General features: G+C 45.6%; 1 protein-coding gene across 1 annotated transcript; it reads left to right on the top strand.

The window, feature by feature from the left end:
• Window positions 1-26,235: 26,235 nt before the first annotated feature.
• On the top strand, window positions 26,236-113,021 carry WNT3A (Wnt family member 3A). The gene is made up of 4 exons (XM_050891848.1): window positions 26,236-26,306; window positions 75,923-76,164; window positions 109,265-109,530; window positions 112,542-113,021. The coding sequence occupies exons 1-4, from the start codon at window positions 26,236-26,238 to the stop codon at window positions 113,019-113,021; spliced, it is 1,059 nt and encodes a 352-aa protein (XP_050747805.1).
• Window positions 113,022-144,179: the final 31,158 nt, after the last annotated feature.

Below are 144,179 nucleotides of genomic sequence, written 5' to 3'. Positions count from 1 at the left end.
AGACTCTCTGTAGTATCTGTTATTCTGATTGCTTGAACATTATACAACTCTAGCCTTCTGGATCCCAAACTTGCACATCCCACCCCTGCGCCCTGTGCTGTCTGAATAGATCCAGCAGAGATGTTGTGGACCTCGGAGTCAGGTGGCCAAATTCTACTCACTGCTGTCATTTTGGAGGTGTCTTTTGCTTGGACATGTCTAATACAGGGAACATACCACTACTTTGAGTCTTGGAAGCATCTGAAGTCATCCAGATGAGAAGTCAGAGCTTGTCAGGGTCAAGGCAGGAGTCACTGGGTCCGATTTTCTGATTTACTGTATTCAGACTATCAAACTGCATAATTACGTCTTGACCTAAAAATCTCTGTCTCTACATAGAGAAATGTGACATAATACAGTGAGAAATATGCGCTTTAGCTGGTTGAGGGTAATGGTGATTTCACTCCAAGCTCCCCTAATTTGGCAGGAGCTTAATTCTACATGTTGTCTAAACTAAGCACCCAACCCCACTCTCTTGAGATGGTCACCTCCAGAGCATGATCTGTCCCTTCCCAAGACAGGTGTCTATGAGTTGCTGGGAGCAAACACCAACCGCCAATATGCTGGGGAGATGTACTTTAAAACTACCCTTGATACATTCCCGTCACCCTGAGTAGGATGCAACGACTTTCCTATCTGCTAAAACACACAGCCAGGCCACCCAACACCAGGAAAGCCACTAGATGAAAAAAGAGGGCTAAGAGACCAGACATAGGACTCCCCACAGCAGTCTTGAAATGCTTGTGACTCAATATGGTCAATACACTTCAAGTCCACTTAGGAACAACAGCCTTGACTTCATGTCATCATCTAGGGTGGTAAGAGGTAATAGGAGAATGGTCTACAAACACTTGGAGTGTTTGTTCCTCCCTGGCAGATACTTGTCACTTGGGAAGTACTTCCAGCCTTCCAGGGCATGGATGGGTAACCTTTGAAGTAAAGGTCCTCTTCCCATCTGGAGAGGCACGCCAACACTGCAGCCTCACCAGATTTTTTTGTCGTTAAGCAGTGAATATTGTACCAGATGATGGGGAGAGGTCATGGCCGCCAGGTTAGAGAAGAGGATCAGCAGTAGAAGTTAGTCCCTGTCTCCAGGGGCAAAATGTGCTTAACTCGCATCCTAAAACCAGGGGGAATGGGACAGTCTGTAGTTTCTCGGCAAGGAAGTAGACTGAGATAAACACAGACGACCTGAGCTGGCATGGATCTGCTTGCCCTGGTATCAGGCATGAGCTCCTCCACTTGCCCTTGTGCCAGAGGTTTCAGCACTCCTGGAGGAGCTTGTGGAACAGTGCCCACAGCCCGGCTACTCCGGATGATCCCACTGCCCTAGCCAAAATAGCTGACCCCACTGTGGGCAAAGGGTAACAAAGAGACAGACCTTCTTTTGCTCAGGGACAATGAGGCAGAGCCCTCTCACCCTGTAGTCCTGAATTTGACCTGTTTCAGGACCCTGTCCTCATCCCAGCACAGGAATCCACATGTCCTTCCTAGGAAAAAAAAGCCTTGACCTGTCTCAGGCTTTCTGCTGCTTCAAGGAACGATGTGTCCCCTCTAGAGAGGGTCACAGGACAGCAACGGAGATGAAAAGAGGTCTCGAAAGAGGACCTGTGAAGGGCAATGGAGGAATAGACTTGTTTGGTGTAGGGGAGACTGAGAGGCGATGGGGTCAGCGTATCTACTTGCACTGCTGGGAAAGGGAGGGAATAAACTGCTCATCTAGAGGGGAGGCAACAACGGGCTCCGAATGCAGTGACACAGGCTGGAGTTAAACATTAGTGTGACCTGTCTGCAGGCCCGGCTGGCAGCAACATGGACCGGGCTCAAGTGTGAAGGGGTCACTCAGAAAACACCAGCCTGGGCCTCCAGCCCCAGGAACCTGAGGACATCCAGCAAAATGCACTGGTGCCCGGTGAGCTAAAACTCCCCTGCTCACCAAGGCAAATCATTTAGTTCAACAAACAGCATTTTACTCAAGGGAGAAAAGGCAAAGTTATCAAGATAGAAAAGCAAAGTGACACACAAAATACCTCCCCAGCACAAAAAATTAACCTACGTAAAATAACCACGGTTCACACCTGCCTGTTTGTCCCCCCTGTTTTAGCTCTGCTCCTTTCCATCCAATGCCAACACACCCTCCGGCCTTTGGGATCCTGTTCCCATGGAGGACACCTGTCAAGAGTGGGTTGTTTTGTCTTTCAAGCCTTGGCTACTGGGCTTATGTTTTTTAACTGAGAATCCAGTTAAAGCCTGGAAAGAACCTGCCTGTGGAGGTCCTTAAGGGTACATTCCTGCCCGGGGTGGTTTGGGCAGATGCAGTGCTGTCTTGGGGCAGGGTGACAGGGTAGATGAAATCCCCAGGACCTTTTTCCAGTCTGGCCAGTTACAGCTTTGTGAGAGCCACCCCTCCCTTTTCCAAGGGCCCTAACTCATGAAATTCAATTCAAATTCAAATCCCACCTCATTTTCTGCTGACGACGTCTGCAAAGTACAGAAAAAAATATGCAATCGAGCCACGCGTCAGTCATTTCTAATAGCATACCTGCCTGCAGATCGCTCTGCTGCTTCTTGTAGCCAGTCTCCAGTTTCCCCATCTCACTCTTTCAAAGCTTGCTCTCTCCTCTGCACTGTCTGAAAGAGTGGAAACTGAAATGCACAGCTCTGCCAGGGAAGAGAGAGGCTGATAGTCCCCCCCAAAATGCCCAACGCAGATCATTGCGATGCAATGCAAGCAACCAATAGGTCTCTCCCCACCCAAGTTTCTCTTTCCAACAGATCCAAGGTGTTTGCCACACGAACTGTCAGCTAAATAAAAAGCTTCAGAGTTTAAACTCCCATTCCTTTGCAATGTGATTGCTCTTTACAATGTGATTGCTGTAAAAATAGCTTGGGTAAAGCTATTGACATTGATTTTCGGTGGTTCCCCTTCTGAATGTTCCTGTAGTAAATGGTTTTATTTTATCACTTCCTAAGTGCTCTACATGAGCTCTGGGGCTGTCAGGCCTATGGCCAAAGGCAAGACTGGCAGCAGCCCAGGGCAGCTCACTCATAGCTAGCTAGGAGACTGCTGGTGACAGAGCTCATGTCCAAGAAAACGATGCAGAGGGTGGAGACCCACCTCCAGGTCCCAGTTGCCAGATATTCGCCAGTTTGGCTGTTTTCTTCTCATTCGCCCCTGCCTTTAAGGCTCTGCTGACTATAGGAAGCCTTTGGATTAACCTCCACCTTGAAAGAGCCATAGAAGTAGGATTTGGCTGCACATTAAAGCACCTAAAATCTTGGTGTCTACATCTGGAGGCACAATTCAGTTGCTTAACCATAAGTATATACTGCCATCTAAAATGCTCTGTGGGATGCCCCACCAGCCTCCAGCTGCCACCCCATCTGAATGCAGTCCTCCAAAAGGTCCTATGTCCTGCAGGCCAGGCTCATGTGGATGTCTTAGATGCCCCAGGGTGTCTCAAATAGCACTAGACACCTACATTGAGGCAGCTGATTCGAGCTTTGGGGTCTCCATTTGAGTGGATATCTAAGCTCCCATTATAATCAGTGGAGATCTGATCAATGGGGACTGTGGAGGGGTTCAGGCAGCCACATGCTGGTATCTCTGAGTCTCTTGCTCATACCAGCACGGGGGAGAGCAGCCTGGATTGATGTCAGTGAAAGGGACTCAGCTGCCATGGCACTTGCCACCATCACAAAACACATGGGCAATCACTCAGCTGATCTCGGCAGACACGCAGCGGCTGCTCATCTCCTACTCATGAGCCTGGACTCTGTCGGGCCACATGGAATGACCCGAATGTAAGGAAATGTTACCTGAATTTGCTGGATTCAGCAAAGGCTTTTTCCGGGAGGTTTCTGGGGCCCAGAGGTCCATAAGTGGCAGGTTGACTTGCACATCATTGCCTGATGCCCTCAGCTTTGACCCGGAACGAGAAGCAAAATTTGACCTTGGAAAGAGTCACAAAACAGACTGACTGTGGTTCTGCATTTGCATCCTTCCCTGCCTGCCACGGAGGTTATGGGAGCCCTGATCACTAATTTCCAGTTTACTTTGTCTCCATGTTACTTTTACTGTCCTTCATCTTCTGGCTTTTTTGAATCAGTGCCGGGTTTCCGAGGATGAGATAGTAGGAAAACGCTTTGCTGTGTGCACTGCAGATGCTGGACGCTCAAGCCTGTTTCTTTATGTTGCTCCGAAATAGTCATACCACAACACTGGACCACGTGCACGAGTCACAGGTTGGGTGGTTTGCTTGGGAACATTTGGCCAGGCTTTTTGTTGTTGCATGAAACTAGTACATGTGTGTATCTGGAGGAAAGGATCAGAGTATGTATGTATATGTATATGAGTATGTAGTTTTCTGCTGGGCACTCTTGTTTTCCAGTGCATTTCTGGGGAAAATGGAATTTTCCCAGAAGCCAATTTGGAGCAGCCACCCTATTTGGAGGGGGGACACCATGCAGGTATCTGGATGTGCTTTGTGCCATGCTGCTTGCCCTCAGATGCAGAAAGCATGCTCCAGCTTGTTTTATTTAGTAGCACAGATATCGCCACAGGGTCCTGGCTCAGACCTCAGGTTGTTGGGCAAACACGGGCAGCACTGCAGCCAGCCTGGCGTACATGAGTTCAAAATGTAGTATGATGTTTTAAAACTGCTGCAGGCATTCACATGTGATGTGCAGGGTTCACCCTAGGTTCCTCCTGCAGCCCGATTCCCCATCACCCATCTGCCCTCCCCTCCTCTCCCCTGTTTTGGTTGTTGCTAAACCTCAATCCAGAGCAAGAGGGAAGCAATCTGCTCTTCCCCCTCGCCTTGCACAGCTGATGGCACTGGACCAGAAAGGCAGAACCTGTCCCATGCCAGGGCACCCCAGGGGATGGAGGGGAGTGCATGGCTGCCAGCACGCAAGGGCATTTCGGCACCTGTGAGAGTGTGTGTGTGTGGGCATGCAAACTGCTCCTGGCCTGTAAATCATTGTCAGCGTTCACACATATTAGGCCATAGTTCAGGGACTAACCAATGAAGCATCCACTCTCAAACATGCCATCGTACCGCTGATTTACGAGCGGTTGCAGCACAACACTCCCAAGACAGTTCCTCATGCAATTTCAGAGGGGTGTCAGGCTTTGGGGAGCACGAGACATTTTCAGGTGCTCATGTGGGCGAGAGGAGATGCAGCTTTGTCACATTCAGATCCCTCACACATGGAAAATGCCATTTTCACCAGCAAAGAAATGACAGAGTGCACCTACATCATCTTGTCAAGAGTGAGCCCGCTTGACCACTCGGCCACTACATGACCATGCTCTCATTCTTGTGATTTCTGTGGGTAAGGCATGGGCAAAGCGCAGTACACCACAGTCCATCAGCCGTATGCCATGGGTCTCCTTCGGGTTATCTACTGAGAGATTTTGTGCTTCTTAAGCACAATGTTGATTGTTAATGTGAGCTGGAGTCAGGCAAACAGCAATGTGAATGGAAAACACAAAGATCATCATGGTCAGCTTGCATAAGCCTCTCTTAATCCCCTTAACCTTTTTATCAGGCCAGGTCTTCTCTTTCCTCCATTCCCACATTCTTTCTGCATCCCACCTCCAGGCCAAACAAGTGTCTCCCATCCATCTCCCCACAATGTCTGTCCTCGCCCCTCACTCAACCAGACACCTCCTGAGATCCCTACCAACCCGAATCGTTCTATCTTTCTGCAATTAACATTAATTGCAGTCCTAACCCCAACCCGGTTAGGACAGGCTTATGACAGGGTTTCCATGCACCACGATGGTGGCAGGAAGGGGCTGACGTGGGTGTCTCGGTAGGTCTGTGCAATCCCACATTCAGGGAAGGGTGCAGCAGTTAGGCTTCCTGCAGAGAGGAGTCTGTGTGCCCTTCGTTCCCTCCTCTGTGGCCCGTTAAAAAGCCAAAAGGCATGTGCAACTTCCAAGTGCGTGTTTCTGCTGGCCTTTGCTGTTGGGCAGATAAAAGTAATTCTCATCTATTTTAACCACTCACTTTAAATCCTCAAAAGTATGTGTGAGTTGGCCAAGGTTTGTTGGCACTTTTAGTACAGGCTGGACCTAGTCCATCCTTCCTTCAGGTCCTGTCTTGAAGCAAAGCCATTCTGAAATTTGTAAGGGCTCATGCAATTGCAAGTTGCAGCAAAGCCTGGGACTGGCAGGCCAAGCTGGAAAGCGCTGAAATAGGTCTACAGCAGCAGATGCTTTTATAATGAATGAAGGTTTAGCTGCTGAAAGTGGCCTTGATGCTGAAAGTAGGTGTCCTTGTAGTCTTGGACAGAAGCAATAGTAGGAGCCTAGAGCCTGGGAAGGGGCTTTTGGGTGAACCGGTTGGCCTTGAGAAAAGATGAAGGACATGGGGACTGATGGAAGAGAAGAACTAGGATAACACAGTATTCCTTATGCTGCAGAGTTTGAGTATTTTCTCCCTGAGAAACCCAAGACTTGAATTTCAATAGAGAGAGTGGGAATAGGTTTCTTCTTATTTTTGGCAGCCAGGAAGACTCTTATCTCCAGAAAGTGGAAGGGTTTCTTTGAAACTTCACCTTTCCCTGTTCTGGAGGAGCAAATGCAGTTCACACCTCTGGGAAGGGAGAGTTTCCTCAGCTGAACATTTATGTAAATCTGTGGTGTGCAGGTGTTCACAGAGACTTACGGCGTTGATAGGACGTCTGGTCTAATAGGTGCATGTGACGTATATATAAGTGGTGTATGTCCTGGGCCATCTTGTCCTGCTGAAATTTCCTTTCTGATGGACACCAGTGCCATGCTCTTCTGTCTTGCTGTGATTTCTGAGCAACAAGAGTGATGCTGTGAGGGGACACAAGGCTGGGAACAGAAATACTTCCACAAGTGTGACTGGCAGTGGCCTTGTAAAAATATAGGACTGGCACTCACTTGTGCTGCTGGATTATGGTTGGGTGACTCAGACATGCCCTGGGTTAAAACTGAAGTTTGCTGAGCTATTCTTTGATGTTGGGGAAGGGGGTTGTTTGTTTGGGGGGCTTTTTTTTTTTTCCCCACAGGACATCAGTAATAATTCAAAGGTCCAGACAATTAAATCCACACACAGAATGGTAGCTAGCAGGCCAAAGCAAGTCAGAGCACTACTCTCTTCCACTTGGCCGTTGCATCATGTCTACGGGCAATTAATCAGCAGGAAAATTCTGCTGTGGGTGCCTTTATTTCTGTTTTTTACATGTTGAGGTCTTAATGCACAAGAGATCAAGGGACTGTTGAAACTGGGATAAAAGAGGAGCTCCTATCTTCCTCTCCAACTAGTGTTTCTCCATTTTCCCTGCTTTTCCAGATGTGGGAGAACTGGGGTTTTCTGCCATTCTGATGGGTCCACTGCTGGTCCCAGATCCCGCTCTGGGAATCCTGTGATTCATCGGTGAGCACCTGACCTCTTCAAAGTGCCATGAGTCATCAAATTATTAATAGCTTAATTTCCTCAAGGCGCAGAGAAGTGCCATATCACTACAGGAGGAAAGTTTGGGGACAGAGTGGGTGTACTGCCTTTGGCCCTGGTGAGTGTGGAAAGCATTGGGAAAAGCTCAGTGCTGTTCGCTGCTGGCGTCCCCTGCTTTGGCAGGCTGGGAAAGCCTCGTTTCTCCTCTGAGGAACCAACGCTGCCCTCAGGTAGTTTCTCCAGGCTTTATTGGGAGAACCGGCAGGTTTTTATCAGGGGAAAAAAGTGGAGCAACAAGCAAACTTACTCCTGCCTGTCTGCTGGTCTTTTGCAAAGGGAAGAAGGGGAGACCAAGCATTGACCTTCCCCCGACAACATTTCCTAACCACATACATAGGAAGCCTTCGTACCACAGACACAGGAACCACCTCCCTGTGGGCACTGGGAGAACCTGCTTTGGTGGACCTGAAGGTAGTAGGTGTGGAAATGGCTCCATCTATTGGCCACAAGACTGATCTAGGGCACAGTGACCTTCAAACCATGCTGAAATCGTGCAAAACTGCTCATCTGCCACTGGATAATGGCCCTCAGTCTCCTGCTTCTCCCATGACCTCTGTGGGCTTCTCCAAGCATGGGCCCATCATCTGCTGGAATGAGCAGATGTACATCTCCAGCAGCTGTCACTTAGATGCAAGTGTAGAGATAAATAGCAATTAACCTAAACTAGTTCTTGTCCTTGCCAAGCTGAATACACTTATTTCAGGTGCTTTTGCTCCTTAAGAAAGCAAGGCTTTGAGATGAGGGAGTGAAATAGTACAGGAAGAAAAAAAAAGAGATGGCTTTGTAATACGTTCACAAGCAAGGAATCCACCCTGCAAGTTCTGCGTTCGTTACATAGGAAGAGATGTGAATCTCCAGGACCTGGGCTTTGGCCAGACGGGGATAAAGCTGCTTTTGTGTTCCCAGTAAGCCAAGAACCCGCAGGATCCCCGGGAGGGAGTGCCTTAGGGAAGGGCTTTAACCCAAGCTGAGGAGCATGAGCTGCTGGAACTGGTGGGGATGCACCTGTTCCCACATGCAGCTCCATGGAGAACCAGTGCCATCTTCTGGCAAATGAGACCTTTCCCCACCTAGCACCAGCAGGAAGGCAGCACACGGCCTGGAGATTGCTGGCTGGCCAATGCATAACCCCAGATTTTAGGGTCGCTTTGGACAGGGAGGTCTCCAGAAGATGCACCAACATTGTTTGTATTACCACCACACTTAGCCTCATATTACAGCTTCGTTTTGCTAGGCTGTGTGCAGGTGTAGAATGAAAGATTGTCCATGCCTGGAAGAGCTGGAAATCCACCTCTTTTCCTTGTCCGTGCAGTATTATGTGATTACACAATGTTGTGCTAGCTACGTTTTGGGCTTCTCAGAGACAATGCGATGGAGAGCAATAGCACAGACTTGCTTCGACTTTCACCATGAATGATCCAGGGACTAATTGTAATTTCAGTCCCATTTTGCTAATCCACTGAGAGTGAGGCTGAAATTTTGGGTCTGAGATGTGGCTTGGGACCATCCTGAAGTAATTCATCTCATGGGAAGCTGAGCATGAATAGCTGGGAAACAGACCCCTCAGATCACAGTCCTTCCTAGAAGTGGGTCCCTCTTACACTGCAGAAGACAACACTATCGATTAATTTAATTACTTTAACACTCTGCTAAGAGAAACTGTTGAATGCACCTTTATGGCTTAGCTCTAGCTTGAGCCGAAGGGACAACTATAGCAGCTGAAGAAGCAATAGGTGCATAAACCCCCCCCCAAATCACCCTCTCCATGGATAGGACAGCTTTTGCTGAGGATATGAGCAGCTAGTTGAAGTCCCCAGAGATGGTAGCTATTAAGGACACTTCAGTGAAGCACATTTTCCCTTCCCACTTTGTCGTGGTTTAACCCCAGTCAGCAACTCAGCACCAGGCAGCCGCTTCCCCCTCCCCTCTCCCAGTGGGGTGAGGAGGAGGAAAGGAAAAAAAAGTAAAACTTGTGGGTTAAGATAAGAACAGTTTAATAACTAAAGTAAAATATAATACTAACAATAGTAATAATGAAATATAATAATAATAATAATAATAGTAATGAAAAGGAATATAACAAAAAAAAGGAGGGAGGAGGGGAAGGAAAAAAACAGTGATGCACAATGCAATTGCTCACCACCTGCTGACCAATGCCAGAGCCACGATCCGCCCCTCCCGGCCAACTCCCCCCAGTTTATATACTGGGCATGACGTTCCATGGTATGGAATAGCCCTTTGGCTAGTTCAGGTCAGTTGCCCTGGCCATGCTCCCTCCCAGCTTCTTGCACACCTGCTTGCTGGCAGAGCATGGGAAACTGAAAAGTCCTTGGCTTAAGATAAGCGCTACTTAGCAACAACTAAACCATCAGCGTGTTATCAACATCTTTCTCACACTAAATCCAAAACACAGGACTGCACCAGCTACTAAAAAGAGAGTTAACTCTGTCCCAGCCGAAACCAGGACACACTTGCTCAAGAAATGGCAAACCAATGGGCAATGAAAAGCTGTCTCCAGGTGCAACCCTAAATTAGCCTCACGTGTACCTACACATAGGCTTCTAGGTCTTTGACTGAGGCTGAATGGTCATCTCCTTTCCCACCTCCCCTTGCAATCGCCCCTCAGGAAGCCAGAAAAGTTGTTTTCCAGGAGCTGTGAGCTGTTCCATGGTCACTAGATGGCAGTGACTGTTTACATTTGGCAGCTCTTGGCAGGTGAGGGCTATCTAAGGGTGAGAAGAAATCAGTGTCACTTGGAACAAAGATTCTCAGCAAGGACATTGTGGTGGGCTGCAGGGACGGATGCTGACTGGTCGCCCGCTGGGATAAGCTACCTAGTGAAACAGAGAAGCTTCTTCTTCAGCGGTTAAGAGCAATTTTGGATCAATGTGTCACAGCAAGTCAGAGCTGGGGGCTCTGCACTCCTTCCCCACCTCTGGTCATGGGTACCACCGGTAGCAGCAACAGCTACAGACTGCTGCTCACTTAGTGCTGTGATGTGGGTGGACTTAGCTTTGCATCAGCACAGAACACAGGGATCCTGCCAGATGTTTAGATCTGTAGCTCCAGGGGCTCTGACAGCAGATGAAATGGAGTGGTCTGAGCTCATTCAGCCTCTCTGCGGCACAGGAGACACAAGGTTCAACCACGTCCCTGAACAATCTTGTTTCCTTGAGACACGTGGGTTCACATCCCCTTAACACCGGTCTGACCTCTTGGCTGGCCTTTCACCAGTGCAGGCATTGCATGCAAAGCCATGGAGTTCAGCGTGGCTGGTGCTGCCTAAAACCTGTGGGAATCCCCCAATCGTTGTCTTAAACTAACAGCAAAGGAGGTAGCATTTGCTGGTGACCTCTTTTTCCCTCTGTAAATCCCACATTTGTAGTCACATTCAGGACATGCTTGTGGCTAAGAGTTTGAGAACCATTGACTAAAAGGTTGCAGTGCTGTTCCGGACACTACATGTAAGATGCTTCTACACTTCTGAAGGCTTCTGAAGTAAGGGTAAGTTTTGCTATACATTGTTCACCAGTGGAACTCACTGCTGCAAGATATTGAGGCAAAACAACTGCAAATAATTTATTTCTATAGCAAAATGTATTACACATCCTCATTACAAAAGCATAGGAGATAAAACAGCAAATGGAAAAACAAAAAAATAACATTGTGACAAGGTGAGAAGCATTCTTGTTCCAGGGCAGAAAGCAATCCGTTACTGCTGTGTGTGAGCGGTCTCCCACAAGATCATTCCCCAGGAGAGCCCTTAATTGGGCACAGTTTGTAGACGGCTATTAAGTGAAGCAGACAACTAATCTGATCAATTATGGTTGGCCCCATGGTTGCATTCTCGCCACGTATGTTTATCTCCTGAGGTAGAAAAGCCTCAGGTGATGTAAGGAAAGCTTTGAGAATCTGGGCCTCAGGACATGGAGGAACCTAACTTTCCTTGGTTAACCACCACTCTGACATCTTTGAAGAGCTGAGTCTGAGGTGCTGAAGGCACATCCAAACACGATGCTTTGACTTTCTGTTTGAACACAGAACATTGGTGGAGCCTGGGCATGTCCTCTCCTGAGTTTGTCCTTGGCTTGGTGTCTGGCACAGGTCTTTCCAGCTCTACCAGGGGTGAGGTTCCTCTGTGACCTCGAGTGGGCAACCGAGTGTCTCTGACAGTGCAAGGGGCTGGGAGAAGAGAAGATGTTGTCCACTGTGTTGTCTGAAGTGCCCTGGCAGATGGAGAGAAGGTTGGGGAAGGAAGGGGTCTGCTCCCCATCTGAGGGCACAGCCCTCTCCTCTGCAAGGGCAGCACATGAGCACTGCAAGCCTATGGTGGTGGCCAATGCCATACAGACAACGCTAGGAAAGGAAAAACAATTCTTAAAAATAGGCTTTTTTTGACAGTTATGGAACATACATCCCATTCTCCAATTTTTCTTGAAAAACTTGAGATGGAGTTTTAAAAAATCATCAGAATCCAAATAGCTGTTGTAAAAAACAGCCCTAATCTGTCCCACAGAGTAAGGCTGTCATGGTGGTCGGGACTGTAAGGGCCTACCCTAACAACAATGAGAGAATTTGGTTTTTTCACAAGATATGTCTCAAGGTGATTTTCAAGACGGTGGCACATTTTCCTGTCCAAATCTCACCGAGTAATACAATTCTTAAAAACCAAGAAAAAAAGGATTGGCTGATTTGGTCTTAACAAGACCAAATAAAACTGAATAAAGGATTGAGATGGCTGGAGGAATTATTTTAGTGTAATTTTTGGAGGGCGGTCAGATCCACAAGCTTTTAATAGGAGCTGAGACCGGACCTCACTGAGGGTACACGCTGGATGGGCGTAGGACAGTGGGTGCTCATCTGGGATGGGGATTTTTAATTTTGAATGTAATATCCATTAATATTCTGCAATTATCCCTTGTAGTCAACAAATGCTCATGTACCGGTATGATGAGTGTAGGGGGAAGAAAGAGAAGTTTATTTGCAAGCTCACCTCCATTTAATCTGTATCTGTGACCAAGTGCCATCACTTTAGGAACCACAAAGCAGCCTCACAGATGCTAGAAACCAGATTCAATGCAAGCCAAGGTTGAACATCCCCCAGGGACCTCTAGAGAGGCCCAAAATAGAGACTCCAAGCCATGCTGGAGGTGTTGTTACAACAATTCTCCAAAACATAAGCTGGAATTATTTGATTTATCAGAGCATAAAACTGCTTTTTCATTTCTTCTGGATTTTTTTTTTTTTTAAATTTGAATCCTGCTAAATGCTTGTGCTGTCTTGTGGCAATAAGTTCCTCAGTTTAATCATTAGCTATGTATATAGAAGCGTCTGCTTTTACTGGTTTTAATTTTGTTGCTTTTAATTCCATTGGGCTGGTATCATGAGTCAGAACAAATTATAGCTTCTTGACTGATTTCTATCCTGTTCATTATGTTGTACATCTCTTACTCACCACCTCTCAGCAATGAAACCCTGACATTTTTATTCTGCTCCTCTTCTCTCTCTGTCTTTCTCTTCTTTTTTTTTTTTCTATTTTGACAGAGGGTGACTGGAGCTGAGTAGTTTTCATATTTAGGCAATCTCGTGATGTACTCCCAGCATTATTCCCACTTTCTTCCTAGATATATTCTGACTCCCTTTCTCTTTTTTTTTTTTTTCCAGATCATTCCTGCACCGAGAGCTGTCCATCAAGGACAACAGCTTTTTTCAGAGTGGTGGCAGTCCGTGGAGAAGCCCTGCGTGGTGACCACCAATCTAGGTTCTTCAAAAGCAACATCACCTGCTACCTGTACTGGATGCTATCAGCCAGTCTCACTTGCCCAGTGCTAATCAAACCCCAATTAGCCTAAAGCATCACTAGATCTTTACCACTTTGTTGCCATGTCCCTAAGCTATTTTTTAACCAATATGTTTGACTTGGACCGTTCCTTCTTCCTCTACCTTCTTTAACAGAAGCTGACATTTTCCCTCCTGTCCACATGCTTTTACCTTTCCTTTTCCCTGTTCTTCCCATCTCTTCATCTTTCCATCTCCCTCAGCAGAGTTCAGTGTTTTATTTCTGGTTTTGCTATTTTTTTCTTCTGGACAGCTCCTGGTTTCTCCATGAGCCGTGCTCCCCCTGGACCCGGAGATATCTATCCCACATTTCATAGTCCATGGTGTTGCAGTAATCTTCAGTCTAAAGGAGGTGACAGGCCACCGTTTTGCATCCAAGATGATGCAGAAAGCTTGAAAATGCTTGAGAAGCCTTTTTTACCCTTTGTTGGATGTTGCCCATGGTCCCAGGGAGGAGATGTGGTGTTGTATCTGTTTAGGGATGCCATCGGTGATTAACTGCAGGGACTGAGCAATGATGGCCCTGCTTCATCATGTTGTCCATGATGGACAACAGCATTGAGAAGGGTTATCAGGTAAACCCTAAAAGGCTGAGTTTAAAGTAGGTTCAAATGATGTGCTGTGGTGCTTGATGGTGCAAAGCTCGTGAGAGTATTTTCCTCCAACCATCCAAGGCAACACTACATTTCTCAACACACACAGGTCCAAGAGACCTCTCATTTCCTGCAAACCCTATACTGGAGTAGGAGAAAGGTTTTAAACTTCTCTTGTCACCTACCTCTCCCTTGAAAAGCCACTGATGCCCTTTCTTCATCTGTAACCTTACACTGCCGAGCTACCCTCGGCAGCTTTAAACAAGGTCATGGGGGCATTTGCTTTAGGGCATTTTCCAACTGCTTAACTGAGATGAGAACTTCCTTCTGTCAGCTTTCCTAAAACTCACTGTCCCTTGTAACCAAGGGAGCTCCAGAGTTTGCCGTGTTCAAAACTGTGCAGGAAGTGTCAGGCAGACTTTGGATGGGGAAGAGTGGCAAAAAGGCAGTTTGCACAACATGGCTTTTTGTCCTCTCCCACCAGCAGCTCCCCCACACCTTCCCTTAACTGGCCACACCGAGCTGGTGGGGGCTTGTTCCAACTGCCCCTCACCCCCAGCTCTTCAAAAGAGCTTCAAGGAGATGTTAGAATTGCAAAGAAATGATGGGAGCTGCCTGCAAATAGAATTTTCTTCAAAAATAAATTTTTTTCCAAAAATTTGCGTTCTTTATGACCAGTCTTGCCTACTCCATCTGAATATACCTGTCACTTTCTCCATTTCATGCACCACTACTCCAAATGTCTGTATCTCCAAATTAAGTTACCAAATATCTCAATGTTTGATGAGTATTTTTGGTTTTCTTCTCAACACGCCAGCTTCTGGAGCCATGCTGTTTTGTGCAAACACACGTCAAGTTTCATAGTGTGCAAAATATTTCAGAAACCATCTTTCCCACCTATTTTAAAAGTTCAGAAACTAGAAAGTAACTCATGACTCCAAATATATTTGACTCCTTAAAACCTTACGAGTTCGGGGAGAAGGAAACAGAGGCAGAAAGAGCTGACTCCTGATGTCTGGAGTGCCAATGGTTTATTGCTTGATGTCTTCTGAATTTGCAGGTTCAGACTTGTGCAGCTTTAGCTCTGAGGAGTCCACTGAGGGAGAGAGAAGGTGAGGAAAGGATGAGGAAGCATCTCAAGAGAGGACTCAGCAGCCATGGACTACCTGCAGGGCTTTCCTAGCAGGTGGCTAAAGATCTCACTCCTCTCCAGTGCAGGCAGTATTGCCACCATGGCCCAGGGATGGGAGCAGAGCAGTCCCTTTTCTGGGAAATGCAAGGTTGGGAAACAATGGGCCAAATCCTTCCAGGAGAGCCAGGACTTTTGAACTGACCCAAATATCCCCAACACTCTGCAGTCCCTACCTACCACAGGGATGTGGCCACAAGGTACCTCTCCCCTCCAGTCTGCTGGTCCCTGGGAAGTCCTGCCTGAAGCCAGTAAGTCAGGGCCTTGAGGAACAGATCGGAGCTCAACAACTGCCTAAAACGAAGAATAAACTGTGTCGTGGGCCCCACTTCAGGCTCCAGGGTTTAACACTTGCCTTAGTAGGTAAAGGCATTTTCCAGACACTGGACCAGCTCATTCCTGGTGTGACACCAGCAGGGCAATGGCATATGGGTGACTCAGTGCCCTGTGAAGACCTAAGCACTTTTTCTACCTGACATGGTTGCAGAGAAAGAGTATAACCCTTTTTTCTTGGGAAAAAAAAAGCAAAATTAAAAAAAAATTGCACAGCTGCCAATGGGGCCAAGCCCTGCAGATTTTACTCCCTTCTTACTCCACAGAGCCAATGGGATTTCTGGGTAGGATCGAAGCCAAGTAGGGCTGTTAGGAGGCAAAGTTCTTCAAGCCCTGTGATTTCCTTGCCATTCCCATGAAAAAACCAACTCCAGCAGAGCCCGGCTCTGCTCTCTTGCAGAATCCAGCCAAATACAACCCACATTAAGGGAGTTGCTCTACATTCATATTGAAAAGCGGGTGCTTGCCAACGTTGTGTGCCTTAAACTTCTTGTTTTAAACTCCTGAGCACTGGCCTGGGGAAAGGATTGTGTTGAGGAATATGTTCATACAGTGCCTGGCACTGGGGGGTTCTGGCTCATGACTGGGATTTGTAAGCAGCTCCTGCAAGACTTGTAAAGCGCTGTAATGCATTTGAAGTCTGGTTTCCTTGGGAAACTTGGTTTAGCTGATTATGTTGTGTGTCTCTATCCGCTCGTTTCCTCCCCTCCAACTTCTGAACCCCTCGGCCAATCCCAGCCCAATTTGGCAGAAAGATAAAAGTTTCAGAGAGATTAAGATGTATGAAAATAAGTGTACAGGTAGGGAAGAAAGACCTTATTACTGCATTTCCCTCCTTTCCCCCTGGGAGAAAAGGCCTGCAATGTGAGTTCAACATTTATTAAGCACCAGAGAGCCCACGTAGGAAGGGGGAAGGTACAGGGGACACCAAGCATCATTAGCGCTATTTCCTACTGAACTACTTGCTGCTTGAGCCACTTTGCTTCATGCCCAGGGCTTGGAAACAACCTTTTAAAGCAGTGTGAAGAACGGGAGGATCTGGGCTTAATTTTGGTCCTGCAAACACGAGTTTGAGAGCAAACCAGAGTGATGCAGCCTCTGCTTTTGCTCCCATGCATCACCATGCTCCAAATCCCCCAGCAGAAATCCCTCCCTAGGGTGTCTCTTGGGCCCGTACAGCACCCAGCATAGATCAATCACCCTGTCCGGGAGCACAGCCCTTCCTCAAAGCATCCCGTGGACTTTGCAGACCCATGCCCCGATCTTCACCATTGCTTACACCGGAGCAAAACAGGCGCAAAGAACCTGACTTGTGGCATTTTGCCCCATTTTGACACGTAGACTTGGATGCTGGGCAAGAAACCATCTGCAGGTGTCACTCCTGCACATGAAGTAAATGCACCAGAAGAAAGTCCGGGACAGGTGGCCACCCGGCAACTACATTAAGACATCATAACTTTGACTAATTTGTAAACAGACTGAAAGAACATCCACCCTCCCTGGAAGGGGGAGAAGTGTCTCTTTCAACCCTGGGGATATGACCTCTTGTCCTCTCTGTTTATAGGAGGGAGGGGAGAGGGGGGGGAGAATAAAAAAAAAGAGGGAGAAAGGGAGAGAAAGTCAGACTTGTTACAGTGTTAAAACCTCCCCCCCACCATCAGCTTTTGTGATGAAAATGGTAAGGGACACTCTCCAGTGCCTGGTTTTCTCTCTTTGTCATTCAGACTTTGCAAGGGAGAGCTCCTTTCTGTTTATTTATCAACTTGGATCCCTTGTCAACACCTCACTTGACTGAGGTTTTAGCACCTTGGTGGGGTTTGGGGGGTTTTTTGTGCTTTTTTTTTTTTAACTCTCTCAGCCAAATCTATCTGTTCTTTTTCCTCCCCTGAGTGCAGGCAGATCTTTTCTTCCCATTACTTTTGCAAGAATGCATCTTCTCTCGGCATGAGAGTCTCCTACAGCAAAACACCAGACAATGCCCCATCCAGCTCTGTCCAGCCCTTGACAGTGAGAATGATTTTTGGTGTGCAATGAGAGATATTGTTGCTTATTTCATTATTTCCCGCTGCATGGCAAAGCTCTGGCCCAGCTCATCAGCCCCATCATGTTCCCCTCTCGCATGCTGCGGAGGGCTGGTCCCCAGTGCAATGCTTCAGGACAACTTTGCCATCGTGATATTTCATATTAAGCTGTTTTAAAATAAACCCAATGCCAAACAAACAAATAATCTAAAAAATCTTGATGTTCTGCACTTTTAAAACACATTAAAAAAGGGTTTGGAGACCTTGACCAGGACACTCTTGCAATACTAGACGGTGACAGGAGTGCCAGTCTAGCAGATGCTCCTATGCTTTCAAATTGTACCCTAGGTTCCTAGTTACTGGTTTTAATGTATCTTAATTAGCTTGCTCTGTGGCTGAAGAGAAGACACTCCAGTCTGGGTAGTTTTTTCAGTCCAGTGCTTGTCAGCAGCATAGAGTAATCCCTGTTTAAAATGCATATTGATTTGCAAGCACAAGACTGAATCCCAACATTCATCTCGAGTGATAGTATCACTTGGGTTTCAAAGAGGGGTGTTACGAGTGAGTTCACAAAGGGATAAAATTCTGGTTTCAATTTTAATTTTTTTCTTTTGTTTGCACCTGCAGCAGGAGTGTGGCTAGCCCTTTGAAAAGGGGTTATTTGAATTGTATGTTAGAATGGGATTAGAAAATTTCAACATCAGTGCATCAATGATTTAATAAATAACTGTTTCTGTTATTGATCTTTCTGTCTCACAAAAACTTGGTTTTCCTCTCTTTTTTTTTTCCTTAATCCAATGTATGTCCCCTCAAAAATCAGTTCTATAAAGAGAGACTGGATGGAGCAGAGTAAAGAAGAAATTACGATTTTAAAACCAGTCTTTATTCTGACTGTGAATTTGGAGGGAATCTTCCCCAAAAGCCTTGTTCTGCTCCTGTGGTTTCCTTCTGAGACCAGCAATATTGTATTTGTAGTGATGCTCATTGTAGTACTGACTCTTAATGCTGAGAACCACCTTGCTTCACTTTAGCTTTCTTGATCTGGGCATGTAAGTGAAGGTAGGTGTCTAGGCAGTAGTTAAGGAAAGGGGGGCAGAAAGCAAGGACCCCCAAAGGACATTTCATTCCACCCATCGAAGGCACTTCACTTCCAAGGACATGAGCTCCCTTTGGATGTGTACCATCAACAAGTTGTCGTCCCCCGTTTAGATGCTGAGACTTGGCAAGATGGCTGTCTCCAGAAAGGGATGCAGGGTTTGCCCCCAGGAGCCAAAATACCAGACCCTAAAATGTTTCTCTCAAAGAAAGCAGGTGATTATTATTATTACTTTCTCGGAAAGATTTCGTTGTGCTCAGTTATTAGCATCTAAGCCTGCATTGTCCTATGAATGGTTATTTGTATACATAATAGCAGGTTTGGGCCCCTAGAGATTATCAGCTTCCACTGCTGATTAATAGGTTTTTAATCTGAATTTCTAGAGAAATTCCACATAAGCAAACACACATTACACACTCAGGGCTCAGGTTATGTATATATTTATTGAATTAGAGTCCTTAGGGGAAAACTTACACTGATCAGATTCTCCAATTCCTATTTTGGGTTCTTTCCTCTATGAATCTGGAGTTCTCAATGTGCCAGAAAAGCAAGACTGCTCCTTCTGTACTCAGGGAGTTAAGTTTGTCTTCAAATGGTCAGTTTGCCTTCAAAATAAATTGGTTTCCCCCAAATCTCATCCCATGAGGAAGATCCCAACTTATCCTTCACAGCACTCATTTGTCAGAGGGCGGTCTCCACAAAGTGATTTTGCAACAACCAGGCAACTGCTGGTGGAGACCACCTGGAAAAGTCTTCCTCACCATCAGCAAAAGGACCTACCGAGCAGAGCACTGATTCCTCTTGCCACAACCCTGAGGGGCTGTTGAGAGGCTCTGGAGAAGATGGTTGAAGGTGACCAACTCAGTAGGTTTAGGAGGAAGGGACAATGAAAGGAAATGTTTATCTGAACATAGAGATGGGACTGACTTCTTGGCTGCTGCTGCTGTCTAATAAAACTGGATATGCATGTTTGGTTCCCTTCTGTTGTCATTTATTAGGGGAGATTTGAGTGAAGCCCGTGGTATTTCTAATTGCCAACATCACTCTCAGAAGATATTTTGCCTGCCTGTGCACCTACTCTTCACCAGGGCCGAAGGCCAGGGCCATGGGTGCTGGTGTCCCCACCTACCCTGTGCTGTTGAGTGTGCAGGTGACAAGGAAACAGTTGCATGGTGGCACTGTCCCAGAGCACTGATCTCTCCTGAGCATGCATGGAGGAGGCAAGGGAAGAGGTAGCACCCACAGTTCATCCTCTCACCTTCTGAGGCAAGACCCTACCATCCTTCTGCCCACCAGGCTTCCCTGATATCCCTGTGTCCCCATCAGGGACATAGAGACAAGCCCCTTCCCCATCTTGGCCTCTGCCAACTCTTCTGCCGAGGGGAAAGGAAAACAGAGCCCTGGTGCTGCAGATCCCTGTGCACTGGCTGCATTTTTGGTCCGTGTTTTTCTCTCTCCAGGTTTGTTCTCCTGCTGTACCACTAGGTGGGCCAAAGCTACACCGGTGAGAGTCCTACCTCTCCTGCAGAAGACATGCAAGGCAGATGCCTGCCTGATCCCTGCTGGCCAGGGGACAGTCAGCTGAGGGACAGGAGATGGAGGGAAGGAACAGGGAGAGGTGTCAGAGAGCCCCAAGTTTCACCTTGAGTCTTGCCGTCATTCAAGCCCTAGCAGGAGAGGTGTTCTGTCCTAAAGAAGTGACCATCTCAGGGAGAGCAACCCAGCTGGGACACGACACATGCCAGTGAAGTTGCTTGTACAAAGTCACATCACAGACTGATGGCAAAGGCAGGAGCAGAGCCCCCACCACCAGTTCAAGGCCTGGCCTTACCACCTACTGCCTTTCTAAAGCAGCTCATTGATGGCCAGGACATGCTCTTCGGAGCTTGGTATGGAAGAAACAGTCAGCACAAGTGCCTGCAGGTAATAACTGGAGGCACACACAATATGAGAGAGGAACCCTCTTCAAAATAACATTTTTTTCACCCAAGGTGAGGTGACAGAAGATCTTGTATATAAAAGTCCAAAGGAAAGGATCATCACCCATGACAGATCTGCAAAAGGTCTGGCACATTGCAGTGCAGCTCTTTGGGTGCTCTGCCTCCATTAAACTGAAAGCCATGCCATGTATCTAATCCTTCCTGTCCTCCTGGGGACATATCAGTACTGGATCTTACGCTTTCAGCCATCCTCCATTTCTCTTATGAGCACTGTGATCAGAGGATAACACCTTTATATAGAAATGTTTTGATGGGAATCCAGGAGCAACCAAAATCCCAGTTTGCCATTGTCATAGAATAACCTGGGCAGATCTCAGCCTTAGCCAAAGATGTTTTAGGCAATGTCAAATGTACGCTGTTCCCTTGCAGATGAGGACATCTCCTTGCAGCCTAAAGAGCTGAGAAACCCACCCCGAATGTGCTCCTGATTTGTTCATTGCTATCAGTGCCTCTTTAGAGCCCAGAGACAAGGCAACGGCCTGTAGGCATCTCACCTAACTTCAACTCTCTGAAGATTAGACACCAAGTCTAAACTAGATCCCAAACAAAGAGAAATGCAACTCCAGAAGCAATTCACCCCACCTACCATAGACTACTATCTACAGTGGGCTGAGTTGCTCAGGTCTCCACTGCACCGCTGACCACGGAGGCGGCCAACGTTATGTAAGTAGGATTCGGACAGCTGTAGTCAGGCGAGGTGAAACCCATGCTATTAGCATATTTGGCACGTTTCTAAAAATCCTCTCCACTTCCAACATTGGACCAACCTCCACTTCTGGACAGCAGTGACCTTTCTACGGTAAAACCAGTTGGTCACAGAGAGACCTGTCTTGAAGAGGGGACGTGAATTTAGCAGTAAAATCTGTCTTTTCACCAGTTCTGCCAGTGAATCACATCATGAGCCAGCCATTACCCATCTTCTGCCTCGTTCTCCACATCTGATGAGATCAATATTAACCTACCTTGTCGCTATTTGTACTGCTGTAACTCCTGGTCAAGATGTATGGATGACATGGATCTCAGTCTTCAGGGACCTTAAAAGGCACAGAGGCAAAATGAAAGAGGGAAGCAGAATGACATGCCACAAGTCAACAGGCCCACGGCAAAACCAGGCCTCCAGCAACCCAGCGCCCAGGCATCTAGGATCCCAGCATTTATATGATAATTTCCAAGCATCAGTGGAGGGAGGAAGTTTAGGGCTCACAGCATGTTTTGATATCTGGGTCTCCAGATATCTGTAGCAACTCCTACGTGCTATTGGGGTTCCTCACCCGGGCTGGCTTTAGGGAGGGGGGGTTACAAAGCTGCCTGGTAGGGATTTACTGGTGCTCCCATTATCACAACGTGCCACAGTGTGGGCTTCTTGGCACAGAAGGCAAAATAGGCCGTGGCTTTCTCACGCTGCCATGGTGGCTATACCCAACCATGGAGACCACTGTTCAGAGAGTGATGTGTGGGGCAGCCAGTAAGTAAATTGCAAATGGGGAAGATGAACCATCTTCCAGCAGGAACTAGTTCCAGCTGCAATTTGCAAAAGCAGGTAATGAATCCGATTTTACTAGTGGGAATTCAAATACTAAAGAGGGAAGGGGCAGAATCCATTTCTGTCCTCCACCAAAAATAAGCAAAACCTTCTGCCCCGCGAGGAGCCTTCCCTGGCTCTGTGTTTGCTCTCAGTGAGGATGATCTTCCCATCCTGCAGCCATAACGAATCTTCTCCATGTAGGGCAGAGGGGGAAGGAGAGCAAGAGAAGTGACACACAGAGTATTTGAGAAGTGTGACGGGCTGCATTGCACCAGTCTGCCCGCCTTCCTGTCTGCCTGGATGCCTCCAAACCTCCTCCCCTCGCCCCTGATCTCTTTACATAGACTTCTCTGGGGTGGAAGCACCCTGGACGTGCCTTTTTTTGAACATGGGCAAGCGCATCTGTTCCCTCTTGTGACTAACTGCACCGTGAAGCAGTCATGTTTCTAAATCCAGCTCTATTTACACACTCAAGTGGGCCCTGAAGATGCCAGCTGGGCCATCCCTATGAGTAAGCAAGATAGGACCAGCCTGCAATGCCTTCATAAGGCATTCCAACCCCATGACGATGAGGCCTGCTCCACATCCTCCCATCCCCTTTTCCCCATGCCAGCTTGATAACTGAAGTTACCCACCTCCTTTCTCAGCAGGCTTATGGGGGCTGAGGAATTGGCGTCACAGCTGCGAGCATGGTCAAGAGTTTATTCTCCCTTTTGACAATCAGGGTGATGGACCTTCACCTCCTGGGGAAGTCATGAACCAAAACTGGTGTTTACTTTGCTGGTGTAAGGACGGATGCTGTGGAAAACCTGTGCAAGGCAGGTTGCAGCTCCACCAGGACTGAGACTTGGTGTCTACCACTGAGGATTCACAACCCTACAACCTGGACTTCCCTCAGAACTTCTCCCTGGGCACTGATGAGCAATGCCAAGAGCAAAGAAGCCAAAGCCATGCTGCTGCCACCTCACCAGGGGCCAGATCCTTCCCATCGCAAAGTGTACGTCTGAATGCATGTCCAAGTATTTGGGAGAGGGATGGAAACCGATGGACCAGCATGGATGAGCTTTGCCAGGTTTTGACATCAGGCCCTAAAACCAACTGTTGGGAGAAAACACTGCAGATTTGGGCAGCCAAATGCCAGCAGTCCCACATCTGCAAAGCCCACGGCAGCCTTTTTACCGACTCTAATGGACTGCAAAATCTGGCCCTTAAAGGGCTCCGGTTCAAAGGTAACGTTGATAATAGATAACTGATCTACAGTAGTGTTCCTAGCGATGGGAGTAGCTATGATACACCCGACTACCTTTTTACCAGCGTAATTAAAAGCAGTTGGCGTCAGAGTAAGTAGCAATGCTGCCTGCTGAAGAAATCAATCCGATCCTGCTGGTGTGTGTGTGTGTGCGCGCGCGCGCGTGTGTGCGCGCCTATGACAAAGTGGATTATCTCCATCCTCCCCAAATAGCAGCTGCAAAGCAAAGAGGAAAAGGGAGAGTGGCTGAATTTGTACCTTCAGGTAAAGTTGCCTGGTGCTTCCTGGTGGGAGGGGCAGAGGCTTTGGGGGATGTTTAAATCTCTCCCCAGGAACAAAAGGAGGCGAGATTAGCTCGACCCCTGGAAGGGATGTGTGTCCTGCCCCTTCCTCCTCCTCCTCCATCCCCCGTTTGCCGGGACCCTCACGCCCGGGCGGGCGCTGCTGTCTGTGGGTCTGTGTGTGTGTTCCAGTCTGCAGTGTGAGCAATTTCACTTGAAAAGACAGAGAAATCCCCTCCTTTGAAAGTCTCAGTGTTTGGTTCTTTCCAGTAATGCTATAATTGGATGGGATTTTCTCTAATACAGAGGGAAAGTCCTTAAGATGATTTTTCACACACCACCACCCTCCTCCTTTCCCTCGTCCTACCTTATGCAATAAAACTCCCTTCTCCCTCTCCAGCCTCTTTGGCTCCTCTGGGGTGGGGGAGCTGCTGAAGGAGGTGAGGGGGTTGGATTTAATACACTCAATATAATTGCAGCATCGACACCACGGGGATTTGCTGGGAGAGCCGGAGAGAGCATCCGTTCCTGCTCTGGAAGCGAGCGAGAAGCCGCTCAGATCAACTCGAGCTTGGCTACACGGGGCGATTAGATCTCGGAGCACTTGCCAGAGCTCACATTTGCAATCACTTGTCATCCAGCCCTAAAGAAAATAATCAGGGCCCGACCCCTGCCAAATTCCCAATGATTTAAATATCCCCGAATGAACTGCATTTCTAGTATAATTTCACTAGAATGAATATATCTCTCCATCTAGCTAAACACAAACATATCTTTATATATATGCATAAAAAGCTCTGTGTGTGTAAATAGAAATATTCCCTACTAAGGGAAAATATATATGCAATTCTTAATGAGAAAAAAAACGCATTTTGATTTGAGCTAATGCAAGGTTGCAAGCCTTCTTCCAACAAAGTCATTAAAAATTGTACCCCTCTTTGTTCCGTGTGAGCCACAGAAATTTTCTGATTCACAGATAAAATAAAATAAAGTCAGATAAATAAATAAAATGTCATCCAGTTCTCTCTCTCTCCTAAAAAAAAAAGGGGGGGGGGCAATAAAAACCAACAAAAAACCCAACAGGCAGCAGCCACAACAACCAAAAAAAACCCAAAAAAAATCACGTAAAAGAGAATCATCATTGTTATTCCAGGAAGAAAATATCTCCTAGCTCACCCAGCGCCTCCATCCCCTCGTTTTCGCCTCTCCAGCCCCCTTTCAAATGACCCAGGGTAAGGGGAAAGCCTGTCAGCTGGGTGACACTTGCTCACAGATACAGCAAGCTTTAAACAATATGTTCCAGAGGAGCAGCAAATCTAACCGCGTACCCAGTCTCGAGGAGCTACATCTTTATAATAATACTAATCATGATTTTTTTTCTTTTTTTTTTTTTTTTTTTATTTCCATCCCACCAAAAACCTACAGATTTTTGGAACCACGCGATCCACCCCAACTCACCCCCCACCACCGCCACTGAAAGGAGAGAAATTGTTACAATATGTAGAGAGAGAAATTAAAAAAGAGATCAATTACTAGTGCCCTGTGGGGTGGATCTGGTGGATGAAGTCATTTGCAGCAGCGCCTTCGCAAAGTCCGGGGCTGGGACTCCTGCAAATTGTGATGATCTGGATGAGCCTTATTGAGATTTGCATGGAAGAAGTTGATTTCTTAGCAGATGTCTTCAGTGGAGCTCTTGGATATCTGGCTGGTTGGACTGGTGGGGAAGGGGTGTGCGTGTCTGTGTGTGTGCATGCATGTCTGGGTGTAAATCCTCTTTTTTTTTTTAATGAAAAAAAGGAGGGGGGGGGGGGAAAGAAAGAACCAACGGAAAGTTTCTACAAAGTTAGTTCAAATGTGTCCCGACCGTCACCGTGAGGAAACGGGGATTTGAGAAGAAGACAGAATGGCAAGAAGGAGCAAATCGAGAAAATAATAATTTAAAAAAAAAAAAACAAACTTCACACTTTTTTCTTTTTTTTTCTCTCTTTTTTTTTTTTTTTTGCATTTTAGTAGCTTCGACCCAGGGAGTGAAATCCGGGCAGGTTGTTATAGCTACCCAAATCCACAGGGGTCCCCCCTGTCTATTTAAACCCCCTAAATCTTCCTTCCCCTTTTTAAAACTACATTTTATCCCTTGGCTTGTGGGCCAACGTGCCCCCTAATGAGTATTAAAACACTATCTCCTTGCAATTAGCTCATTCCTGACTTCGCGCTCCTGATTGACAGAACAAGCCAAAGCATCAGAATTCTCCCTTTGGCAATAAGTGCTGATTGGGTCCTTTTTAAGAGAGCTACTTCAAACTTTTTTTTTTTTTTTTTTTTTTTTTTAATATTTGCCTTCAGTGTCTTGGCTGAGAGAAGAGTTTTTTACCTCTCTGAGATTTTTTTTTTCCTTGAGAGTAGTAGAGGAAGCAAGAGAGGATTTACCTGGTCGGGTTGAGTTCACTTCATTTGACTTTTTTTTTTTAAATTATTGTTATTATTATTATTAAAATAATCATCCTGCCTCAGAAGAAAGGAAGGTTTTTGGCAACTCTGGTTAAAAAAAAAAAAAAAAAAGAAAGACAACTTTTCATCAATGGCCTCTTTTGGATATTTCCTGTTTCTTTGTGGGTTGAGTCAGGCTCTGTCAAGTTACCCAATCTGGTGGTAAGTTTTATTCTTCTTCTTTTTTTTTTTTTCTCTCATTTTCATTTATTTTTTCCCCTCCTCTGTTTTCTCTGCAACCCCTGTGCTTAAGATGACTTGAAATTCTCCTTTCGTTGCCACTCAGCTAAAGAGGTGGGATTGTTCCAGCGCCAGCAAGTTCTTAGAACCTGCATTTCACCTCTTTTATTTATGCATTCACTTTGTTTATTTTGACTGGGTTATACCTGATCTCTCCTTCTCCTACTGTAAAAGAGAGAGAGCGAGCGAGAGCGATCGGAAAGTTATTTTTTTTTTTAAGTGCTTTGATCCTCTCCTGTGAAGAACAAAAGGCGCTGCCTGAATTAAAGAGATAATGATACAAGTTGACATGAGCGTTTCAAGGTGATTTCGAGCTAGTCAGGTGGAAGGAAGGGGGGGGAAAGGATGAAAACTTTTTTTTTTTTTTTTCCCCTTCGCTTTAAGGAATATTTAGGGGGAAAGAAAAAGAAAAGGGGGGGGGGGGGGGGGAAGAAGAGAGAAAGGAGGTGAGAGGAGGCTGAACAACCTGGGCTCGTTATGGAAAGGCAGAGCAGGGAGCGGAGCCGGGGCTGGGGGAGATGTGCCCGGCGCTGCCGCGGAGCTGCCCCGCGCAAGATCGGCGGGGACCTGCGCACCCCCCTTCCCCGGGGATAACGCACTTTTTTGGCCGCGTTGCAGCTCTTTTTTTTTTTTTTTCCTTCTCCTTCTTCTTTCCTTTCCCCTCCGCGCTTTGCACCCTACGCCTTTAAGAGGCTTTTCTCTCTCTCTCTCTCCCCCACAAAAAGCAAATGGTGCTGGGCAAGGCATGTAACTGCAAGATCTGCTCTAATTACCCCGCGGAGGTAATTGGGCTCAGGGAAGCCCTAGCGCAGGAAGGCTCCTGCTCTGCAGGCAGCTCGCGGGCGAGCGCGTAGGAAGCGCGGAGCAGAGCCGCGCAGGGTTGCGCGGGTGCACGGAGGCGCAGGCAAGCCGGTGGGGCTCCGCGCTTTGCCGCCGGCTCCGCGGGTGCGGAGCTGCCCGGGTAGGGAGCTGCCAGCCCCGCGCCCCGCGGAGGGGCAGCCGGGTTGCGCGGCCCAAGCGCGGAGCAGGGGCTGCTCTGTACCCGGGGTGGCTCTGTAAATAACTCAGAAACGTCCAAAAGCAATGCTAATCGTTAATAATTATAATTAATTTTTTTTAAAGTGCATTTAATCTCTGCCTCCCCCCCCCACCGTGGGACGAGGGGCGTTAGCGGGGTTCAGGTGCGGTCCGCGGCGGGCGGAGGCGAACAGGGGCCGCGGGTGCGGTACCTCCCGCCCGCGGCCGCGCTGCCCGGCGGTGCAGAGGTGAGGGTGTTGAAGGCAGCCTCTCCAACTATTTCAGGTATGTCTGAAAGCAGGGAATTCGTTGGGATGGGAGAAAAGCAATAAAATGCAAATGTGTTCTTGGGAAGACAGGCAGCAAGAGCACCTGGACGGGAGTCATTAAAAAGCAATCTTTTATTCCCAGCCACCATCTAACTTATAATTAGAAACTCTGGTTGCATTCCTGATTGGAGAAGGAAACGCATTCCTCTAATACCAACATAAATATTCCCTTGTCACCCACCGAGGGGAGAGGAGGGCAGAGCGGAGCGGCCGCGTCCCCGTCCCCCCGTCCCCGCCGCGGCGAGCCCGCAGCCCCGCTCCCCGCTCCCGCCTCCCGGAGGTGCGGGAGAGGCGGCTGTCGGGGTGGGAAGGGGGGGAAAGGCAGGGAAGGAGGCGGTGGAGAGAAGGGCAGGAGGTCTCTTGCCAAGCCGGGGCATCAGGTGTGTGCAGGGGGACCGCAGGGGCGACTCTGCGTTTCGTTTGGGTTTGGTTTTTTCCCCCCCCCGCCTTCCATCCTTCCCCGGTGCCAACCAGCGGTTTTAGACGTTTCTTTCGCAAAGAGAGCAAGCCCCCTTAGGCCATGGAAATGCAAAGGAGGTTTTGATTGGGGTGGGGGAGTCGGAGGAGAGGCCGGGTGCTGTTACATTGGCTGCCTAAATTCCCCCTCACACACACCCCCCCACCCCTTTCCCTCTTTATTTATCCTAAAGCAAGTTATAAACCCATGGCCATCCCCATGGCCGGAGCTGGGGAATAACCCTGGAGACGGGCGAGTGGAGGGCTGGAGGGTGGCACAGGGGTCCCCCGGACGCACCCGTGCACATCTCAGTATCGGGAGTGCCGTTTCTTTTCTCCTGGTCAACGCCAGCCTGCTTCCAAACCAGCTGATTTAGCAACTCGATCGTGCCTCTTTATTTTATTTTAATTTAATCTTGTTCTTTTCTTTCTTTGGGTTTTTTTTTGTTGTTTTTCTTTTTTGAAAGGACTGCAGAGAGGGTCAGGAATTTTTTAGTCTGGTAGTGCAAGCAACAAACATCTCATCTCAACCATCCCTGTTGAAAGCCTCCCCTATATTAGCTCATAGCAACTTGACCGCTTACAGCGGGAAACCTGTAATTTATCATGCCCAAATTGCATGTCCCCCCCCAAATAATAGTTTCTAATTAAAGCGTAAACTTGTCCTAAAGCACACAGAGCTATGGACACTTACACTGCTTTCAACTTCAAGATAATTTGAGCAAAAGCAGGGACTGCGAAACGATATTTTCCTGTAGGTTTTGGTTTATTCTCCCAAAGGAAAGAAATTCGGGGAAATATCAAGTGGGTATTTGTCAGGGGGAGCAAGTGGGCATGTGTCTGTTACTGTGATTTCTGTCTATCTCTAAGCAGAGCTCCTTACTTGGCTGAGCTGTTCCAATTGCTGTTCCCATCATGGCATAGGGGCACCTGTTTAAAATCAGGCCATGCAGCGCTGAGTGGGCTCCGCACAGAGCCAGTTGCGTGGTACCTTCGGAAAAAGTTCAGTGGAGCAAAAGGGAAAAGATCCCCCGGAGCAGTGATGCTCTCATGCTCCGTCCATGTCCTTTCAGCAACGATGGGGGGGAAAGCTACGGGAGCTTCTGAAAAACAGAAAATTCCCAAATAACGTATTTACAGAGAGGGATGAAATAGGCTTTAAAAATAATGGTTTAAAAATAATAAAAGAAGAGGGCACTGGTTCCCATTGGGACTGATGTGGCAAGTTTTTAGGGACATGCTGGCGCGATTTGTTGTGGCACAGTAACCCCACGGGACCTTCTCCAACGCAGCGCAGCATTGCGCTGTTCAACCTAAAGGAGCTACTGGTAGCAGCCACAGGCTCTTCCACACCCAGGGAGCCAGATTAAGAGCAAAAATGTGGGTGGGTTTTTTTTTCAAATGTTAGTGCTGTTCATTTTTTGGTTTGTTTTTAAAAAAAAGAAGAGGGATCGGACTGAGTGAAGGAAGACTCAGGAAATTCAGAAGCAGAATTCATGGGTGGGGGAGGATTAGATGTAACCTGTCCCCTGTCCTGGGGGAATCTGAGGTCCATGCGGAGTCACAGTAGCAGCACGAACAAAATTAAAACTTTTCCCAGCTAACTTGCACTGCCTTGGCTGACTGGCTGACTGCACGTGGAATGGAAAAAGCATTTTATTTTATTTTTTAGTCAGTGGCATGAGGCCTGACTCGGTCTGAGGACAGCCAGAGTGCAGAAATGATTCAGAAGGGAGAAGGGTTTCGTTCAGGAGGGAAAAAAAAAATGGCAATAAAAACTAACACAGAGCTTCAGCGCTGGGGATCTTAACCTCCTGTAGCCCAGGAGGCTGGTACTAGGGGAGATGATCATGGGAGAGGATCTCTGGGCTGAATTAGAAGTACAGGCAGACCTCTTCACCATGGGAGAAACCTGCCAGCTGGCATCTCAAATGTCCTTCTTCCTGGGGTGCGGGGCAGCTTGCTGCATCTTGAGGGATGCAGATAGTTAAAGCATGTGCCTGGAGAGGGGCTGGAGGAGGACATCTCATGGGAGGAGATAGGGACCAGCTGGCACTTTGTGTGGTGGCATCACTTTGGGCAGCGGTGTGTCCCCCTTCCTCTGTCCCGTTGGCCGTGAGGGAGCTCCTGTCTCATCTGCTGCTCTCTGCAACGCCTGTATCACATCCTAAGTGGGGTGGGATGAGATCGGCCCTGTAACAAACTGGGCAAGGAGATGAGCCGTAACCACTAGCGGCAGGGTGAATGCAGTGTTACTTGAGATGACAGGCTGGTATTTGGAAAGTGGATGTGAAGGATGTGTGTTAGGAATATTTTCCTGGCTGTGACCTGTGTTTGCTCTTGGCTTCTTATTGGCTTACTCCCCAAGGCTGGTCACAGAAGCTCTATGGTTTACTCATCCATGTAGGATGAAGTTGGCCAAAGCCTGTGATGTCCTGCAGTTGCCACTTCACAGCCCATGAGGCTTGGAGAAAGTGATCTAACAGATCTTTCCATCTCTATTTTTTGCAATTCAGGAAATGTAAGTGCATGGGAGCAGGGTGGGAGGGAGCCTTGCCAACAGAAAGACAAGTAACCCGGTGGCATTACTCCAGCAATACGCAGGTGCAACACCTGAACATGTCCCTGTCAGAGTTTGATGGCATCACCGCAATAAGAGCAGTGCATGGATGAAGTTCTGGCTTGTGCTCTGGTTCAGGTCTCTCCTCAGATCTGTCCCCCTCAAGGTGGGTGGAACAGCCCCCAATTTACACTGGGGTGGGTGAAAGCCAGGCCGGGTTCTGGATCCCATGAGAAACCTGATTCTCCTTTTGTGGCAAATCCTGGAGAACCAAGCTGAGTCTTGGCAGGCTCCGCACTTGAGAAAGCAAAGCTTAGGTTTGGCAGACGGCAACCGTGTTAAGTGAGAGATGATCATCCCTTGTTAGCCAGGAGGGAGGCAGAGCCATGGAAGGTCACCCAAGGGACAGCGTGAGCCATATGAGTTGGCACCAGAGCTCCTAAAACAATCTCTAGAGCTCGGAAATATGAATTGCATCTACCCACTTCTCCTCTGCTCAATTAGCCGGCGTTGAGGATTTTGACATTTCCGAGGCGATGGCATTCATCCTCGTTGCCTCTGCTATTGCAGCGGGTTGCGGTGCGATGTTAAACAGCTGTCGTGCTCCTCTGCAGAGGTGGCTGCATTTCAGCTGTACGCGGTGCAATCCCTGTACGTGCAGCCCTCTCCCACCCTTGCCCCAAGGCTTGGGAATTGTCTTTATGTACATCTATCTATGTTACAACAGTATCTTACACGGCCCTGTTTTGCCAGGCAGCGTATAATCATGAAATGATGTTTTAGCCTATTCTCGGATATCAACTCGCCCACCAGCTTGAATTTTCTGGAGCACAGCATGGGTGATTTGCACCCGAGCAGCAATGGGGAGAGAGGGCAACTGGGTTGAGGGGATCTTGCTGTGTAGATAAGGTGTAAGATGTGGTAAGAAACAGCCCTTGCCTGGTTCATGCATAGGGTATAGTGTGCAAAGAGTAAGGGAAGTATTTTCCCATCTCCATTTTTTCGTGGTGGGACCAGAGAAACAGACTTGAATGGTATTTATGTTGCTCCTGGCATAGTCCAGGCATGGAGGAGCTGTGCTGGTGAGATTAAATGACCGGACCAAGATCACACAAGAAGCCTTTCTCACGGCAGGAACTGAAAATTTTGCAAGGTCTTAGCAAGAAGCCCCTGTTTCAAACACAGGGAAGGCTGGGACTCTCCCAGAGAGCACAGTGTGTGCTAAAGAAGAGCCCTCACCTACTCAGATTTTAGACTTATTTTATTAAATTGTATTGTCCTGCTACATATTCATTCCTTTTTTTCCTTTCAATTTGAAGAGGACTTTATTAGATAAGTTAACCTGAAAACCAGCAACTTGATATTGAAAGCATTGAATGAAGGCATTGCTTCAAACAAGCAAGCCTTTCCTGACTAAGATAAGAAAAAGTGAATCATTTTGCTCCCCAGCCCTTTTCAGGTAGCCCCAGAGGCAAAATATGTCCTTTACAGACATTTGAACACCTCTAAGACTTCTCATCTGAAAACCTCTGAGCACCTACTAACATGGCTTAAGCTCTGACATGTGCCCAGGAAGGCGGAGGATGTTTTTTAATTCCTATTTTGCAGGCGGGTAAGCAGAGGCAGAAGAATTTAAAGGCCCTGCCCCGGACCTTGCAATGAGCCTGCAGCAGGGCTGGGTGTAGCACCGAGATACCTGGTTGTCCAGTTCACCGAGGGAAGGCAGGTCTTTTCTTCTTTCTAAAGACCTTTCTGCATAGGCCCCATGTCCTTGGGTGCTATTGCAGTGCACAGCACCAGGGCAGGGTAAAGAAGTGTCTGCTTCAGGGGCAGTAGACATTAATGAGATAGGTGGGTCCTGTTCTCCCCTCTGAGCTCTTGTGCCACCTAGATGAGCCATTTCACTTGTGCACGTGGCATTTCTTTTCCCAGACTCAGCTCTGTGGCTAGGCCTGCTGTAGGTAGAGTAGTGGGAACAGGGGGATGGCCATAGCCCTGCTTTCTGTTGGCCAAAACAAGACTTTTTGACTGTTCCCTCTAAAGGGTCAGGCTGGAGGAGCCTTGACTTTTGCTGTGAGTCTGTGGTCTCTCCTAGGAAAGAAAAATCAAGGATTGCTGATTGTACCAGAGGAAAGGAGGCTGACTCACTGGTGTCTCCATCCCAGATCTATGAGATCCCTTTCCTGCTTGCATCCCGCTTCCTGCAACTGGGATGAACCGACTCAACTCCAGTCCTATAGCAATGCTGCTGCTTTTCCAGACAGGGACTGCCGGTCTCTGCACCTCTTCCCGCATCGCTAGTGCTTAGCATGGGTGCAAAGCAGCAGGGGAAGGAGGCTGTTCTGTGCCAGATCTCGCGAGGAGCAGATGGTTTTGCTTTGCGTGTATGGAAGCGCAAGAAAAGCCCAATGGGGCGACCATGGGTTGATGCGCCCGCTTCCCCCTTGCTCAGCATTTGTGCTTGCGTTCCTCGAGTGCATGATTCAAATAGCCCGGCCACATCTCAAAGGGCTTTATTGGGCATAATGACAGCACTTAACAAGCATTGCACAAGTGTGTCACAGGGGGAATCCTCTGGGCTCTGAGTCATGGATGCTCCATTTGGACAGCTGAGTTGTATGCAGTGCGGTGAATGCAGTTGGCTGTGCACTGAGCAAGCAGTCTGATCCCCAGGGCCTCCTGCGAGCAGGGAAGGACCGGTCCTACTCCCACCAACATCCATGTTGAAATTTCCTTCCCGGAGCAGGACTGGACTCATGATCTTGCTTTGGATCCCAAAGGAAACCCTGTGGGGCCAAAGAGTGCAGCTGGGAAGAGGGGAGGCGGAGCGTGGAGGAGATCTGGAGACCATTGCCGCAAAGAAGGAGAAGGGCTTTCTAGGCTCAAAATAGGTACCCACTCTCTTCTGGTGATGTGGAATTTGGTGCTTTCTGCCCAGCCAGGTGGTGGCAGGTGCTGGGGTGGTGGTGCCAGTTAAAACCTTTGAAATATAGTGGAAAGGAAGGGGAAATAGCAGGGGGAGAAGTATTGACCAGAGCACTTATGTCTTGTCTGCATGCTCAGCTAAGGCTGGATGGGGCACAGCCCCGTGGCTGCAGCAAGAGCTGTTCCCATCCTGTCTCACTAAACCCATCTCTGTTTTGCTGGCACCACCGAGAGCCAGATGAAGACCCAGGGTCCGTAAGAGCCAAGACAGTTCAGTGGGGCTTAATACTGAAAGAAGATGAATGCTCAGGAGAGTCTCTAAGGGCAGGAGCCCTTCCATGATGTAGCCACCAGGGCTTTGCTGGATCAGGCCCAGGGTTGGTCTTGCAGAAAAGCCACTCCTGACACTGTCTATGCCAACTGTTTCCATCTAGCCTGGGCCACTCGTAATGCTTTTCACCCCTCCTGTCCCTTTAAAAGCGACAAGGTTTGCTTTAAGTCCTGTTATCATCTTAGCACAACATGTAAAAATTCATCAGTTCATCAGTTCACTCCAAACTCTACTGGTGCTTGCAAAAAACAAGGAAAGGGAAGAAGAACCGACACATTAACTCCCTTATTCTGAACTCCTAACATAGGGCACTGCTTTTAAAAACAGCCTGTAAACTGGGGGAGAGCGTTATGCATCACAAAGGTGTTGTTTGTCTCTTTTCCTTGTTTGTCACCTGCATATTCACAGTCCCCTTCCCACTGGGATGTTGCTGACACCCAGAGAACGCTTTGCATTTGTAGAGCCTGGGCCATCAAAGGAGTTCAAGGTGCCTTTGGTCTCCTCATCACAGTTTCTGTTCTGGTGTAAATAATAGCCAGTTATGCTTTATATTGGTATAGTGACAGTTCTTAGCAGGGATGCTGTTACTCTTTTCCAACATGGATATTCCTCCACACTCTATTGGTGTGAAATGCTTTTCTCTTATTGCACCTTTGCACACTCTCAGGATTCATCAACAAGGTCACGTCATAGCACGTGGACTGGTTCCCTTCTCACATCACAGACCTCACAAGACATCCCAGGTGTCTGGGATGGTCATTTCTCCTCTTCTCTGGGGGCTCTGTAGGCTTAAAGTGTGTTGGAGCAGGTTTTCCTAGAAGGCTCAAAGAGTGCCTCAGGGGTTCCTTGAGCTCAGATCATGGTAGACGCTCACATTTCTGGCCTGGCCTCACGTCTGTCACAGATTATGGAAACTCTCCTGGTCACCATGCATCAATCCTAGTGGTCAGTTTAAGTATGTCTTCCAGGAAAGACATCTAGTCCAAAAAAGAAGATGCCTGGGTTCCTATCAGATGCCCATGCATAGGTTCTACTTCCAGTTAAGATGCCCAATGGCATTCTGGTTGTCCTCAGAGGCCTGGCAGGGTTTGTATACAATCCACTGATGACACACTCCTTTCTCAGCAGCAGATGGAGGCCAGTCAAGAAAACTCTAGAGCATCTCAGTGGCACTTGATGCCTATCTGCAGGCAGTTGAGCAAAGCCTTGGGGTGGAATTCATTTTACCCATTATGTGTCTGCAATTTTGATGTCTCCATCCAAGCCAGGTGCTCTTGTCTCCTTTCATTGATGGGGCGAAGTGGGCACTTTCTTATGGTGCAATTCATGTCTCAGTCGTTCCACTGAGCTTGACTAGTTAAATCCTCTGCGACTATGGAGGAGCTGAGGCAACCAGTTCAGAGATATCTCCACCACTGTCATCCAGGTTTAGTCAGATTATACCCAAGACAGGGAGTCCTCTTTGAGAGTTTGCTCATTTGCCTATTTCCTAGCTGTGAAAATATGAGCTTTAATTCCCATTGCCTGGCATAATTTCACATGGCTAAAATCAAGTCATGGACTTTTTCTCCATCGTTTTCCTGTATTTTAATAAGCTTTTTAGTGCACAGTGCTCATTGGTGTATTGGAACGGGTGCAGCCATTGTATGCTATTGCAGGGACGTGCATGCCACCCAGGCTGGTACTAAAAACCTCTAGGCCACCCCTCTCCTCAGCAAATTCACACCATTTTATATTTTGTCATGTCTCAGCATAGCTGCTGAAAGCCTAAGCAGCTTGAGTGTTTTGAAGCTTTCTCTGTAACATATTTAATCCTGCCTCTAATCCAGCACACTCCGAAGCACAAATGCGTCTTCCTCATGCTCCTTATCCTCAAACATATCCAGAGTCTCCCACCATCCTCCAACCCCATCCACAAGTCATTGGCTCAAGCTTGTAATAGAACTTTATCTCAAAACTTTACAAAAAGATATAAAATGGCTTTCTTGCTTCCTTATCATGACAGTTATCTCAGCAGAATACACGGTCACTCTTATTAATGCAAGAGTTGTATCTGCATTTCAGAGAATTCCTCTGACTTCGTTTTACTTTCAGTTCTCTGAAATCCAAACCTTTTCTCTTTTCCCAGTCTATAGCTCTTAATTTCACTTTCCAGGTTCATATTTCCTCTACATGTCTGTTGCAAGATGCGGTTTTACGGCAGAGGTTATGCACAGTCAGGTTTCCAAGGAAGTCGCTGTTATTCAACAGAATTCACATTGTGGGACGGAGCAGCGAGAAAAGGCAGAGCCCATCTCTGCTATAGCCAAGCCTGTGAAACGAAGCCAAACAGCACTGAGCAGAGCAGGAGTTTCTTCTGCTTCCAAAAGGGTGCACCTTGTCTAATAGAGATATTTGCTAAGGGGTGGGAAGGCAGGAATGAAACCCCTTGAACAGTTGCCAAGCCTACCATTCAGTTTGTCCCTCTGCCCCCAGAAGAACAACAATAGAGCCTGTTGCTAGACAGTGTTGTGTGACATGACAGAAAGCAACTCTAAATCCTTTGCAGGCTGAGGGACACACTTAAGGGAGCCTTTCCATTTTTTTACGAGCCTACAGTAGCCGGGAAGAAATGGGACAGTCTAAGCTCTTGCTGTACAGGTAGGACCCCATCCAAAGCCCAGTGAAGACTGGGGAAACACCACTGGGCATCAGATAAGATTTGTAGAATTTACTGGGAGACCCACAGTTCCTTTAGAGGCATAAAGATCTGGTTAATGCTGGCTTTTGGGAGATCCAGGTTTGATTCCTGTCCCTTCTGGAGGGAGAATCATCTTGCAGTTTTAGCAGTCTCTAGCCAAGTTTCCTTTAGAGTTATTGGCGAGAAATAAGATGCAACTCATCTGATGTATGTTAGACATTTACTTTCGGATGAGATGAATCACATCCCAGCTGTGCCAGTTTTCTCACCGTTGCCTGCAAGAGGATTCTGCGTGACTAGGTCAGACAAAGATATCTCTTTTTAGACAGATGAATCCAACTTTTTTTTTTTTTTGCTTTGAATATACTCCTAAAGGCTAGGAGCATCTAGGCATTTTATGATCTACCTAGACATGTAGACATGTAGAATACTGAAAGAGGATACTTCCATTGGAAGACCCTTTTGAAAATCCTGGTGGGCATTGCTTTACATCTTTAGCAACCGAATTACCTTTAAAAACCCATCACTTGAAGTCCTGCTGTTGCAATCCACATATGTACAGAAGAGCTGAGCAAAAATCCCATATCTCAGAATGCTGTTTGAAGGGAATTCTTATGAAGTGTCAATTTCTTGCACATTCTTCTATGGGAAGAGCAGTCCAGGTGCATTTGTCGTGAAATAATTTGCCTTACCGATCCAGACCAGAAGAGCTGGGTACCTCATTTGATCCTGCATACCAAAGGATTGCTGCCTCTCCTTGTGGACTGGCTTTGTAATGGTATTGGAGAGCTGTCCTGAAGGCTCTGAGAACAGTACCCTTCTGAAGATGTGTAGATGCTACGAAGATGGACTAAAGGTGTTTTGAAGTGTGTGTTGATATAGTCTACTATTTTCTGGCAGTGAGGGATCCAGGGACTGGGAAGCTCAGTCCAGCCTAGCCCATTCACCAGCTGGCTTGAACAACATGTGCTGATTTTTTTCAAGGCATGGATACGCTCCCATTTACAAATAGCGTAAATCTACAGAGAAAGCAAGTGGCAGCCTGATCTCCAGGGCCTGAGAGCTGTTTTGCTGCAGCATTAGCAGAGGTGTGGTTTGGTCACCATCTGGAAAGATTTGCTGGTGGAAGTGCTCAGACAAAGCAATAAGTGGAAAAGGACAGAAGAAGTGAAGTGCAAGGCTATTTAGGCACATAATTCTTGCTTTATGCCTTAGACTTATTGACTGCATTGCTGCAACCTGATCAATTAACTGATTTTATTGAGCTGCCCCTTGTCAGTGGATTGCAGTGACTGGTCCATGAATACCCTTAGCTCATTCTGAACGTGAGGAAAAGTGGATTAGCTCTGTTGCTTTTATTGAAGTGCTTATTTCTCCTCACATGCCATAGAGAGAACAGAAGTTAAGCAGCACAGATTTAGCTAACTATTAGACACCTTAGGTTAGTTGAGACGCATCCCACTGTGTGTTTGCAATAATAGGTATGACAGCCTCTACCATCATTAAATCATTCGATTCAGAAATCATCTCATCCATCCTCATGTGCCCCAGGCTGGATTAAATATACCTAAATCAGAATGGTGAAGAAGTAATGGATATAAGAAGTAGTTAGCACTGAGTCATTACTAACAGAATATCATCTGGATAAGGAAGGAGCCTACTGGATCACAGCCTTTTTCTAACAGGACGGGTCATGGATATTAGTGGATTGATTGCAAAACCTAAAAGTCACGTACAACAGAAGACTAAGGGCACAGTGGGAACTATTTTTTGCCTGAAAGAGTATACGGTCCAGACAGATGGGGCAAACAACTGAGTTGAAAGAGAATAGATAAGACACATTAGCAGAAGATTGGGAATCAGACAGGGAAATGCTAATTCAGTGGCCACTGAAATCCTTGGTGCAACTTGCCCACAGGCATATGGGAAGTCTGTGATAGAAACGAGCATTGAGTCCATCTGTCCTGCTGACGCAATATATAGTCTCAGTCTCCTGGTGAATGAAAGGTTCAAGCTCAGTCGTAATACAAGGCGGTGTGTTGTCAGTACAGCTTTCTAACAGCTCCACTAAAATTACAAGTAAACTGTCATGTTTACCGGAAGAGTCTCCAAACTGTAGTACAGAAACGAATTCAAGGGTTATACAGTCTAGCACATATTTACAGCCACAGATACAGTGGTGGTGTCTGCCACCAACAGTGATGCTAGTGGTGGCTGCTGTCGCCTCTGACACTGGCACTCAGATAGAATAAATTGAGAAATTCTGTCCTGCACACAAGCTCCAGAAATAGGGCAATACAGGCTCTTGTTTGGATTCTTGCATGCAAGAGCCCAGTTTTGTCCATCTCTAGTACAAGAAGGGTAGGGCAATATGCAAGACCTTGGCTATCTAATGAATTGCAGACTCTGTGATAAACCAGGGGAAAAAGGTAACTCAGGGGCGAAAGCACATCCTTAGGACATGGGACCTCTGGTCATATCCCTTCTCTGCTCTCCACAAGCCTAAACAAATAGCTTGGTGACCTGGACAGACGAGAATCAGAAAGCTGGAAACCAAGACAGTTTCCTACAGTCTCTGGCAGAGGCAGGCTGCACACATCCCACTTCAATGTACAGTATGGGGTCACTGAGCAGAGCCTGAGGTACAGGAAGAAAAGCTGTGCTGGAGTTACCTTTGACTCACTGTTTCAAAAAAAACCCAAAACACCAGGGTGAGGATAACAGCCAGGGCAGCTGGACACATGTGAGTCAGTATGACAGAGACCATGAGTGAAGAGTTTAGGTTTGTTCACTCTGTTGTAGAGACATACATAATGATTATGCACTGCAGCCATGCTGAGCAGGATTTGTCATACTCCATCTCAGAGCTGGACATCTCATCTGAGGTAGTCATCTAAGCTCCCTTTCTAGTCAATGAATGAAGGCTGACACTTCCTCACTGTGATTCATCAGACCTATCTTTGATGTCAATCTTTGGATGCAATGACTCTCTCTGTAGCAGCCGATCTCTCTATGTTGGTGATCAGGAGAAACATGACGACTAGTTAGGTGCCTGACTTCTGGATGAACAAGGTTAGGTCAAATGCTCTAACTCCATCATGCCCAAATCCTTATGTTCATCGTGCCCACAGCTGTGGGACCCCATGGACAAGGAATTTGTATTTCTGCAAAAGTCTTGTCCTTTTTGGTTTTCTGTGGTGCTAGCCTACAGCGCAAAAGCTGATTCAAGAAAAGTGTTCTTGCAGAAGCATCACTCGTCAAAGAAATAGTCATTTGGACTGATTTTTGTAGCCAGTAATGAGTTGCCAAGTGGAGGTACCGTGACAGAGACCACTCTCAAGGCCAATCACGATTCTGAAATCACTGCAGCAAGAGTCACCAACTCATATTGTCTTCTTCTGAGCCTGAGATTTTTATGGTTCTGCTGACCTCGCTGATAAGATCTGTACAAATTTATTCACACACTTGTGCTGTCTAGTCCTCAAATTCCCAGACTGTTCCTGTTACTGTGAATGAGGAAGAGTTTGGCTTACCTTAAATTTCCTTGATCTTAAAGATGTCAGGAAAGATGCCTGGGATTTTCTTCGATGCCAGAAGAATATGGTGTCGTCATATTCCATCAATACAATGGAAGAGTGACAGAAGCGATGTGAACATCCCTCTAAACCGCCTAAATTTCAGGCCTCTACATAGGTTTTACTATTAAAACTGTCGGGGTGCTAAGTTAGGCATGAACTTAGCCTTAGGCACTACTATGCTAAGTTAGACTTTATTATTAATATTAGGAGAGAATAGATGGAGACACCTCAGGTGTAATTTGTGTAATTTTCAGCCAGTGATGGCCCCCTTCTCCATGAAATTCAGGCCCTTCCAAAGTGGTTTAAAATGCAGACCTGTATTTGTAAGGGGAGAGCTTGTGCAAAGGGACTGATGTGCTTCAGGGCATGTGCTTCATAGCCCCGGAGGGGCTGGCAGGCTGGAGGCAGGGAGGGGCTCATGGAAGGGCTCTCAGATACATTGCTCCTCTACTCCATCTCTTACAGCTGGTTTCTGCATGAACCAAGGCTTAAGCAATCCTGCTGCCTGTCTGTTTGTCCCCGTAATGACATTTGAACCTATTGGCCCAATGAGCTTTGTTTGGCAGAGGTTCTCAAAGATGTTGGATACCCACAAGTCTCACAAAAATGGGCAGTTAAGTAGAGGAGAGATGTGACCGGCGCCCTCCCAGAGGGAGAGGCTGCAGTGTGTGTGCATATGTGTGTGTACACGCGTGCACGTGAGTAAGCCTGCACATGTATGTGCATGCGTACGTGTGTGTGTACAATGTTCCCTGGACATCAGAAATCCAGACAAGAGGACAGAGAAGTCAGTGCTCACAAGTTTCAGTGCCCACAGAATAATTCCTTGCTCTATTTTTTTTTTTTTTAATCCATTCATCTTCTGTTTCTTCCCCCGTCCTTCTCATTTTGACTATGTGATTTGTGGGAGGAAGGAGAACATGGGGGGTGTGGGCCATGCCATGTATCTCTTGATAGACGTATTGCATTGTATGACTGAGGAAGAAATGAAGTGAGTGAACCTTCTCGTTAGGTTCAAGGAAGGTGGAGGGCTCCAATTCTTGGAAGGTCCATGCTTCCCAGCCACGGCTTGTCTCCCATACCAGGACAACACATACCACATCTCCCTCACCTGGGAGGCACCTGACTGTGCATTGCAGGCATTTTGGCAGAGGGTCACAAGACAGAGTGAATGAGAGCGATGAAGGGTTTGTGAGAATGGCCAGCTCGTGTTTTGTGAGCACAGGAGCAAGACAGCTGCAGAAATGCACCCACTTCCCTGGTGGACTAGTGTTAGCAGCTCCCAGTGACACCTCCCAGAAGAGTCCAGTTAATGACTACTTTGAGGATTCTTTGGAGAAAAGAAATACCTATTATGAAGGAAGATAGTTATATACATATATAATACATATGCCTATGTATAGGTATGAATATGCATAGACAAATACATGCATATGTCTCTCTCCTTAGCTTTAGCTTCTACTCCAAAGACAGGTCGAACTCAAGGGAAATCTTCCCTTGACTTTAGCAGACTTTGGAGCAACCTCTTTTTCTCGTGTCTTAGACTCTGAGCTCCTTTAGGTCTTGATCCTGCACGTTGCTTCATACTTTGATTCTGGGCCAGGAAAGTGCTGCTTAGCCTTGTGTTTATCCTTAAATATCTGGGCAGTTCTGTTCATTTTCTATGCGCAGGCACCAAGCTGGGTCACACAGGTTGAGATCAAGCCCGAGAGCAGGGAGAGTCTTTCCTGTGTTGGGCTGATACATAGCACATTATTATACATGCTATCAGGGACATACAGTAATAATGTATGTAAATTACAGGCATATCTCTCAGTCCCATCTCCTATCCCATTGCAGGAGAGAGAAGGAACCCAGTTAAGGCTTGTATATATCTGACAACATGCAGCAAAACTTGGCTAGGAGCTGGATGGGGTTTTGGGGCATGCAAAGGCAGAATTGCAGAACTTTCGCTTGTATCCTCATGGGCTTCAGCATTTGCAAAATCCGTCCATATACTACCTATCCTGATCTGCTCCCAGGTCTTAGATGCTATGGGTGTTGAGAGCTTCTGCTCTGAGCTCCAGAGGTTTCTGGCTGAATCCCCAGTGTTGGCCAAGACTCAATCAATGTGAATAATTGATTTGGTAGTTCTGTGGAACAGCATAATCTGTTGGCTAGGGTGTGCTACCGAGATTTGAGAAACTTGGGTTCAAAACCCTGCTTCAAATCAAGCAGAGGAAACTTATGAAGCTTATTTTCCCATACCATGGGTAAGTGCCCTAACCACTAAGCTGCTGACTATGAGTATAAAGGGGACATTGCGTCCTCTAACTTCACTTTGGGAATGGCACCTTAGGGGATGGGCACATGAACAAATTACCACAAGGTAAGTTAGGGTGTGAACTAAGAAGATGCCAGTTTTTCTGTGGTAACTGCCTGTGTGAATGCTCTTACCCTGCAATAAATACAAGATGGTTCATATATACCAGGGGGTAAGAACGTTCACATGGATGTTCACATGGCTCACACCCTGGTTTGACTCCCAGTAACTTGGGTCTGTGCCTTTAACCTCAGTACCCTTGAGAATCCATCCTGAAAAAAAAAAAATCAAACTCTTCTGTTTTACAAAACCCCCAAATCTGCCATTTCTACATTTCCAATTATAATTATTTTAGTGCATTTTTGGTTTGCCAGAAATTATTTGCTGAGCTTGACTCCACAGCACTGTTTTGGCAGAGAACAGTTCCACCTGAGATCCTTGCGGCCAGCTTTAGCCAACATGGGCAGATAGTCTACTGATGCCTCACAAGCTTTGCCTGCCTCGTAGTCAGAGACCTTCTGGGCACTGACATAATGTTAATATCCCCGTTTCTCACAGCCAGCCCCCGAGCCCTGAAGAGGTTTAAACATGTGGAGATATGAAGTTAGGCACATAAAACGCTATTTAGCTATGCGGAGAAAAGGTGGTGTGGTTGTGAGATGAGCAGTGCTTGCAGGTTGCCTTGAGGTCATTGGGTGCTCAGCGCTTTTTCATGCACTTCCCATAGGCCTGGGAAATGGCCACAAAGGAAGGCAGCAGCTCTGAAGAGAAGACCTTGATTTCATTTCTTGGCATACTGGTCTGGGAGCCTTCCCGGGTTGCAGAGATAGACAACTTTGCCTAGGAGAAGGCTGAGCATAACTGTGCATGAGCCCAAGTGACTGAACAAGGGAAAATGCCTTTAAAACGTTCCAGGAACTGGAGTCAATGTTCCAGGAACTGGACTCAATGTTCCACTCAAAAAACCCCCCACTTGATTATGAGGTGGGACCTTGTCTCATGATGATCCCAAAGGCTGGCTGACTCAAGCTATCTTGAGGCATCTCCTTTCAAGTTAGATCGGGAAGATTCAATTCATCCTTGAGGAAGTGTTCCACCAACTGGGGACAATTCTGTTTTGAAAACAGGGCTTTCTTAGAAAGTTTGAGGGCACCTTCTGTTTCCAAGCATACAAGGAGTTGTATCTGTACTCTATTGGGTGACAGCACACGCCCCTAACAGACCTCTGGATGGAATTCACTCACTTAATTTTAGCCATGTAATGCTTAACTGAGCTAATCATCTTACCTCCCTCTAGAAAGATGGGCATCTTCTGAAGGAGATTCATCCTTCCTGAGATAGGTATCTTTTTAGTGGATGTGATGAATCACTGTCTGGAGTTGCCTATCTTTCTCCATCCACTCTAGAAACAGCCTAAACACCTACCTTTTAGACAGCTAAGGTTCGGAGGTATGACTGAGTGCCTGAACACCCAACAAATGTCATTGATGTGATGCCAGTTGGTGTCTGGAAGGTTTTTATCCCTATTTTAAGAGCGGCTGATGAGCAGCCTAAGTGTTTGTCAGGTCCTTGACCTTCCTTGGTGATTTTGCCTGGAGATAAGAGGTAAAAGACCCAAATCCTCTCTGGTGCAAACAGCACAACTCTTCCAATTTAAGCGTATAAACAAATTGAAGTAGATACTGCTTTGCAGAGTTACTGCAGGAGAAAGAAAAAGCTTGCCATTAAAAAATGAAAACTGAATGGGAAGGCAGGTCTACTCCAAATACCAAAAAGGCCTCAGAAAGAAATGAAAACGACCTCCCTTCCCATGGAAAATGAGTTTTATATTCTGTCCTGAGGTAGAAGCAGAATCTGCCAGTTTTTAGCTTTGGGGTGAACAACAGGATGTTCATCAGGCCAAAAACTTAACAAGGTTCAAGAGGATTTTTCAATAGAATTTTTCAAGGCAATATTTACAGAGATATTACAAATATTCAGGATCGTCATAGTTAATGACAACAACTATTTTGGGGCTTTTATGTCTGGGCTTAACGTGACACCTGGCTATTGAAGACCAGAATAAGATTCATGCAAGGAAACAATGTTCCACAAATGTCCTGTGCAGGGTACTTACATTTTCTTCTGTAGCAGCTGGTTCTGGTCACTCTAGGAAAGGGTTACTGGCCTCAGGTCTGCTAATTCACATTTTGCTATAGGACTGGAGCATTGTTACCAGCCTGGTGTGCAGAGTGCCAATCCATTTATGGCTGCAATGGGGACACGAACATCTTTGTAGAGAAAATAGAAGCAATTTTTCATCACTGTACCCTTCAGAGGGCAGCTGATGGTTTGTGACCGGCCAATGGCTCAGTACAACTTTGACAATGTTTTGGAGAAATATTAAGCTGAGTTGCCAACAGTGTGTGCCAACCATGCTGAAAGAGGATTTAAAAACCTCTCCCTCTGAACTCGCTGTTGAATTTTTTGTGTGTGTCTATGGCTCACGAGAAGGGTAGGATTCATCTTAGCAAGCTTCTGCCATCTAAAAATTAAACATCTAGTTTATGGCTTTCAGGTAGGCTCCTTTTGTAGGGACTAACTTCCCCAGAAGGCAATTCAGCCCACCTATCCTAGACACCTATGTTAGGACAGAGCAACTTGCTCTTCTGAAGCCCTGATCTCTCTGTTATGAGGACAGAGGGGGCCTAGGTGATATCATTAACTGGATTCCTAACTTTTAGGTGGCTACAGAGAGATGAGACGAACTCTATTCCAGGTGACCAGCTTTGGCGTGAGCATTGGTTTCTGCCATGAGCATGCATGAGATTTCAGTCCTGGTGAATCGAGAGTTTTTTGCAAATCTGTTGAAGTCCTGCAGCCTTGAGAACCTGTTTAAAGCTGAAACGGTGTGAACTGGCACAGCTCTATAGCCTAGAGGATGGGGACCGCAGCTGACAAATATCACACCAACGGTATTACAGTGCAGAGATGAAATATGAGGTGATTGTGGCTGAGGAAGCTACGGAAGCTGCTTGCACAGTGTTATGGCTTGAGAAGTTTACTAGTACCTACACGTCTTTTCAAAGTCTAATTGTGCTAACACTATAGCAACCTTGACTCCAGGGAAGTTTTTAACCAAGCTATGAATCTCTGGAAGCTTCCTTCTTTGCTTCAAACCTCTATAGTGAGAAAGTCTCTGTCTCCAGACTGATTTCATAAGCATAAACCTCGGCATTTCATTAGGCTTTTGTGGATGTGTATTCAGATGAGGCAACCTGGAAACAGGGAGATTTCCTCAGAACATCCTGAGCAAATGAGAGATGTCATTGCAACTAATGTGGCTTTGCAGAGCACGGGTCTGCTCTCCACTGACCTTCAAAGTCCCATGGCATTTTTTTTTTTTTTTACGATGATTATCCCATTCTTACCGTTATGGCAAAAGTGGTAACAATTGAATTTCCAAGTAAATGCAAAGTTTCAGCTTTGCAAAATTTAAACAAAATTGACCTCATTTTTCTCTAGTTGAAACATTCATCTACTTCCCTGTAACTCCATGATGCCTGAACACCTTTCCCTTCACTTTCCTGCTCTTTGCATTGTGTTTCACCTAGGTTTTAAGAAACTCTTTCATTTGTCAGTACAGTGCGATCCACACATATCCATTACTTAGGAATTCAGAGAGAATGGTGGGAGTAGTGAGCTCAGCTCTTTAGCATAACACTGGTCCATGTTTCCAGGGCTTTCTTATAAATACTGAGAGCTTGGTCCCAGAGGTGACTGGGGACCCCTGCAGTCCTGGATAGATAAGGTTTAATTGCAAAATATTCTGTGTGTGGTGGATTCAGTAAAGACAGAATTAGCCCTATTGGACATTTTTGTATGTAGACATCTATGTGTATATGTCTCAGTTTGTGAACTGAGTCCCATCCTGAGAAACTTCAGCATCAAGTGATTATAGTTCGACCCATTTGAAAGTGGGTCTGGGATGTAAGGCTCTATGGGCTCATTTCTTAAGATGACAGTGAGGATTTCACCACATTTTCCCCTACTTATCCAAACAACTTGTGTTGGTCCGAAATGCATTTTTGGGAAGAGCTTTCGGTTGTGATCTTGAAGCTGTCAAGAGAGAGGGAGAATCCATCCTTTCTCTTGAGGGAATTGGCCAGTTGGGGAGTTGTCAACTTCACCCTACTTCAGGTCTACCTCTGAGCTGAATTTGGCTGGTTTCAGTGAATCATCACTGGTTCCCATTTCACTGCTAGACTGAAAAACCCCTTCATATAATCCAAGTATCTGGTTGGGAGTTTGTCCCCTGCTGAGTAAGTAATTTCAAGAGTGCCCTATGGACCACTGGAGGTCTGGGAAACAAGGGTTTCTGTATTCTGTCCTGGGCTTGGTGAGGTGAGCAGGTCTCCTCTTATGCTGAGATTGCTGCTGAACATGTCTATCTTCTACCTGGGCAGCAGACAACATAGATGGGATGGGAGGGGAAAAATGGTCAGTGTCTCTCTTGAAAGATGTCTCTTCTAACAGCAAAGAGGTTGTGTTTATGACTTAGACCTAGCTGGACTGACGCGGTACCTATGACTAAGGACCTTTGGTGACCTTTATTTGTTGTTTCCTGGCTCAGAAGCAAGAGTACTATTAACTTATTTATAATTTAATTTATTTGTAAGAAATAAATGCATTTTGTTGTTTTCTATTAGGCACGGCTCTGTTAACAAGGGATGCTGGCTGCCTCTAGTGAAACAGATTTGTTGTTATTTGAGACAAGTAGCTCTTAATGTTTTAAGCTGGAAAAAGATTCAGGAATTTAGGTTTTTGTATTGTTACCACTGTTAGGTACTTTGTTTGTGCAAAATGAAAGTTTTTGGAGGAATACAGACTGATGCCCACCATGTTGTAGCACCTCCCAGCAGAGAGGGGTATCGGTGTGACTGCTCCCTCTCCTTAATACAACTTTTAGTCAATTTTGTACTGCCTGAGGCTTCAGGAGGAATTAGAATCCAGGTCTAAGAGTTTGCCTGTGTGTGGAAGTTATAGCAAATTAAACTCATGATCGACTTTCTGCGGTGCAACAAGTTACCACACATCAGCTGACCCTTGGTAACTGTCTGTGTGCTCACTGCTAGCCTGCAGCAAGTGAGGTAATTAGACTTTGCTTACCCACAATAAAAAAGGGTTAATTTAAATCACATTCGCTAGCATTTGCTGTAGGCTAGGAATCCACATATGTAGGATTGCTGTGGGTCAACTAGCACACAGTAATTTGAGCTTCACTTGCTTGACCATGAGATTGAGCCCTAAGTGGAGATCTAAATGTATCAGGCAACGGTGTCTGTGTACTGATTCCTTCAGGAGGCACTCTAGGACATCCACATTCAGACATCTGCAACAGAGACATCTTTTTCTGTCTCCTTTATAGTCGATAAAGAGGAGAAATGGATGATTATAGTGAGACATTTTTCTCACCCTAAAGATGTTAAAAAAAAAATTAAATGAAAACACATTGAACTGTACCCTAAAATGGCGTATTTCTCTTAATTGCTGAAAAGGAAATCTGGATGACTTGCTCAGACGTAGACCTCTGCATTGCAGATGTCACCAGCTGGACAAATGAATCCCACCTCCCAGTGCACACCGAGGGATCAATTTTGTGGCAGGCCATAAGGGTCTAGTGCCATCCGAGGGGCCTCCACCTGCCCCTCCCAAAGGTCCTGTGTCGTATCTGCCAATCTCACAAGCATATCTCAGAAACTATGCCCTGGAAGTGAAGTGACTTGCCCCCTTTCAAAGAAGGAGTTACTTTTGAGACGTTCCAATGTAGATTATTCAAATGCACGTGCTGTTGACTATTTTTATTTCAGGGTTTGTGAAAAATAGGTAGCACTTAATATATTTAAAATCCACGTTGCTATGCGATGATGTCTCGTGTAGGTAAATCATTAGTGATTTCTATACATGTTCTATAGGTGTATATGATGACTCAGAGTACTGGAGATTCTCTGCAGTATGAAAATCCTGTCTTCATTTGAGCCAAAATAATAGGAGAACTGGTCAAATTCCAAGGTAGCTGGGTACCTGAGCCCACAAGAGATGAAAAGAGAGGCTGAGAGTTGAAGAAATAATGAACGGACCAAGGAATTTTTTTTTTTTTTTAAATCAGTATCTTTCAATAGCCTGTACAATGCTGCACGTTTCCTTCCCCAAACACAGACAGCCCTTTCTGTAATCTCACTTTTGTGATTCCTTATTTCTGGTACAATCTGAGCAAAGGAAAAAAGGAGGACTTTAGTCCTATGCTGCACATAGTGAACTTTCAAACTGAACAGTAATAGTCCTCACTGAGAGTTTGATACATTTGGCTAAACATAGATGTCGAAAGCCATTTGAGATTTCCCTGGAGTCCATGTGCTGCTGCAGAAGGGTACAGGTCTCCCATAGGTCCCATGTCATATCTGCAAGCCTTGTGTAGGTATCTCGTATAGGGTCTTTCATGTGGAAATATTTAGGCAATTTAATTGATTCCTGAGCTTCAGATTCAGATATTTTCATTTGGCTTTCTACAACATAGACATCAATGCCTAGCTAGTTATCTGAGTCCCGCTACAGTCCGTGGAGATTTAAGGTTCAGTATAGTTATGTATGCAGAAGCGTGTAGTACTATTCGGGATGCTTTATGTCATCTGAGGTACCCACATGCTTTAGAAAGGCAGGCTGGAGCCAGGTGGATACTGTAAAACACCTCAAATGGTACTCAACACACCTATGCCTAAGCAATTGAATTCCACCCTGAGAATTCAACATGTGATAAACTAAGGAAAAAAAAAATCAAGATAATTTCAAGCAGGCACATACAATTTCTCCCAAAAAGCAGCTGTGAGCAGGCTTGCTTCAGAATGTCTGTTTCCCAACTAAAAGTGGTATTATGTAAAATAATGTTATCTATCTAAATGATGTGCAGCAATGAACATTTATCCTGGCAATGGGAATGATAGTTGAGAGGTCTGCTAGCCTGGCCATGGAGTTCTTGACTATAACAGGACATATTGGGAGTCATTGATCACGGAGTCAGTGGGATGAAATACAAAAGAAAAGAATTAACCATGCTCCTGTGTTTTGGTTCAGTTAATTTGTGTTTTGGTTCAGTTAATTTGGATCAGGTTTAGCCTATGTTCAGGGAAGTGGAAGTTCACTTTGCCAGTGGATGTGTGGAGATGAAGGAAGACCACAGTTTCCAGAAACTAGTAGTCTAGCACCAGTCACCAATTTCAAATTGACTTTAAATACTTTTCACTTTCAAGAGTAATCCAGTATTACTGATTCAGATCTGTGTCTGATTACTGTTGAAGAAGAAAATTAAGATGTTAGTCTTATCTAGAAGGATACATTGTGGTGTTGCATAGGATAATCTTGAATTTACTACCACAGCAGCTGCACTAAAGTTAAAGACAGGTGGGTTATCAAAGCATTTAACTTCCTTTGTGATAAAAAAATGCATCATCTTCAGATGACATCATTGCAATACAGTTGCTGTGGCTCGACATGTTGCCAGCCATCAGCAGCACCACAACACCTATACATGACCTCAACTTAATCTAATGTCAAGGTGAAATGAAGAGACTTAAGCCTGTATGTCTCCCAGTTGGTGTAGGCTAAGTGCACTTGCATGGACAGTTGCAGCAGTTTTGCTGGCAGGCAGGAACTTGTCAATTACTTGATCTCATTCATTGTGTACCGATACCTTGCTTCTCGTCACCTTGGTGAGTAAACAGAGGGAGGTAGAGCCTCTACCTCTACATTTATGAAAAGCGTTGCCATGTCAACCTGCACAACTTCACATAGATAGACGTGAACAGATCGGCTACGCACAGGCATGCATCCTTCAGCCTAAGTGTGAAATGCAAGGTGACGGGAAAGAAGAACCCACATGATCCAATGCGCTGAGCCCTTGAATTGAGTTGATATGATGATATGGCTCCAGAGTGAGCGCACCTGGACTGCTGTATTTCATCCCATGCTCATGCCAGGAAGATGTTGACAAACCGGAGGGTATTCAAAGAGCCAGAGGGCTGGAAGGACTGATGCTGATGAGCGAAGATTAGCAAGTACTAATCTGGGCCAAATAATGATATGATAATAGCTTTCAAACATTTGTCATGTTTATATAATAAAGGAAAGCAAGGAGGAATCATTCCACAGGGTACCAGTGGGCATAACTGGGAGAAGGAAAGAAAAGGGGATACCAGTTAGATATCAGGGAAAGCAACTTGTCTGATATCCTAGAATGTCAGTGTAGAGGAGTGTTTTTTAAATGGTGGAAGTATCATCATTTGACTTATTCAACATGATCCCAGGCAAGACCATGGAGAATTTGTGATGGAGGTTTCTATTTTATGAAGAGGCTGGGTGGAACCAAGGTAAATCAGTAATTTTTTAATGGAATTCAATGAAGGCTTATCTTCAGCTGGTGTGAATCACTATAGCTCCCCTGACTTTGGTGGAGCTCTTGCAGATATCCAAAGACATAGAAGAGGTTACTGAAGAGCTGGAATTCAGGATATGACTGTACGGACTCCCTAGGCATTAATCTGTGTACTCAACCTGAGGATATGGACATTCACTTATTTAGATGTAAAATGATGAAATTGCCAATTTGTGGCTTTGTGTACCAGGTATAACAACGTATGCAAACTCATAATTTCCCATTGACTCTAATAAATTGCCCTGACCAGGTTTGTGTGATTTCACAGTGTTGATGATGAAACATATCTTCTAGCCCAATAAGTAGCTCTATTCCACAAATAGGATTTTTCTCACTTAGGTTATGATAACTCAGATGTGGTAGGTTGAATTGCCTCCTGAAAGTGCCTTTCCTTCCATCAAATCTAGTAGGAACTGGATGAGTAAGTAAGACTAGGCATCTACATTTTAAATGGCTAGTGTTAGGCAAGATGGGTCCTACCTGAGCTGCAAATGAGCATTTGAGAAGCTCCAGAGTGTGTGAGAACAGATAATAATTTGCCAGAGACCCTAAGCTAAGGTCAATGCTTTACTTTAGATTTTCATAAGTGGAGATGAAGTGAAGGAGAGATCTCCTGCTGCTTGCTAGAGTAGGACCTTGATATTCCCCTCCTTTGGACACACTCTCAGTGTAAGATGGCCATTTTCTCAACTTCCCAGTCTTACAGAGCGTGTAAGGGCTGCACCTATAGCAGATGTAAAAAGACTCTCAGGATCAACACTATTTAAGCACTGTGCTACTTCTCTCTTTAGCACCCTGCTGAAAAGTTGGGCAACCAGCATGCTCACTCAATCGAAGAGTTGGTGTTAAAGAGGCTCCTCACAGGACATGTAAAATGGCCAAAGGAATGCATATATATGGGGCAAAGAGTCAGAGTTTAGTGACTGACTTCACAAGACACAGATAGAAGAAGGGAATATGTAACTTGCAAACTCATCTGTGCTGAAGTTCCTGTATCCTATTAGCTGTGGAGTTGCCATCAATGCTTAGATCACTTTGTAAATGCACAGGTATGCAGCTGGTAGGAAGGAGGAAGGGCTTTGTCATCACCATCGAAGTGCAGTGAGTATCTTTAGAGACAGACTGGCTGCTAAATGCCTTTAAGGACCCGAGTCCTAGTTTTCTGAGAGTCCAGGAGCGCTGCTGTTTGACACCACCTGAGGATCTGTCTTCCCTCAGAGCTGATAGAGATCACTGGATTTCAGCAGTGTTGTCATGTTACATTATGTACTGCTCCAAAATGCCTTGGGATGAGATTTATACAAAGCTGCAGAGGACAGAGTCTGGATGAATTATGTCTGCAGTGAGTTCCTTCCAGCTGAGACAAGCTCAGGAGCAGAATCTCACACTTCCCATCCAGCTGGCGGCCAAATACACGAACAGATCCTCCCCCCCACCCTTCTCCCAGCATTGGCTGGACTTCATGGCTCATGTGCACATTGCGCAGAGACCCTCATGGTCCTTAGGCAGTAACTCTATTAGGTGAGTCAAAAATGGAGCCTCCACCCCGTTGGCCGAGCTGTGCTGAACTTGTCTCAGCTGGAAGTCACTGTTTGCATATTTTACCATAGCTACTGAAATATGATTGATTCCAGGCTGAGGCGTGACATGCAGGTTCCTAGCTCATATAAGCAAATTTGCCTAGTGAATTTGGATTGCCTCCCAGTTGCTGAATTATCCAAGAGAGAGATATTTTTTTCTTCACCTTTGTGATGTTGTATTCCAGGATCTGGGGTGCACCAGGAGCCAAGATCTCAGACCCCCAACATTTGGGTCTGAAGTAATCCTTTTGCTCAGTATTGGCCTATCAATCCAATCTAACTGACCTAATGCCTCCTCTCACAGCCCGAGGTAGAGATTGTGTTAGGCACATGGCAGGAATTCTGCCATGCAACAGCATTCCCCAGATTCCTGGGTCATTAAACAGCTCCAAGAAGCTCCAAGGTTATTATCAATTATACTAGTATCTAGATTAGTCCCTGCTCTGCCACCTTATCAGTAACAGAGTCATAAAGTTGGCCTTTGTGATTCTTATCGCCTCACTTTGATCAAATCCCTGAATCTTGATTGCGCGCTAAGTTGATCTTGTCTGCACTGTATGGGTACCCAAGAGCAGTTAGCTGGCAGAAGCCATGCATGGGACTCAGGGTGTAAAAAGATGACCAAGATCCTGCTTTACTTTACCCAAAGCCCTGGTAAAGCCCTGAAGCCACCTCTTGCCAGGAAATACTGCTTTCACTCAAAACAGATTGAAATGATGTGCATACAATGAAGGGAACATGCAAAATGCCTTTCATTTACCATTCTTCAGGAGCTGAGCTCCTGGGTCAGATGAGGACAGTTTGTTCTGGAGTTGTTGCTCCTGGGACAGTGTATGTGACAGTTGTGGCCACCTGAATCCAGGCTTTTTCCCAAGGGACAGCTTGACCACATGATTCCTTACCTGTCTCTGTGAAAAAGAGAAAAAATAGCAGAAAAAGCAACCTGAAGATTGACATTCTCAAAAATTAGGGTGCTTGACTTGACTGCCGCAATGCTTTCTTCTCATGTAACCTTTAAAATCAATAGAAACAGAAGCTCCCGACTGGTTTTGAAGGGAAGCTGATACAAGAATACACTAAAAGTATGCAGGCCACATGCAACAGAGATTGAGGAGAGTTAAAGTGAATACGAGAGCTCAGGACTCTTATCTGCGTTGTATTTGTGTGATTGTTTTGGAGGTCAATGTCTGGTCAGGACTTTTGCCTTCAGCTCTGTGAGTACCAGATCTTAGACAACCATGGGCTGCTTCTTCTCTGGGTTCATCTGAGCTTCCTATCTACTCGTGCATTGCAGGCTGAATTTGCCCTGTTGGCCATCATTCAAGAAGATGGTGTAATAGAAAGAATAGGTGAAAACATGTCAGTTAAAATATCCATTGTGCAAAGACACAAACATTTCACCTTGGTACTCTCATTTCCTAACTCAGGCTACTGTATCATGCTTCTGTTTGTGCTTCCGTTTAAGCCAGCTTCAACCAGCTGCAGAGGCAGAGGTTTCCTAGAGGTCTCTTTATTGGAGATCTCTACTTAGCAGTAGTCTTTGGACTACATGGATCAGGCTATGGATCAAACCTTCCATCTAATGTAAGTGCATGATGTGCCCACTTTTGTCTATGACTTCTAAAGTATCCCCATAGATCTTTGCTGACTTAGTAACTGATATGAAGAAATAGTACCCTCAGTAAACAAATTTTGAATTAAATCCATAAATGGATGATTATGGTTGGTAAAGTAGAGCTGAACATAGATTAATTGGAAGTTTTACCTGAAAGGCGTTTTTATGATTTGTTATTTTCTGGGTTTTTTTTTTTAAACATTTGAAGATTTTCATGCTTTTAAATTCTGAAAGTCTTAATTTAAAACACAGCAGCAATTTCTTCAGGGTAGGGCCCAATGTTATAACATCTAACACAGGAAAACCTGGGTCATGTGTGGGATTACTCACTTTTATTGCATTAAATCTAATCCTTATGAAAACTTTGGTTCAGCCAAACACTTAACCACATGTTTAAGCACCTGGGACATCCTATCCTTACATACTTGCTTACGTCTCATTGATCCATAGCTCGGCTGGGGCATTGGGTAAATCGGGAACAAATGTAATTGACCTAGGAGTGAGAGAAGGAAATTTCCAGCTTCCCACCATCTACCCTATCTAGTAAAGTGGGTTGAAATGTTGAAAACAAAAATCCACCAGTGATCAGACAAGGCTTTACTGGAACCATGGAAAACAACTGTGTTTGGTGTTGCTCCGAAGACTGCAAGGAGAAAACTTTATGGTGGAGGTGGGGGGATTCCTACACAGAAATAGAAGTGAAGCCTTGCCCACCCAAAATAGTGTTCATAGGTGCTACAGTGACTTGGAAGTCAGGTTTGCATACTCTATCATACTTACTGTTAAACAGCTGGTTATAAGCAGAGAAATGATGTGCATCTTTGCAGCCCTTCTAAAAGAAAACACATTCAGTGATCCATCAGCTACCTTCTGTTCCTGTGTTCCTGTGGTTGGCATGAGACTCAGTTTACCACTGCAATATGGCTCATTTATTAATAATCCATCATCTAAGTGTTAATGGCCTTTGTCTTCAATTCCTTAAATACATGGCTATTTTCATGAACGTGTATAGTAATATTATTCCCACTTCACAGATGGGAAATTGAGGCAAACCAAAATGCCTGATTTGCCTCAAGTCCACAGGGGATCTTTTGTGCAATGAGGTATTGAACCCACAGTCCTCTACCCATGCCTTAATAACTACGCCATCTTCTCTCCTAATTAAAGTTAGTCACTGATATGATTGATCCATGTGCATGCTGAAAGGATTATTATCTCAAATCTAATGGCAGCTCCATTAAGGACAGGTTCATAAATCGTCTAATTTTTTGTTGTTGAAGGTTCTCCATCTCAAACAAGAGGACTGTGAGGTTTCGTTAGTCAGTGCTTGTGAAGTTCCTATCTGTGCTTAATCCAGAGTTGTGAGTCTGAGATTATCATTCTTAAGGTAAAACAAAAAAACTGGGGAAAATCTGCTGCAGCTCTGATTGGCAGTGTTTGATGATTAAAAACATGATTCATCCAAAAACAACCCACGCCTTTCAGTCTGTTCCCAGAGCACTGGCGCCAACCAAATTCTGGGTACCGAAGAGACATTTCTGTCCTGTCACAGCAAGCAGCATAGAAATTGCAGCAAGGCAATTCCTTTTCTTCTGCTAGCACAGGCTGTCTTTCACAATGATGACCAAAACTGAGTAGAGTATCACTTACAGGGAGAGTCTGGGGTGCAAAAGCATTTCTTGAGCGGGATGCTGCAGGACAATGGAATGAAAGGGCCACAACTGAGATGTTTCCAAACAGCGTTTTTAGTTTAAGACCTTTGCTGATAAGTGATTAGATGCTCTAAACAAAAAAAGTGGTGCTAAAAGGATCAACGAGGAAAGTCAGTGCTGAGTGGGAGCAATTTGCTGGTGCGAATCAACATCCTTATTCCTGTAAGGCTGAAGAAGGCTGGTAATTTCAAGGCATAAATCCCTTTGAGGCTTGCCACATCCTGGTTTCAGCCAACGCTGGGATGGGTTAAAAGCAGGAGGGGCAGCATTGTAAAGCCATGATCTTATCCAACTCTCATCCAACTAGCTATTTATATGGTTGTAGATATATTACATCCCATTGTCTAAGGCAGATCTTGGTACTCAGCCCTTTGAGGGCTTGTGGTGAATACTTCTCTGATCAGAGAATTTTATAGCACTTTGTGATAGGGGACTTTATGGCCTGAAGCCATGGACCATCTTGGGCCTGATCGTGTCAGATTCCTTACCTAAAACAATAAGGAGGTTGAGTCACTACTTGGGTGGGAAGCCTTCAAGGAAATCTTAGTATGATTCTGTCTCTTCAGACCATTACGACCATGATGTCTGAGAGCTATACCTGGTCATTTCTTTGTCAGGTCTAACAACTTGTGTTTGAGCTAGAGCATTTAGAAAGCTGTTCAAAGCGGCATTTCCTAAAATTCCTGTAGTTCTCATTCAGACCACTATTCTTAGACCTTAGAGGAACTTATCGGTGCATACTATGAAATCGGAGATCAAGAAAGTAATGAATAACTCGAGTCAAAACTCTAGCTCTCTCTGGGTGACCAGAAAGAAGCTTTGGTAATATTCAAAGTGTCTCCTGTATGTGACTGGCTTCAATCCTGCGTCTGCTTTCTTCATTGTCTGTAAAGAGAGGAATGATGTAGCAGCTATGGATTGCAGATGGTATGAATCAGTCTTTCTTCTCAAACTCAGATGTCTTTCTGCTTCTCCGGGCCTTCTCCAGCTTTTCAGTACATCTGGATGTGGTATTTTGGTAGTGTCCTCACCAGTGCTATGTGCAGAGGTTAGACACTCCTCCTCTGTCTTCACTCTCCTAGCCAGCCCTGTTGTGCTCAGCATTCACATCATGGGGGTCAGTCCCCAAATCCCTGCATCCTCTTGGAGCCTTGACATGGCTTATGTCACTCCTGCAAGCCTGATTTGGCATCTAGGGCATGAAGGTGGCTTTAGGTGGATACATCCTGATCCCTCAATTTGTGCTGCCGCCCTGCCTGTATCCTTCACTCTCTCTCCCCCAGTGCTTCAATATCCTACAGACTTTTGCAATAATGATGTGATGGAGGGTTTTTTTGGACCATTGGTAAGAAAGTTAAATAGCACTGAGATGATCTCAGAGAGTTTCAATTAGAAACAGCCCCATCTGATGATGATTGTCTAGCAGAATGATACTGGAGAGCTGTCAGCTGTACATCTATTTATTGTGTACTATATTGATCCTATATATTACCACTTTGAATTCTATATTCACTCTTTTTCTTTATATTCTGACAAGAATGCTATATCAACAGAATTACTTTTATCACCTATGTTTAACAATCATCTCATTTAAAAATTGCATGAAATTCATTTTCCATATAACTGTGGTTACTACCACTAATTATATTACAACTCTTTCGTTCTCTATGGGTGCAGTCTTGTATGATCCATTTCCCTTTTGGGCCAGATAACAGATTTACAGTTATCCATTTGCTCTTTAACAACACAGTAGATTCCTAACCTATTTGGCATTCTCTTGTTTTCCATCATCGCTTCGAGATTTATTACAAATGTTAACAGTAGTTACCCAGAAATATCCCAGTTTCCCTTCATTCTTTATCTCCTTGTTTATCTACATACGGTTAATATATTATTAGGGACTACAAATGTATGTTTGTGTATGAGTATGAACGTGTGTGAATATCTCTGTATATTCTCTAACAATACATTAAACAATTATTTATTGATCATTCTCATGTTCTTAGCTCTACTAGTCATGGATTATTCACTGATGGCTTGAGCTTCCCTTATGACATATCTGCCTTACTTAGTCCTAATATATATTCACTATGTTCACAATTTCCCACTCTTCTCGCCTTGTTTTTGAGTGCATGTAGAAATGGAGTGAGTCTCGGATTCATGGGCAGTGCTGTGAGCTGATGGATGATTTTTAAACTATCCCATGGAATTTCACCTACATTGTCCTTTTTTTGTAAGAGCAAAGGTGTTCACTTAGGGAATTACATTCACTTTACCTAAACTTCTCATGCCACTCCACCTGGACAGACTTTTCTTTTACCCTCTCTGACCTAGACTGTAGTTCAGTGCTCATGTGTTACAGCCCAGGTAGAGGCATTAATTTCTTTTTCCTATATACAGGCAGGAAATGTGTGCTTTTTTTTACTATTTACCAGAACAAAAAGCTTTCAAAAAAATTTTAGAACCCTCCCAGCCCCTCTCAGTCAGTCTGTTGTCATTTCACATCTCACCTTTCAAAATCTTTCCAATTATTTATTAATTGCAATACATTAGCAGTTACCAGTTCCAAGGAAGTCGAAAGGCTCCTTGTCCTAAGCACCGTATGCGCATATAGCGAGAGACAGTCCCTGCCCTGAAGCGCTTCAAATCTAATCTAAAGAGACAGAAAAAAAGGTGGGTGAAATGAAGAATTATTAGTATGGCACGATGTTAGCAACTCCTTACCCCCTGGCAGCTTTCCAGGCCCCAAAAGGGACATGACTGCAGATAACTCTTCTCAAGGTAAGAGTAATGTGGGGGTTTTGTGGTGGAAAGGTCTCCACCCTGATTTTGCCACAGAGGAAGGTTTTTTTCTGGGCATTTGACGTACTTGGAGCAGAGCTCTATCAGTGAAGAAGCAATGGCAGTGATCAGACCTGTGTGCAGCTGCTAAAGGCTCTCCCACTGCTACGTCAAAAAAATCCACATTTCTACAGCTGGGAAATTCAAGGGAGCATTCCCCTTCTCCCTGCCGAGATTTGACATGTGTGGACACAGACAAGGAGCGGGGTTTGCTTAGGCAAGGCACCAGTGCTGACTCCTGCTATTCTGCTAACTGCTCTTCATTTTCTACTTACTGCTGCGTCTCATCCTACCTCATTCCTGGCCCCTTTTCTCTGTTTCGTTCACCCCTTCATGTCCTGCCTAAATGCAGACAATGAGCTTTCTACAGCAGGAATCGGCTCCTTGACATTTCTCCATCAAGCTCTTAACACAATGGGAGCCCTAATCTTAGACTCAAGTTCAAGGCATAATAGTAATAATTATTGTTATTATCATTATAATAACAATGATGGAAAGATTTAGAGAAAGCAGGAAAAAAAAATGTTGCTAACAGCAAGGAAAGATTATCCTGATCCTGGAAAGAGATGTGTATCTGCAACTTTTATTCACCAGATGATAGTCTTCCTCTTCCAGTGTGGGATGATACTAGAGTCTGGGAGCTCTGGTTGTGCTCCGTGAAGGAGCACGTACTAGGAGCTGTATGAATGGGTCAGTGAAGTTACAAAGAGGTGCAAGAAGCCATTTTCCTAAATGCAGGTGCACAGAAAGATGGGGAATGGACTTCAGGCATCCATCCAGGTTCATCAGCAGACAGTGGCCCAGACCTCATGCAGAGAGAGGTCAACGTTTGGCGACTTATGGGGTATGTAGTACGGGGTTAACAGCCAACATGGGCATGTAGGGCTTTCTCCCTCTCTCTTATTTCTTCTGAGCACACCAGATAAATAGCTTGAGGTGAAGGCCTGCACATTCTTTATGAAGCAAAACGTGCTGTCGGTGTAAGGAGGCGAATCTGTGGCCCGGGGCACCATGTGCAATGTAATGTGTCTCGAGTCCCTTGCACGGGCTTGTTTGAAATATGTGTCAATAACACCAGCAGCAGCAGCAGCAGCTTGCTGCTCAGAAAGTAAAAGGAGGTTAGCGTGGTGGGGAGCTGAGGGGAAAGCAGCATGGGATGGAGGGGAGGTAGGTCCCCGTCCTCCCCCACGAGCCTCCTTAAACAGTGCAAACCTTCCCCTCCTCCCCACCACCAACTCCCTCTTCAGTTGGTGAGATCACCCTCATTAAAGTGAATACCCAGCAGAAGCAATTCCAGGAGAGAGCCAACATACTTGCTTACAAACTCATTTTTCAGCAGAAGGAATAAATGATCTCTTGTAGGGAGCGGGTGAAGCCTCTAATTATTATTTTTAAGGAAGTAAACCAAAAGCAGATTAAAAATTATGGGGGACTGACTGTGTTCCTCTTCTTGCTTCCTATTCTAGACAGGATTCAGGTCTCACTGATTTCAGTGGAGTCAAAATTAGCACCTGCAAGGCCCACGTCTGGAAAGCCATATTCCTTTTGCACAAGTTTCTGCACTGTGGTCTATGACTGCCACGACTGCCACAAGTGACTGGCTTCAGCAGCTCTAGCAGCTCTTACCAGTGAAGGTGGTTAGCACATCCCCAAGGGAACTGGTAGATTCCTCATCTCTGGATATCTTTGGATCAAGACTGGGTACCTTTCTGAAGGAGGTGATTCAGCAATGGCCAGTGGTATAGAGGAGACGAGCTAATGGGTGGCCTAGCTTGGAAAGTATATACATTGATGAATCAATAAGATGATAATGCTGTTGAAGAGAAACTAGGCAGAATTCCTAGACTTTTGTGATTGCCTCTCACCAGTTCCCCTGCCCCAGTTGAGGAAAGCTATCTCACAAAGAGGCAAGTGAAGGGAACGGTGCTGAATCTTCAGTTAAGAATTTTGTGTCCCAGTGAGAGTCCGCCTGTCCTGGCTTGGGCTACAGTGGAAATCGCTGGATTTGGTTCTCTGTTCCTGTATTTGTTCTGCTTCCCATGGAGGGGGTTCCTACCCCACTGCAACCCCCCTTCTCCTCTCAGCAAGTCTCTCGCGCTCCTCCAGAACCAGGTCTTTGTTTGGCGAAAGGGTTTGCTACAGGTGAATACAAACCTCCTGTTTACCATCTGACCACATGATCCTGAGTTCAAGGTGGGATTCATCTCACTAAACACCTACAGTGTCAGTAATTCACACCTGAGGTATAAACTCTTTTATAGCCAGTGGAGTCCAGCACATAACTTCATATTGAAACAGATATCTAAACTAGGCCAAATTACGTGTGTCCTAATTGTGCCCTTTTCTTCCCATTGGACACAAGGGAAAGGTAGGATGGCTAGCTCAGCTCTATGCTGTAGCCTTCTACAGGGTATTGAGCTGAGTCTCACCCCACTGAGTGGGCCACATCAAGGCACCCAGTTCTGCCATAGATTCCCAGTGGCACCCAAGACACTCAAGTGGGGCTGGCAGCTGCCACACAGGTCCTACAGAAGAAGACCTGTGCACTTTTGGTGCGGCAGCTGGGAGCCAGGTAGGATGTCCATGCGTAGCTGGAAGGATGTGAGATGCCCATGTGCAGTCAACCAAACTGACCCTGCCATGTCTTGAAATACCTCCACAGGTTTTGGATATTTGACCTACCTAGTTCTAAGCTTCTGATTTCCAAATATTATTAGTCAGTATTAGTAGGAAAAAAAGATGTAAGAAAGAGTTCCTTGAGGGCACTCGATGTTTCTGGTTGATGCTTGGGTGCACTAGAGCAGAGAAATTTTAAATCGTGCCTCCACAGACAGGGATGTGTCAATAGGTGTGTCTCTGCGTGGGTACACACAGGAAGGGAAGGGAGCAGAAGGCAGAAAACATCTGATGGTGGCATCAAGGGTAAACATGTTCTTGTGTTCATGGTTTTTCTTCCATTGCCGTTTTCAGCCTTGCAGTTAAGGAATAGACTGTTCCTTCCAAAGAAAGCTTCCTCTTTGCCCTCCTAGTTGGTTATAAATGGTCTAATGTCCTGTAGATGAAGTACTTAGAAACCTTTAAAACCCTGGCATCTTTGTGCTGTCAAATCTCCAGGTGTTCCTGCTTTGTGTAAAATAGCTAATCCCTTCCTGCTAAGCTCTGAAGCCCAATGATAATTTGTGAAACTGAGTTCCATTAATTAACTAGTTGAGCATTGTAGTAAAAGCCAGAGCTGTGCAGGGCCTTCTAAGATAGTAGTTGTAACATCTGTATACCACTTAATATGTTGTTCCTGTAAAAATCCTTGAAAACTGAACTTTCTCTTTTCCAGGCAATATGGACAGTTGGAAATTTCTTTATTTCTTAATCAAAAAAAGTTGCTAAAATTCTGAGTGATTTGTTCAGTTAAGTATTTCTGGCCAGTCAAAATATCTCCTTTAGATTTCTACTTTTCAATGTTCTAATGCATGCAGGACTATAGTGAAAAATTATAATGCTAGAAGTTGTTTCGATGTGGAAAAATAAGCTATTTGTACTGCAACAAAACATTTTGTTTTTTTTAAAGTAACAAATAAAACCTTAGCAGGTTAAACCCAACAATGGCACAGGTTTAGTGTTCTGTATACTACCTGTGCGTCACGGAAGAAAATTGCAAAAACACACAAAAAGCTTTGGGGGGCTTAGGCTTTTGAGGCTTTCAGCACAATCGCATCCAGAGCTTAAGGTTTTGATTAGAAAAGAAATGCAAGGGAATATTCCTGCAGACTTTCTGTCTCTGACTCCACTACGATAGGCATCGCTAGATATTTAGGACTTACGAGCATGGGATAGCTGAAAACTGGAGAGTGAGCAGTCTGGTTGATTGCTCCTGCAGCTCTTTGGTGAGACAGAGCTGCTTCTGTTGCGTGAATGAGAGGAGCTTGCTGGCAAGCGGCGAGCTCCTGCTGCAGACGTCTGCGTGGTCCCTGTGGCTACTCAGGCTCCTTAGACCCGAGCAAAGTCCACAGGTTCCACATGAGATCCATGGGTTGATTTGATTTTCTCCAGTGGATCTTCCTTCCCACAGCCTCGTATTGTCACTGTTCAGATCTCCTGTGAAACCTAATTATTAACATTGCATAATGCCCCAGATACATCAGTGCATCAGTTCTGCAGGTAACGAAGAGAAATCCAAGCTGGAACGAATCCATCTGCTAAGCTGAGTGACCCTGCAGCTTTATTATTATTATTATGAAGAGGAGGGCTCGTCTCTGGTTTCTAAAGTAAACACAGGAGGTATCTTGGCAGAGGAACGTGCAGCAGAAAGCTGGGATTGCTTTCCCAAATTCTTGGCCGCTTCCCTCGCTGCATGTCAAAGCTGGTATCTTTGCCTAATAGTGATCACCCCTCCGCGAGCTGATCACTATCTGGCAGCCTGTCTGCATTTCCCCAGCCACTTTCAGAAAGAAATCATTAAGGCTCCGATGCTGCGCAGAGAGGTCTGCAGGTGCGGCTCCTGGCTGCTGCCACCCTGTGAGAGTCCTTCTGCGGGAGGCTCCTTGCCCCGAGCACTGAGGGGCCATTTACCCTCACCAACCAGGGAAAAGGAGCCCATTGCTATGGTTATTTGCTCTTCACCCAGCATCTTACTTCATCCTCCAAGTCAGAGTTTTGAGTTAGTTTCTCCTATTCCAAGGACAACTCGCTACTCACTTTCTTTCCTCCAAATCCTACCCCTCCTACATGCTTCCTCTCTCTCACCTGAGTTTCTTCCCCGTTCATCAGCCTGACCACCGCCAGCCTTTTTTCAGCCAGGCACTGAGTCACCAATCGCACTGAGAAGTTACTAAGCTGGAGAACAGTTATGTTTTTCTGAGGAACATCAAGGCGCCGCATCTGCTGAGTCACTTGGAGAAGAAACTCTTTGAGCCACGGCTCCTGGTGTGCGAGCACCAAACTCCAGCAAGTTTAGGGAGAGGAGCCTGGAGAAGAAAGCTTGGTCCTTCTCTGCGTTGTCTGGTGATGCACACATGGTGCCGTAATTCTCCAGCTGTGTTGCAGGAAATCAGACCGGGTCTGTTGCTTGATCGCTCAAAAGACTGGAAGAGCTTTTCACCCAAATCACCTTTTTTCAACCAAGAGATCTGGAGACCCTTGGAGTGGGTGGCCTGTTACTTAAGAGTCCACAGAAGATGGCTAAGAAAAGCAAGCTGGTTGCAAATAGCTTCACATTACATATGTATAGGGCTTCCTATCTCAAAAACAGATTATAAAACCTTGACTTAACCTTAGGTCATTGCCATAGATGTAGGAAGTTGAGGGGTTTTGCTTAGCAGCCCAAGAAAATTAAGCTGCCTTATGGCTGAAACATCCCTGCCTGTTCCATTCACACCAGAATAATTTTGGGGCTGAAGGAGACCCAGTACATCCGTTTCAGTAGACATGAGGTATCTACAAACAATGGTAAAAGTCACTGCTGTAAAGCAAATTAAATCTTTCTCTTCTTTCTCTGCATCAGGTTTTATTGCTGTTGTTATTCTTTCTGTTGTGAGAGATGATCTTTGAGAGAGAATTTTTCTCTCTCTCAAAGTGTATACAAATGCCAGGACATACACTGGCATTTTTCCTGTACCTTTGAGCGACTCATCAGTCTGTACCTCTTTAATTTTACTGAGATCTAGCTGAAACATGTCAAGGAGCCATGAGGATTTTTTCCCATGCAAAGTAGTTTCTTTGCAAAAAAAAAAAAAAAAAAAAAAAAAATCCAATTGTTCTGTTGCAGCAGAAATTGCTGTTTCATTTTAAAAAAACAGTTTTATAAGGAGCAAAAAAAGTCTGAGCTTTTGTCTCATGGCAGTCTTGCAAGAGTTCAGCTCTAAATAAGAGTTGACTTCCCTTTCATTTGGGGTGTTCCTCATGGCCTTCCTCCATGTGGATTCTCTGTTGTCTAATAACAGGTCATCTTTTGCTGCAGCCCTTTCAAAACAGAGGGAAGGAGAAGTTAAGGAGGTCTCTGCCCTCTGCTGCTTTCCATTTTTTTTTCTAAAAAGAAAAATATAGACCTGAAAAGCTTCAATGGGTTTTTGGAGGAAAGTTTTTCTTCCCTGACCAACTCTCATGTTCCTTTCCTATACGTTTGGACCAAGATCCAGATAAATATTCTCCTTAGCCCTAAGTCCATCCTGTGTACAGAAATGGTCCTCAAAGAGGGTGTAAGATGTATTCATATCTGTGTATGACTTTGGAACAGTTGATTCAGTATTGATCAGTCCTTGAGCCTTTCAGAGGGATTGAATGAGCTGAGTCTTGTGACATTTCAGACCAAAGGAGGAGCAGATTCTGTGATGAAAGGATGATATGAAAGGAAGCACAACCATAATTTATTGCAAAGTACTTAAATGGTATTTTGATGGATAGTGCAACTAGATGAAAAGCTCTTTCGGGTTTGGGATCTCTTTCTTTTTTTTTCAGTTTAGTAGTTCAAAATGGAAGCATCTTTTTCATGGTTGGAAAATCAAGCATTTGATCAGAAATTCTTTTTCCACAGAAATCAAAATATTTCACTTAAGTTTTGAGGTTCTGAGTATTTTAACATAAACGTGAAAGATTTTTACACAAAGTAAAATTGTACGCAAAACCACCCTCCATAAAACTGTATTTTTACAATGGTCAGAAAAATTAAACTTATTCTGAGTGCTTGGCAAATGTGGCAAACTACATAGATATGTAAAAAATACTCAGAAGATTTCAAGGTGGTTTTTTTTTATATATACATATTTTTATGGGAAATAGATTCATGTAAAAAAAAATGTGCCCATTCCTAACTGGCAGTTTCAGCAGAGTAGATAAACTAGTGTAGAAGTTTGCTCTTCCTCAAATGATCAGGGTTTGGACACAGTGACAATGAGAAATGGCGAAATTCCTGATGCAACTGGAGCTGTGCTCTGGGTCTAAAAAGGAAACAGTCCCTGAGATAGCTCAATCAAAACCTCTAATTTGGTATCAATAATTAAAAAAAAGCACACACAAGTGTAACAGAAAGTTCCTTACTGACTGTCTTGGTGCAATAAAAGTCCTTAAACACACTCTCAGTTTTAAATATGTGCTTAAGTCCCACTGATTGCAGTGTTAACTTGAAGCACAGAGTGAAGCGCTTTCCTAAATCAAGGCTTCCTGCATTTTTCTTAACAGTATTTTATGACCAGAACGAAAAGTAGCTGTAGGATTCATTAGATGGAGAAGGGAAAAGAAAAGAGAGAGAGAGAGAGAGAGAGCGCAAAAGGAAGGAAAAACAAAGAGGAGGAAACTTTATGGCTCTGTAAACAGCTGTAAGCAATGTCTCTGGTCGGGTCAGACCGGTCTGAGTTGACAAGGCAGTGTCTCCAATTATATAGCATGCTGTAGCCTGTAAAAATGAAATCAATTTGTTATTTTTCTGGGAGAACATTATAGCGTGAGTTCACACATTTGGTGAGCCTGATGACTCAGTGAAAGCCAAAGAAGGAACTCGCAGATGTGTGTGTGTGTGTGTGCGCGCACAACTGAGTGAGGGTATGTGTATGTGTTTGGTGTGACCAAATGCATATTCAAAATACATCCTTGGAGGAAAGGGCGAGAAATATAAGTAACTTGGTGTATTAGAACAGTGGATAGTGAAAATTGTGTTGATCTTATAGGGTTACCTAACCACCACAATGACAGTGCTTTCCATCCGTGGTTCTCATTTCAAAATTGGCTTCATCACTAAGGAGTTTCAGGATAAAATTCCCCCGAGCACTTAAGCACTTAAGCAATCTAGAAGTCCAAATCCAATCTTCACAAGGATCTGAGGTGTTTGAGCCCAGTCCTCCGAGGTATTTAGCACTGACATAGCCCAGAACAGACCTCAATTCAGGGGGATGAGCATTAATGAGAGGTTTGAAACCACAATATATAATTTATATTGCTGATCATTTAAAAAAGGTTCAAGTTGGAATGCTTTGGGGATGGGGGGAACTAGGAGGGTTAAGACTAGCCACACTCCTAATTATTATTGAAATTCATAGTAGGAGTCTAAATATCTTTAAATACTGTATGCATTTTTCATTGCCTAATATGTTGCCTTCTCTCTTCCCTCCATTCCCCTAATTTAGCACACCTAACCCAGAAAATTTGATCTATTTTCATCTAAAACTTGATTCCAATGCCCAAGATACAGAAGCATTATACTGGGTAGAAAGAGGTAGGTTCTCTTGCAGGCCAGCCAGTCATTGCATTGCAAACACACATATATACATACTTTCCATTTGTCATGAAACCCTGATAGGGATTAGGCTGGGAGAAGTCAGAAGAAAGGCAGCAAAGGTGTTTAGATGAAACTTTAAATTACTCTTCTTTCATTTGCAAGTAACTGTTGTTCCTCATCCCAGGTAAATTTATCCATCAGCAATATCATTAGATGAGTTCATTATAACCACGAGATTTCCAGCTCTCATAAACTGCAGTGTAGGTGGCAGATTAAAATGTTAAGGCTTATACATCTCTAATACCCTGTGCTGCGATCCTGGCAAATCTTATAAGATAAATGGAGCTGGATGGAGGCAGATCTCAGCAAGGAGTCCTCCAGGGAGAAGCCCCAGATGTAGGATGTGGTATGGAAACAATATCAGGGTCACCGTGTCCCGGAGCCAGGCTTGAAAACATGGTTTGAGGGGCCATTATTCTGCTGGATGGGTTGTTTTTCAGATGACATGTATAACAGAGGCGTTAATTGCCTAAGGTAATTAAAGAGTTCCTGAGACTTTTTGCAAGGAACCGGGTTGTTAATACTCATATTCTCTCCTCTTCTATTCTGTTCTGTAGATCCTAAGGGAAGACAAAGTCAAAGAAACATCTCTTGCACTTAGAGTGGAAGGTGCTGAGTGTTGTGGTGTGCCTTAGTTCCTGTGGGAATTCACTGTCCTGGCCAAACCTCAACTCAGATAATTACACTCTGCTTTCTTAGCATCCACTCGAAGTTGCCACTGAGTATGTTATTTTCCAAATCCAGACCCAAACTACTATTGGGTGTTATAAATAAGCTGCCGTGGTCCACATTAGAGATAGCTGCCATCTGTCTCTCAGCAAAGACTTTCCTTGGTGTCCTCTTACCAGCCCTCCAGGGATTTCTGAGATTCAGCAAAAAAGAGTAAGATTCCTGGTCCCTACCTTTAGCTTGCTAAAAACAAGGTGTCTAGTTTATGCTCATCACTTTTCCACAGCCAGTGCTGCCTCCTAGGCATCTCCAGTGATTCAGCCCACCTATCTGAAGCACCTATCTTAGGATGGGCTGAATTGCCCTCTGGAGATGCTGATCTTGCTCCATGGACTCTAGTAGACAGCTAACTTGGCTGACATGCCTAACTTTTAAATGGTCAAAGTCGGGTGAGATGAGTCCCACGCTTAGAGATCCTCTGATGAAAGGTGCTAGAGAAATACGATGCTGCATCATCATCACCATCATTATTATTAATGCAGGACAAGGGTGAGGGAATTATTCATGGGAGAAAAGTTACCTCCATGCCTGCATGTTTGCAGGATCGGACCCAGCCACAAAATTATGTACATACTTTCTGGGCTAGAAGAGAAAAAGAATTTAAATATAGCTCTTGTGCTCTACTTTAGGATGAAAGAAGAGATATCTAAAAAGAGAAGTGGAAAGAACAGTCAATCCAGTAGGTTTCAGTCTTTTTTTTTTCTGGACTGGAAGAAAAAAATTCTGGAAGGACAGACACCTGCAGAGTGAATTTGATCTGTCTAACAACAGGCTTAGATTTCTTAGTTCTTTTTGTGAACCCCTTAGGAATAGTCTGTCGATAGCCAGATGCTCAGAGACCAAAAGTTGAAGACCCCACTGCAATCAATGTTACAGACACTCATAATTTCTGAATTAAAATATGTCACTTCTGTAATTAGTGTTAGACTGCCTAGGCCTAGGTTTGATTATTACTGGGCAATGCACAACCAAAAAAAAGCCCCTCAAACTGAAAAAATATGTTTCATGATAATCAGTTACTTGATTCATGTCTTCTAGAGCTAAACCTAGCAACCTAAACCTTGCTTTGCTGATGTATGTTAAGGTGGTTTTCAAATTTTCATCTAAAACATTAATTAAAAATTTCATTATTGTCCACATTTTGTAATTGCTTGGGTTTGGGATAGTTTTAATGTCATAGAAGAAAATCACTTCCCTCCAGGAGGGACATTAGTTAGTAGAACGTTTTCATTTTCCATTTAAAATGATGGGGTTTGGCAAGTTCCATTTCCTTCCTTTCCATTCTAAAATTTCTCCAGGTTTTATTTTCATTTTCTTAGGAAAACAGAAAAATAATCACAACGTATGCTAGAATATTGGTGTTTTGCTGTGAAAAAGAATGCCATTAAATGAATGTAGATTTATTAATTTTTTTGCCTGTCCGCCCACCTGGCCTCTGGGCTGGTAGTTCAACTCTACAGAAGAGTTTCATGGAGACTGGGAATTGATGTATGCTATAGGAATGTAAAAGAAGACACAGTAGGCTCAACTACATCTCCTATGCCTGGTCCCTAGCTCTGGTTGAGATGTTCTGGAGTATCCTTTCCAGCTTCCAGTTGTCCATGTTAGGCGGGCACCATAGTTCTTCAGTCACGTATGCCAGCCCTGTGTGGTGAGGGTTTGTGGGAACTGAGTCAAGGCTGACTTACAGATCCTATCCCATGAGTCTCTTGAACATTCAGGTGCCATTGGCCATTCGCAGCAGTCTCCATTTTTTCGAAACTTCACAGCCTCCTAGTAGCTCAGTTCTCCCCAAGTGTGTTTTCAGGCATCCTCAGATGCATGAAGTTCATGTTGCTCAACCTCAGCAGCCCATGGGGGATTATGGGTAGAGCACCAGAGAGGGCCTAATTCTGATGCTGTAGGATGGAGTAAGGTCTGCCCACTCATCACTTGTAAGTAGCTTCCCTGTGAGCCCTTCTGGCCTAGTACGAGGAGATGTGAGACAACACTTGCTGGGTTTTCCTTATAGCCTGACAGGACCTGTGAAGACTTCTCCAGCCACCTTCTTCATTTCCATATTTGAGCGTCACAATACCAAGGCTGTGTTCTGAGTGTGCATCTTTTTTAGATAGGCAGCTCTGCACATCTTGTCCCCTTCTTCATAGTGTGGCTGAGATTCATCTTCGAAGCATGAGATGTGGCACCATTTTAGAGGCAGAGAAAATGAGTGAGAAAGGCAAAGAGAGTGAGGTCAACCTCTGGAGATTTGAACAGATTATGAGAAAGGACTTGGAGGAGGTGTGACATCCTCCTGCTAGGTGATCCCATGCAAAGGGAGCAGTGTGGAAGAAAACATAGGGCATCTGCAAGTGAACATAAATCCCCTCTATTATAAGCAGATGGACATCTTTTGACTTAACTTCTGCACCAGGACTGGCTGCCACCTTGCATCTGTGTAAGGCAAAGGGAGCAAAGTCACTGCTATTGCTCAGTTCTCAATGTTCAGTGGGGACTTAAGTGCTCTCTGGGTCTTAATCTGGGTGATTAGACAAGTTACACTCTTGCTGTACAACATTAATAAATGCAGTCATTTTACCTGTGTGGGGGACCCCAGAAGGATGTCCGCTGAGGAAGTTCTCGGCCACGCTTGGAGCCAGCAAAAGGCCTCTCCAAGATGAACAGCAACACAGAGCTCCTACAGAGTTCAAGAATAACAGAATTTAGGAAGAAGCAAGTAGGTGTACACGCCTCTACATGCTGCTACTGATGTGTCAAGGACTTTTGACAGCCATACTGAGAAAGTAGGGACCTTGAAAAGTCAGTAGAGTGGTGCTATACAGCAAGGGCATCCAGAACTGAAGCCTTCTCTTTCTCTGAAAAAGCTATAAGCATATATTTCCTGCATATTTCTTCCTCATAAATTGGCTGAGGTGTCCATTCCAAGAGGGAGGGTACATGTAATTTATTAAGAAGGTGGCCAGATACTTATTTACAACGGCTCTGCTGAAGGAGCAGATAGATTGAGATAAGGGAAATGAAGAGCTCTCTAGGTGTGTTGGCAAAGAAAAATTCTCACTGAAGGTTGAATTAAACACTTCAGGGCATGCAAGACTTAAAGATAAGCCAAGAACTTTGGCTGTGGACATACAGAATAGTGTTTTCATGGCTCCTCCTGGGCTAATGGGAAGAAAAAGCTAATTGGTTTGAAAAGAACAGCTCTTTGACCCTTTCCCTTGGTTCAAACTTGAGCTGTACCTGTTCTGGGATGAGTGTTTTTGTAAACTTGAGTGCTTCACGAATTCTTCAGTGAAAAAGAAGAGGCTGGTGTCAATGCATCTAGGAAGTGTTGGTGCTTAAGAAATTTGATGATGATGCCTGGTTAGACCACAACAGACAACACTTGGCCCATTTCTCGACACCACAATTTCAAAATCACCCACATGCAGAAGACAGTTTAGAAGCAGATCGCAGGAGAGTGGAAAATGCAAGACAGGTTTAATCATTGGAAACAGTGAGAAAAATGAATGATGGGAGCTACTAGAGAGTTGAGTAACACTGAAATGAGATTCTGATCTTTATAGACTTTCCCAATGTCTTCTAAAGGTTTTGGTTGTTGGGTTGTTGTTGTTTTTTTGGGGGGAGGGTAGGGTTGGAAGGTTCATAAGGTTCATATCTCATGATCAATAAAAATGACAGGAAGCTGAAAGAACTTGGTTCTCCTCAAGATAAATTGACTTTAGAGAGAGGGAGAAAGTGTTTACACCTGGAAGCTGGAAGCAAAGTAGAGACCAAAAGAGGGTGCTCTGACAGATGTTATCACACTCCAGAGTCTGCAAGAGAGCTAGGAAGAGAACTGTGCTTAGCTATGTTTAACAGCAGAGGCACTGTTCATGGAGAGATGTTTTGAGATTCCACCCTGTATCTTCAGCTGAAAGTCAAGTGACTACACACTCCTCCATAAAATGCCAAATTTGCATTACGCTGTCTCAGTGCCTGATGACGCCTTGAGAACAAGACTCTTGCTGGAGATTGTCTTTTGCAGATTAAACTTCCCAGACTGTAACATAGATCAAAGCAAGGTGTGACTGTTTCCCTACTGTATTGAGAAGGGAGCAGTGTGAAAAGCAATTAAAAGTATTTCTACATGTTTGGTTGTTTTTTTTTTTTTTAATCTTAGATGATCTTCCCAGCAACGGAAACGAATAGTTGAGGGCACCAACCTATAAACTCCTCTTCCTATAACTGGTGTTTTCACTCTACCACTGTAGTAATCACCAAAAAACAGAGAGACAGGCATGAGTTTGGCTGTTCACATAAATTAAAGTTTATGAGACTGGAATCCTAAAGCTTCATCTAGATTCCTGTTGAAATAGCTCAAGAAAGTCCTCCTGGCTTCACAACCTGATGGATGGAGCCTACAGCAGGTTGATTCTATCTTGGTGGCTACTTTGTCTTTGGTGGGAACAGGATGGGGCACTTTTGAAAGGTTTAGGAAGGATGCTGGTGACTCTAGTTGATGTGGGAACAAGCTCTACAGATGTTTCCACCAAAGTTAACTTTACACACTGCAAGTAGCCATCCTGGACTCCTTGCATAGTGAGTGACTGAACTATTCTCTAAAGGATGAGTCAGAACAACTAAGTTAGTGCTGTTCTCTGGAGGCTTCAATGAAGACATATATTTCTACTCATTGTTTATAGAGATAAGGACCACCTAGAAGCCTAAAGTTAGCATCTGTGAATACCTCCTAGCTCCCAGTCCTTAGGGGGTTGAATGGGTTGAGATTTGGAGATGTGGCACCCTAAGACTCCGCATTCCCAACAAGGCCACAGGGGCAACACACTCAACAAGTCCTCTGAAGCCTGAAACAGTGTTTTAGAAGGTGTCTTCAGTCCAGAAACTGTGATCCAGTGTTTTGTATATAACTTAACAATGAAACAAAAATGTAAACAGTGCAGTCAAAGTGAAAACACATTTTGGTTTGGCATGGGCTTCATTTCACGGATGCTTTTCTGCCACTAGTTGTTCCCTGAACTAATCTAAAGCTCAAGAAAACCCACATCAAGCCACTTAGATAGGGAAAACAAGTTAACTGGGTCCTTTCCTTGGTCTTCTCCTGGGTTCCTGCAGGCTCCTGCAGGAACTTGCCTCCTTCCTACAGCTGATCTCTTTGCATAGGCTTCAACACAGCAGTTAGCTTTCCTGGGTGGGACTTTTTCAAGGAACTTAGCCATCCCAATTATTAGGTATCATGGCATGATTCATCTGGAGACTTTTACAGTGCAGACATATCCCACTCAACCGGTCACCCAGGCTGTCTTGATAGTCTAGCCAATACAGTCAATGGAGGCAAGGCCATGATTCACCTCATCCCAAAGCAGACGTCTAAAATGGGGCAGATGAATTGTGCCCTAGAAGTGCCTGTTTCTCTCCACTGACTAATTACAAAAGCAGGCCGGGGTGAGTAGATCAACTGGAGATGTCCATGTTGCAGATATCAGAAGGTAGGTGAGATTAATAGGGAAAGCAAAAGCTGTGCACGCAAGCAGAGCAAAACAAGGAATTCATTCACCACTTCCCATCGGCAGGCAGGTGTTCAGCCATCTCCAGGAAAGCAGGGCTCCACCACGCGTAACAGTTACTTGGGAAGACAAACGCCATCACTCCCAATGTCGCCCCCCCCCCTTCCTTCTTCTTCCCCCGGCTTTATATGCTGAGCATGACGTCATATGGTCTGCAATATCCCTTTGGTCGGTTGGGATCAGCTGTGCCGGCTGTGTCCCCTCCCAGCTTCTTGTGCACCCCCAGCCTACTTGCTGGTGGGGTGGGGTGAGGAGCAGCAAAGGCCTTGACTCTGTGTAAGCACTGCTCAGCAATAACAAAAACATCCCTGTATCATCAACGCTGTTTTCAGCACAAATCCAAACCATAGCCCCATACCAGCTACTATGAAGAAACTTAACTCTACCCCAGCCAAAACCAGCATATTAATCTTCTCCTAAAAGTGCAACTGAAGTGGAAAGAGGCATCTAAATTTAGGAAATGAGCTGAAAATCTTTTGCTTTCCCAGGCACCGCCTACCTTGTCCACCTAAAGTTCATTTACTGGAAGGCACATTCTTGGCTGAGCTGATTATCTTGGTTCTAGACTCCTACCTACCGTCATTTGGGATCCAGAAATGGATGTCCCTGTGTCTCACTTGCCTGGAAAGGACTGATTCGTAAAGCCTAATCTATGCACAGTTAGCAAAGCCACTGAGATGTGGTACCTGACCATCTGAATGTCCATCTCCTTTTCACTTCTGTCCCCTCTTGACCAGGCACTCACCAGGAAGGGAGCTGCCTGGCTGCAAGGACCCTTCTCCCACAAAAAGGACAGACACTTTAAAACATTTTTTGTCCTAGCCTAGAGAAGTGCTAAAGTCAAGCTAATTTTCTGCTGAACTCCAACAATGATAGAATTTTTGTCCTTTTTTTAGTCAGAGCAAAAGAGAGTGAAGGCATATTCCCTGACTGCCCTGTTGATAATTCAAAGACACCAGGCTGTTCCCAAATGAAAACCACATAGTAAAAATGAATGTAAACAGAAATACATACTGCCCAGGCAGGTTTCTGTTTGTCATTCATTCTGCGCAGAAAAGTCAATCAAGAGAATTAATTAGAAGAAAAGGAAATTATACTCTAAAAATCCCTTCAGTTTTAGTAATCAAGGTTATTATTAGAAGCACCAGTAAAAACACTTTAAAAATCTATCTAATTAGCTACATATCTGCTGATCTCTCTGCATAGCTGACTTGTTTGTCTCTAAGGCTTCAACCAACATAATGGTTCATGGACACTCCTTTCAACAGACTTCCATGTGGCTGAGCACAGAATTTGCACTCAAGTTTTGTTGGTTTCTTGTGTTGTTCTTTTTTTTTATTTATTTATTTCTCTCTCCTCACTTTAACCAAAGCAATTCACAGGTTGATGGTCAAAGCAAGCTCACCATGTCCTTGTGACAGTACGGCAAAGCTGGCATTGTTTTGTGAAAATACAGCCCTACTTTTGAAAATTCCCAAATTGAAACTGGTGTGAAAGTAAAGAGAAAATGCGCTAAACGAATATCCAGAAGGACACTGGCAGCCATTTTAGTAATTTATTTTTAAAACACTTCAACCTGATTAGAAAGCCCCAGTATTAAGCTTTGCAAAGCACATGCTTGGATCAAGCAGGTGTGGAAATGCTTTGCTAAACAGTAGAAAATCTTTTCTAGACCATACTTTCAGGGATGTTACCAATATGCCAGGCATGGCTCCCAACTTGCATGCACCTATGCATGAATGTTTCCAGTAACATGAGTACCGTTGTTCACGCAGGAGAATAGCATTGATATTGGACCCATATTAAGCCATAGAAGACTTTTTCCCCAGGTTGTTTCTATTCTAACAGGACTACACTTCCATCCCCTTTCCTCTATAGCACAGGAAATTTAACTGCTTATGGTAGTGATTTTACGGAGCACTCCTGCAGCATTTAGCTCAGAGTTGGGGTTTTTAAATTCTCAAGGTCCAAACTGCTTGAGTCTTCAGGGTCAGTTTCAGTGCATGGAAGTTACCTGGTAAAGTTCAACTATATAGAGCACACTGTTGAATTGTGTGATGGTCATCAATTTTTGGTGTTCCCCTTCCAAAGACTTGGAGCACGGTGCCTTCTACTGTTGGTGTTGTTACTTTGTGTAGCTCTGAAAGTGCTTTTGACTGTCTAATCCCTGGGCTTCCTCAGCTGCCAAAATTTCCTACAAAACCTACCTGCTCTTGTATAGGTGTGCTTGCCTTTCAAAGAAAGAAATACAGGTTTGACTCTCTGGTTGCAAAGGAAACTAGCTGTATAAGCTGAGCATCTTTGGGAAGAAGCAGCACAATGATGGATTAAGGCTTTGAGAGGATGAAGAAAAGGGAAGGAAGATATTAAAGGTAGAGTTGTTTGCCTTGTTGGGCCTGTAGGGAACTTCAGGAGAGAGATGATGTTGTTTTGGAGAGGGATGACAGTGGAAAGGTGGAAAGGACGTTTTCTGGAGAGGGGAATGCAGAGGAACTGAAGATGTTGATTTTCTGTCCCCATTGTTGTCATCCAAGTACAAAGGTGAAAGCCAGCCTGACAGCATCTCTTTTTCCTTGGGTTTTTTTCCAGGTCCTTGGCAATTGGTCACCAGTATTCCTCGCTGGGGACTCAGCCCATCCTCTGCGGGAGCATCCCAGGACTGGTACCCAAGCAGCTACGCTTCTGTCGGAACTACGTGGAGATCATGCCCAGTGTAGCAGAAGGGGTAAAGATTGGGATCCAGGAATGCCAACACCAATTTCGAGGGAGGAGGTGGAATTGCACGACCGTCAATGACAGCTTAGCCATCTTTGGGCCCGTGCTAGATAAAGGTAAGTGTAGTGCTACGAGTTTGGCGACAGCAATATCCATAGTGGAGTAGAAGCAGAGATCATGAGAAACCTACTGTGAACTCATTTGCTTCTGATAAAGTGTCATGTAAAATGGGCTGCTGGAGACAGGACTCGAGCTTGATAAAGGAGACATGTGACACAGGCAGGGAAAATTTTGTTGGCCCAGGACCCCATCCAAGCAGTTCAAACCTGACCTAGAAGGTCTTTTGTAGAGATAAGAAGATAATTAAGCTTTCTCATAGGGATAGCAAGTTCACATGTGCCTCCCCAATGTAAGGAGGGTGGTTACCCACCACCTCCATTGTACAGCCAACATCCAGTCACAGGTAACCGCTATTTCTACCTCAAACCTCTACTGGGATTTTATAGGTGACCCAGAGAACTGAGAAGTGCCCCATTTGGCAGTGCACAGAGACTGGAGTCATCTCTGACCCTGCTTGGAGCAGGAGGTTGGACTAGAAACCTCCCAGGGTCCCTTTCAACATGAATTATCCTATGATCCTATGATCCTTGGAAGGAACACAAAGGATTATTGTGTTTTCAGTGGTCAAGCTGGACGTCTGACTCCTTTTCTGACCCCACGGCATTTCATGCCGCATTTTCAGCTCTCTCAATGATCGCAGAGGGGAAATGATGGGCTGTTGGGGATGGTTCCGAGGGGCTGGACTTCTCAGCTAACATCAGTTTTCATAGCGTAATGGGATACAATGAAGATCAAAGCCCTGAGGAAATCACCATCAATTAATGGTTCTGCTTTCATTGGTTACGAACGTGGCAAATTAAGACAGGGTGTTAATTCAGGCAACTAATTCTGACACAGCACCCATTGATATAAGTGGGAGCTCTTAGAAATTTTTTGCCCTAAGTTGTTGAATGCAGTGGGATTTAAGCACTTGGCTAAGTCTGAGTATCTGGTCTTTTCCCCTATAAGCAGGAGCTTATTTTAACCCGTAAGAACTGTTTTATCCTTCTTTGCCCTTGTAGTATGCCTTTTAAAGTCCAGCCTGCTCCTGCCGGTCTCAGTAAGTCTGGGTCAAGCTCTGCCTTCCCCTTTAGAACAAAGGGGTTCATCCAAGAGGCAGACTCACTTTGCATTTGTTTCCCGCCCAGATGGTAAGTCCAGGTGCCCTGTGCAGAGCTGTGCAGGAATATGGCTGCTTTCTCTTAGGAGAGCACCAGCAGAAGAGGCTTGGAAATCCTCTTTTCTTTCTTTCTTTCTTGATTTTGCAAAAGATTAACAGTTACAGGTTCCTGGCAGTCTGAGAGATGGAATTACTTTGTCTGGAATAGTGGAGTAGCACCGTTTGACCTCATATAAGAGATGAGGGAGCATCTGGGATAGTTTCAGGGAATCTCCTGAGTTGGTGTATGCAGCTGATCTACACCCACCCTGGGACATGTTCTTCCAATGCTTGCCATCTGGAGATCGGGGTTTCGTTTGTTTTTCCCCTGCTGCATTACTCAAAGAGACTTGAGCATTTCCTCTTGTGTGAATTTTGAAAAATAGGGCACCCAAGAGAGAGCAAAGCCTTGATTTGTACCGTGGCAGGGCCTCCACCAGCCAGAACAGGAGTTTTACGTGCTCCGGGCAGGAGAATGGGTAGTTTCAGCCGGTGGGGTTATCCCGTTAGAGCTGGGGAGCTGAGGCACCGTATTAATGCCGGTGTCACTATTCGGGTTTAGCGGTGAGAGTTCGTCCCAAAATAATTATGCCTGTAAGATCTGCAGTGTGGTGCACTTAAGCCCATATCAGCGTGTCATACCACAATGTTTTGCACGCAATTAAAGCACTCATTCTGGGTACAGCACTCCTGGGTGACTATAGCAGTTGAATTAGGCCAGCACAGCCAAACTAAATATTTTTCCCATACACACAAACCCAACATGACTTGCCCAAGATCATTCACTGGGCACGGGCAGTAAGTGAAGCAGATAACCCGATCTCTTTGCCTCGTCAGAAGGCTGGATGTCCTCAAGGGCACATGGAGCACCTCGTGCTCCCAGACGGTCTCGGATTAGACGCTCCACATCTCCTCTAGCAATTACACCCTGTGCACGAGGAAAGCGATCCTCACCTCCTTGATGACCGAAGGAACCCCAATCCCACAAGCTGCCAAACGCTCTTATCTCACAACAGTGTCGACATGAAGGGTCTGTCCCTGCTTGAGACCGCAGGCTTTTGGTAGCTGGGCTCAGGGAGGGAAAGAAGGCTGGGACGATTTCATAACTGAAGAATGTTGTTCCTTGAGGGAGAATCAAACCACCCTTCAGTTTTGCTTCACCTACAGCAGGAGGGGGGAGAAAAAAAACAGCTCAGTCGCATTCTTGTGCGGCAGATCCCCCAGGGTAGGAACATATTTGAGCTCCTACCCAGAAAGAGAGAAGGAGAAAAGGAGAGAAAGAAAGTAAGCAAGCAAAACTCTATCTTGCAGCTTGGATTTTAAGTCTCCCGAGATCTAACTGTAGCTTCTCGTTTGAGTCAATAAGGACCCCATCCTCCCTCAGCATAAACCAGTGTAGTCACTAAAGAACTCCCTTTTGCCTCACACGACTATCTGCAATTCTTTCATTGAAAAGGACCGATTTTAATGCCTTCAGGAAATACTTTCGAGGCCCAAATCTCACTGAGGCTGCCTCACTGTCTGGGCTGCCCTTGCTGCTTTGGTATCTCATTGCTAATTCAGGGCTAGGCCTGAGCTGTGATTCAGCAGTGCCAAACTGTCACCAGACTCTGGTCCTGTTAAAAGCCATATTCTGATATCTCGTCTAAAACTGGACTCTTTTTCCCCATCAGCTTGTTTATGGAAAGAAATCCCACATGTTTTAACTACAACTGTATTTATGTTTTTTTTTTTTTTTTTAACATTTCCATAGCCAGGCCTAATGAATTACATACTAAACAGCAATGGTATTCATGAGCTCAGCTACAAGGGAATGGTGATGTTCAGGGGATCCAGACCCCCTGCTATTTGGAGGCAATACTTGACAGGCTTGGCCCTATGTCCCTCTAGCTCTTCGTATGTCACTCAGGACACATGAAGAGCAGAAATCCCCCATCCCATCCAGCTATTTGATTACTCTGTTTTCCAGGTCCTTGGCTGTGGAATAAATGTTCCCTATTCAAAGGGAACAAAGTCACCTTCCTTGCTAAGCTGTGCTACCCGCATGGGGAAGGATACAGGCATTAGCAGGAGGTGAAATTGCTACGGGCTGTTGGAAGAGAGTTTTTCTCCTCCTTTGTGGTCTTGGGAGCGTACGAGCAGCTGCGCAGCTCCATGGAGAAACATGCAGATAGGTGCCACTGTTGGGTCTTTCTTGCAAAGCACTAGGAAATAGGTGTCTCGGGTACCCTAGACTATCGGGAATGCAAAGAACAGGATGCCTATATAGGAAAAGAAGTGAGCCTGATCTCTTTCCCTCTACCTAAACCTACCTATCATCTGTTTATCAGTCATATATAAGAGGCTACAGTTCATGTAATTTCTAGTCTCCCAGAATTTCAAATCTCAACTACTGGACAGCAGAAAGAACCCCTCACTTGAACTTTTCTAACAGAAAGAACCCCTCACTTGAACTTTTCTAACAGAAAGAACCCCTCACTTGAACTTTTCTAACAGAGTAATTTCTAAAGGAAAAAAAATGTTCTCTTTTGTTTCTTCACTTGTATTGTGTGAAGCAGTGGAGCAGAACATGGCCATAGCCACATGAGCTTAAGTGATCACCTTAGCCACAGCTCATGCCCAGCCACTTACCTGAGAGGTTTGGCAGTTCATAAGGCAGTTGCCGCATCTTTCAGTTTCCCAAGGACAAGGGAAGATTTTTGCATTGCCTTTAAAAATATACAGGATAAAACTTTGGAGGATGTAGTAGAGGGACATGCCGTCACTGACAACGGAAAGTGAACAGTGCAACCTAACAGGCATTTTCCATCTCAAACTTAAGTGCCGTATATTGGGAATTGTGTCCTTCACCCTAGTTTTAGCCTTTGTGGACTGAAGACACTGTTCATGTTTAAGTTGTGGTGTATTTTATAGTCTCTCAACGCCATACGAGCTCTCTTTGAAACTCCTCTGAGCAGAAATATGAACCAATCTCAAGACAAGTAATATAATAAATGCTTATCATGGCCCTGTCTCTTTAAAGGACCTCAGCACGTAATTAAGTCAAAATAAAAGTTTCCTCCCTCTCCTCCCCGCATTCAATAAAAGTAAATTACCTCAAACTATTTAAGCCCCCTGTTAGTTTAAATTTAAAAAGGGAGCCCTTGTCTATCTATTTCTTTCACTCACTCCCACCTCCTTCTGCTAAAGACGGGCTGGGGCTTTAAACCTGCCAGCTGGACTGAGAAATGGTTAATAGTTATTGTGGAGGAGCAGCTTTTAATGAACTATTGAAGAATGATACATTGATGGAGTAATGGGAGTTTAAGTCGCTCTGTAATGAAACAGGTTCTCAGCGCGGACCCATTGTGGTGTAAATACAGCACGTCTCTCCCACTGTTTGGTCAGGACTAAATAGCAGAGGCCAGAGGGGGGTCAGCTTATGGGGTCTCCGCTTTAGTTAATCAATCTGATTGGATTAGGGTCACTGCGATCCCTAATAATGTCAAAGGTTACGCCAAACTGGATTAAATGCTTTGTTGGGAAGGGCTCGGATTCTTTCAGCTTTCGCCGATGGGGCTTGTTTATTAGAGTTTAACACTCATGCAACCTTGGGAAGCCGCACCGTCCCTTTTTGTGCATCGGGGCGTTTGCTGGCGTGCAAGGGGGTTTGATCGAGCCGGGGCGGGTGTGTGCGCATCCTGTTGCTTTGTCAAGTGTCTGCGCCCGTCGAATGTGCCCTCCGAGGACATATATCAAATTCCCCACTGGACAAATGAGAGCCTAATGGGTGATGCGGAGGCTTGGAGGCATAAATTCATTCCGGAAATAATTGTTGGCTGTCGCCCCTGCTAGAAGGCAAATGACAAGAGCCACAAAAGCGGTGGAGTGACCCACTGTTCGTGCCCCACTGGGTTAACCCCGTTCCTGTCCAGCAAAGAGATGTCCTTTTCGAAACAGCTCCTGTTTGTGCAGTTACCAGAATGAGCATGGAATGAAATACGGAGTATTCGAGACCACTTGATTAATTTATTATTAAACTGGGTACATGTCTTGCCTTTCAGCACTTCCAACTCACATCAAGGTGGGATGGGATGGGGTGGTATCTCCCTGTCATCTTATCCAGGGAGACCATGAAGCCTAAAGAATTTCTATTACCTTCACTCATGATGTTCCTGCAGATGACGCTGTCTTATAGACATGGCAGAGTGTCCTTCAGAAAATGACACCAAGTAGTCTCTTTGAAGGCCACTTGGCAATGGAAAGGGGCAGCAATAATAGTGTGTTATTGGTAGAGATATGGGATCTCTGCATCTCAAATGCCTGTTGCCTTCCCGCAGTAGTGTGCACACTGCGTGTTTGTAGCCTGTCAGGACTGTCAGATTATCCAAGCAGACTTCTTGCATGATGCAGACTGGAGAATTTCACCTCAAGACTTGTGGAATGAAACCAAAATCTGGATTTGACTATGACATCTGTTCCCAGAGGACATCTTGCCTTGACATACCACCAAGAGGTAGACAATTTATCTACCTCCCCTTTTACAAGTCTCATTTCTAATGTGACATGGCTCTGGTGTTGACAACCAGCCACTATATTTTTCTTTGCTAGATTCAGAGTAACTCTTCTAGAACAGAGCGTTTTCTTTGCTAATTACATTTTATAAAAAATTAAAATTGAGGCCTGCAGAAGAGCAGTCGGTCAGCAAAAGTTTGGGTCCATGATGTCAGACAGCGAGACAGGTCGAGGGAGTTCCATTTGATGCTGGAGTCCTCTGGGGCATGATTCCTCTGATGTATTCTAGACAGTTAGGATTAAATTATTCACAACCTGAAGTTTCTACATCTCTCCATCAATCACTGAGGGAATCCAGGGAGACCGGCTCTTGATGAGAAGACTCCTGCTCCCAGGGACCACATGAAGAGCAGAGCAGGCATTTGTCTAGCTCATGAGATGTGGGATTCAAGTCACATCCAGTTTCATATGGGATGCTGGGCACTGTTACCTTTGCAGCTAGGCTTATTTTGGACTAGGCTTATTTTGCAGCTAGGCTTATTTTGGACTCGAGACCTTTTGGGGATAAGTCCCATGTCTTGTCTCTCTCAAGAAAGCCAAAACGTAGCCGTGTTCATAGGTCGACTCTTTTGTCCCTGTTACTACTATGGATGAGAAAGTTCATCTTGTGTCTAATGAAATCCATGTGTGTTTTTCCCCGGGTTTAGCAAGAACAGATCAAGACTTTTCAATTCAGTTATAATACCTTGGAGACACAAGTCTCCTCCGTATTTTTTTCTTGCTGTGTCGTAACAATATCACTCCGCAGGCTCGCTGATAGGCCTGATCTCATCTACCAAAGTTAGATGTCAAAGTCTGAGCTAGTCACCCCAGGCTCCCTTTGTAGTCAGTGGAGAGCAATCGGCATCTCCAGAGAGCAATTCATCTGACCTATCTTAGACACCTATCTCAGGATAACATGAATCATACCAAGATGTTTATTTCTCTCCATTGACTATAGAGGGAGCCTAGGGCTACAGGCTCAGACTTCCATGTATACTTCTTAGAGGCCCGGCTTGGGGGCAAATAGTTCCCACCCCCCCCGTCTGTCTTTCTCCTGTTAGAAAGCAGTCCTGACATCCAGCCTCTGTTGGAGAGGCCATTTTACTAATGCAAGAGCATGGCACTGAAAAGGATCTCCTGGACCACTGAATACAGGCAGCCCCTTGCTACTTCAGGCATAACACCATCTCATAATGTCTTGCATGATTTAAAATTAATATGTTTAGCAGACCTCATCATATTTTCCTGATGGCATTCTGGCATCTCAGTTGTCTCTGTGCCAAATCCTTCCCCCCCCCTTTCCCTGCTCTAGATCAGACTTCTCCACTTCTGCAATAAAGTAAGGTATGAGCAGAAAGCCACAAGATACTGATCCATCCAGGAGGTTAGTTACATGTAGGAGGTACTCTCTGCTCTCTCATGAAACTCTTCCCAAGAGGATCTGATTTCCAACCACACCCCGTCTACCTCTCCGCTAATGGCAATTTGGGCAGCTGCCCTGGTATCAACAACGGAGATCTACAAACTCTACCCTGTAACTATGGGGAAGGAAACTGGAAGGATCAGGATTGAAAATGTGACTATGCAAGCTCCGCTCAGCCGTCAAGATGCATAAATACTGTAGGGCAGAGATTTGCCAATGCTGCTGAGAAAAAGACTGGCAGATCCTGGCTCAAGACAGAAGCATCAGTTATGTTTAGTGTCAGTGTAAACTGAGCTTTGAGCTGGGGATTACTGCAGGGGATGAGACAGTTGTAAAGTGCCAGCATATCTCTGCACTGCCTGAGTCCACGTTCCAGCCCACAGGTACAGAACAGCCCATATTCATGGTTGCAGCATTTCTGAACTGGCTTTTATGTAGCTAACTCAGTACAGGCAGCAGCATCGGAGGGGGAAATGCAGTTTAGGGAGGTCTAGATGAGCTGTAGCCACATCTCTGGTTTGTAGCCCACATCAGTACTGGGAGATTAGCAGCTTCCACTGAGCCTTGGCAAGAGCTGCGAGTTGCAACGGCAGCAAACAGAGATGCTGAGGAAAGTTGCCAACGTGTTAGTCCCTCAGCCTTTGGGAGCACGATACCAATGAGGTGGTAGAGGAGCTCCTTCTCTTACTGCTGGAGCTGCTGGGAGGGCCAGGTCACCATCAGAAGGGGTCACTTCAGCCTCTTGTGACTTCAGAGGTGTTCAAGGGCAAGCACTGCGCAGCCCCCTGGTACAGTCGGATAGCACCCAGAACACGATGGTTAGCATCACATCAGGCTGCATTTGCCTCTCCATCCCCAAAGCAACTGGAGGCTGCGCATGGCGTGGGTTTGGTGGGCTCAAGTGTTTTCTGGGTTTCTTAGTGAGAGGCCCTGACCTCATCACCCTTTCCACCTGCAAAGTGATCCCGGGATAAAGATCTGGCTCTTGTGCATCTGTACAGTTCTCTGGAGATGAGACAGCCCATGTAAACAGCTGTAAACAGCCAACACCCAGACGCAGGCTGCAAACCCGGGAGAGCAGTGATGGTGAAAAGGAAATGGCAGCAGTGCCAGGAGCCGATCCTGTTTGCTTTCTGTGCTCCCTCTACCTCCCACTGCACCAACCCTCATCTGTCAACCCTGACATGGAGATTTTTCTAGCGACTAAAACATTAGACGGGGGATCAGGGAGGGGAGAAGGAACAAGACAGCCCGTGGCTACAAAACCAGTGGCGTTTCTCCCGGCAGCGGGAGGCGCTGGAAACTTCTGCCTCGGGCGGCGTGCACAATGCGACGGGCTGGCAGGGAGCGGGCTGCGCGGAGTTATAGATTTATTTCCTTCCCCCTCCCCTCCCCTTCCTCCCCTTTCCCTGCTGGGTACATTGCATTCCCCAACTGGGCTCAGGCTGGTTGCAACAAGGAGCTCCCTCTGCCGCATCCCAGAGTGCCAAGTCCAAGCGTGGGAGCTAGTCCTAGACAAAAGGGAACAGTAGAGGGAGCTGATTAACATCCCTTTGTCCCGGGAGAATCCCGGCCCCAAATGGGCCCTTGGCGCACAACAGGCGGCACAAACACACACACGCATGGACGGGAGCCAGGGAGGGAAACGGGGACAGCAGAGGCTTGGTCGCCTTCATTCGGGGCGCTGGGGGGAAGGGGGACGCGGTGGGTTTCACCCCTAAGCACGGCTATGGGATGGGTCCTGAGCGGGGGTGCACTGTCCTCGGGTCCGTAAGGGTGGTTTTCGCCAGTTGAGGAGCTAGACATGTGTCTGCCCGCGCTTCTATGTACCAAACAGCCAAAACAAGCAAAGTCTTCTGACAAAGAGGGATCCAAGCCTGTGAATGTGGCTTTTCTTCCCTGTGAGATGTGTTATGAGCTGGCAGTGCTGAATAGACGTGGGGATTTTAAGGCCAGAAGGGGCTGTGGGATCATCTGGTTGGATTCCTGTAATAATAAGCAGAGAATTTCCTCCTATCCCTCCCCAAGCAGATATGACAGGGCAGCAAGAGGAAAAACAGGGCGTATAAAGACGCCCTGCATGCTTGTTTCTGTGCTATGGGCTTGCACAGCAGGAGAACGGGGCTGCCTCCTGCAGAGCAGACAGAGCAGACAGTTGAGGCACTTTTCGGCAGGAGACAGGTTAGCATGCTCCCTGCAAAGGTCTGCTGCAGGAGGAAGCGTGCGACTTGATGGATCAACATCTCTCGTTCCTTGCTCCCTCAGCCCCATCTTTCAGGGAGCACCTCCTTCAAAGGAAGGACTCTCTGGTCATCCAAGAAGATCCATAGGATTAACAAAAAGTCAGGGGCCAGCCACCAGGAGAGGGAATGGTTCAAAAGGATTGTTATGACTGTATTTGGATTTCTGTTGTGCATGTGAACGATGTGCTCATAGGAATGATTAGGCCACAGCTGACTTAAGGCTGAGCAGTGAGGACAAAGCAGGAGTAAGAGGAAAGCAAGCTTTTGGGGGTTCCAAAGTCTTGGGAGATGCAAAATCACAGAATCAGAGAGCTTCATGGGAGGCAGCACCCAGCTGAAGTAGGTAGGGACTTCCACCGCTCCGGGGTAGGCAGAGGTGCTGCACAGAAGTGGCATTTTTTGGAAAAATGGCATGAGATGGGTGAAGCCGAGGTAGCTGAGGACTGTGTGAAGTAGACCCCAAGACATTAAGCAGGGAAGTGCATGGTGAACTGTCTCCTGCTCACCTTCAACGGGCTCCCATGGGTCACTGAGATGGTTCTGGAGAGTGTTGCCTACAGCAGATCACTAAGATGGACCCATAAAAGAGGGCTATAGATACATCACAGTATGGATATGCTTTAGGGAAGGACTTGAAGGAAACTGTCATGGTTTTGTTTCGGTTTGGGCAGGCTTTTTTAGGAAGTAGAAGGCAGCACAGTGAACCTCAGGGAGGCTCTGGAGCTTTGGCTGTAGGTGACCCTAAAACTTGACAGCAAAGCACAGACAGAAAGCCAGAGAGCCCACCAGATCCTGGGAAACACAGAGCCGTCCACATGGCTTGAGGTGGAACTCAAGAGTGGGTACAGGTCATGGGTGGAGGAATGGAGAGTGTGTTTCACTTTTTATTTCATCTTGACTCAACTCACCCTTCCTAGAGAAGAAAAACAGTTTACAAAGCATACATGTTATTTGGCTGGCTTCTCCAGACCCAGCCTGGACCAGTGACAGGGAGCAAGGCAGAAAAGAGAGGTTCTGGTTCTGGTTCTGGCTCTGCTTTTGGCTGTGATGGAGACAGTGGAGCAGGTCCTCCTTCCTCTGCATCTCCGTTTCCCACGGAGTGCACCACAGAAACAACTGGATACTTCAAAGAGAGTGATACCAAAGTAGGTCATATGTAGGGCCCTGCAGCTCTTGCAACATAATTTAAGTAGTTTTATTGGCCTACTTACGATTGTTGCTCTCAAGTTTGATCGACAGGGCAGTAATGCTTCATGGAACACTTCCTGGTAGGCTGCAGTTTGTTGACTAAGCATCTGGCACAATTTCCTCTCCATTATTTCCAGGTGCTAAATCACATTAAATGATAGCTAATAATTATGGTTTACCCTTTCCTAATCACGCTACTTTCCCAGGGAAGCTGTTGCCACAGGGATGTTGTGGGAGTGTGAATGGGTGGGGAGGGCACACGGAGATAGTTCTGTTCACCCGGAGCCATAAAAAAGTTGGAGACCCCTTAGGCTAGGCACGCAGGATCCAGCCTAGGAGATATTATATCTTGTCAAAAATGTGTTTGTTTATTTTCTGGGCCAGTTTTCCATCAGAAAAGGCAGTTGCATCAAAATGGAGATGTTTTGCAGGACCCTCTCAATTTCAAGGCAAAAAAGCACAGCTTTGGCTTTCTTGTTTTGTTTTGCACATTTCAGATAGTTTCATCTGAGTTCTTGAAAAGAAGCCATTTTACTTCTTTTTATTTTGAATGTGATCTTATGTCAAAATAGAACGTCATTAAACTATCAAAGCAGCACACTGCTGTACCTTTAATATTTTATAGAATATTGGAGTGTTTTGATATTATTGAAGCTGAACGATTTTATCTTGTCAAACAAAAAATTCTGACATTTTTCCATCTGAATTTCAACTCTTAAAAATAAAACAAAACAGAATTTCCCATAATATGGTAATTTGATTTTTTGGCCCTCCTTACTAGCCTTAGGCATGACGTACTCTCCAAACTCCATCATTCTTACAGGCTGCCTAAATCCAGATTAACTGAGAGTGAGGTATTAGCAGTGCTCTCCTAAGGACCCCTCTAAATTCATAAAGCAGCCTTACAGCTCTATAAAATGAGAGCTGCAACAGATAAGCCTCAAATCCATGACTCATTCTCCCCTGTTACAAACACTGAGTCCTGTCATGAAGATGCTCCAAAAGGAAGTTGCACAGATTCTTCTTAGAGAAGAAACAAAAGGTAGAAAAGTATTTTAGTGGTGTTGGTTTTGGTGGAGAAAGATGTTTCTGTTCAGACAACATTTTCAGTCTGCTTTCCTAACTGCATTTCGGATATAGATTGCTTGACGGATGAATTTGAAGACATAGATGTATCTTGAGAGAGGTAGATGGGAGCTCTGTGGAGCACAGCCAGTCTATGTTAGATGTTCAGTCTGTGCCTAGCACAGCAGCGCTCTGGTGAGATTTGTAATTGAAGTATCATCTGTGCCCGGCATCTGAAATGAGGAATATTCTCTGTATTTAGCTCGCCTGAGCACAGTGTCTTCTCAATCAGAAGTCAATGTGCACATCACTTGCACCTGAACACATCAGAAATGACTTAGCGAGCTTCTGAAGGCAAGACCCTGGCAAACAATAGGTTTTGTAAAGTTCTGATTATGGCTTTATTAATTAAGATCCTGGTCCAAACACATTCCCATATCATGTCATTGATCCCTATGGACCAGGAAAGAGTTGAAGAGGACACAAATGTCTTATCATAAAATACTTTATACTTCCACTGAGCAAGACAATGGAGTCTTGCCTTCTTGTGTTGGTTCTCAAGAGGCCAGATGAACACTGAAGCCCTTGAACTTCTCAGCCAGCAGAAAAGCACCATCTTGGTTTTCAGTTCCGTGTTTCCAATGTTTATCCCAAGGCTTCAGTAAATATATCAAAAAATCAATATGTAAGAATAATCAAATGCAAGAGTTAAAAACTCTCCCTAAAACCTCCTCACTTCAACCAAAGCCAACCACTAACCTTCAGAATATTCCTGTCCCATCAGTCATTAATACTTTTGTTCATTATTCATGTAAAGGCTACTGTGACTTCCCTGAAACCTTTAAACCAACCTGACTTATGTCAGTGTTTTTTCAAAAAGAACAGAGAAGGAAAACTGAAAAAGGTGTTTGTTTTGTGGGTTTAGTTGTTGGGGTTTTTTAAGGAGTCTAAACATATCTCCATGTTTAACCTGACTTTTCATGTAGATACTTTATAAATGGATGAAACTCTGCTTGAACAGCCATGCTCACCATTACAACTCTGGAACAAGTCTCATACACTGGTGCTGGCTACAAAATAAGAGTTATTCAAAATCTGCAGAATTGGAAAGATTCAATTTAAAAATATATGTGTCAGCGTTATAGTTCCACTGGAAAAGAGGCTGTAATCACTGGTGTTGCAACTCAGTGAGGTCACTGCGTCAAGCACTCTACATTTATTGTAGAGTACTATTATGTAGTACTTCTATTAACTACACGTATTTGCCTATTTTATGGGGTTGACCACTAACATGGTTGACAAAAAGCTGAAAGTATATTAGGCTTTTCTAGCTAGGGCTGGGTATTCTGACATTTCAGAAGCTTGGAGCTGACCGCTAGTTTGTTAATCCAGGGCTGCACCTTCTTTTGTGAGATTTGTGCCTCCTGATGTTTTAGACTTTTCTTTGGTTCCATCAACCCTGCCAGAAGAAGAAGGGTGTTCTTAATTCAGACTGGGCAACGGAGCCAGTTAGCCTGGCTTAAAATGACAGAAGAGCTAAGCTTGGTACTCACTGGGATCAGACAGCTTGGGACGAACCTCAGCGTGGGATGGTGGATCTTCTTCACTCTATGAGCCACATGTGACGTACATTGGAAAGTCCGCGGTAGCAATGTACCAGGACTACCTCAGAGGATGACAGTGGCTCCTCTGGAGCTGGCCCGGGCAAGCAAGCCACATCCCAGAGTAATACAGCCCAGTGATACTGGGCTTCTAGCCCGCACGCAGCATAGCCCTACTGCTAACCAACCACAACGCCATAGCCAGGGCAAAGAACCATATGCAAAACATTGGAGAGCCACATGTGATTCAGGAGCTGCTGGGAAGCCGCTCCTGCCCTAACAGCTTGAACTTAAGCTACTCACCCAAGCTAATACCCAAACTTGCCTTGAACTTAAGCTACTCACCTGAACTAATACACAAACTGCCTTGCCTTAAAAACTGTCTTAACCCAACTTAGCCAACTGAGGTTAACCAGCCTGCGTGAAGTATGCGTCTTCTTTGCGTAGGGCTTACCAGCTGGGAGCTCTTCATTTCTGTGCTTGATCTCTAAGCAGCTCTGTGAGACTGTGGGAATCTGCAGATCATGGGCATTTTGCTTCTTAAGTTAAATGTATTTATTCAACAGGACTTTGAGCTTCAGAGACTGGCATATTGCACTTACAATTAAAATAAGGGCAAACACAGGCCCTGAAATTTGAAGAACCCCTGCAGTTCCTCACCAAAATCTCTCCTCTCTAAACGAGATGACATCTCCAGGGTGAAGTGGAAACCTGTTTGAGCTCTGCTTTGCTCAGCTCTGCTCTCAGTTCCTGAACTCTCTGCAGGCTTCCACCAAAATTAGCACCAAAGTTGATGGTGATGCCCATAGCGCCTATGCTTATCCAGAATAGAAGACCAAACATGCAGATTAGAAGAAAAGCATGCCAAAAACTTCACCACAGCCAAGAAACATAGCAGCAAAATTGTACATATTCAAGAAAGCCAAGAGGATGGTGGGACCTGGGAGTGATTTATGGGCAGGAGATAACATTTCTTAGCAGCATTGGCATTGCTCCACTGCAGGATAGGATTGGGCAGCGTACGGGTGACCCAACTTCAACAGCTCCAACTGGCTGACTGCCTTCCACACCAGAGGTCCGGCAGTGTCCACAACACCTGAGCCCTATCGCCGGTCACTGGTGACATACCCAGTGTGGGAGCCATGGTTGGATTTCTAAAGAGTAATGCTCAGCTCAAGAGCAACAGTGTGGTCTCCAGGAATAAGCCAGGAACCAAACCTCATTTCCTATAGCCCACTGACAGCTTTCCACCCTCCCCAGCTTATATCCTTTGTCAGCACATGCAAAAACTCCATATCCCATTGCCAGCTGCTTAATCCATTCCTTCCCGCCCCACTGTCAATACAATAATACCCCACTGAGGAGACCCACCCACCAGGAAATCCCCCTTTAACACCCTGCAAAGGAGCAGTCAGATTTATCTCTGCCGCTGTTCTGGAAAACTAAATGAGGACTCATCTGCTCTAATCCCTTCTTAAGATTTCAAGATGAGGCCTGTGTTCGCATATTAGCATATCTAACAGCTCCTACGTGTGCACGGCAAGGCTACTGCTCCATTGAGGTAAATCACGTACCAACACATGCTTCAGGTACCCTATTATCTCTCTCTGAAGACATAAATGACTGAGCCTTTGCAACGACCTCATAAAAATGCCTGAAATGAAGACTTGGGTTAAATGGGCTTGGAGATCTTCCTGAAGAATGAATCTCATGACTCATCCACAGCCTTCTGCTAGAGAGTTCCGGGACCGCTCCTTACATGTGACGCACAGCATTTCCATTGGCCTCGTTTTTGGCATGGCAGCTGTGACTTTCTTGGTGTAGGTAGGAAATAGGCACTCCAGTCTGAGGAAAATTCTGAGATTTCTGCAGCTCCTTTGCACTGGAATGACAGTGAGGCCTTTCAAGACTTTCACAAGTCTTGAAGAGCCTTGAAAAGGTCTCAAAAACCTGTAGGCAGATGTCAGCCATGTAGCTGCTGAGGTTTTGGGGTGAGGTGTCCACTTGGGATGTGGGTAACTGAACATTTTGAGATGAAGCTTTTGAGGCTTTGCTGTTTCATGCTGAAAGTCTTAAGTTTGTTAGGGAGCACTGGGAGTGTTAGGGAGCACAAGTTTTTGTGGCTTGTGGTGGACAACAGGAGGGTGGGAAGGAGTAGGGAGGCCAAGGGCCACCATCAGCACTGACTGGTGTAGCACCCCGTTCTGATTCACGCCAAGACTTCTGTGTCCTCACTGTTATACCACCCACTGCGCACTGTGCGTAACACACCCAGCCTTGTTGTGGGGAGTTGTCCCAGGCAGACTTTTGAACTGAACCACTATTACACAGTTACCTGAAATTGCTGGAGACCAGACTTTCTGACCAAGGTTGTGAATCAGGTCTGAATGATGCTAAACTGAAGACTGGGTGATTTGATCTCAGCCTTTTCCCAAGACCCAAACCAAGTTGGTCCTCTTAAGATAAACAAAGTCAGATGTTTGCTGTGGTTTTTTGGGCCGTGATTTCCATCTAACTCCTTCATTTTGGTAATCCCTGCCTATATGGAAGCAGGAAATACTAATATATCTGCTAAGCTCCTGAATGACGTTGTCCACTAAAGAGACTTGTTGGGCCATGTAATATGCAAGCCCAAGAGTTTTTACTCCTCCCAGCTAACTTGGGAGAAGCATCTATTTGGAGGGATGCATTTTCAGGCCCATAACCGTCAGAAACTTTGTTGTGCCAGCACAAATCCCAGTTCCCCTTGCCATACTCAGTCCTGCAAGCCTTTTGCTGGCAAGTCTGGAACTGCACTGAAGACGTGAGCCATTTGCATGATTAAAGGTTGCAGGACCAAGCTGATTAGAAAGATTCAGCAAATTCTCCAATCAGAGCCTTAGCACAGATCCACTAGGTAAGGAGCTGGCTCTGGATACTTAGTTGGCTTCTGCTCAGAGTAACTTCCACTGGTTTCCACCGAAAGCTGGAAGTTCTCAGCTTCTCTCAGGATTGATCTCTGCACCTGCAGAGCGAATTCCTGTAAATATTGTTGTGGTTTTGGTGGCTTTTTATTTATAATATCAAAACCTGCTGCTTTGATTAGAGATGGGGGGAAAAAATCTGACAGTGTTTTCTGGCATTTAGTCCCTAATTGAAATATTCCCTTTGGGTATTTAAAAAAAAAATATTAAATTGGCCCAGATATTTTTTTATGAATAACACTTTAATTAAATTTTTACATATTAAATGTACATCAATCGAAATAGTTAGACAAATAGCATGAGTGTTAGTCATGTATAAGCAACGGGATGAATCAGTCGAAGACTGCGTATGTTACAACAGCCTCTCCCTCTGAGGGCACATGTGAGATGCTGAAAGGCAAGGGAAATTAACATGAGGGATGGAAGCGAGTGAGAAGAGGGAGCATAGAGAAAAAGGCCAGGAGAAAGGCAAGGTACCCAGTGGGATTAATAAGGGAAGGGCTCCCTCACTTACGCAGGTATAAGTCATGGAGTCAAGGGACCTGAGCTCTATTCCCAGCTCTGCCACTGATCTGCTATGCAGCTTCACAGCGTTACTTCATTTTCCTCTCTTTCTTGCACTTCCACCTCCTCCTTTGGTTTGCCCCGGTTAATTTGACAGGTTCTTCACATCCACTTCAATCGCAGCTGGGGGACTGGGGCTAGACTTTAGGAAGAGTGGTCTAACGGTAAGGGTAGTGAAGCATGAGGAGAGATTGCCTGGGGAAGGGGTGGGAGCTCCGACCTGGGAGGTTTTTGAGAACAGGTTAGACAAACATCTGTCAGGGATAGTTTAGGCAGAGTGGATCCTGCCTTTGGGCAGAAGAGTGCAAGGTCCAAGTCTGATATCTATGATTTTAAGGTTTTCTGGAGCAGGGGCTGAGCCTGCTAGTGTATCCAGATATCAGTTGCATACAAAATAACAAGAAGTGAGGTGTCTCATTAGAAAAAGTAAGATCTTTGTAGGAAAAAAATTCTCCTATACCAAGATGCGCCCCTAATTACGCTGGGTTAACTTTTCTGCCACTTCCACTGAATTGGATAAAGGTTATTCTGATTTATAGCAGGCCAAGAGGAGAATCAGGCCCCATGTTGTTCTGCTCATGGCCAAAATATATTTTTTACTTTACCCGATTTATTCAGTAACTGATTTTCAAAGACATTTCCTAAGGGTTCTTGGTTGTTCTTTTTTTTTTTTCCTGCACTTCACATATCATCTATCCCCACTCATTACATAGGGCAGCAGCAGTGTTGCCACCAAGGGAGTTTACATTTAACAGCAAGAGAGGAATCTTCAGCAGCTCCCACCCCAAGAGACTGTAGGATGCGTAGCTTTGATTTTGTTGCTGTCAGATAGGCAGGGATGAAAGCGATGTGCACTGTCAGTAAACCCTTAAGGTACTGGGTTCCTCCAGCAGTTTGGCAAATGCCTTCCACTCCCACTAAAGTCACCGAAGACAGTGTAGGCAGAACAGGTCATCACCCTTCCTCCCCCCCAAGTTAATATGCTGGATAAGGAGCCATGAGTTGTTCCCACCAACTCTGGAGTGCACACACCCATAGCCGTGGGGTGTGGATGCTCTTTAAGAACCTGTAGCAGAACAGCAGATGCAAAATCAGGAATAACATCATGTCCAGTCGTCAAATACAAAGGCAGGGCTGACTTAAGAGCAAACAGGCATTTGGTGAATTAAAAGCAGCAAGAATGAGAATTATAAGCTGGAATTGCAAGTTTTCTTGCAATCAGGTTGACGAAGCTCTGGAAAAGCCTTACAATGTGAAAGAGAAGAAGCAAAAATACCATAATGATATATAGCCTGAGGAAGGGAATGCTTCATCAAAGGAAACGTTATCATTTAGCTTAAAATGGGTGAACCCAGAGACAGAGATCGAAGCTGGATCAAAACCCACAGCACCTGCCTCTTCTTCCCACTCACCCACAGCCCCCATCTCTCTTCAGAGAGACTCCAATCCCTACCTAGAGGTTATTCACATTCTAGGTGCTCACCGTTTTCCTTGCCTGGGAGGGCAAAACCCATGTGCAGTTCAGACTGGAAGAGATCATCTCCATAGGAGAGAGCATCTCTGCACAATTCCAGCTCCGCTCGCCACGAGGGCTGACGAGTGTATGGCACGGGGCTGGGTGAGAAAACTGCATCTCTGTAATTAGGTAGGTGGGCGTTATTCGAGCTTAAGAAACCTGGGCAAAATAAGGTAAGCATAAGATTAATGAGATTGGCTTGTCTTATGAATACAAATGATGACTGGTTGAGAAAGTTGTCTGGAGGTGTTTGGTATCCTTTGCTTCTGCAGCAGGTTTTGGGGGTTTTTTTTGAGGTCAAGTAGCTATCTCATGCTGCAACAACTGTGCTGCAGTTCTGATTATAGGAGGGATCATGTAGCAGCAGGAGAACTGAGTCTTGACAACATCTATCCACAATTTTGAAATTATTTTGGGGTCACTGGTTCAAAAATCTGTGTGACAGTGAGGAACAGAAATCATCATGTCTAAGAGCTTCTTGGTGGGCATCAGAAAACCCAGACCATTCTCCTAACCCAGGCTGGATGTTCCAGTTGAAGACAGCTCACTCCTTGAGCTGGCTCCTCGTCCCTGCAGTAAGAGCGTGTGGCACTTGCCCACACCACAGGATGAGAACTGCATGTCACCCGCTTCACCAGTGTGGGCACAGGCACGTGGGTGGACAGTTGTCCACGACAAGTAGCCCATTCACACTGGTGGGGGCAAGGTAGACACTGTGTGTGTGAGAGCTTCACCATTTTAAATCACAAGCAGATACAAGTTATGGCTATTTTATTGTTGATATTATTATTATTTAACACCTGTCTATCATTTGACAGTGAAGCTGATGGAAAACTTCCATTTATCTCATTTCTGTGGTCTTATATTCACCAAGAACTCAAGCTCTTTGTCCTATTCAGTCCCGCAGGATGACAGGCTAACTCTTTGTGGTAGCTAAAACGAACTGTTATTAGGACATACATGCAGCAGAGGGTGAGGTCTACTTTGAAAGCATTGTGGTGCAGATCCTTTTCTTCGATTTTTAAGCACTAGGACTCATTTCTCCATGTCTGGGACCAACACCAGGCTGATCGCCAGTTCACAGACTTGTCTTAGCCATACTGTCAATGCACAATGGTTTATGGAGGGATGTCTTCATTTTTTTCACTTTTTTTGTTGTGATTATTCTGATTGTGTCTTCCTAGGACTGAAAGATTTAAGGGAATGCCTCTTAGAACATGACTGTTGGTCATAAGAATTCCTGCAAAGGCTTGGCCATAAAAGATCTATGCATGACAAAGTTCGGGGTCTGCACCCACTTTGGCCAGCGGATGTGTTTATGGACGGTATAGCTATTTCCTTCAGAAAAGGGTGGTGTAGTTCAGTTCTTGACGTTACTGTTTGGGTTGGGTGAGCCGGTAGATTTGTTAGTTTGCCCGCCCTTAGAAGATGCGCTCCTTGCTGTAGTGTCCTCACGTGCACTCCCTCTGTGATGGACAAGTACAGAACTGAATACAACTTCAGACAAGTGTTCAATATATTTAGCTCCCTTTTCCGCTTGCAAATTATACAAGAGCTTCAACTATAATCAGAATATCTGTCATCCAAAGCTTATCTGCTGACTTATAATTGCTTGTAAATCATCCAGTCTGTGTCCAGGGCTTTGCAATTTTCTTATTCCTCTCTGTCTAAATAGATCTGCAATCCCCATTGCTTTAGCAGCTAGCTGTGTCCTCAAGTGCTTGAGATTAGAAAGGAGGAAGATAATGATTGCTCTCCGTTTCACAGGTGGGCAACTGGGGCAGAGGCAGGGCAGATGAGCTGTTCGAAAGTCATGCTGTTTAGGACTGAGCCCCTTCTCCCTCAGGAACCACAGATCCAGCCTCCAAACCATGCTTCCTCTCATGAGCTATTTATAAAAAGTGGCTTTTGTGCTTTGGGAGCTGCGTAAAAATTTTCTGCCTCCCCAACTGGGTGAAACTGAAACCCACAGGGAAAAAAAAAAAAAAAAAAGATTGCCAAAGTCTGCTGCAGGGGGGTGAGCAGTTCCCTGCAGTTCCCCCAGCACCCAAAACCCCCTCCCTTCTCCAAACTGAGCCTGTAAAGCAAAAACTTCTGCAAGCTGAAAAATTGCTTAATTGCCTCAAATTGATTCCATGGTTTTATTAAGATATTTTCCCAGCTCTATTATGGTTAATTATTTGTATTACAGTAGACTCTGAGGCCCCAAGCAGAGATCAGGGCCCCATTGTGCTAAATACTGTACAAGCACATAATAACAAAATCACTCCTTGCCCCAGATAGCTTACAATTACGTGGAGAGCTGCAGTGGAAACATACCACAGCTCGTGTGAACACCTTTTAGGAGAGGCTAACGTGGATTTCGAAAGCGAAAAGGGTCCCTCGTGAAAGCTTGGGCTGCTTTCATTGTGCACGCTCCCTGCAGCCCCGCTCTTCTTGCCGAGCTCTGGTGGGAAAAAATCGAGGGAGAATATTGACATACAATGAACAGAGGAACCTCTCACCTGGCCCAAGGCTTCATGATGGGAAAGAGGGGGAAATAGAGAAGAGGAAAGAAAAGTGGGGAAAAACAAAACAGGTTCCTGTGCTGCTTTCCCCTTCACCTTTCGTTTGTACTTGGAAGCTCGGGTGCAGGACGTTCATGAAGGAGCTTGTTTCCCTGGGGATTTCCAGCCCCATTTTCCAGACACAAAGCGTTCCCCTGTTTAGGTAAACGTTAAGATGAGCACCTGACTTTCAGCTAGCCTTCCGGAGACCCCGCACCCGCTGTCGCTGCCTTCCTCCGCTTCCCAGCCCAGGCAAGGAAGAGGAGCAAAAATGCAAAAGGGGAACCTTAGGCTTCTCCTTCCCCCTCCTCCCACCCCACTCTACAGCCAGATCTCTGCAGCAGCATCTCGCCCGCGCGTGGGAGACCTTGCTTATCGAGGGGTCAGCACTGGGGGAGCTTTTCCACACCTGCAAGCGAGTGGGGAGAGTTTTGAGACCTTGAAGCCTTGCTGGAGGTAACGCTCGGGTCTAGGAGCATGGCAGGTTTTGGATGAACGGCCAGCTGCTGATTCAACCAAGGGTATTGCTTGGACCTCGGGTGCTGCTGAGCTCTGGGTGACCCTCTGGGGATGTTCAGGAGGTGCCTTGCAGAGAGACCATGCATCTCTGCATTGCCCACCTCTGTCTTGTGCTTTTCCCTGCGTCACAACCCAGGGTTGAGAGAGCATGAAAGGCAGCAAACTGTAGCCCAAACCCAGGGGAAAATCCAATTGTTTCCAAACACTAAACTCAGGACTCAAGCGGAGCAGGAACCTCTGGAGATAACGCAGTGTCTGTGTGTGCGTGTGCGTGTCTGTGTGTAAAACGGCCTTGCAGAATCCCCCAGCTTTAGCAGGGCTTTGAAAAAGATCTGGGTGGTGATTCAAAATCCAGGTTATGACCTGTGACCTTTGGATGAGAAATTGTTGCCATTTAGGATGTGTTAGGAGGTCCATCCTTTTCATCAAATGCGTGTTTCTTCTTGCTGCGGGAGGCAATCACACCAGTATATCATTAACTCGCAGAAAAGGAGGCTGTAAAAGAAGTTGATGGGGGACCTTAGCCCACACCCTGCTGGGGTCTGCTCAGAGCACAATATCCCAGCGACCATGAGATTAAGCTAAAGAGAAAAGTGAAAATGCTTTTCACGATTCACACGCCCTTTAGATTGTTTTATTAAACCATTTGAATAGGGATTTCCCTTTCGGCCGACAACGGGGCCCGGCCAATGCATAGTTCTAGGTTGCTATGACTTAGTTGGTGCTGGCTAATCACAAGTGAGGGCAAATTTCATATAAAATATCTCGGGCCATTGTCAACCTAATGCAGCGTGACAGTGCCAGCACAAAGGGGGATTCATTCACCCCAGCAGGTAATAAGGACGATTTGCCATACCAACCAGGCAGTCTCGAGGGGGGCTGTCAAATACGATCAGAGCAGCGAAATGGAGCCTCACATTCCATTCTCAGGTGGGCGAAGGCGATCCTTTTGTTCGACCATGTTGCTTCTGATAACCGAATACAATTTTTTTTTTTTTTTTTTTCCCTTCCCTGTATCCTATTGACCAGCGGGGCTGTTTTGCATAGCAGTCTTTGGAGCTTGCCTTTTTTTTCTTGCCTTTTTTTTCGAAGCCAGAAGGGACCCCGATGATCCTTTAACCTGGAACGCACCCCGGAGAATTTCACCCCAGTCCTTCCCCGCTCCTTTTCTGCCTTCCCCTTTCACGAAGGACTTGGTCCTGCCACAATGAGCACGCTGTATCTCTGCTAATAACCCCCAATTGGCACACAGCTTCCTTTTGTCTAGAGCCTCCCAGGGACATCAGGCCGTTGGGGAGACGAGGGGTTGGAGTAATTTGGGGTGGTTCGAAGGGCCGAGAGGATCGTGCTGTTTCAGGACTCGAGACGGCGATGAAATATTCAGAAGGCAGCATTTATGGGATGGGGGGGGGGGGGGGGGATCAGACGCCGAGTGTTTCACACATGACCAAGCCAACAGAAAGACAGATAAAATGTGCTTGCATTAAGCAGGGTAGGTAGGGAGACATACATGGTAATGATTAGATCGACAGAGAGATAGGGCGATAGAGAGAGAGATAGGGGGATGTTTGCTTTGCAGGTATCAGACTTGGGTTACTGATACCAGACCGTCCTGCTGATTTGCCTATCATCTTGGGGGTCTGGTTACCTGCGATCACCTGGGGTTATTTTGACAGTAGCTAATTAGCAAGAGCATTCCAGCCTTCGACCCACCCTCGGCTCACACGAGGGCTTGGAGGGCGGCAGGGAGCACCGGCCCCGCTCCCAGCGCCGCACAGGAGGCTCCCGGGCTGCTCCGGCGTCTGACAATCTGGCTTTACCTGTTTCAGGTACAGCCTGAAAGGTTTGGAAGCGCGAGCACTGCGCTGGAGGTTGCAGCTCTGTTGTGCTGGGTGCAACGATACCCATAAGCAACCAGCAGAAAAAAAAGTAAAAAAAGAAAAAAAAAAAAGAAAAAGAAAAAAACCCCATCGTTCGGATGTTTTAGGGGAACTTGGCCTTCAGGATTTTACAAACTGTGTTAATCCAACCTCCTTCAATCCAACATTCCCCCTTATCTGTATCACCTTCATGTTACCTGGCAGGAATTGCCCATTTAATAATTTCCCTCCAATGATCTGAATCACAGCTAATCTGATCAAATGTCTTTTTAGGGCCTTTCATCTTCCCAGGGATGTGTTGACACTAGCATGCTGGTTCAGAGGAAACAAGAACTCAATCAGAACTTCGTTCAAAACACAGATGGGACCCAAACCTAACCTTTCCTTTAAGATATGCAAAAGGGTGGTTAGCTTCTTGTTATTATGCTTTGCATTTGCATAAATCTTTGCATTTAGGGGCCTGATTTTTAAAAGGATAAAAAAGTCAAACAAACCCCGGAGCTGGATTTTGATGAGAAACAGTGCAGAATCAGCTGGGCATGGAGTTGGCATGGCGCTCTGCGAAGAAGGGCATAGGCTGTGGCGTCACGCAGAGCCCGGCATGGATCCACAGGGCAGCTCCTGGCTGGCATCACTTGCTGCAGTGTGGGTGCTCCGAAGCTGCATTTCTCCCACCACTGCATCTGCTCTTGGAGCCACCCCCACCTCATTTCAGGGTTAGACCTGAAAGCCTCGATTACCTGCAGCTCTCAAGGACTGCTGTTTTTGCAAAGCGAGCTTCCCCAGACTTGGAGGTAAACCCACTTGGGAAATGCTGCTAAAGACTAGGGGACCTGAGGCAAGCCTACGCACCAGACAACAGCAGCAGATGTTTGAGTTTCACTGGTGTATGGCTCCAAATCATTCAGGTCAGTCTGTAAATCTACACTGAGACTGTAGCCTTACAAACAGATCTTTGAGGAATGGACTTGGTGATCCTTCTGCATCCAAGGGATCCCAGGCAATCATTTAGGCTCTGCTCTTGTCCAAAGGATCCCATGCAATCATGCTCTTCTGGACAAGATTGATGGGGGTGTATATAGTTCTGGACACATCTTCTCTGTGCAACGCAGAGCTGCTCTGGAAAGTCCTGGAGCTACTGCCAAGATGTATAATGGCTATAAGCCCAGATGAGGTGCTGATAAGAAAGTAGCCATGTCCACACAGCTCAGCGCAGAGGCAGCTTGACGTACTGAGGTTCTCATGGAAGGCCCTATGGAAAAAGAGTGATCCAAGCATAAGCATCACTCCTAGGGTAATAAGGCATCATGCAGTACTGGGTGAGGAGAAAAGTCCTCCCTTTTGCCCCTCTTCTCTGTAATGTTGTAGGCTGAAAGGATGATCAAAGCTCAGGCTATAGAGTGTAAGTTGAGCTTTCTGTCTCTGTCCTGTACGGACAGTCTGCCAGATATGGTCTGTGGTGTCAGTCAATAGTGATCACCATTTGAATGAAATTATGAGTGGTTTTTTATGTGCCACGATATACGAATTTTGTCCATTTTTGCAAACAGGGAAACTGAGGCAGAGTTTCTGAGCCACTCGTGTCCAGAGAGGAACTTTGTGCAGCATTTGTAGCCCACTGGGTGAGGCAGTCACCAGGCTCTGATCTTCATAAAGCCTCCAGAGTCTTCTCAGAGTAACAAGAAGGACTTCCTGACTGATGCTGCTGTGATCACTCAGAAAAATCAGGGTCAGGGCACTTGGTTGCTTGGTGTTTAGACTTGGGAGTGACACCAAGTAAAGAAACGCAAGCTTTAAAGAAGCTCAGGATCTCTTCCTAAAGCTTTGACTTTGGAAAGCATTTTCCAATACACCTAGTATGAATACAGCACGTGCTGTCCAATTTGGGAATGTGCTCTGTGCAATGATTCACTCTCCCACCAGGAAGCCTGACTTGACCCCTCCTTTTGTAGTCCTTGTGTTGAGCACGTCCAAGGCCACAACTTGCTCCTCTCCACCTTTCCTCATGGGTAGAAGGTGCATCTTTGAAAGCAAACAGCAAGCACGGTACAAGGATCCCCTTTTAAGGGGTAAGGGGGTAATTGAGGAGCCTTCGGTGCCAGGCCAGGAGATGCTGTTGCAGGAGACCAACATGTTGAGGTTGGTGAAGATGGGTCAGGGGAAATATGAAGAGTGGAAACAGGGGCCTCTCTAGAGAGGAGCTGAAGGAAGCTTGAGGCTGAGCCAGACAGCTTATGTAAAACCCTTTCAGTTGGTTTATCTGAGATGGGATCCTCTATTGCTACAATCAAGAGGAATGTGGTGAAACTGAAGCTCACCTGCCTCCAAGGCTGCAAGAGCCAATATTTTGTTTCCAACGTTCCCAGTATTTTCCCCACAAGCAATGTCAGGCTCACAGCAGCCGTGACACCTCTGTGATCCTCCTCCTCCTCTACGATGGGAACAACGCTTGTTCCCCTCCAGCGCTTGGGCACTGTCTCAGCAGCATGGATGGATCTGTCAGCTGGCATGTGCCAAGGGGTTCCCTGTTCTCCGCCCTCACCTGGTGCTGTGCCAATATTTAATAGTTCTGATTGGCAAACGATTTGCTTCTTTGTGATCATAAAAAAAAAAAAAAAGCCTTTTAACTTTTTTTTTCCCACCTTCCCTCCTCCTTTCCCTGGGGAGAAATATGTCCTGTGCTCTGAGATGTGACCCTTCATTTCTTAGAACCATAGAATGATAGAATGGTTTGGGTTGGAAGGGACCTTTAAAGGTCATCTGGTCCAACCCCCCTGCAATGAGCAAGGACATCTTCAACGAGATCAGGTTGCTCAGAGCCCTGTCCAACCTGACTTTGAATGTTTCCAGGGATGGGGCAGCCACCACCTCTCTGGGCAACCCGTTCCAGTGTTTCACCACCCTCATTGTAAAAAATTTCTTCCTTTTATCTAGTCTGAATCTCCCCTCTTTTAGTTTAAAACCATTACCCCTTGTCCTGTCGCCATAGGCCCTACTAAAAAGTCTGTCCCCATCTTTCTTATAAGCCTCCTTTAGTGCAGAGAGCATCATAAGGTGGGGGACATCATCTCCATGTCCTGAACCCTCGGTTCTTGGCTCTGAGGGATCTGCTGGTTGGCAAGTTTAGCACAGAGGCCAGCTGGGCTGAGGGACTGGAGTATCTTCTGCTTGTATCTGGGACAAGCAAGGCTGCGTTGCTGCAGGTAGTCCTTGCTTACCCTGCACACAGATTTCAGGGCCAGCAGGCAATGCTGTTCATGTTAGTATAAGCCAATAGTGATGTCTGCATACGTTTTTGCAGCCCCTGTGAGCTCTGACTCACCGGTCCCATCGGATTTCACTTCTGCTATTCAGAAAGCAGCTGCATCTGCAAGGACGTCAGTGTGAGCCTAAAGAAACCCACTTCTCCTGGGGGTCACCATCTACTTAGCAACTGATGAGGCTTTGGCTTAAGGTAGCTCTGAGAGGTACCCTTCAGAGCCGAGGTCTTCCTCCAGCCTTGGCTTCAGTGTAGTTGCAAATAAGGAGCAGGCACTGACTTTTACACCATCGGTGCTTCAGCCTCTGCGTCCGTGGTGAGGAGCATTTGGTATTAATCTTTTCTGACATCCTTCTTTTTCATCCAAAGTGGTGCAACACAGCAAGCCCTTCTGGTTTAGCTTTCACCATGGAGGTGTTTATGGGTGACCCTCCCCACAAGGGAACGGCACAGCTCTCCTCCCACATTTAGGTAAGATGGCTCTCTTGATGGATTCAAAGAGGAAGCCACAGTGTGCTGATAGCAGCTGGATAATCCTCTTTATACTACAGGCGAAAACAAAATTCACCTCACCTGAGTCAAAAACTGTGCTTCCAAAACTCTCAAAGCTTGCTTCACAAATTCCTCACCACCTTCCTCCATTGGACAACGCCTTCCTCCCTTGCAGTCCCCATGATGTCTAACCTGCAAGAAGGACCGCGACCACAGTAATCAGGGGGAAATTGAGCTGTTAGGACAGGCCCCCAGTGTAAAAGGCAGGGCTGTGCTGGGTCCAAACACCAGAAGCACTAGTCTGCTCCCAGTTTTATTTCCAGTTTCTTGGTTCTTAGGGTTTATTTAGATTTTTTTTTTTTTTTTTTTAATCCAGAGTCAATGTAGTGTCAACTGTTGTGCAAATCCTAACATGACAGCTGTGGGTTTGTATCCCCTTGAGCCAAGGAGGCAATTGAAACCCTTTCTCACGCTCCCTGGATACATGCCCTACCAGACAAATGTTGGAAAAGACTTTACACCTTCCGCCCCTCAGAGATGGGTGTCTGGGTGTCTGAAGTAGCTGACACAACAGGTAGCTTTCTCTTGTCTTTTAGCTTTGAAAAACAAAGCACAGAGAAAACAGCATGTCTCCTCCCCACGGTCCTGCTAAGCAGATATGATATTTTCTCCATTTTACCCCGCTTGCTAAGTGACTCTCCCAAGAGCACTCAAGAAGTCTGCGGTGTCAGAAATTCAAGGCTTGCAGCCACACCATTGCAGTGTCTTTCCCAGTGTGGAACAGGGAGTAGGATCCTCTGTTCAAGAGTAGACATGCTAATGACGGCTGGGAGGAGTGGCTAAGATGTGGGAACTCTTTCCTTCACTGTCATACATCTCCAGGAGCAATCTGGGACAATTCTATTCTTTTCCATGTTGTTTATACATTATCTAGCCCAAAAAGACATTAAGTAAGTCAAGTGTTTCACTCCAAGGGCTATGTTTCAAAAAGGATGGTGACAAGGTCCTGGGCAGTAAAAGATTGTTGGCATGGGAGGTTTTTCTCCACAGAGCAGAGTCAGTAGCTGTCCTGGAGACATCAAGGTTGCCTTTGCAAAGGAGCTTCCACACCTTCAGGAGGACCATCTAGAAAAGTGGCATGCTGAGTGGAAAACCCTTAGAGCAGAGTCTATCTCTACTGCTCGGCTATCTGTTCTCCAGCTGCTGAGGTCTGCTTCCTTCCTTGCAAGATGTACGGCCCAGAACCACCTCAAGCAAGACATCTTCCTTCCTTCTTTCCTTTCTCTCTTCCTTCCTTCCTCTCTTCCTTCCTTCTTCCCTTTCTCTCTTCCTCCCTCTCTTCCTTCCTTCCTTCCTCCCTTTCTTTCTTCCTCTCTTTCTTTTCTTTCTCTTTCTTTCTTTCTTTCTTTCTTTCTTTCTGAGACTGCACAGATCTCACTTCTTTCTTTTAAAGAGCAGTCAGGGGAAAAGCCGTGCCCCCTTTCTAAAATACCCCCTAGTTCTTCGAGCTGTGGTCCAGGACACAGGACTTGCAACTTCAGCTCCCAACACATCTGAAGGTGGGTTGCATTGCCCTGTCCCAGGAACCTACTGCTACCACCAGGCCACTAAGCAGGGAGGAAGGAAAGGTTTAGGGTGTCAAGAGCGGGGACAACAGGGCTCAGTACTACAGTACAAAGGTGGTAAAAAGGGACTGTAGCTTTTTAAGACCAAAATAAACCATTATGTTCGTTATTCTATGCCACCATAGTCCTCCCTCCCACATATCTGGGATGTCTACCTGACCTGGGGTTAATCATTTAGTCATTCAGAGAAAGATTCAGGGAAAATAAGTCACTGTCTGGGCAGAAGAACACATGAGAGCAGGTTTCATATATTAGACAGTTGAGATATTTATGCGGTTATTCATTTGCCTTCCTCATCCCACAACGTGATGACCCTCTGTTCGGCTCCAACACCTTCTGCCCACGATTCTGAAGGCATCACTGAATTCAGCTTTGCAGGCTCCTGAGGAGATAAGCAGGATTGTCCTCAGGTGTATGGATAAGGAAGCAGAAGCACAGGCTGACTAAAGGATTTGCCCAAAGTCACATAAAAAAGCCCTGCGAAAGCAGGAAATCAAATCTTAGGTCACCTCATCCTCAGGCCTCTGAATTCTCATATTGATACTGCTCGGCTGTGTGTTTTTGCATCCCAAGATGTTTCTGCTGCTGAGACAGGGTGGTCAGGGGTGTTCTGCACAGGACATTCAGGCTCTCAGCTTCACAGACCGGGCTCCTTAGGGAACAATTTCCAGAAGTGACCAGTGACTTGGAGACCTCTGCATTAGGGGGCAGCTACAAAGCATCCCTAAAGGCCCTCAGTAAGTCTCAGCACCTTTTTCATTGATAGCCAACACCCCCCAAAAGGGTCCAGAACAGGGTACCTTGAAGCACCAGACATCCAAGTCTCTAAGCCCTGCAGGGAAACTCAGGAGCAGGTAGGAATTAAACAAGCTGAAGCCAGAGCTTTGGTGACCTTGTGCTGCACTGAAAACAAAGTGGTTAAAATGCTCTTAAGTCAACATCCCCATGAGGTATTAGTCCCTATTAACCTTCTCTTGCCAGATGACTTTCCAGAAGCTCTCTTCAAGTCATAACGAGCTGCTTGTCTCCTGCTACCAGAACCACCCAGAGAGGAATGAGGTGACCTGACAAATATACTGCACTTTCCTGTTATCTTTGCTAAGTCTCTTGCATTTTTATATGGCACCTTAATAACCCCTCATTTCCATTACAAGTGCATGCTTTCCTTCTGCTTATCTGTATCTCTATACACTCCTTCTCCATTCCTGCAGCCACACCGCCTCCGGCTACAACCTGGGGAGCTCTTCAGAGCTCAGCAGGGTCAGGTCTGCTTAGTAATCGGAGGACAGTCCTATAACTTAGGAGGTGGCAGGACATGATTCACGCAATGGCGCTCTTCCATCTGCGTCAATATTGAACTCGGTGCCTTAAGTTAGGGGTAGGAGATGTAAACCCAGTGCCCTAATTTCGTGGAGTCATTAAGAGATCGGCTGCAACTTTCTCAAGAGACAAACTCCTAACCTCATTCCCCGGGGCCAGATCTCAGCTTCTTTGCTCTGCCTGCCTACATTCCCCAGGTAGTTACGATCAGATACAATGCTATTTGCTTCCTGTTGTGTGCTGTTAAGTGGTGGCTGCACTCCACCCCAGGGGTGGCTGCATTTCAAAAGCAGGGGAGTGATTACGGCGTACACAGGCTGTAAAAGGCATTGGGCTCTTTCTGGGAAGAGGAGAGCTGAGTATAATCGGTGCTTCTTAAGGCAAATCCTATCAATACCCTCCTGGAGCTGTAGGCTTTCAGTAAGGGTTAGCAACAGTGGAGAGTTTAGGTAACGGACCTGGGATTTAGGATTGGGTATCTACAACCAAAGCTGTCCTCCTGTATCTCCTTGTTCAGCTGTGACCAAGTCCTGGCAAATGCAGAAATTCTGCAGACCCTCTGGCTGCGTTGCCTGAAGCTCCCTGGGGTTTGGCGAGCTCTGCACCTGTATGCACAGAGGAACACCTCTGTCCTGAGCTGATGGCTCCTGCTGAAGCCCAGGTGGGGTCCACAACCGGTGGACTCCTAAGCCAAGGCCACCGCTCTCATACCCACGCAGGAGAAGGTTTTCTGCACAAACACCATGGCTGTAGATGCTTTCTTTTCAGTCCCAGCATGGTAAGGCACAGGGGCTCTCCATGGCATTGCAAACATCAGTTCAGCACCTACAGGAGAGGCCTGGATCAGGTCTCTCCTCCTGAGCAGAGAAAGGGCTGATTCCCAAGAGACGAGAGCTAACCTACCCAAGCAATGTGCTTTAGCCACTACAGCTGTCAGATAGAAGGGGGAAGAAGAAGAGGAATTATCATCTTCTTCTCCTGTCCATGGCATAGCAGCATATCAAAAGGTTTGAAGATTAGTTAGGCCACAATGGGAGGAGGTGGAACGTGTGTCAGCTATTCTCTGGTCAGGCACTATACCCTCTACCTCCCTACCAGAGGATAATGGCATTCATCCCACCGCCTTATCTGACTGGCTTCTACGAGAAGCCTTTGCCTTTCACAGACCCCAGGGCTGGTCATCAATGTCCTTGGAGACATCATACAAAGCTCCCCACCCCCAAGATTTGGTTTCTGGATCCCATCTGGGCTTAGGCAAGTGCAAGATGCCAAGTCCTCAGTCCTGTTAGAACTGGACTCATCTGTTCATGCTCAAAAGCTGAGCTTTCACACAGCTCAGGAACTGCATGGTCACCATTTGCAGGAAACTGGGATCCTCCAGGCTGGACAGATGCTGAACAAGGGTTTTTCAAAATCATATTGTGGAACTGAGGGTTCCTGCGTTTTCCTTTTTTGGTTCTAGCCCTCAGTGACTTACTAACCTCACGATGCGCATTGACAACATGTTCCAGGACATTGCTCATACCTTCGGCTTGTAAATTCATGCACATTATTTGATTTGCATATTGTTGTATTTGGTAGTCTTCCCAAAGCAAAGCGGTACTGCACAAGTTCTTGCTTAAGCCTTCAATCCAGCCGGGACTGCTCTGCAAGCATGCAGTTTTGATTTCTCCCCGAGAACATGTTGGCTTTTTCGCTTGGCATATTAAACTCTCTTCGTGTTAGTAAAGCCTGGAAGCATCTAGAAGGTAAAGATCAAGCCAAAATGCCCAGGGAAAGCTCAGATCAGCAAAATATGGTGCAGAGAAGGTTTGAGTGGTTTTGAGTAGGCACCTCGTCAGCTGATGCAAAGCTCAGTAGAAGCTGATGAAGCTGCATCAAACCTGACCTTCTGCCTTTATGGATCCATTCATATTTCAACACTGTCCTAGCCTAATCATCTGAAAGGTGTCAGACACAACATGCTTTCTTGGCTAACTGGTCTGTAGGCACAAGGTGAGCTTGTGTGGGGAATGGTACAGGAGGTTAAGGGAGGCCAGTTATCAGAATCGTTGTGTCTTAGAATTGCCTCAAGGGTTTGAAATAGCCCTGTTCATGATAAAAATGCCATTTTGCTGAAGCCAAAAAGCATTGCAGTGGTGTTTTCTGAGGTGTGGTGTTGAACTCCAGGGTCATTTCTAGTGAGTGAAGAAACATAATGAGACCAAAACGGGGGGGGATGATGATAAAAACTGATATTTTGGTATATTCCCCATTTGCAAAGCAGTTTGAAATGTTTGGTTTTCATTTTGGCGCAGTGTAGAAAAAGCACTGGCATCCAGGAAAGCCAGGCTAATGCTGAGCTGCTCTTCCCCACCCAGCTCCAGCTAGGATGAAAGGCTACGAAGCAAGGTCTCCACAGAGACTAAGGTTCCTCAGTCCCTAACCATGACATCTTTTGGCTGATCCCACCCACCATCCTGAGGCAATGGGAAGAAAAGGAAAGCTCATTTCCAGTCCCCTTGGCAGGGGCCTTGATCAGGCAACTGAGCAAAACTTTGGATAGATGCAAGATGCCATATATTGAACAATGTCTCTAAGTGAGCTAGACAGCCTAGGAAAAAGAAGGTGGCCTCAGGATGGAGCGTGGGGACAACATTTAGTTTACATACTGAGGACTGGGGAGTATCTGGGCATCCTGGCATTTTCCTACCTTGTAGTCATCAGCAGCTCTCCCAGTCAAGGAGGAGGAGGTGCTTTACCTGGTGCTGGTCCCACCACTAAGGGTGGAGGCTGTCATTAAGTGTAGACCTGCATTTTCCATGTTATGGGAACATAGCCCAAATTCTGTGCATCTGAAGCCAAGACTGCAGCTCAGGGTATGGCTACATGGTGCATTGCCTGCAAAGTACCATATCGTATAGTCTATATGTCCCCTGACACTCAGGTTTGCACTGCTTCTTGTTTTGCCATGGCCCTATCCTAAGACCTTAGGATGACCTTAGTCAGAACTTCTTGGCTGACCTCAGTGACCTTGAATCAAGCCTGGTCCTGTCTACACAGGAGCTTATTTCCTAGTATAAGAAAATGTCTTTGGAGTAGGTCCAAGCTGGACCACAAGGAAGAGGAGAGTTTCCTGGCCTTCTGCCATGTCCTCGAGAGAAGGTGTTCACAGCGTTGATCAAAGCCATGCGTGGTCCCTTCACTGGCCACTATTCATTGATTTCTCTCTTTCACAGCTACCAGGGAATCAGCCTTTGTCCATGCCATTGCCTCTGCTGGAGTGGCTTTCGCGGTGACCAGATCCTGCGCCGAGGGCTCGGCCACCATCTGCGGCTGTGACACTCGCCACAAGGGCTCTCCTGGGGAAGGCTGGAAATGGGGGGGCTGCAGCGAGGACGTGGAGTTTGGGAGCATGGTGTCTCGGGAGTTTGCGGATGCCCGAGAGAACAGACCGGACGCTCGGTCAGCCATGAACAGGCACAACAATGAAGCTGGAAGGACCGTAAGGATATTTAGTTTCACCTTTCTCGATCTCCCTTTAATCTTTTCTTACCTGCCATAATGAACAGTGGGAGGGAACTGAAGGGAATAACCAAACATAAATCTGGGCAGTTTTACATCATGAAACGATGATACCTGCCCTATGATAGTTCTTGTCAGGGAGGTGATCGATGTGCCTGAGCTATGAAAGCTATAAGTAAATTCACCCACCCAGATGTAAAAGTCTACCTTGGAGTCAGTTGTCCAGACTTCTTTTATAGAGAAACGATCAAGACAGACAGGTCTAGGATGGGATTTCATCCCAGCTTGAAGAAGACATTTGAAATAAATAGCTCGGTTAATGATGCCCTAACTGTGCCTGTTCCCCTCCATTGGCTGTAGGAAGAAGGTGAGCTGTACAGCCAGAGATGTCTGTACTGTACACATCTGAAGTTAAAAGAGATGGACCAGGGTTTACGGGGAGGACTCAACTGCTTAAGCAAAAGCATCTTAGTATAAACTGAGATATCCTGAAGTATCCAGCCTGTCCTTGGGCTGCTACTGGGAAAGACTGTGTGTCTCCTGCAGGTCCTCTGCCGTCTTGGGACTGATGCCTTAGACACCCCTGGAACTCACAAATGGCATTAGATGCATGTGTTTAGGCAACTGAATCCTAGTTTGAGTGCCACTGTCCATTCCCCTGGGATCACCACTCAGCTCTGTAGGCTTGAGGGTGGGGAAGAGCAGGAGAGCATTTCCCACAACCCCTCTTCTCAACACTGTTCTATTTCCCAGGGAATATTTAAAGAAAAAAAGAGGGAATGTGACTCTGGTACCTCCTGATTAAACTCAGACCATGGCCTAAAGCCAGCTAATGTGTTTTCACTTCAACCAGTCATGGAGCAAAATGTATAAGGGAACAGAAAGCACAAAATCTTGCCCTCATCACAGTGACTGCCTCGTACACAGTGAATCTTTTCCGTAAGGTGGAACAATCCCAGTCAGTGGACATTCTCTTTTTTATCTCAAGAATAGCCCGTAAATGCCAGAAGAACATCATCTATTGGAAACAATTTGTGAAACTGAACCACAAACCTCTTGCCAATGGAGACCATGCCGCAGCTTCTCTGAGATAACAGCATTTTGTCTTGTGTAGTAAGCTTGAGATAGCTTATCCCTCAGTGGAAGAAAGATACCTCACTGTAATCAGAAGAGATTAATATGGTCTTGTTTCCTCAGCAGAAGGCCTTATACATGTCTAGAAAGACATACGACTGTGCAATGAGCTATAGCAAAGCCACCACAGTTGCATTGTGCTAGGAAACAGCTGTCCTCAGGCAGGCTAGGGCTTCGGTGTGAGCTCCTCAGGTGGACACTGCCAAACCCTGGTGGAGTTATCCCACCTCACACCACAGGAGAGCTGGTCTGAAATAGGGAATGCAACCTTCCAAAATGAAATACCACCAGAAACAAAAATTGTCTGCAATGTAGATGACTACAAGCAATAATGTGGTTTCCTCCAGCGCCAGCCCAAATTATCCCAGGTACCCCAAGGTACTGGTGCATTGCTGGTGGAAGTTGCTGGGATAGATAATGAGACAAATAGGACTGTGGAGAAGCTGAGTAGAGTGCAAAGGAGGGATTTGCCTTAAAGTGAGAATCCTTGGAAAAATTGAGCTTTGAGCAAACATCCCTGTGATCGCAGGCCTGCAGAGGTCTTTTTACTGTAAGTCTTGTTGCTTGACACTGAGTTATTTTTGGACATTTTACAGATGTCAAAGATAAGAGAGCAGATGTCACACCATTATCTGCAATCCTACTGTTTTATAAAGCACTAGTGTTTTTCATTCTCACCATGCCAGCACTCATGGAGTAGCTCTTCCAGGCCTCCATGCTCGAGTGTTTCCAGCTAAACCTGAGCCATAGGCAATGTTTCGTATTAGTTCCCATATGAACTCAAACCCTACCACTACGCCAGAAGCTTTGATTAAGTTCAGCATGATTATATGAACCAAACATTTTGTGGTTCTCTCTCATCGCTAATTACAACCTCCTTTGCGGCGGGTGATACTCCGTAAATAACACAGGAAAGCACCTGGTGAACACCAAGGTGCTGATTCATGGCAAATCTTTTGGACTCAGGCTGGCACTAGTCTGTTCACGTACCCGGAAATTTGCTGATCAGTCTGAAACTGCAGATTATCAAGTAAGTTGCATAAGGCTGTCTCCCACCTCAGAATACTGGAGGGCAACACCTCTAGAAACCTTTAGACTAATTTCATAAGAGTCAAAAGCGAATAGCAAACTTCTGGGATCAATAATCACCTTTCCATCTATTCCAGGATAGTGTTTTATGTTGAAGTCTGAGCCTTTAAAAATCAAAAGCTGGGCTATTTTTTTTCTTTGAAATGGTTTTAGAAAAATGATAAGCCTGGCTTAAAAATAAAAATGCATTACTTTTCAGGCTTCTGAACATAGCTGCAGCAAGGCTAGAACCTTGTTTGTTTAAGTAAACATGAAACATATGTAAAAGATGGAATTCTGTGCTAGAGGGTTAGGACGTTTCATATTTCTTGAATTTCCAATGGAATAGCTGTATATCTCATTTACAAAGACATTGTTCTAGTAAGTTTGTGTGTTCTTCGCTTCTCTGCCTAGAGGTGTCTGAATTGTGTTCTTGGGTGACAGTACTGCAATATTCACACATGAACATTGATAAGATAGAAGTTAGTATGCACAGAAATCTCTTCAGCCCTTAGTGAAAGCACTTGGTAGATGCTTAAAGTTGGGGTGGGAATCAGAGATAGTCACCAAAACCAACAAAGTTGCAGAGGTTTTATCTGCCTTAGACCCAGCATCTGTGCAGGGCATTGACTGGAGGATAAGGTGATTTTTGTTCACAAGTGTGTAAATATATCTATGAAAACACTGCAATTCTTTAGGAAATCCTGGCTAAATAGCAGAATGCAATATGTGTTTTGATGACAGGCTAATGTCTTCCTTCTTCTTTGCCTTCCCTCTCCTCTTTTTCAGTCTATTATTGAACTCATGCATCTTAAGTGCAAATGTCACGGCCTCTCAGGCAGCTGCGAAGTCAAGACCTGCTGGTGGTCTCAGCCAGACTTCAGGGTCATCGGTGACTACCTCAAGGACAAGTACGATAGCGCTTCTGAAATGGTGGTGGAAAAACATCGAGAATCCCGTGGCTGGGTTGAGACCCTCAGGCCCAAATACAACTTCTTCAAGGCTCCAACTGAGAAGGACCTGGTTTACTACGAGAACTCACCAAACTTTTGTGAGCCCAACCCGGAGACAGGTTCCTTTGGGACCCGTGACAGGATCTGTAATGTCACTTCCCATGGGATTGATGGTTGCGACCTTTTGTGCTGCGGCCGCGGGCACAACACAAGGACTGAGAAACGGAAAGAGAAGTGCCACTGTATCTTCCACTGGTGCTGCTACGTCCGCTGCCAGGAGTGCATACGAGTCTACGATGTCCACACGTGCAAATAAAGCAGGCAAAACCCTTCGCTGGGCTCCAAGTGGAGAAACGGATTTGAGCCTACTTCCTCTGAGGTTGCAGACATGAGAGAAGTCTACTTTTTTGATATTAAAACAATAAAAACTTTAAAAAAGGCTAAAACTGGTTGGATAGAATAGGTCTAATGACTTCTGGGCTATCCCGAGGTACGTCTGGCAGTCACACAAGTTACACCCCAACGATGCCTCCTGTAGGAGAGAGCAGTTTTTCAACCAGCCGACAACACAGAGCTGGAAGGAAGAGCATTAACAAAAGCATGGGTTTGCTCTGCTCCCACCCACCTGAAGTGACTCGTGTGATTAAGTGTCCTTTGAAAGACTTGCATCTTCCTAAGTATCTCCTTTTCCCTCAGCCAGGCAGAGGCTGTGTTGGACAGCAGCACTAAGCTTTCTGAGATCTATCTACAAACCCAAATGGCCAGACTCTGTGTATAATATGAGCAACAACAACTGCAGCAAAAGAAATAAAAGCAGATAAATTAATGATTTTTTAAAAAAAATACTGCAAATGCTCCTTTGCTTTTGCCCTGGAACCAGAGAAGTCTACAAATATATAATAGAGCTGTAGAGTGGGCGGACTCTTCGTGTGAAATTTTTAGCATAGTAGCTTCTGCCAGATTTGACATAGGATTCAGTGACACCTGTAGAGAGGGAGGGAGGGAGAAGGAGAGGGAGAGAAAGAGAGAGAACTGCTGATGGTTTCCTGAGAATGCCAGGTTGGCACACAGGTGATGTGCATGGTACGGAAAAGTTCAGTGCCTGATATGTGAAGTGAAGAGGACTCGGTGTGTGCATTGAGAAGGAGACAGTCCCACAAACGGAGATGTTGCTCCAGCTGTGGCCTGGTACATGGCTCAGCCAACGAGTCTTCCTTGGAAATATGCAGTGCAGAGCAAGTCTCCTGGGGTTGGACACTTGCTGCTGGGTGTGGGATATCCAGCATCTCAGCATCCCAGCTTGTTCCCGTAGAGGAGGAAAGGGAAAGTGTTTACCCTTCCCACCTCATTAGAGAATGCTGTCACCAACAGTGGAAAGTGCACTTAGTCCACCCGCTCTCTGCACCTCAAGCAGGCTTCCCCCTGGGCACTTAGCAAAAGCCTTAGACCACAAGTCCATCGGGAACATGACTCTGAAGGACTGCCTGTCACCCGTTAATTTACATGATGGTGAACCAACCCACCACCACCACTCCCCACAAGCTGGAACAGTTTCAGACTCGAGCCAAATTTTGTTCCACACCCAATTTCTACAGCCATTCTCATCTCTAAAAGTGGCATAGATTAAAATGCACAAAACCCAGACTCTGAACTAGCCCAGAGTTTGGGCAAATCTGGACACAGAGCCAAATCCCAACTTTGTGGTGCTGGCCCATCTCTGCTGTTCACCTCTGACTCCCCGTCTTTGCATGCTGCTCTACTTCTAATTTCAGATCAGGATCGCCAGTTTACAGAAACAGCTCTCACCTCCTCTGTGGGCATCAGGGCTTCCTTCAGCCACGTGCGTATCGGGCGTGAATCTCAGCCCATCACCTTGGTATTTACAGCACTGTAACTCTGCTTGAGTTATTCCTGGTCGATAGTGGCATAAATGAGTGGTGAATCAAGCACGGAGTCGTAGCCTGTTTAGCCTCAGATGCACTTGTCCTGTGTCCTCTTTGCCTTGCCCATACCTTTGGGTTCCTGTCTTGGGAATAGGACAATGGACTGGCATTTTTTCTTCCTCTTCAGTACAGGAAGGGAAATGGGGCATGATCTAACTCCCCGTGGCCCATAAGAGTCTTTTCATGGCAACGTAATCATGGCTGTTGACTAGTTCACACCTGGATGTCTATGTAGAGAAATCAGAGTGCTCTTCTCTCTCTGCATGTCATCTTATTCCCGGAAACCAAAGGAGGGAGTATGCAGAAGAGGCAGGGAACAAACAGAGCTTAATCCCATCAGAGAGAAAACAGGAGGAAATGATGCCTCCAAGGGTTGACTCTGAGTCATGGCGTCTCCTGGGACTACTCCTAGGCTGGTGCAGTTGATGCATCACCCATTTGTCTCAGGGCTGTGCCCAAGGGCACAAGCAAGCTTTGCTTATTGATGGAGGCACTTCTATCAATGCTCTGCAAAAAAAGCTGCAATGAAATGAGAGCAGAGATGTAGAAGGGAGGGAAGGAGAGAGGAAGAGATCAAGAGAGACAAAGAAAAAATGGGGAGAAAGCCAACCAATCCTATCTGTACATGTAAACATTGCACCCAATGGATGGCCACACACCAACTGGTAGAAAGCAATAGATCACTAAAAACTGAGCGAAAGATGGACCAATTAGTGGATGAATGACTGATTTTTGTAATACAGTCTGGGAGAAAAGGAAGATCTGATCAGTATGTCAAATAGAGAAGGAAGGCACTGCAGGGGGAAATTGCCACAATAACCAATATTCAAACACAAGCTGTCAAGAAAACAAGCGCTGAAGAAAACCACATATGTGGTGGAAGACACTGATGAATTGGAAAAGATGGGACAAGGCAAGATACGTCTGATTTACTTAATATGATGCAGTGCTGGTAGTCACAGCAAGAGATGTTAGACACGTCCCACCAGGTACTTCTGTCAGTGAATGGTGCCCCGACAGCAAAGATGCAAATCATTGCAGGTCACGGTCCCTGTCAATCCATTGACTTCAGCAGGGCCACACCCACAACTAATTTTACCCTAATATTTTTAAGCAAGGTGGTTTCAAACTCCTTCTTTTATACCATACCAGTGAAGAAATGGGTTGAAGGACTTGGCTTCTGTGCATGGGAGCTAGACTGTGACCCCAGCCCATCCACAGCATGCTAACATCCACCATTTCTGCTTTTGCAACAGAACTGAACCCAACATCACTAGCAGGTGAAGCTCTTTGGGAAGCATGGAGGGGGGGAAAAAACAAACTAGGCATTTGCTGAGCAATTGCCTCTTAAGGTGAACAAACAGAGTTTGACTGCAGCAGTGGAATTCATTTCATCTGGCCATGTCATCTAGTCTAAGCTATTTATCTAGTTTTCTGCTAGGATCAATGGCAAGAAATAAACAAGTCCAGAAGGTGATTCATTATAGCCTAGGATGGTATCTAAGCTATGTTTGGTAAATTGCCCTCTGGGTGTACCTCTGTCTTTCTTCTGACTTTAGCTGATGAGCTCATACTAGATGATGAGCTCTTAGATGGGTACAGTCTGATGATGTGAAGTCCACCATGAGTCAAGGAGGTGAAGCTACAATCTGATCATCAGCTGAGGTGGGCTGGAAGTTGTACTTCTTCATTCAAAGCTGGGGTCAGGCTTGAAACATCTCGGTGGTTGGGGACTTCCACTCCATTCAAGGGATTTTTAACGAAGCCTATGAATACTTGTTCGGTTCTATTATGTAATTAGTCATCCACCGTGATGTTATAATGTAAGGGGTTGAACAGCTGCTACTAAAGCCAATGAAAAATGCCTGCGTGAATTCTGTTGATCACCCCAAGTGTATCTGAGGGTCCTAGTCCTGGGTCTGACTCTGTCCACCCATGAGGAGGGAAGAGAGAGAGCCTGCTAGGGGTCTGGGAGCATGTTGAGTGCACTTGCTAGGCCTGCATCTGACCCCATGGGTTTGGAGAAGGGATTGGGCCATCGCTCCCTAATACACATGAATTCAGGAAGTATCTTTGGAAAACTAAGATCCCACTCCACTACCTAAACTAGATGTCTCAAGCCAGGGTTGCCACTGTACTGGTATGAGAGATTGAGTCAATGATGAGTGAGGTGCCATCCCTCCCTATAGATCATCATGCCTACATTGGGCCTCATTTAGGAGATGGTTTAAATACAACCCAGAGCCGCCTTCTGCCTTAGGTTCTCCCATTCTGTGAAAATGGTAGGGCCTTCCTTACGGAGGGGACTTAGGGTTTCACTCAATAATATAAGCATCTGGTGACATTTTAGGCGCCCTACCATATCCTATTGGGATCCGTCTGTTGCTTCAATGACATAGGACTCCCACAAGTCTTAAACCTGGGCAGATATGTCAGAGACTGTAGGGTGTCCAAAATGACATGAGATGCCTATGTGCAGACAGTTGAATTGTGCACTTGTCTGGAAATGGTTTTCTGTCAAAACTTCCCCTCCACCTCAGTTGAGCTGGGTAATGCACAAGTCTATAGTCAAAAGGAAAAGATCGGTCATTTCCCACAAATGGGAGCTGGCCAACTCAACCTCCATGATCCATGGTGCCCTTCCCTTCAGTCTTCACTTCTGATGAGGTTTGTCCTCAGGCAGATGGTTTGTATCAGGGATGTGTCTGGCAGTACCAAGGAAAAGGGAGAAGATTATCATCCAATCAAGTAACATGGATGTAAAAAATAAAAATAAAAAAAGGAACATAATTCCATCCTCTTACATGCTGCTATCCAACCTTTGCTTTAGCTGAACAGATGGGTTTGATGGGCCCCATCAGTTCCACATCCAACCTCATTAAAGACAGTGGAGTTATCTGTGAGGGGTGAATTTGGCCTCATCTCTTTTCTTTCTATGAAAGAAATGGAAAGTTTAGGAGTTTTTTTCTTGTTTTGGTTTAGTTTTAGAATTTGGGGGCTTCTCTTTCTCAGAGAAAAGAAAAACATGGGGAGAGAAATGCATGACATTTTCTATTACTTGACCCCTGATGTATCTCTTTTGGCTAAGTGTCATGCTCAGCACTGACAGTCTTCTCCAAAGCATTTTGAAGTCTCCAGAATTATTTCCACTCCTTATGAGGGGCTTTACGTGCAGAACTAAAGCAGTCAGGATTTAATCTTGGGAGGGGACTGCAGAGACAACCACACCACAAAATGCAATATGGTACAGAAATCTCTGAGTCAGCACCAACCACATCAGCCCTGCAGACAGAAGTGCTGTAGTCTTAGCTGAGCATTGCAGGATTTCTGTATTAGCAAACCTCAGAGAGCAATTTCTTCTGCCACTCAATCTAAAATATTGTTGGGGTTTTCAGTTCATTCAGATATATTGCCGCAGAGATGTCCATGGATTATAATACATTCGGCATGTGTGTTCGTATGCTTGTCATGCCCCCATCCTTAAATTAAAATACAGGAGAAACACTATGAGCTTTGAGTCACTTTTTTAGCTTCAAAGAGAGGTTTCAGTGCTGAAAATATGGGGTTTGATGTTCCTGGGGATATTCAGGGTTACAGCATGAGCGCTCTGCAGGAGCTAGGAGTTGTGAATCCAGTCCTAGGTTCTGCACTATGGAAATTGCACCAGGCTTCCCTTGATGCCTTAATGATATAGCTTTGGTAAGATAAAACAGGGCCATGAAAAGGCACCAAATCAAACTGCCCTGCAGACACCAGCCATTGCACCTGGTTAAATAGGCTGCCCACAGGAAAATGACTCCCGGCCCTTCCAGAAACCTGCTCCAGAGCTGAGGCTGCTGAGAAGGCAACGCTCTGCCGTCAGTGGTGTAGTGAGTGAGTGGGATGTTCACTCAGATCCGTCAGTCGTGTGCCCAAGCAGCTGTTTGGATGAGAAGCTGTAGAGAGAGTGTTAGACAATAGGAGAGAAGGTGGGCTGGGCGGGAGGAGATCCCATCTCTTCTTCATAGCTATATGTCTCCTATTTTCTACCTCCCTCCAAGCTAAATCTTGGCTGTTATAGTAGGGACTTCTTAGTATGGAAGAATCTCTTCTAGATTTCCCCTCTCTTACTGGGCAGCTGCAGTGGGATCTGGCTTGCTCTTTGCTGAATTGTTTTCTTCATGGCTTAGTCCCCCCATGCTCATGTTTCCTGCCCTCTCTTGTGTGCTCCAACAAAAGCTACTGATCTGCAGTTCATCACTACCCAGCAAGGGGACAGGACCCTCCTGCCTCAGGCCTCCGCTAACTGCTGCAGGGTGCAGATACTTCCATTTGGTGGGAAACGTAGGCTCCTGTGGCCTCCATTTTGAGAAAGGGGTGTTTAGTCCTCATTCCTGACATTTCCAGTGTCTTCACGGACTTTGGCAAGTCATTCTGCTCCCGCTTTGTTGCAGTTTCCAGTCTTTGGTGCATCTCCACCTTGGAGGGGGAGATTTTCTCAAGCACAAACGAGAGGCCAGTAGTTAACTCCCAGGCAGTGGTACCTAGGGCGTGATTCGGAATACAAAGCGAGATGCTTAAATACAGGTATCTGCATGTGAGCTAGGTGCTTAAACTCCCATACAAGCCCAATGATGGGCTCCATTTGCCTAAACATAACATCTAGGGCTGAACTGAATTATTGAAGATAGGTGCCTAGAGCCATTTGGGATGCTCCAGGGTATCCCACTGGCTTCTAGAAGCTACTCAGGAAGAGTGTGGGCTTCCCTTAAGTCCCACGGCGTATCTGCCAACTCCATGCAGATGCTTCAGAAACTCCAGGGCATCTCAGATGGCAATAGATGCCTGTGTGTGAGAACCTCAGTCAAGCTCCTAGTCAATAAGCAGTTGAGGCTAGAGAACAATTCAGCTGGCCAAATGTAAGTGTCCACTACAGGGCAAGCTGAACCACTCTCTGAACTCCACTGACTATGCTGACTAGATCTCCATCAGATATGGGCGTTTAGAAGTCTAACTCACATGGAGACACATGCCTGTGGACATCTACAAGTGTATGTCTTAATCTATGAGCTGGATCCCACTCCAGATGCCTAACTCTCATGTTTTTAGAGACTTTAAGATGGAAAACTGTGTATGGGCTCAATTCTGCTCTCATTTAAATTGATATAAATCAGGAGGCATCATTTCCATAACGCCAGACTTATAATAAGTGTATCAAAGGGAGCAGAGGGTGGACCTATTCTGTAAGAATAATTATTTGAATCCACTTTATTGACTGGTATGTAATGGGTTTCACCCCAAGGGAGCATCTCTGCTCTTCCTGTTGGTGAGCACATAATGAAAATGGACAAGTCCCACAAAGTCATCTACAGGCAAAATCCTGCTGTTATGTGAATACCATCCAGATAAAGAAAGCTCCTGAAGCACAACAGTCACAAGGGTCTTTTCCACATGACTTGGTCTCCTCCTCTGTCTCTGTAGACCTTGCTTTTCTTACACGTTCTGTGGACCAAGGGAGGTCTTGGACAGCCCTGTGTGGAAGTGGAGAGTGGGGAAGGTGTGAGGAGATGCTTTCCTCATTTTCCTTTCTTTTCCAAGTTTCTTCTTCTTATTTATTAGTATTTATTTATTTTTCATCATTCATTCCACTCCACCAAAAATCCTGAAGGCACGTCTGCTACAGACATAGGCTAGCAAGCAGCCGAGTATCATCACCCATGTTTTTGAGGGAAGGCACCATCTTGTCAGAGCTCCTTCCCAACATGCACTTGCCACCCACTGCTACCACTTGGAAAGCACAAGAGGCCTGAGTCTTTCCAAGGCAGGCTCCCAAAACCTCCAAAATCCTCCTGTGTGTGATAAAATCCTCCCCACTAAACCCTGGTTCCCACTGGTGTGCGTTCCTCCAGACCTGGTTGCCCCACTGCCTGCCTGTCCCTGACTGACTGCAGCTCAGCCTTACGCCTCTTAATCTTGGTGGAGACCCACTCGATCTATCTCTTATGGCATCGCTTTCTGTCACTCCCAGGACAAAACCTGCCCGAACAAGACCTGTCGTAGCTTTGGACTATCTGACAAGCCCACCAGCAGTGTGGAAGTCATAAAACACAGACCTGTAGCACCCCAGGGGATTCCCCCATGGTACAAAACATGCTTGTCCGGCAGTCAAGGACAAGTATCTTCTTGTGGGTGGGTTTTTTCACTATTGCTTTCCCTTCCCACAGACTGTCTGCCTGATTACATCGCCTTCTTCAAAGCTACATCACTGTCTGTAACCCTTCCCCAGCCTGCCCCTGCCCTCACCCCACCTGAGCACCCCTTTGTACAGATTGCATGTATGATACAACCTGAAATTCCAAAGCTATTGTACAAAGTAGGATTGTCACCTTTTTTTCCTCAGTATTTTGTTAAGTCTGATGATTTTTTTATGATTATTTATTTTATGAATAAATGTATATATTAGTAAGAGTATATATTTGCGGAAATAACTCATCGGGACAGTGTTGTTGCTCTGCTGTTGTGCTTGTGACCTCATTGGCTTTTACCCTATTTTCTACTGACAGCACACTAGCGATGTCTTGTAACTGTTTTTTGTTACCAGTTAAGTTTGATAGATGTGTTAACTTTATAATGAAAATTAAAAAAAAAAAAAGCATTAATTTTAACCTGTGTTTGGGTATTTTTCCCACTGTTCCACAGTTTTGATGGGATGGTATTTCATATTGTGGACTGGGGACAAGTAGGGAACAAATATGTCTTCCTCTTGTAGGACAGAAGTTGTGTGCTTCAGAAGAAGAGATGTCACCTGAGTTGGCACCATTTAACCCATGCCTAGCTGCTGTGGTAGGTGACAACCCAGCTATGAGTAAAACATGTACACTTAAACTGCCACAAGCCCATTTCTCAGCTGAGCATCACTAAGACAGGGATCCAGTTTCCCTCCAAGAGTTCAGCTGCAGCGTGAAGAAAGGTGGCCAAAAGACATGCATCTTGCTTCAGACTTGGGGAGGACAAAGACCAACCACATGGCTAGTCATGGCTGAGAGCTGGTACATGGTGAGCCACTACCACCTCAGCCTGTGACGGCTATAAATATTCTTTCTCCAGAGCAAGAAAAGCCCAACATGGGCAAGACATCACTTTGCACGATGGCCCTGGAAGGCTCTAAGAAATTTTGTGTTGGTTCTGCCATTTCCTGCCATTTTCTTCCTCTATTAGTACATTAGGTTGGGAGCCTGCTAGGCATAGTCATGCAACCACCAAGGCTGTAAGCATGCTGGAAAAGTGAATAGATTGCAGGGACCGAGCATCAGGATACAATTAGGGGGAGACACTGCCGACAGGCAAGATGGGGGAACCCATGTTGTTCCTTTCATTGGAACCTACCATGGCTGGCCTTCCATTGCAGCTACCACGGCTAGCATGGACTGTGTACAGAGAAATCTGCTCCCAAAAGAAACCCTGTAACAGCCTTTCTCATTCCTCTGTCCTTAGTGAGGAAAGGCATCCTCATGAAATGGGCTCATTTGATTCAGAAAGCAGCACAGCTTCTCTTCGACAATTGCAGTTTGACTCGATTGGCTGCAGAGGTGATGGGTTGGCTGCAGAGGTGATGGGTTGACTGCAGAGGTGACGGGTTGGTTGCAGAGGTGACGGGTTGGTTGCAGAGGTGATGGGTTTGCTGCAGAGGAGACAGCTGCAGGCAGAGAGGGCAGCATTTCCAGGGGCTCTGTGCCTGTTCGCCTCCCACCCCACTCATACAAACAGAAACAGATCAGGTCCCACACGTCTTCTTGGGGCTTTCGCCATTCACTTAGGAGATTCAAGCCACTCAGCTTTATCCCTCATAGACCAGGTATCTCCTCTAAGCTCATCCTTGATGACTCCTTTATAGCCAATGGAGATCTGAGCACATCCAGAGGTTTATCCCGCTTATTTAAAGCATAGACCTTAGTTGGTATAAATCGCCTTCTAGAGACATCTGTTTTTCTACAGAGACTCTAAATGAGCACATCTATAAACAAAAAAAGCACCTTTCCTATGAGAAGGGACTGGCAGGCAAGTAGCATACTGTGATGCCCCAGACAAAATATCCCCCCGCAAATACACACCCACGCCATGCTTTGAATGACACAGGTCAAACACCACAGAGAGGTTTCAGCATACCGGACTCAGCATATTTTCCAGAAATAAATGATAAACATTCCTATTAAAGAGCACTTGAGATAAGCTTATTTGTTAAGCTGTGTTGCCTGCTTCACCAGGTTTGAGCAAGAGCGGAGTTTTTTTGGCTTAAATAGGAAAAACTAAGAAATGAGTGGACACCTCAGTCACTCTTATCTTATACATGCTATTAACCCCTACAGACCCTTTTAGGAACTAAAGAAGAAAATCTGATGTTGATAACTCATTGCTGCCCCATGACCTGGACTTTTCATCATTAGAGAAACTGTAGACGTCCTCCCTCTGTTTGCAGAACCGTCCTTTTCCCCTCTGTGGGTAGGCAGCACAGCCTAACTATGGTCACATTTAGCTGTGGCAATGGGCTTTGCTCATGACAACCTAGGTCATAGAAGTCACCTAAAACTGTTCCACTACCAAGTGGCAGCTATTTGATACGCAGAGCCAAGGGTCTAACCTCATTCCCAAGTGTAATTTCAGGATTGATGTGCACCCAGGTCTCGATGCAGAGAGGTAATTAGGCACCTAACTTCCTTGTAATCAGCAGAGTAGAGCACTCCACGTTTCTCTGAGAAACAGTGCACTGAACTTGGCCGAAGGTCTGGTTCCCAGCAAAAAATCAGTACTGACTACACTACTCCTAAGCAAAACCGTGACCAAGTTCACATGCCACATTGCTGGTAGCACTACATCATTTCTCCTGACTGCTTTCCATGCATAGGCTTCCCGGTCACATATAAAGAGTAACTCAAACCAGTCTGGGATGTGCCAGATCCATAGCACATCTGCAAATTGGTCTGTACGTGCAGAGTGAGCCCAAGGCTTCTGAGAGCCCCCAGAGTCCTTGTGCACCAGGCTGGTGGAAACAAACCACCCATAGTCAGACAAATCTGCATGTGAACAAGGCATGCAAAGCCTCCACAAACTTGCAGACTTGCCACACAGGCTTCACTGATTACAAGGAGTGGGATTCAACTCACAGATTCAAACACACAAATGTAGGTGCCCACAGAACCACAAATAGGCATATCGATGCCCTCTAGGCATTTCTATCTGGAGTATTCTGCCTGTCCTCCAGGAGCTGTTCCAGAACTGCCATGGGTCTCCTGCAGGTCTGTGTCATGTCTGGCAGCTCCAGGAAGATGTCTCAGATACCCCAAGACATGTCAAAAGGCACTAGACACTTTAGTCAAGTGAATTGAGCCCAATTTTCCTGAATTTGAGGTCTGACTTTCAAGTTCCCGTTATTGTTAGTAAAGTCTAACAAGGGATTCATTTCACCATAAGGTCTGAGTGCTGCCCTATGCCGCTTAGGGCATCTGCAATATCATATGGGCTTGGCACATATAATGCTACAGAGCCTTTAGGAGATCCGTGTCCTTCTGGATTGGCAGGGGGATACCCAGAGGAATTACACTAAGATACCATAGACGGTACCAGACACCTGTGTTTAGGCAAGCAGGTTGGAAATTCGATCTCCACTGGTTGTAATGGGAGCTTAGACTCTCTGAGCACATGTAGGCAGCACACTAAATATTGCTGCCTAAATTTAGATGTCTTAATCTGCAAGTTGAATCCCATTTGAGCAATCAGTCCAATACAGCATCCTTTGAAGCTGCGAAAACCAGCTGAAAGCAATTCCTGACCAGCAGCTAACCAGGCCATAAAGAAATAAGCTGTGATCCAATATAATTTGAAAGCTTTGCCATCTCATTGCAACCCAGCCTGGCTTTGGAATTTGCTTACTGATCTCTTTTATTTGCAGGTGTGGATTTTTTTTCCCCATCATACAGTCATTTGGAGGCACATAGCCAGATTTGCATTCCACAGGGCTACAATCCGGTCTGGGATTTGCCTGCGAGTGTCAACAGGTGAAGTGTTAACTAATGAACTTGGTGGTAGTGTTAAGGTGAGGTCAGCTCAGTTTCTCTGCAAGTTGGTTTCATGCAAGGACAGTAAGGTTAAATAGGCTTTAACAGTGATCTAAACCAGATCTCTGCTCTGGACCTGACCCTTTGAAACCTTGTTCCATTCTCCCTGGTCCATGCACATCCCAACACCCTAAATTTCATCTGCTTTTTTGTCGAAGAGGAGGTACAGCAAGGCTGTGCTGAGTATGTCTCACCGAGCACCCGAGCTCCGAGAAATAAAGTGGCTCTATGATATTTTTTCCTGCAATATGTGAGGCCGTGGTCATTCTCAATTCTGTAGCATTGGGGTGTGTGGGAAACAGTGGTGGTAGTGGTGGGGTGCCAACTTGTTGTAGTGAGAATTTCTTTCATGCAGGCATCCAAGGAGAGTCTTGAACCTGTTTTTTCTGTCCTAATCAATGCTGTTGGGTTATGCAGGCAGTGTCTTTCATCCTGGGAATATCAAGGTCTTTATGCAAAATGGGATAGCTTCAGTGAGAAAAGTATCCCACAACAGCCACACAGCAAGGACAACTGGCAGCATATGGAAATCCAAGTGCAAGCCTCCCCTCCCTATCAGACAGAGACTTGAACCTACAGCCAATATCCTGGCTGAGTCACCAGCCGTTTCTGAGTGACTGATAGCTCCAGTCTAGTCTTGAACGACCTCACCGGAATTCTGGTTTCAACAAACTGCTGCTTTCCAGAGGAAAAACGCTTCCTCTGAAATTACTGCTCCCTTTCTGTTCCTCACACTGCTCCCTCACAAATGATACACCTGAATTCCGAGCGCCCTCAAAAATACAGAAGTAACTTGGGTCCCACCCATTCTTTAGACCCAAGTTCACAGCAGAGACTACACAGTAGCCTTTGGCTAGTCAATATGAATGAAGACGGGTGAGTTTTTTGGCAAAGACTTATCCCTTTGCACATAGACTGTGATGAGACACAGGCCCTTCAAACGCCTAGCAGATGGTTTTATCCTCCACATCGCTAACCCAGGCCAGAATAGCGGACCGGACTTCGCAGGAGATTTCTCTCAGGCATGCTTTCTGCAGTGTCAGTTGGGACAGTAGGGTGTCTCAATGAAGTGGAGAGGGCAGGACAAGTAAATAGCCCTGAAGTGGGCAAGGGAAGACTTTGGCTGATATTAACTGCTAAACCAATAATCACACTTGTTACTGGTTCAACCATGGAGTGGGAACGTTATGCCCCAAGCACGACAGTCATCAAGATGGAGTTTGACACATGGAGGGCTGGCAAGGAGCTAACCTTTAGACTTGTTAATGAATGACAATTGAGTGGTCCTCAAGAGCTCTGAATAAGTTCCCCAGCTGCCCAGCTGCTGTTACAGGCTGGCAGGGACTGCTCGACACACCTCGCCTTAGCAGCAGATGTTTTTCCTGCGGGGAAGAGGAAGGTTACACATTAAAAGGCAGCAGACACTCCAAATTCATCTGGAATAAAACACAACCAAAAAGCTGGCTGCCCAACTTTGTTGAATTGTTTTTTTCCTCCCCTTTAATTAGGATGTTTCGATATCTGAGGAGCACAATGAGATCCAGGTGTCATTGTTATTATGATAGTCTCCGTCATAATCATACTGCTTGTCCTGTGATGGTGTCTCTGATGCTCATCACGGCTGAAGACCACCCCAAGTGCTAGGTGATGTACAAGTACAGAACAAGGTGGTAGACCCTGTCCTAAAGAACTTCCAGTCCAAATGATCTGTTTCTACCTAAACCTGTTTACATTCATCAGTGATGCTGATAAATAAAAACAGCTCCTAGCCATTGCTGTAGGCTGCCTGAGCCAGTTTGCCTGTAGACACAACAACCATACCCAAGGAGGCCACAAAGTTGTACATATCAAGCAGATGTCTTGCAAATCATCTGAATGCAAAAATAACATCAAGTTAGTAACAGTAACAATGCCTGGCTTAACTAGAGAAAAGTGAGGTCCACCTTTTAGCATCATTTATCAAACATGTCATGTCAAGGAAATTACTTTTTTCACTTGTGGCTTGGAATTAGTACAAGCCAATAAAAAAGTTACAGTTCTGCTAGCTCACCAAGCATGTGGTTATACCTTGCTGGCATAAAGAAGGTGGGAACTGCTCTGTAAGCAGAGGCCATAGGGTGCAAGCTGGCATGATCTGCAAAAGAAATCCTTGGAGCAACCAGGCCTGGGGAGACAACAGGGCTGAGAGGTGAATATAGAACAAATATCCACCATTTCTCATAATATTAAAACTAGGAGACATCCACTGTAATTAGAAGGTTGAAAACAAGAGAAAAGAATGTTTCTTCTCGTGGGACATAGTTTGACAGTAGAAATCTCTGCCGCGGGGAGCTGTGGATATTTAAATTTACCTGAGTTTAAAAAGCAACTAGACAAAATTCACTGAAGAAAAATGCATGAGGAGTTTTTACGCTCAAAGATACAACTCCTCAATCAGAAATCCCAGCTGAGGGTTGCTGGGAGTTGGGCACATGCCAGTGGAACTATCACCCTGTGTTTGTCCTGTTCTTCTGCTCTTCCCCAGGCACCTAGCCTTGGCCTCTGTCAGAGACAGGAGACAGGGCCAACACAACCTGCTGTCTGATCCAGCACAGCTGATCATATATTCATCGACATGTAAATGTCCATGAAACAAACTTGGGAGAGACTAATATTCTTTCTACACTTTGGGAGGGAATGACTTTCAGGAAAAAGGTGATTTATTTTTTCAGTCTGGCTAAAAAACCCTGAAGACAGTGGTCATTTCACCTAACTTTGAAAAGATTAAAAGTCTGACAAATCTTTACAGCCAAGAGAGAGAACGGGACATGTCCAGCAAGTGATTTGCATGACCAACCTTGGGTGTCTGTTTTAAGAGATGAATCTCCCCCTAGGGGTGACTCTCCTCTCCCCTGACTACAAAGCAAGCCTGGGCTGACTAACTTGGACCTGAGCATCTAACTTTTAGAGGTGTAAATTAGGGCTGATGAAACCCTCCCAAAACTGCAAGCCTCACCTCAAATTTGCAGGAATCTCAACCGTGAGGTAGAACATAGAAAAAGTACCAAAAAAGGTATTAAACACTAAAGAAAATGCATACATATTTCAAATTTTTTTTTGTATGGGCTAACTAAACTTTGGCACCAAAATTTCCTTTGAACCCCTCAGGTTTACATGCCAACTCCTGGCCCAACAACAGTTCTCCCTGTGAAGTCTACAATGCTTTCCATAAGAAGGAAAAGCTCTTGATAATCACAGGAGATGAAGAGTGAAGGCCACTCCTACCTAGGGAGAAAGTTGTAGCTGAAGACAGCAAAATAAATTTCATTTCTGACCAAAAAATGGCCTTAATGTCTGTCCAGACCATGAAAAAATATATCCTTAATGGGAGTAATCTGAACAGACTCTACTCAGCTGCTGAAGAAGCACAAAAGGTTTGAGTCGAGTCAGCTGGATTTTGACTCTGTGGTTACAAGGAATCTAGGTAGTTCAAACCTAGCACTCATCTTGCTAAGCCTTCCTTAGCAAGGAGTCTTTCAGAGTATGCCAGCGATGGTGAGTGGACTCCTCTTTCAGATCCAAAGTCATAAGAGCTGTTGTCTTTTCACTTCCACGAGAGAAGGGCTTCCTGTCAGATTCAGGAGCCGGTTGTAAATCTGAATTAGGGGTGACTTTGAAGAGTAAATTTAAGGGGCTGTAACTCTGCAAGTGCCACAAACTCAACTCATACTGCAGTTTTTAAAGAAAAACATGAATGTACTGTGGAAAAAGAGAGAAAATGCTTTGGGGCATTTCATTCCTGACCTGCTGTAGACTGACTACTAAGCAGAATAAGATGATCTATCCCATTGGGAACCGAAGTCAGTCACAATTTGTGAGGACAGAGGAAGTTGCACTTACTTCTTCCAGGTCCCTGATCTCTTAGTGTCAGAAATGTGCAATTTCCCCTTTTGTTTGGAATACTCTAAAATATCAGGCTGACACGATGGTCTCTAACTGTAAACTTCTCAAAATAAATAGGAGGCAAAGGTGCATCAGACTCCAGATCGTTTCAGTATAGGGTATCTGAAGGATGAAAAGCTTGAGAATCAGCAGTCTGGAGAAAACACGTATTGGAAATGAGTCCTCTGTAGGCTTGTTCTCCATGCTCTAAATTCATGGTTGGATGTTCTTCTTTGACTACTCCACTCCATCTTAGACACTTTCCATTTTGAAACCCCTTCATTAAAGGCCATCTCTTCCTTGAAGCTCCTCTGACCTCCTAAGTGACCTTCTTAGTACTAATCTTTCAACAGTGCTGTCATGTATAGCCATGGGCAGACAAAAACATTTGATTTACAAAGCTCCACAGAATATTTATTCCAGTCTCCTCAACCCAAGGAGATGCATCAAAATCCACCCCTGAAGCAGAGTATTTCTTGAGATGGTGTAAAGCCAACTCCAGGCGGAAGACATTTAACAAAGACAAGAGTTAGAAACTGTAAATGAGCATGTTTCCATATGACTTGAGTTCCAGTTTTGTCTTCCTTGTTCACCAGGGGAGCATGGAGAGACATCTGGTGGCTGAATAATTTTCTGCAAGCACACACATCCTCTCGGGACATGTCTTTGCTAGGGGGTTGTCTCAAGAAGAACGTGTCTCTTCAGAGACACCATGCCGTTCAGTTCACTCGAAGCACTGTCACGCGCCACCACATCTCCCACTTCAATAACAAATCTGCCATCTGTTCATTGGGGAAAAAAAAGGTGCCAAAAATGTGTCTGACAAGACAACAGATCTCTTCTTGATGCCTCAAACACTGGATTTCACTGGAAGCTGCTGACAGAACTGAAATGAACTGGACATATTTTCCACCTCTTACTCCACTGAGACAATGGTAGAATGACTGTAGATTTGAATAGGGGCAAGTCTAGGTCTGTAACATTTGTATAAGCAGTCTCTTTTAACCAGCATATGCAATTCTTTTTGCTCTAAAAATTCTATTGCCTACCATTTGATCTCAACAGTCAATACCCCGGGGAACGCACATGAGCAGTTGCATGAGCATTGTCCTGGTAGAGGACAATGGCTAGCAGGTGCATATTGTCCCCTACACTGCAATGCCACAGTCACAGTGTTCAGCTATTATGTTCAAGTAGAGCCTGAATGCCACAATTATATTGCCTCCATTGTGCTAGGGGCTATACAAACACAAAAAGGCTCAAATCTCAGAGATATGTTGCACAGCCTTAGTGCAGCAAAAGTGTTCAATAGAGTTGGCGCTAAGGAGCCTTCCTGCCAGAATGGTCTCAAGAAAATTCATTTTTTATTTCTATTATGGCGCAACCGAAGGTTGGCTGCTGTGCATGTACATAATGATGGGCATTCTGTGCCCCATAGATGTTAAAAATAGATAGGAAGGATAAATAATGTGAAACCTATTTACAGAAGAATAAAAATATGTCGGAGGGGGGTTGCAGAGAAACAGGGAATACAAACAAAATCTTATGAATTCCAGTCCTGGCTTCAAGCCCATATCTCTCATCCCAGCCCTCTCTCTGCCCTCTCTCATTTCACCTCAGAGGACATCCAAAGGGTAGTGATCAATCAGGTCTTGATTTCTCCTTTTCTAAACAAAAGATTGGCAAAAAGAAGTTTTTCTCCCACCAGGCTTCATAAGAAGCTCTGCACAGAAGCTTCTGCACTTGGCAGCAGGGGTTCAGGTGGGGCAGAGGATTGGTTAATCCCTGCAGTCCTCCAAAGCAAAAGCTGACTGAAGAGAAGAGTTACAGCATTTAAACCAGCAGCTGGAAAGTAATCCTACACAGGCACTGTCAATGATTCCTCCTAATCTTCCACTGCATGACTAGTGTAGAAACCTTCTCAAGGTCTTTAGGTGTTAGACCTGAGGCATTGATGGAGAGGACACATCTTCACTGGTTGTTAATCCCTCCAGACTCTAAACATGAAGAGTCACCAGCATAGGAATTTGTTCTGGAATTGTCTACTCATGGGATGAAATAAAAGGCAAGGAAAAAACGACCAAATTGATCTTCATTCTGCTCTGTTGCCCCACATTACTTTGTTTTCCAACGGTTCTTGGCACCCCAAGAACTGAAGTACAGCACAGAGCTGGTTGACTGTCACTATCCCTATTCTGCTATGGGATTCGCTAAGGTACACGGATCTGTAACAGCTGTTGTAGGCTGTAAAGTACCCATCACCAAAAGTGCTCCCACAGTGACATACACTCTTTGCTCATCTGTGTAGGGCAAGGTTTTTAGATCAGCACTTCAGTCAGGTTCAGGAGGCCAAAAGTAACAGCACAATGATGGACCAACCTACTCATCAGGTCACACTAGGCATCAACGGTAAAACTGTGACAACAGTTCTCCATGGTTTTCCACCGCTATTTCTTTTGATAGTGAATCAACACCTACAAAAATTCCCCGAGTCAATTTTGCTTCAGGCAAGTTGGAGCACTTCCTCATGCCAGGACCAGATATTGGTTTCTTCACCAACTGTAGTCCAAACTCACGAGTGCAACTAAAACTCTCGCCTACCAGTGATGCCTCCCAGTGGTGACGTTTGAGTTTGGTTACTGAGCAGACAGAAATAAGGATGAGGTTTACTGTATAGGTTGCCTTCTCTGAACTGCATGCTTTCAGCTCCTGTCCATCAAAGCAGAAGATAGCAGATGTCAGCATAATTAACCTACACTGCCCTTCCAGCTTTGTGACCACAGCATACAAACAGCTCATGATCTTTAACATATTTCTGTCCACGTCTTCTCTATAATGGAGTAGAGTGCACTTATCTTTATTTTACAAATGAGGAGCAGAGGCACAAAGAAACCAAAAGACAAGTCATTTCACCTGACTTTGGTCCTCTCAAATTTAGGTATCAAGTCTCTTGCTGCCCTCGGGAGAGACAGATGGGCATGCCTCACTCTGCAAAGCCTGCTGAAATGAGACTTTGATTTGCCACACCCTGAGCTTACAGTCTCGCTCTGCCCCTGACATGGATGGGATAAATCACTTTCTAGACAACCAGATCTCTCTAATTAACTGTAAAGGTGAAAGACTAGCTTGGATTAGACATTAATTTTTGATAGATAATGTGAGATGAGTCCCACATCAAATAACTTCCCCAATGTTGCACAAGGAATTGCATCACAGGGATTGAGTCCCGTCATCCCAAGGGCCAGTCTTTCAACCTAACTCTTGTAAGACACCTTTCGGCAACAAGGAAAAGCATTCGATCCACGTATTGAGTAGGGAATCCGCCTTGCAACACACTGACCTTGCAGCCCATGCTCTCCAGAGCTGTCTGTTGACATCCTTAGGAACTGTCTTTCACATAAGGCCAACGTGTACAAATGACTGTAGCTGGAAAAGGCCCCCAAGGTTCATTCTGAGCATAGCTTGATGAAATAAGGCTCAGCGTATGTCATGGCTAGGAGGCTGAAAACCATTTACCACCATAGGGCACAATCTAATCTACCTACTTCATTTGTCTGATCTCTCCTAATTTTGACTAATCTAGATGAGAAGAAGATCTTGTGTACCCGGAAGCACATCTCTCTACTCCAGTTGTATCAGACGGCCTAACAAAAGATATTCCCCCTCCCCACAAACTCTGAGTGGCCTATATCCATTGTAGCGTTGATTTTCCCCTGCATTTATAGAGCATCTTTCACTGCAAGACCAAGGGCCTGACAAATTTCCCTAGCAATACTTGACTAGAGGAGAACATCCTCACTCTCCTCTCCCCTGCAAAAGCTGCTAAGATTCCTCATTTTTCATCAAAGGGGTAGAAACCACGCAGGCATCTCTCCACTGGGGTAGCTGGCCCAGAGGCCCTGTGGCTCAGAGATGCTTTCTGATGCTGCCTGAACATGATGTGTTATTTTGCTTTATCATTCCCCATGGGTCACGCATGGTAACGAAACAGAAGAATCACCTCCACCAGGGATAGGATGGATGCTTCTGCAGGCAGGTCACTACCACGCAGCGGAGGCCAGTTTCCCAGCTGGAGCCAAGGGCCAATTGATTCACTTAAACACATATTAAATCCAACACAGAATATGCAGGCAGTGGCAGCTGAGCCACACAAAAGACACTGTTTGGCAAGAGGTAATGGTGTGGGGAAATTCATGAGAAGGTGGTAACTTCTAAGAAGCCCAGACATACAACCGAACTCAGGTGCAAAGATTTTGTCTACAGGTGACCCGCTGGCATCTTAAACCTTTATCACAGGGACTGCAACAACTTTTATCATAGGTGTGTTCACCCCTGAAAAAGCAATGTGCACCCTGATCTGAACAGGTAGGATGAGTCCCACCCCCTGTCCGAGAACAGAAGTCACCTGAAGGATTTGTTTCATCACCACTCTTGCAAATCTAGAGTAAGCTCTGAATTTTGGCTTCCTTTCTAATCAGCAGAGAGGCAAATGTTTACACAAAGCAGTTTGCCCACCCTAAGATACCTAAGACAGCTGAGACCAACAGCCTTCTGGAGGATCCTCTCACGCCATTAACTGTAGAGAGAGACAAAGCGGCCAGCTCACACTGGACAATGTATTTTAGGCACCTACATTTTAATGAGGAATACCCTATTTTTGCTGGATGCATATAACTACATGATGCTGCCGATAAGAGCATGATCTGAGCACGGCATTAACGTGGCCATATTGCTTCTGACCCTCCTTATATCGGGTATCTCTGTACATTACCATGTGCTGTTCTACACATATGCGTTTTAGTTGCAAAATAACAAGTGCTTTCCTAAACAGGGTAATTCATCTGGAATAAAATCTCTTTCCTCTGGAATAGTGACACCATAGAAAGCTAATTCTAAAATAGCTATTCTGGTCACATTTGCCATGAAGACAAGTCCTAAGGAGATGTAAAACTGGCACCACAGACCTTAGCTTCGTGTCCCCTGTAGTGAATTTCTCAAAGAATGTCTATTGTCTTGCTTGCCTCTGACTGAGAGATGATAAAACCAAGGAGCTGAGGGGAGCGCAGAAAGGAAAAGCTCTGCTGTGTAGAGAGTATTGCACGTTGCATGGGAAATCTGGGCTCTTTTCTGGCAAACGTATTTTAATTACCTCCTTTTGTTTACAGGACCATTTCATGTAGCATACCACAGCACTGCCCTTGCCAAGCAGCCCAACCTCTCCAGACATTTCCCCGCTAAAATTATGAGATCTGTTTAAAAATCATGACAACTTAGAAATAGTTCATGCTGCATTCACGTGATTTATTTTCTAATTTCTGAGTCCTTGTGGGGATTTTTCTCAAACCTAGTTCTGAGTACTAAAAATCCAGGGGAGAGGTTTTGTATCTTTTCAACTAGTTTATCATGTGGCTGAGAATGGGAACACTAGGAAAAGTCCAGCTATAAAAGGTCTGCAGTGTAATCATAAATTACCATAAGCAAGAAAAAAAATCAGCCAAAAGGTAGTAATAATTCAACATTGCACACAAAGATATATACAAAAGGTGGCACAAGTGACTTATTCATAACCAAATTTGTTCATCCTGATGTTGATGTAGGTAGAGGAGGCACCTTTCATAATTCATGTCCAGTGAACACTGCAAACAAACATATGCAAGAGTCTTTGAATGAAACTATTAAACTTTTTCTAAGGTTATATGGAGCCTTTTTTTTGCATTGCAAAGAGCAATCTGTAAGTGAAATATGCATCACAACAGTGTCAGTGGAAGCTCTACAAACTCTCGCTTTAATGATTACCCATCAATGATGACATTATGATTTGCAGCAAAAAAATCATCTGTCAAATTCTCTTCTCCAAATTGTCATCCTTAACTAGTGTGTACTTCAGGGAAAGCAGTCAGAGGCTCTGTGCAAGGGGCACATGCTGAAGCATAATTTATTCCAGCAAAATTCAGAAGCCATCCAAAAAGAAAAACATGTTTGCATGAACGAACAGCTGAATAATTTCTGGCTGGGAATTATTTGCTTGCAGACTACTCACAAGTGAAAAAGAAAGAGCTAGATTTGTCAGATTATTTCTGCTGTGCTGGGTCTGCCAAGCATGTCTTACTGTCCTTGCAATTTTCCCATCATCTTTGCCATTATATTCTGTTTATCCAGGACAGTCCTTGTGCATGTGAGTAGCTCTGTCGATTTTAGTAGGAACCTTGCATGAGTAAGGATTACTTGTGGCAAGGCAGCCAGAAAAAGGTCTGATCCTCCACTTATCTCCAGGCAGGGACCTTTCATTTTTAAATTGTTAATAAAGGGACGTGCGCACCACCGGCAACCACCACCCACCTATTTAACAAACTTAACTGTGAAATTGGATCCTTCCCATTTAGCCTGGATTTGCCTTTGATGCAGTTCCAGAGCTTAGGTTGCCTTATTTGCCTTTAATTTCTAATCCAGGCATATAGCCAAGTCTAGGACACATTGTCTCCTGTATTACAGTATCTTCAGCACTGGCTGTAGCAGTTATATGAGCATCCTACAGCTCGAGAACAGCTCTAACGGATCAGATCAAAAGTCCCCTGAGCCCCAAAACTTGTCTCCAAGAGCAGACAAAAGAGGACAGTTAGAGATGACCGCAAGAAACAGGACACTTTGAGAAGGATCCCTTCTCCTGCTGACCCTCCTCATCTGATCTCCAAGCTTCTGAAGAGGAAGACTGAGTGTTACCAGCATGAGACATGTCCTTGAGAAGGTTTTGCTCCACCAAACACTGTTGCATCAGTCATCCCTGTTTAGCCCCATCCAGGTGTTCCCCCTTCATCCTGATCTCAGATGTCCCAAAAGCGGGTGCTGAGGAGTGGCTGTGTGGTCAGGAGTGGGGATCACAGTGGGGAAAGTCATGGGATACCTGATGGACAGTGCAGGGTGCTCTCTCCTGCGTATCCACAGGAGGTGGCTGTTCAGCGAGGTATAGGTGACATTTCTGTATGATGCCTGAAAATGGGCAGAGAAGGATCCAGGACACCAGCCAATCACGGAGATGAGGTTTGGCTAACTAGGAAAACGGGTGTAAGGCCATGAGCTAATGTCTATGGGATCTCTAGGACAGGGTAATGCTATTCCTTAGAAGGGAATATTCTTACCACCTATCCTGAAAGATCCAAGGATGTTTTTACACTTGAAAAGAGCCAGGAGCAACATTACACAAAGGTGGTGCAAGTGTTTTTCTGGGACATTGCGCCATGATCTCAGATGGAAAGCATGATGATGCTCTGTCCTTCCCCGAAGCAGACAGCTGAAAAGGAAACATCCTAGGGTGGGATGGGGAATAAACATCTTCTGCAAAAGAAGGCAATCAACAGCTTCTCTGCGTTTGGCTCATCACAAGACATTTTAGTGTCTTGGGCTGTAGTGTAATATCCACCTACACTGGCGGTGACTCACCTGTGAGATCCCTCACCACTAGCAACCTCAGCGCACATCCTCCATTCTTCTCCCACTGTTGTAGGTGATTCAAGCAAGCAGGGGTGGACTTGTCCTCTTGAGGAATGCCAGGAGAACAAAAAAAGTCCTTGCGCACCTCCCTCCCAAGCCAGCGTTATGCCAGGGATAGAGAGAGACAACTCTATCCCTGGGAGTGCACAAAAAAAAGACCCAACTCAAGAAAATACCGAAATAATGCAACGCCTCCCTCCTCCTAGCTGGCAAGGGAGCCCTGGATACCCCCGCCTTTCCCCCAGTTTAAAACATCTCAGGCTTCCTGACTGAACTTGGCTGAGGTCTAAAAACATGAATAAGCTTCCCCTGTCTGAAAGCCAACTGGCAAAGACGGCTTGGATGGGACCCTCCGTTTGTTACGGGAAAAATGGCTGGTCCAGTTCTCCTTGTTAAGCGGCGCACTGCTGGTCGGGAAATAAAGACAGAAGGTCTGTTTGTAACACTGAACACACAATCCCTTCCAGCCTCAAAGACACTAAGGCGGCAGAAAATCTACCCTATTCACCAAGATGACCTAGTTCTGTTGTCAATAGGTTAGAGCGGAGCAAAGTTGAGGGAGAATATCCTGATTAGAGGGATCTCCCACAATGGGACAGTGAGTACCCTTTTGTCCCTTAATTTTCACCCCCATACCCTAATACTGGGCTTGCTATCAACATTATAACTCGGTGGGTTACGGGCTCGTCCGGTTTGCCTCCGCCTAACTCTGCTGGCGTCAAGTTTACACCGGGAGCAGATCCGGCAATCATGCTTTGTCACCCCATCCCTGGTGCCAGACGGGTGGTATGGAGGGGGTTTGTTTTGACAATTTTTATTTTTTTTATCCATTCTCCTTCTGCTCCATTGCTGACAAAGCCTTGAAAAGGTGGCAGTGGCTTTGCCTTCCCCACACAAAGGAGCCGTGGCCATGGGCTTTCGTGCCCCCTGCAAAGATGGGGTGCAGCCAAGACTCCTGCACCCAGTTTCTCTGCAACCTGGAGAGACCTGCAGCCCAGCTGGATTCGACATCCACGCTGCGGCCGGGGGCCTTTTCCTCCCATCACCAAGACAATGCTGCTCCTCAACGCATTTAGGATTGACGCATGCAGCAGAGAAAGAGCCGAGAAAAGATATAGCTCACAAATGGAAAGCTACTTAGTCCCTAAATAAAAGAGAAGGAGAGTGATTAAATTGCTTGTCTGTATCTACCCTGATGGATCGAGGATGGACAGACAGACAGGCAGACATTTCCTTTTTGTTCTTTAATGATATTACAATGCTCCAATTAAATACTTTTCTAAATTTAAAATTTATAAACATTTAAAAACATGACACATTATATAGCCAGTCCATTGAACAACATACTAATGATTTATTAACCACTAATATATGTTAAAAATAGAAGCTTGAAAGAAAACATTTCCCTTTCGTCTTCCCTTTTCTGGGGGTGAGTGTTAATAAAGGATTTAATCACCCATTTTACATCCTGTTTAAAAAAGAAGGGGCTTTTCTGATAACAGATGCCCCTCTGGCCAACTGGCAAGGAAAAGGGGAATGTATGAGGTATATAATGTATTTCAGAGGACAGCCAACAAAAAAAGGAAGAGGGGGAGAGAGAAAGAGAGAGGGAGGGAGGGAGGAAGAGGAGGAGGAGAAGGGGGGAAGGAAAAAAAAAAAAACCTGAAAGGATTAGAAATTAAAAAGAAGGTATTTTGTGCTGAGCTAAATATTATTTTGTTTCCATTGAAAGGGTTAAGAAAACAAAGACAGAGTTGACAATTTCTCCCGACTGGAAGCTGGGAATGGCCCACGGTGGCACAATGCTATTATTCTTGCATGGGCCCATTCTCACTGGATTTTCCACAAAATCTTTAATAATTTGATTCTTTTCAGCCTCAGCAGCCAGCTGAGCTCTTTAAGAAACAGTAACAAAAACCCAGAGAAAAACCCACTACTGAGAGGGGAGCTTTGGCGGAGAGCTGAGCTGAAGCCGATTAGTTTGGCCTGAATAGAGCCAGCCGGGTCCTCGAGCTCTTGCTCAGCCTGGAGTCCTCTGTTTCATTCATTGCAGTACAATATCACCACCAGAGCCCGGGCCTAGACACTAAATTACACTATTATAAAACTAGATTGATACACAAACTTTCCCTCCCAGGCTGAGTAGGGGACTTTTTCAACAATGTTTTTTTTTGGGCGGGGGGAGCTCGGGGTCTATTCAGGCGTTTTGAAGTATCGCCATTCATATCGAGCATATCAATTCTTAATGGTGCCACACACACAAATTGCAAACACGGGGGACACAATCCTCCGGGTTCCCCGGGGGGGGAAGGGCCGTAGGCGCTCGGCGGAGGCTTGCAGGGGTTTTGGCGGGGTTATCTCCCCAAAGACCCAGCAGGACGGGAGCCTTTCATCGGCTGGGGGCGGCTCGCATTGTCCCCAGGAATTCACGTCGGAGCGGTGACGGGTCTCCGGCATTAAGTGGGAAACGCAGACGTTTGACCCTCATCTGGGCATCCCCGGGCATCACCTCTCCCCGGTCCTCACATCCCCCAGATGCACCCCTTGGGCAAGAGACAGATGCACTTTCTAAATGTGTATTTTTTGCGGCAGGAAGAGAAAAATAAACTTCCTTGAGATCCCTTTTGGGGACCCTCCTCTTTCATTTTGAAAGGCAAGTCCGGATTCGGCCACACATTCCCAAAGACCATTGCAAAGGCTCCCGAGAGAGAGTTTGCAAGGTTGACTCTGGGTGCAGGTGCATGGCGTGTCTTTTAACCACACCAAACCTCAGCAGCTCAGGATGGCAAAATCTGATTAGATCACACAGCCCTTTCCTGCCCAGGGACGAGCCTTCCTACAGCTGCTTTTTTTTTTTTTCCCCTCAAAAAATACTAAATCCTTCTTTAGGAGAGACAAGGGTCCTCAGCAAGGAGTCCTCAGCATTAGCACCTTCTTCAGCCTGGAGGAAACCTCCTCCTCGTAACACATTGCTCATTTCAGGCTCTAAAACGTGAAATTAGAAATGCCACTTTGAAAAGAAGCAAGGCTGAGGAGGGGAGGGGAGAGGGAAGAAGTGATCTGGAAGAAAGAGTGTTTTATAAATCAGAAAACTTGCTACATCGATGCATCCCCATCCCACGCACCCTCATCCTCATAGACAGCCCTCAGGTTGCAAAACAGCGTCCGAACTTATAAGACCCAATGTTGTGCATGGAGAGCTCTGCATAAGCCTCTCTGTATTAATTTTCCAGTATATTTTTGGATGGGAGCTGCATGTCTCCATGCATTCTTCTGATTAATCTTTCCTTGGGACCTATCTACCTTAATCCCTGCCTAGGTTTTTTTTCTTGCCATCACTGCAATTATTTTTATTAAAGCAGATGCCATTAAAAAACAAAAGGAGGAAGGACAGGCTTTTTGCTGATTTTGCCTGGGAAAAATACAAGGAAAAAAATCCTCCATTTCCTTGCCTGTGCTGGCACTTGTGGAATTTATTTTCCCCAACTTTTTCGTTTCTTTTCTGAAAGCCACATTCATCAATGGAAACAATCTCACTCTCCGCTGCCTCCAAACCTCAGGCTCCCCAAATGCTCTGAATATATTAAATGCAACACAAAAAGAGCAGCAACCCAACATGCAAATTAAATTAAAACTTACTCTCCGCAAGAGGGAAATAAACAAACAAATAAAACTCCCACAGCTTATATATACACAAAGAGGAGAAATTAAAAGAGATTTAACAGTTCCGAGGAATTTGGACTGTTTTCAATAGCTTTTCTGAATGGGAGCTGTTACATGACATCAGCACCAATTCTAATATCGGTCATTTCTGGAAGAGAGAGCTTTTCACAAATCATTCATTAACCGTAAAGTCTTTTGAGTAGTTTCCACTTAACATATTTTGAATGCTGCGGATAGGCCATAATAAACGTCAAGAAAGGGAGTCTTGGCAGTTATTATCAATGCTATCTTCGTAATTTCAAAGCATTAGTGGGGCAAATTCGGTACGCGGCTGCACCAGATTGCTAGCTTCGGAAACCCTCTAATTAAGATGGCACGATTACGAAGCGAAGGCAGCACGACAGAAACCGTGGTTTGCTCTCCGGTGTTGGGATCCTACGGCTTTGTGTTGTCCTGTGTGTGTCTGTGGGGAGGTTTTATCATGTGAATGCAGAGAGCGTGCTTGTGTGTGCTACGTGGCCTGTGTGGCTGGGAGTGATATGTAAAACTGAATTAGGGCAGAAGAAATAATTAGCATTGCAGCACATGGCGGAATGACCCTAAAACATCTGAAAACTGTGGCTGCTTGCAGAGAGAAACAAAGGAGTCTGAGAAGAGAAGAAAGCAGCAATTAGAAAGGAGAGAATGAGCTGGGGTGTTGAACCACAGATCTGTAAATGGACACAAATTGTCCTGACTTTTTTTTTTCCTGCTTTCCTCACAGGGATGGTTGTTTCAGGAAAAGACATATAGGAAGGATTATATCGGCCTTGCAAATCTGAGGGGTCCAATCTGTGTATTTTAAGGCCGGTGCAGGTTCTGGGATGTTAATTCAATTAATTCTGATATTCACCACGATTGATGAAATAGATGTCTGGGAAGTATAGAGTCTCAAAATCAGACATCCCCCACACTCCAATGGCTCTCCGGTATCAAGACAAAAATCTCGCCTAGCAAAAGGCAGAGAAAGAGATGGCTGAGAAGCAGCCCGTCAGCTGTTTGGCAGTGGCATGAGCTTCCAGCCCGGCGAGAAAGCAGCATCGCTCCATCAACAGGCTGGCTCCGAATCAAAAGCGTGAGGCGGCTCCCTCCTCCGAGTGGGTGACAGACAAGGAAGTTGGGAGCAGCGCCTTGGCTATCGAAAAATATACCTCGACACCGAAAACGGCTGCGTCAGTTCTCTGATAGCGGAGCTGATATCCAGCCTGGGACGTTTCCAACCCACCAAAGACAGATCTTGCACTTCAGGGGGGAAAAGGATGGGAGAGAAAGCAGAAGACAGGCAGCAGATTGCTTTGACGTTGCTGGCTTGCCTAATAATTAGGGTAGGTACCCCAAAAGACTCAAAAAAGGGAGGAAAAAAAACCAAACCCCTCGTGATTTCTGGATGTCCCTGCCATTACATGGTGCTCATTGGGAAGTGCATGACAAGTCTCGTCTTTTGCTGCCAAAATTTCCGTTAGCAAGCAGGTCCCAAGCTAACACCAGCCCCACCTGAGGGAAAGCCAGCGGTGGGAACCAACAAGCACGAGGAGGACAATGTGGGACTGATGTAAACCAAAGGGTTTCACTCTCCAAAGAAAAGCAACGGGGGACTACGGACAGCCCCCACAGGGGACGGGATGCTGAGCAGGAATGTCTCATGTTGTCCAATCCCCACCACCCTCTGACACCCAACTTCCCTGGCAGGGCATCGTCGCAGCAAGTTGGACGAGTGCCCGGAGAAGGAATAAGGGGGCTATTGTGGAGATGTGGTTCAGGCCTGGGGCGGACGCGGACTATCTGCATGTGTCATGCCAAATCGCTCAGCCATCTCCCTGCACCTCGGCTTCCCTCTCCATGCAATGGGGTTCACAGCACGGCTATCCCTCCAAGGACATCCTATGGTAGTAGCTGGTAGTAGGGACATTTAAGCTTCAGAGATGCTCCCATGCCAAGGCGGCTGTCTGCATTTACCCCTTGATGTGCAAAATGAGGGTTAGTTGTTAAACGCTCCTACTTCACCTCCCTATACCCTGAAACATGAGCTTTTCTAAGCCCTCAGAGGTGCAAGCAGACCTTCAGATGCTTTTATCACTCCTCTAAATCACTTTATTTCTCTTTTTTTTCCTTCTTTTTTTTTTTTTTCCTTTCTTCTTTATGATAGCACAGCAGCGTCCTGCGGCGAAGAGTTCCCCAGATGGGGACATTACACAACGGCTGTGCATGGCTTGCGTTGGGCTTGCATCCCTTGCTTTCACTCTGATGGGAACCCAGGTGATCCATCCTCTGCACAAATGCTTGCCATACCACAGTTGCTCCTCTCCTTCCCAGCAGGGACAGATGCTTTCCCCTGCATGGAGCTGCAGCACCGCAGCAAGCCAGGTCGTGCCCTGCATGAAAGCCCCCACAACCCTTTAGTCTCCAGGAGGCTGGTGGCGTTGAGCAAAGGGCAGGGTCAGGCCCTGGGGGTGCTGGGTGGCCCCATCCAGCAGGCAATCAGACTTCTTGCATGACGCCTGGACCGAGCCCAACCGAGGTCCCAGACTGCTTCTTCACACCACCACCCCCACACACCCACAATTTCTTTTTTTTGCTGCATTTTTCTGGCATTTCCTAACGTGTTTTTTCTTGCGTTACATTTCTCAAGGAAGGCTGCCTGATGAGCAGCAAATCATTATTAATTCCTCAGGTATTTGCTCTAATACAATTAACCCCCTGCGCGCTGCACCCCGGGCTGCACTTCCCGAAGAACCCGTCAGTCCCCATCCGTCCCCACCACCTCCACAGTGGTGACCAAAACCCAGTCCATGGACCAAACAATGCACGAGAGAGGGATCTGCTGCTCACCAGGCAGCAGTTGAGAAAGACCGTTCATCTCTGCTGGACATGGAAATTTAGAGACCCTGTTAAGAGTTCATCCTCATTTTTCCAAGGGTTTTAAGTGACAGTGTCCCCAGCTTCATGTCCAGAAAGGTATTATCTTGCGTTGCCCTCAACAGGAGGCATCTAAGCCATTTGGAGGGTCTCCCAGTCTAAACGGTTGAGGGAAGCCAAGGGCGAGAGTAAAGTGCCTGTTTTTCTTCTGGGGAAGCCAATGCAGTTGGAGAAGGAGTGACACTGCCAAGCTTTTGTCTAAGCCCAGACTATCCCTTGCTATCTTGAGACCTGCCTTATCCCGGTCAGAAAGGCACTCCTTTAGGGTTCCCTGATAACAGGATTTTTTCATAGTTCTTCACCACTGTTGGACTGCCTCTTTTCTGCAAGGTCTAAGGCTTTCTGTAGGAAGTGTCTCCAGATGTCCCTCAGGAGGACATTTTGATGGGATTTTTCTGAGCACCACAGAGGGAATTTTTTTCCCTGCCAACCCCTGCAAGGGGCTTCGGTGTTTCAGCCTGTCACTGCACCAGGGCAAGGAGGGTGAATGGTGCTGTCAAGAGAGGAAGAGGTGAGAAGTAGGAAGAGTCCTGGAGATGGTGATTGGAAGAGACCTCTGGATGCCATCCTGTCATTCCTCCTCCTAGTGTTAGAAACAGCATATGGAAGAGTCAAAAGTCAAGTCTGCAATGAAAAAACCCCACATTGAAACAGAAAATGTCTTGAGGTCTGATTCCTCTCCTGCAGTGGGGTAAAAAAGACAGTGTAACACAGGAGGGGAGAGAACTTAAAGCCCTTTCAAACAAAGCTGCATTGCAGCTCCCAAAGTTCGGCTCAGAGCTGTCCCTCACCACCCCTGTTTTGCCAGTCGAGAAACTGAGGCAGGGAGACTTGCTAGAAGAAGACAGCAGATGAAAAGCATGGCACACAGACCTGATGGCTCACATTATACTCTTCTGAAATCACCTTCCACCTGGTGACCTGAGGAGCCGCTGATAAATATCTTTTTTACTGTGGTGGTTGGAGAAACCAAGGCATTTAGCTGGTGCATGGACCATCAAATCCTTCTTTCCCATGGCCAGGGGTAAAGACTCAGTAGGACATCAGAGCTACATCTTTCCATTGTCTGGAGAAGAGCAAAGAGGCAGAGCAGCCCTACTGCTTTCCAGCAGCCACAGCACTGAAATCAGGTCTTTAGAGAGCAGAGCCCAAATGACCTCCTTTAAAGGAGAAGGTCTTTGCAAAGCTGGTTAGCAAATACCAACTTTTTCTCAAGACCATCCAGCAATTCCTGTAGGGAAAAGGTAACAGTAAAGGATATTCACTCCAATGTTAACACTCTGAAAGGGGAGAAAACCATGTTACAGATCTAGGCTGTTTGGATTAAAAAAAAAGAAAAGGTTGTTGGGGGGAGCCACACCCATGATCTGAGCCAAAAACACTGAATCAGCCTCAAATTTGGGCCTGATTCCT

This window comes from Gymnogyps californianus, chromosome 2, assembly GCF_018139145.2.
Source record: "Gymnogyps californianus isolate 813 chromosome 2, ASM1813914v2, whole genome shotgun sequence".
Classification (NCBI taxonomy): Eukaryota; Metazoa; Chordata; class Aves; order Accipitriformes; family Cathartidae; genus Gymnogyps; species Gymnogyps californianus.
The sequence above is the reverse complement of the archived record's forward strand: the minus strand, read 5'-3'. Positions and strand labels throughout refer to the sequence as shown.

Excerpts from the sequence above, each read along its gene's own strand:
- WNT3A (XM_050891848.1), top strand. The coding sequence starts at position 26,236 with ATGGCCTCTTTTGGATATTTCCTGTTTCTTTGTGGGTTGAGTCAGGCT. Across the intron at positions 26,307-75,922 it reads TCAAGTTACCCAATCTGGTG|GTCCTTGGCAATTGGTCACC; the intron begins GTAAGTTTTATT and ends GTTTTTTTCCAG. Across the intron at positions 109,531-112,541 it reads ACAATGAAGCTGGAAGGACC|TCTATTATTGAACTCATGCA; the intron begins GTAAGGATATTT and ends CCTCTTTTTCAG.